Source organism: Cryptomeria japonica, chromosome 3 (genome assembly GCF_030272615.1).
Source record: "Cryptomeria japonica chromosome 3, Sugi_1.0, whole genome shotgun sequence".
Taxonomy (NCBI): Eukaryota; Viridiplantae; Streptophyta; class Pinopsida; order Cupressales; family Cupressaceae; genus Cryptomeria; species Cryptomeria japonica.
In genome coordinates this window covers 807,594,132-807,738,310 of record NC_081407.1, presented here as the reverse complement: position 1 = coordinate 807,738,310, position 144,179 = coordinate 807,594,132, and the positions used below count along the sequence as shown (strand labels likewise).

Sequence of the window (144,179 nt, the reverse complement as noted above, 5' to 3'; positions counted from 1 at the left end):
AACAACTTCACCATTATGGGGAAATTTCAAACACTTATGAATAGGAGAAGCAATAGCTTTCATGGAAGATAGCCAAGGATAGCCAAGCTTCACACGAAATTGTTCGGATGAAGGAATAATAGCAAAGTTCACATCAAGGGATTTGTTATGGACCTCAATAGGCAATGTAATAGAACCAATTGTAGGAGAAGAAAATGCATCAAATAGTTTCACAATCACATCTATTTTGTCATAAATCACTTGATTCAATTGCAAAGTAAAAAGAAATTCTTCAGTAATAACATTAACCATGCACGAAGGATCAATAAGCACTCCACGGCAAGGTGTATTCTTGACTTTTGCAACTATGTATAAAGGACCATCAGGTGCCCTAATGGTTTCACTGGAATCAAATGTGATGGAAGGTTCTTTAGGGTTTTCTCGCTGCTCTACAAAGTTAATCACATTCGGAGTCATAGACACAAGACCATCAGATGAGAGAGAGGAATCATTAGCCTCAATTGCATTAGAGGTATGAGAAGGTAATGGATCAGTGAAAATCTGAAGATTTTGATTAGGAGGAGCTACAGATGTATTGCCTTTATCATTCACTCCAGAAATAGAAATAGTATTATTATCAATCAAATCTTGAATTTTACCCTTTAAAGAAAAACATTTTTCAGTATCATGCCCAGGCTGACGATGAAATTGACAAAAGGCTTTGTTATCAAAATAAGGTGAAGTAATCTTTGTAGGATCAATTTGTCTTATAGGAGGAAGAGTAAGCACATTTTGTTCCAATAACTTATTCATAATACTATGCAATGATTCATTCAAAGGAGTATACTTTCTTTCTCTCTTGAAAAATTTAGAAATAGGAGGCACACCTGATGCTGCATTCACATTGTTGTTGATGATGTTTTCATTGAATTTGATGGAATCTCTATTCGGTTTAAACTTCCCAAATGGTTGTTGACTGCTATCACCCTTAGCACTCGGAGCAATAGGATGTGATTGTTCCATTTGACTCACAGTCAGTTGATAATTGTGAAGAGTTGCACACAACTGTTGGAAATAAGTAAACTCAGAAAACAGAAGTTTGTCTCGAATATCTTTTTGTAAATTAGAAATAAAGATTCTTTGAATATCATTGTCAGGCACTGGAAAAGAAATTTGAGCATACAAATGCTTATATCTACCAATGAAATCAGTCACTTTTTCTTTAACACCTTGTTTACAATGCATTAAATCAATCAAAGTAACTTTAGGACTTATATTGTTTTGAAATTGTTGAATGAAAGCATTTGCAAGTTGTTCGAAAGAAGTAATAGAATAAGAAGGCAACGAGCAATACCATTGTAGGGCTTTGTCTCTTAATGTTCTAGAGAACAGTTTTGCAAGCAACCTTTGGTCATAAGCAAAATCAGTACATATTGTTTGAAAAGTCTTAACATGTGTTAGAGGATCACCTTTACCATTATAAAGCTCCAAATGCGGGATTTCAACATGTTTAGGAGGGATAGCTCGAACAATGTCAAGAGAAAGTGGGCTCGCAACATCAAATGTGGGCACACTAAACTTAGATTGATTCATAGAGGCAATTTGTTGCTGTAAAGAAGAGACAGTTTGTGCAAGATTGTTAATGGTCGCTTCAGTCGAAGAATTCATATTAGATGTGTTAGATTGAGATGGAGGTGTTATGTTATTGAAAGAAGGTAAAGAGTAAGGTGGTGGGACTCTATGATAATTAGTCATAGGAGATGATTGGACAGGAGGAACACTACAAGGAGGATTGGAATGGTTAAATGAATTGCCCCCTTGCGTCATGTTCATTTGTGGAGATATAATAGGGACACTCATTGAAGGAGTGAATGAAGAAGTCGGATTAAATGAAGGAAGAGGGTTAATTGAAGAAGAAGGGTTGCCCCCATGACTGGTGATCATAGGAGGAATGTCTTGTGTAGAAGTAGCCATTATGTTTGATGTAAAGGTAGGTACGCTAGCAATAGAAGTCATCAAAGGAATAGAATGATTGACTTGAGTAGGAGGTTGTGTATAACCCAAATTTTCAGCACAACTCTTCATAGGCATCACATTCGAATCCACAATGTGTGCAATACCATGCAAAATATCAATTCCATTCTTATCACTTTGAAGCATACGTTTTAGACCCTCAATTAAAGGAAGAGCTTGACTATCAGGGTATTCTTGAGACATCCATTGTCGAAAATCATCAAATTGGTTATCCAATTTCGAAAGTTGTTCTTCAGAAACCTCATGGAGAGCTTCTTCATCATTAGGAGGATTAGAGGAATTACCCATGTCCTCGTTAAAAAGGCTATTCAAATTAGGTTCCATCTCCTCAGTAGTTAAACCTCGGAAAGACTTAATTCTACGGCTTCGTCTAACGGGAATAGTGTAAGTAGGGCTTATTGTTGTAAAACTCATGCACTAGAGAGAGAGAGAAAGTTTTTGAATTTAGAGGTAGCAATTTTCAGTAAAATCAGCCAATCTTCTGGATTTAAGCTGTTAAATATAATCAGGACAATCTCCCGAAATTTCAGAAAAAATGTCAGGGACCGTGGCGCTTCGGAGTGCACACAGTCCCAGCAACTTTTTTCGAAATTTGCAGGGATGAAAGTTATGATGGTTTTAGAGCTAATCTGAAAAAATTGAGTGATTTTACGATCTGTAGATAGGCCAAATTAAATTTGTGATCTCGAAATTGAACCCTACCAAGATTGTCGAAAAATGCAAAATTTGAATTTTGAAAAAGAGAGGGAAACTGAAATTTTGAATTTTATGATTTTAGAGGGAATACCAAAAGCAATGCAAGTTTTGAAATTTAAAAATTGACTCAATTTCACGCAAAATTCAATTTTGAAAGCGGAAATTAAAGTTGTTGTAATTGAGCACTTAATTTCAAAAGTCACAAATTGTAAGAATTTGAATAAAGCACTGAAATTTCGAATGAATGAAAACACACTTTTCAGATTTAGGACAGTAAGAACACAATTTTGACACAAAATTTCAATTTCGATGATTTTTGAATGTTTAGAAGCCTTAATCCAAGCAATCACAAGACCAACTTTGACTGTAATTTTGAAAGTGTTAGATTTGATAAAATCAGCCAAAATTCTGGATTTTAGCAGGAAAATACAGTAAGATCTCGCTCCCGAAATTTCGGAAAAAAGGTCGGGGACGATGGCGCTCGGAGTGCACACGGTCCTCGCAACTTTTTTCCAAATTTTCAGGGATGAAAGATATTGTGATTTTATTGCGGAATCCAAAGTTACAGCTGATTTGGAGATGTTTTGATCAGTGAAATTGTCGGACAAAGGTTGAATCAAGAGGGTTTCAAAAATTAGGGTTTTGACACTTAACCACTTAATTTTCAGAATTAAAGCACAAATATGAATTGATAATTTGTAATAGAAGGGCAAATCTGAAACAAGCATCAACATTTAGACATTTCACAAGCTTAATTACTAAAAAGAAAATTTAGGGTTTTTATGCAATTAACCTCTAAAATTTTGCAAAAGATCAAACATGGAAATGTAATCAAGAAATCCAATTTTCAGATCTAACTATGAATAATCAGAAAGGATGTTCACGTCGGGTTCACCAAAATGTAAAGCGGAAAATCGATCGAACCCTAGTTGCTCTCCCCTCTTCCAACTCCAAGGAGAGAGAAGGGAGGTTGCTAGGGTTGATGGTTTTCACTTGGGAGACTTTACATTCAAAAGAGGGGTTGAAACCCACAAGATCCAATCCCACACAATGCAAGATTGGATGCTAAATGCGTTTCAAGGGTTAAGACAGCAAGGCTACCCTCTTTTGTAAAGAATGTGCATAGAAGAATTAAGCTAGGAATGCATAGAAAGTGAGAAAGATTCGCTTATAAACTAAGATAGGGATATAGGATGAAGCTGCGGACCTGGAATTAACAGTAAAATGTCGATACGGCACTGTCCTGCAAATTTGAGCGAAAGTTGACAGGACGATGGCGCCCGGCGTGCACACGGTCCTCCGAAAAATCCGTGAAACGAAGGGGGATCTGTTCGTCTCTGCACAAGGATTCCAGATCTTCAATTTCAGCCGCGTACCTGCAACCTTGTTGTAAGGATGTTTGTATCCTTATGTGCAAAGGTATAGATGTTGTATGTTGTATGTTGTAGTAGTATGTAGTAAGTGATCTCCTCTTCAATGGTTGAATCCTTGTCTTGAATGCAACACTTAGCCTTGAATGGAGACTTGAAATGATCAATTGCTTGAAGGAATGCTTGAATGCTTGAATACTTGAGTATAATTTCCACGCTTTTTCCCATCATGTCAAATGAAAGAGGAAAATGTAGTTTATATACTTGTCATTTAGGGCTGATAGACTGATTTTCCTGACCTTAGGCTGACCAGGAAAGACAATTTTCCAATTTGCAAACATAAAGACCCGAAGTCCAAAAGAGACCGGGCCCAAAATAGGACCCAGGGACCAGGGCGCTGGGCGCCATGGTCCTAGGGGACCAGGGCGCTGGGCGCTCTGGTCCCACCTCCTGGGACAGCAGGGTGCAAAGGAGGTTCAGGCCAGGGTGCAAGAAAATGCAGTTTTCAGTGTCATAATCAGGTTTCGGGGTCTCCATTCAGGTTGCGTGTTGTGTCGCCATCGTGAAGACTGAAATACAGTCGAAATTTCAAGTGTCGTAATTTTAGGACACTGCAAAAACAAGGAGCCATGATAGTTTATTGTGACAGTCAGAGTGCGATCTTCCTAGCTAAGTGTGTGTGTGTGTGTGTGTGTGCGTGTGTGAAAAGTGGACCTGTATCTATATCTGGAATACACAACACTTCAATTAAGTCATTAGGTGCATGGTTAGTAAATCAATCAATAATGAACAATAAACCATCACAAAGTGACCTATTGCCTTCTAGTAGATACGAGTTTAGTCTTGCTCTCAAATTTCCATATGCAATACCAGTGACTAGATGACACCTAAATGAAGGATTTAATCTATATGTATTAAACTGAGCTAAATGAGTGCAATATTTAAGCTAGATATGCAAGATTAATCTAACATGATTTAAGCAATATTAAGCTAGATGATTTAATAAGTATGCAATAACTAATATGTAATATCTCAATGCACAAATCTCAATGAACCTAGAGCAAAAACAACATGATAACAATATATTCTCTAGGATCCTTGAAAGAGAGATGAGAGCCTGAATTTATAGAAAATTCAGAGAGAAACCAATGGCTGAGATCAAATGATGATGAGCGGTCAAGATTTTCCAAGAAGAAGCACAATCCAGGTGAATTGATGTGATCGACCGCTTTTCTCAGTTTTAAAGGAAATTGAACTAAAATTAGGATAAAATAAAAAAAACTGATTTATTCTCCATTTCGTTCAATTTTGAGATTTAATTGTTTTAATTGCTTTCTTTGATATTTTTCAATTTTTAATTCTTTTTTTCCAATTAATTCCTTTTTTGATGATTTAAAGGCAAATTGATTTATTTAATTAAATATACTAGGATATTTAATAAAATAAATAAGATAATTGTTTAAAAATGATTTACTTGAAATGATCAATTAATTAAATAAATATTTAATTAATTCAGAGTGATTAATTTGCCATGTGACATTTGATGATTTAAGAAATTAATTGTGTGCTCGAGATTAATTTAAATTGCCTTTGGTTAGGACCTTGGTGATGAAATCGAGACTAGGGGCCCATGGTTTAGATGACCATTTTTAGGGTATTACATTTGCCCCTCTTTGAATTAATGTGAAAGCAACGTGTTGATTCAAAGAACAATTGATGTCTAGGAGATACTAGTTTTGAAATCAAGATTGATCACGAACTAGATGAAGAGCGAGGTATTCAGTTTGTTTTGAAGCGATGAAACTGGATAGACTGATTGAAAGCGATACCGATCCCAAACTTGATTGAACTAGGACCAATGAAGAGAAAAGATATAGAACTTGAACTTGATGGATCAAGAAGTAGATCTTACTGATCTAGAACTTAATTGAACTAGACACAGTGAGCGAAGAAAAAACTGATCTTGAACTTGATGGATCAAGACACTATGAGTGAAGATAAACTATCCAACTTGATTTAATGCGATGAAACTAAACACCTTCTTAGATTGAGCGTGTGGTAAAAGATAGTATTTAAACCCTTGATTGAGTTTAAATGAACAATTAGCTTGAAAAGCGATGAAATTGATTAATGTTAAGAGACTGTTTCAGATGAAGACAACATCAACTTGATTTGATGCGACAAAACTGATATGCCCCTAGAGATTGATTTGATTTAGATGATTGAGAAATTTTGACTTGATATGAAGCGTTGAAGCTGAGATGCCCCTAGTGATAGGGTCTTATTTGATGTTTGGTAAAGATTAGTTGCTCGACTTGTAATGAAGATTTTGAAAGAAATTCTCGACTTTGAGGATGTGATCACTGATAATGATGTCATGAGTATGCCCCCTCGGGAGCGAAATCAAAAGATTGACAAGTTGCGCAGTGATTTTAAGCAATTTAATAAAAAGATGAAGCGATTAATGATTTGAGTGCAAAGAATGATTGAGAGGGCCATTTGAAGATGTAGCATTGATTGATGAGAAATTGAGCACAAATTGAAGAAAAGAATGGGCAATTGATGAAAGCGCTAAGTGGTCACAGTTGTGAAATTGACTAGGAAGATGATATCGGATTTCAATTTCAATCCCGAAAATGGAATCAGGATGGGCAAATTAGTTTAGGGTACAATTTTCATGTCCATTGGAGAAAGTTAGAAAATTAGGGTTTAAGCTATATAAGGGGTTCATGTGTCATTTTCAATTCATTTTAACCTCCCAAAGTTTGAAATTTGAAAAGCCCCCTGTGAAGAAAAATGGCCATTCCAATCTAGGATCATCAATTCAAGTGCCAGAGATGATATAATCGACTGCGGAACTACGACCTAGTGGTAAGTGATCCATCTTAGGCCTAAGCATTACTTGAATTTTAAATTTTTGGTGAATTTTTTGCATTTTATTTTCGTTCAAAGTTGGTTTGCCTTGTTTTGTCGTGCGGTGAGACACAGTTTATCGTACGACAAACTGTCCCTTTAGTGTTTTATCGTATGGTCATATAGGGTTTGTCGTTTGATCTCGTCGCATGTCTCGTATGAGATTGTTCTCGAGTGCCCATTATATCGTGGGATATTTTATGTTTTATCATATGGGGATAATTTATCGTGCGGACTATAATCCTTACTCATACAAGTTTCTGCTTGTCTGGTGAAAACTCGTATGAAAAACAACAAGCATTATTCAAGGTCAAAACATGAATTTTTGATTTGGCATTTTTTGCATATTTGGATTTGCGAGCATTTTTAACACATTTTGAGCGCAATTTGGATTACGTGTTGACAATTTGTATGTTTTATTTTGCAAATTTGGTTGCCAGATATCTTGTTTCGGTGTGTATATCTACCAACGATGAGGCTAGTCTATGGTTTATCAGATGCAGATAGAGCACACATTGATTTATGCAGTTTTGGGTACCTTTTACAGATGCCAGATATCCGTGTGAATAATGGGATGTTGACTATGTTAGTAGAGCGGTTTCATTTTGAGCATAACACCTTCCATCTACCAGTTGGAGAGATGACGATTACACCAGAGGATGTGTATAGGATTATGAGGATTTCATTTGCTGGAGACAAGGTTGACTATGATTCTACTTAGGGACCAGGTGTCTTAGCATTAAGACAGATATTTCATGATGAGACCATTCTGGAGTGTGCCATCACTTGGGATGATATGATGAGTAGATATGGTGATCAATATCCTCTGGCATGTGTTCTAGCGGGTATTATTGGATGTTTTGTTATGCTTGATAGAGGACAACAGGGTTTTATTTGTGGTTGGGCTAGGATGCTTGAGAGACTATTGGCTCAGCTTGAGAGATTAGGGTGGGGATCGTGTTTGCTTGCCCATATGTATCACAAGATGCACGATATTGTGTATCGGGAGGGTAAGAGAATGGTAGCAGGTGTTCTAGTTTTACAGATATGGGAATGGGAGCATATCCCAGTATGTAGGCCTATAGTAGATGATTTGAGAGAGGCACACCAGCTGATTGTGCATTGTTATTCAAGTTATGTTACTCAGCCCCATCTGGGCAAGACAAATTATTGGAGGAGGCAGCTGGATGATTTGATCATCATAGTATGGAGACCGTATAGGGGTCTGGAGCTATGGGATGATTGGAGAGCGCAGAAGAAGGACATGTTCATGACTTGACCTCTCATTAGCCGATCAATGTCTATCATTGAGCGATTTGTAGTATCTGGATGATGAGGCAGTATGGGAGACCACATGGTATATCCCAGGAGTTCGCAGCCTATGCCTGATATGGAGAGGAGGAGAGATGAGGATGGGCCTCGAGACTATCATATGCGCTAAGCATGCAGGAGTTATTCAGTTCATAGTGACAGAGGTGGGATTACCTAGAGGATGTAGAAGACATGGGTGTATTTCCCTAATACAGAGATTGGTTTTAGAGACATCCTTTTCCTTAATTTATGGATCCCGAAGAGTATGCACCTCTTATAGAGGAGGCTGAGGATGAGGCACCAACACAGGCATAGGTACTAGGCCAAGTACAGGGATAGGGATGAGGGTAGGCACATGGACATAGAGCAGAGGTGCGTAGGCGAGTAGGAGGTGATCTCGGGACTAGTAGCAACAGAGTACCAACTAGAGTGAGACAACGATAGAGAGGGGAGGGTGGATCCTTGGGAGTTGTTGGTGTTGAGGTTGGCGGTGTCAGGGAAGCAGAGGGTGGAGGTGAGGAGGAGAGAGCAGCTCCTAGGCAGGTGAGGCAACAGAGGAATGAGCAGGGAGGCGAAGAGGGAGGTGGAGAGGGGGGTAGAGGTGCTGGGAGAGAGCAGGGAGCACCAGATGCAATACGATCTCTGAGGACTATATTGGCAAGTTTGCAGTTATAGTTGACAGTGACACAAACCCAGCTGGCAGAGCGAGACTGATAACTTGTAGAGGTCAGAGCAGAGTGGGATGCACTTCAGCAAGAGGTGTTACATCAGACGAGTCAGGCAGCATATTATGTTGTTGTGTATAGTGTAGCGGTCCCAGTAGCGCAGTAGGTTGTCTTGTATTCATAGTATATGACTCAATCTGAGGGATCTAGGGCACCCAGATAGGATGTCGGTCAGTAGGCACCACCTCCTCCACCTGGTGATGAGGGAGAGGTAGAGAGATAGATTTTATATCTCTTAGATTTTTGTTATGTACCCCATTTTTTTGTAGCATATACGATTCTTGCTCCGATGAGACATTGTATTTGTTAATGGATATCATTTGTACTCTGAGATTATGGTGATATATATGAGATCTTGATTTGATTTCATCATACTTGTGTTGATTGATTATGAGATGTCTTTCTATATGCTTTATTCTATATGTATGCATATATTTTCAATTTGGATGTAGGCAATGGAGATGTGTATGGATGTTGTTGATTTTTTATTTATTTTCATATGCAAATGGATGATGAAAATGAGTAACTAGTAATGAAAATGTTTATTTTTTTTTGCAATAATATGAAGGCAAATGAGTAATAATGAAATGTATGGATATATATAAGATTCTTATGTATGCAACTAACATCTCAATACACAAGTACTCGATCAGAGAAATGATGATGAAAAAGAAACCACTTAGCTGAGAAATGATGATGCTTCAAACTCTCATTCAAAAGATTAACAGATCATTGTTATCATACCGAAATCACTAAAAAATGCATAAAATTTAGAATGAATGCAACCTAAACCTAGTCACTGGATTTGGTATGCTTAATTTTCATCACTGAGAATTTTACAAATAGAATAGGCAACATAGAGTTCCTTCCTTTTCATATGCAATATTAATTATCTTGTCCACAATGATCCTTTTTTCGTTCATATCCTTGGACAGATTACGCATGCTTCTGGATTGTATATTAAAGAAATTTCCTCAAACAAACAAATAAATGACTCCAACCTCCTTGTAGCATACAAATAAGTGGAGTCGAGGTATGTGTGGCGATTTCACCTTGATGTGAAGGCACTTATCACAAACACCCAGTTGATTAGATGTTTCCAGATCATCAGATTCATTCCTACAAGAAGAAGAAAAAAAGTATTATGCCCCCAATCCTTGCTCCTCTTAGTCAAGATAGAATTCCTTGAGTTACTCATAGAGAATTATAATCGAAAGCCAATGTAAAAGAAAACACATAGAAAATTTCATGCATATCTCAAATAGTTTAGTGATTGTTTTCAGTAGTCTTGTTTTGCTTGTTTACTCAGTGATAGGACTCTTTAGTAGTTAGGAGACAGGTGACTGACTCAGAGTGGATGACCAGATACCACTGGCAGAAAGATGACGTGATTGATACTACTTAGGACATGTAAATTTCTCAGTCGACTACCCTAAGACTAGGGCATTGACCAGTTTCAAGTCATGAGGGTTCCAATAGAACCAAGGATGTCACAAAAGCAACTAAAAGTTATGTACAAGAGAAAGAAAAAATGCATCACTTTAGTATAGGAGATAAGATGAATCTAGACAAAATCCGGCAGCCATACTGATCTATGATATTGTTTTGATTTGTATGATCATTGATAGGAATGTTTGGTTTCAAAGAGTAAGTACCCCGTATAAGACCTATATGTATGGTTTCGAGTGTACCCTTCCTTATATGACATGTTGATGTTTGATAGAGTTTGATAGATTGATTAACAAAACATGCAATAAGTCTGATTGCAGACCTTGATATTTTGTCTATTATTGATTTGGTTTGATGGATGGTCTATGCTTTCTTGCTTTGATTTTTCAGTTTTTTTTTTGTGTGTTTTTTTATTTTTTAGGATTTTGTTCAAGACATTTTATGATTTTTATGATTTTTTCAACTATGCCCCTAGTATACATTCCTATATGACATGATGATCTATAGAATGCATGTGGAGACAATGAATTTTTGATATGATATATGTTAATGCAATATGCATGATGAAGATGCATTTCCTATTCAAACAAGGATGAATGTGTTTGTTCGGCATTTTGTAATACACCAATTGACTTGGAGGTACAAAACATTTCATAGATAAGCGGTCAATCGATCTGTAAGGTCCCTTGGAACATCCAAATTAACACACTTAGTGACTAGGATTTACAAATGGAGATGCAGAAAACTTCCCCATAGATTCTTGAAACTTTGATCTTCTTTTTCCGAGAGCAAATGAGTTAACTCCTACTCTTGTGTTCACAAAATATCCTTAGCATCCTATATGACTAGCTACGTGGATTATTCTAACTTTAAAAACATTCTGAATAGAGTCTCGCTGTTAGAAAGCTTTTAGAGCTCCGACGAGGTTATAGACTATAATTTCTTGAATATTGCTCCATTTCTAGTAGGCGTCCATAGCTCTGATGGAGTTAATCGCATGTTCCCATAGTCAAGCCTTTTGTCACACTTGTATGCCTGATATTTCAATTATATATCATTGCTCTTTTGCCTTGAGATGAATATTTGGCATAGCACTTTTTCTCTATTTTTTTTCTTGCCTTGACTTGTAAGTAATGAAACCTACTTGGGTGTGACAATTACAGTGGCGCTGAAGTAGAATTTTAGATTTTTCACTAGTCATATGATCAACTAGGTGTCTAGAATGAATGAGATTTTACTAATATGTTTGAGATATAGCAATTGATAGATTTTGGGCTAACAAGTCTCAAATAGTGAAATCAATACCCAACCATAAGTAAAGCATCGTCATAGGGTAATGTTGAAAATGAATGACCTTATGACCTCAAGGACTTCATGTCTGAATATCTAAGAAAGGAGACGACCCTTGTTTATCCTGAATGCAAACAAATGATAAATGTGGACAGTTGCCTTGTTTTATTGATGAGTTGCTATATGCTAATGCAAAAATTTTGTGAATGCGATGCAGTGCTTTGAATAAAATTATATGCAATCCAAAAAGCAAAACTTGAACTAACCCAACCCTTAGATATAATATTGTTTAAGGTGTATGTTGTTCATAGGTTTAGGGAGTTTTGCGTAGGTAGTTCATTGTTCCAGCATAAAGATGTATTTCCAAGAAGGACTCAGTTAAGTGTACATGTCCAATGTGAGGCCCTACCCCGACTCTGCTTGACATTTTCTATTATTTACATATTGAGACTATTATGGATGCTTTATTTTATGCTTTGTGGATTTAGAACCTATATGATTCCATGATTTGGATCACATTGATGTATATTGATGCTTTATTTTATGCATTATGATTAAGAAACTTTATATGTTACTAGAATAGAATTACTTTGAAATGGTGAATGTCATTATAGGAATTGCAGGACTTCATTTTGATGATAAAAAAGGATGCTTATTTTATGAATGGTTCATGTAGTCACACAAATATGTCCAGCTTAACTAAATAAATATTCGCTATTTATTTGATTAAAAATCCACTAGCCATCAGTTAATTAAATTAATATTTAATTAATTCATCTCCAAAACATTCTTCTATTAATTAAATAAATTATTCAATTTATCTTAATTAATTCATTAAATCAAATTCAAATCAATTAAATAAATAAAATCTATTTATTTAATTAAATTCCCCTTTTCCTCTTTTAAATAAATTAAATAAAACATTTATTTAAATCATTATCCCCACCCCACTTGCATTTTCCTACAAATGCAACTTGCACACATTTATTGAAATAAATGAATTTTTATTTTAATAAAATCTTATTTTCCCTCACCCACCAAATCCACTTGCAAAATCTAATCCCCTTCTAGATTCTTCTAACCCCTTCCTAATTAGCCTAATCCATCCCCTAATTATTGTCACATTCCTAAGCAAAATGGAGTCACTTCTCAAAGACTCCAAAGTCTTTGAAAAGCATTTAATGCTTTGTGTGTTCAACAAATTAACCCCCAAAGTCTTCAAAAACCACTAATGGCTCTTACATGACCATTTATGGCTCTTACATAACCATTTATGGTTATTTCAAAACTTGTCCCCCCAAACATTTATTGTTTTGACCATATTCATCCATTTCACATTTGCACAAGAGTTTATCCATTGGATAAAAGCTTTTATTCTTTGAATAAAGAGTTTATTCATTCAACCAACCTTGACTCTAAATCTCAAAGTCATATCAGGCATTTAATGCTTATTCCCTCCCCTCTCAACCTATCTCATATTGACACTTGTCATCCTGGGATTGGGTTGAAAGCCCTCACATGGATTGGAAATCATTTAATCCTGACCCTTGTTGAGATTGCTCAATCTCAACCATCCATTGCTCTATTTTCCCTATAAATAGAGCCCATTTCTTCATAATCCAGATCCTGAAAACTTGCATGCATTTAAGCTATAGGCATTTTTAGAGAGCATTTTAGCATAATCAACTAATATCTTGTCATTTTAGATAAAATAAATCATTTTAGCATCAATAGCATAGTATTAGCTTTTCATTTCACATTTAGAGCTATACTACAATCTCAATCCTCAATAAGCATCCATAGTGCAAAAAGCTGCTGAGAGCTACACTATTTTGGAACTTGGAGAGGAGAGGAACAAGGGAGAAAGAAACTAAGAGCATGTTAGGAGGTATTTGGAGATGCCTCATCATGTTTGCTTTGATAGTTAAATATGCTTGCATATTTTTAGTATCTCTCTTGGTATGCCTTTTTAGATTAGTTTTTGATTGACTAACACTAACGGTTTCATGTCTTTTGTGTTATTTGTCATTTGCTAACCTTGTGCCATTTAGGAGGGCATCAGTTCAATTTTGAGAATTATGATAATTGCTTATGTGGAATTGAATTTGAATGAATGGGATATTGAATTATTATTGTCAAATGTATGAGTGTTTGATGTGCAATGAAATCTATGTATTTAATTATGTATAATTGTGATTATTTGGAATTACTAATGTTTTAATTGAGATGCGCAGGAAAATTATCCATGTGACCATGGAATAAATATGGAGAACCAAACCTAGACCAATGTACATTTGTTAAGCTAGGGGTTGTCTATTTGGAGAGACAACACCCCGTTTGTAATGTATTTTATTTGTGAAAGCAAATGATGCATGTGTGTTAATTTGATTTTATTTAATTGTGTAAACCTACAAGAGACAAATTCCATGTGTGATTTTTATATTGTATTTTATTGTGTCACTTGACACATGTGCTGATTAGTGTCATTGATTTTGACTTGTCTCTTGGAGGGAGTTTTGTTTCTACCAAAGCCATTCAAACACAAGAGTGTGGTCCCAAATTTGCCTTGGGTAGGGAGTCTTGGGAGTGGTCAACTCAGGTTTGACCCGTAGGTTAACTTCAGTTGGGTTTCTAAGGGGTCAAATGGACTCCTAGGGTCAGTTTTAGGGCTTTTCCAAAGGTTCAAAGGGTATACCTATGGGTTAGGGGTATTTTGAAACATGTGACTACTCCCATGTGACTGTTTAGTCACCTCAAAAAGTGGTTTTCCCTAGGTGAGCGAAAATTCAACTTAGAAGGTTCCTCCTAGGATAGACAACCTTCCCTTTTGATGTCAAACTCTCTTCCCCATCCTCTCTCACCTTTTCCCTTTCTAGTTTTAGTAATATGTAAGAGGTTGGGAAGAGAAACCAATGGGAACTCTCACCTTACCCAAGGGGTTGGGAAGTGTGTGAGAGGCCTTCTTAGGAAAGGATTAGGGACTTAGTGAGTAATCACCCACTCTCCATTGTTGGAGATTATGCATTTTTTTGAAAATTAGTTGTAGGATAGAATTTTGGTGAAGTGTTGGAGGAAAGTTTGTGTGGATTTGGGCAGCTCATCCCCAACTAAGTCTAACATACCTTTTGGTAGATTAAGGTTGGTTTTACTTCCTTTTGTTTATGTTGTTTATGTTGTTTTTGAAAGAAAGAAATGCTTGTATGAAGAGATGTGTATATGTAATTTGTTTTTGTAGGAGAAAAATGTAAATTTTCATTTCCATGTTCTTTGTTTATGTGTTCTTGTTTTGGGAGTGTCCAAGGCCTCCTACTCTTGGGAGAGTAGGATGGTCTTGGGGTGGAAGAAGTATGACAACCTTGGGTGAGAGGCTCTCCTTATGGAGAGTGATCTCAAGGGTGTCCTTTGTGACCCTTGCTGCATAGCCTTGTGTATGCATTTGGGGGTCATAAGGGGAGAAAATATGGCTTTTATGTCTTTGGGGGGGGCATAAGGGGTGGAGATGAAATTTGTTGTATTTTGTTTTGCCATGAGGTGGCTTGAGTTGTATTATGCTTGTAATCTCCCCAATGGTACTTGGTCCACTTCCACCCGTGGAAAGTTCATCACAAGTTGTGGTGAGAGTGTAGCTTGGGATGGGAAAATGCATGTTGGAGTGTTTGCCTTTGTTGTTGTGTTGTTTGTTTGTTTGTTTGTGACCTGTCTAGTGCTTGGTTCTCCAAGCTTGGGGGTGGCTTCTAGTAAGCCTAGGCTGGGAGGTGAGCTCTCCATGGTCAAGTTGTATTTTTATTGTAGGTTGCTTGGGATGGAAAATAAAGGATAAAGGGATTAGTTGATGTTCTAAGTTGCAGAAATAGTTCAAAGAAAAAGAATGTATTTAATTTGTAGCAAAAAAAAAAAAAGAGCTATTGTTATTTTTAATTTCCAAAAGAAAAGAAGTGTATTTATTTTATTCATGCTCCTATGGAAGGGAAATATTAGTTGGGTTTTCAAACCCATTTGTATTATTATTTACTTTGTATTTAAATTTGCTAAAGAAATATATTTCTCCTACTTTGGTTAGTTTTGCAAAAAGGAAGATGGAATATATGAACTTGTATCTAAATCTTCATTTAAAAAAAAGAAAGAAATGAAGTTGTTGCATTTTTGTGTATTCTGCAAATAAATTTATTCTTATTACTACATGTTTATTATGTTATTTATGCTGCTGCAAATAAAATAAATCAGCCATTTATTCTTTCATTTAATGCAGAAATTAATTCCTATAGTAGTAGCTTATGTTTAAAAAAAAAAAAGATTAGCATTCAGTTTTAGTTTTATTTTGTTTACCAAAAAGGATTATATTTTAAGCTTGTTGTTAGAATGCATTGTAGATATTAGTTACAGAATGCTTTAAGCAAAGAAACAATATAGTTATCTTCTTTCCACTAAACTAGGTCTAATATGCTAAGGAAATAATTAGTTTGAGTTTTGTATATAAAAAGGATAAGGGCAAAAATTTAAAGCCTAATTATTGACAAACTAGAAAATGTATATTATATCTATTTTATGCTGCAAATCATTTATTAGTTTTCTGCATATATATATATATATATATATATATATATATATATATATATATATATATATATATATATATATATATATATATATATATATATATATATATATATATATATATATATATATATTTACACATTAAAATATAGTAATCTGGAAACTTATATCTCTTAAACAAAAAAAAAAACTATATATATATATATATATATATAAATGTTAGCGCATAAAATAAAAATAAAAATAAAAAAATATATCACCATGTTCGGTGAAGGCTGAACCCCTGTGAACACAGGGGACGGCGCGACCGTGCCTTCATTGTGGGCAACCACAGTGGACGGCACCGTGTCCCCCACTGTGGGCAACCACAGTGGTGGTGGCTCCTGGCTACCACTGTGTTTACCCATAGTGGACGGGGTTGGGCCACATTGTGGATAAACACAGTGACGCCCGGGGAAAACCTCCGCCACTACCGTTCACCATTCTGCCGTCGTCTCTCTTGGTTGCCGCCCTTCGGGGATTCCATGGCCGCTGCTTCATTTCCTGCACACACACACACATAAAGCCCTAACCCAATTTTCGGGTCAGGGCAAAACTCATAACAAAGTTTTAAAATAAGGAGGTGTGTGGGGGTAGGTTTAAATTAAAAAAAAAGAAAAAAAATAGGGAAAACAGAATGGGGAAAAAAGGGGGTGGGAAAACCCTATTTGAATTTTAAATAGGGTATTCCCATAAGGCCTTGTAAATAAAGTGACATAATAATTTTAACTATATATTATATGTAGTTATATATATATATATATATATATATATATATACCCATACCCATTTATGGTTTAGTGGCTACATATATATATATTAGTTTTTTTTAAGATTGGGGATTTTTATTGAATTAAGCTTCCAATAGTGAAAATTTATTGTTCTAAGTAGAGTTTTTTTTTAAAGGTTTTATTTAAGAGCTAGATTTAGATTCATTTTTTAGTCGAGACTAGGGAGAAATATTAATAATTACCCTTGCACTAGGAAGCTTTAGAAGTTAAATTATTTTGGCCTTCATTAAAATAATTTTATAGCACAAATGCTATTATGGGTTTAATTTGACCCTCTAGTCAAGTGTTAGACAAATTATTCTTATTGTTAAAATAAGCTAAGGATTAATTAGTTAGTCCCTAGGTAATTAAAAGACTAGTTGAGATTTGGAATTATCCCTTGCAGTTTAATTTAGAGATTTTTGGGTTTAAACGAATTTATTAATTTTATAATGCGATAATAGAAAAACTTTGGAGGATTATTACCCCGCTTATAACTTAGATAATTTATCGCCAAATTAATTTAGTTGTGTTGATTCACTCAAAACATAGTTAAGACTAAACTAGTCTTGCAATATTTTAATTAAGTTAGTTGTACTAGGTTAAGTATTTAAAAAAAAAATTATTCCGTTTGTGCCCAAAAGTTTGGGCATGACATCCAACATCTCCAATGTTGATTTCCTTAGTTTTTTGATTTTGTGATGAAACTAGGAAAAGCCTTATGCAAAGGATTGGATAAGGGGTATGGAAGGATGAAAAAGAGGTGTTGGATAATGGATCAGATATTGAAAGTTTGGTGCATGAGCGAATGGAGACGTTTGTGGGATCACCATTGGCACACATCTTTAGGGATGGTGGATTGATGGAGGAAAAGTGGATCTCATATTTTGAGATTTGGATGGAGGAACAATCAAGGATTTTGGGACATAAGGATCCAAAATGAATAAAGGAGGTGATGGAGAAATAGATTTGGATGGTTTGGATGGAGGAACAACAATCTTGGTTGTTGATTTGGATTTTTCTTTAGACTGTTGTGCTTCAAGGAGATGCTTAGGGATCCACGGGTTTTTGATTTTTCATGCTTTTGCAGTTTCTTAGAACACATTTCTTCTACAAGTTCCTTAGGAACCCATATAGCTTTTGATTTTGCTTTATTTTTCTCAGTGAGCCTTTGTGCTCTTCTAGATGGATGGAAGGTATGCGAAGATGTACGCCTTTGTTGATGTTGCACAAGGGATGGAGGAATATAGGGTCCTAAAATGGATGGAAGAGATGAAGGGGAAGGTGTGTACTTGGATTTTGGTTTAGTAAGGGTACCAAAATTTTGAGGAATTTCACTGAGACCATGACTCCCAATAATTTCTTTAACATGGAGGGATTCTTGCTTGTGAAGGTATACCCCTTTGCGTTTATAAATATTTTGACTTGTAGGATCATGAGAGGGCTTTGTAGGCATGACAGATCCTTTAGGTGAACATGGAGGATTATGACAAGGAGATGAAGGTATACTTTGATCCTGACATCCAAGAGGACCACTGGATAGAGTAGGAATGGTGTTTGACTCTGCATTTTGAATAGGATTGCTTGAAAAGGTGGAAGAGGCATCATGATCTTGTTTAGGAAGGATTCTTTTCTCTTGAGATGGAAGGGGATAATCTTGGAAGAAATGGAAAGGTATAAGGGGATCATGATGGGATTCCAGTGATACAGGATCTTTTTCAACCATTGGATAGGACGGCCCTTGAGATAGCCCTTGAGGATCAACATGAAAAGTTTCATCATTAGGTTTATTATTTGAGGGATATGATATGGATTGTTGTTGAGAAGCCTTAGGAGATGGAGGCATCATGGAAGAGATGGAGGCTACATGTGGGCCATTGCTAGACACAGGTTCATAATTTTGATCATGCTTGGAAATGACATCTGGTTTCTCTTTAGGTAAATTTTTAGGATCTTCGATTTCAATAACACCATCATCAAGGAGGTCTTGATCTTTATGTTTTAATTCCACACACATTTAAGTCATGTTTGTTATGTCTATGGTATGCATAGTAATTACTCAAAATTTCACATCCCCATGTGGTCTTTTTAGGCAATATGATAAGATTATGCTCAAGAAGCTCTTCCAAAGCTGACTCGATAGATTGCCCCAAAGGTGTAAACTGTCTATCTAGGGGATAGATGTTCTTTTGTCTTGGTGAAGATGTCTTGTGATCTTGTATAAGATTTGGCTTTTGATTTTCAATTACTTTATGTTCCACCTTATGTAATTTTTTTAGCATTTCTTGAAGCCTGGTGGTCTTAATATCATGAAATTTTATCTCAAGAGGTGTCATGGAATCTTTTTGTTGGGCTTGAATGTCATATATTTCTTTTTTGAGATCTTGAATTTGTTGAGAGAAGGTAGCCATGGGCTTCTTACTTTTTTAGAATTTTTAGAAGAGCTTCTGGTTTGAACTGGCCTTTACAACCGACGGGACCAAGAGCTAGACGTGATGCAGAAGTCAAGATCAAATTGAAGCTAGTTGTTCATTTAACGTAGTGATTGAGAGAAGTAACTAAGATTTAGTCTGGTTTCAGGAAATATCTACCCTATATAATATGTGATCTAGGTAGCTTAGTTTGATTTGAGAGAAGTGACTATGACTCAGTCTGGTTTCAGGAATGATCTATCCTGTATAAGATGTGGTCTAAGTGACTTAAGTTTGACAAGTAGTTGATTGAACTAGCTGAGAGATGATCGACAAAATCATGCAACACAATGATAGGGGTACGCTATCAAGATTGTTTATGCTTAGGATTATGATGACTAGTTTTATGCTCGTTGTAGACTGATTTAGGAAAGTTTGACTGTTCTTGGACTGACAAAATCAGGAATTTGTATGACAGAGTTTTCAGACCCAAACGACAATTTAGCAGCTACCGAACGATAAAGACAGGTCCTTGTACGAGTTGTTGCCTAAACTTATATGATAGTTTAGTGGCCTCTAGACGATAATATATCGAGTATAAGTTGTATTCGTACGATAGTATTTCAAGGGCCAGACGATAATATTTTAGACGTCGTACAACAATTTATAAAGAGCCAGACGACAAACTGATAGGATCAGTGAAGTCTCGTACGATAATTCAGCATACTCTTTCGACAGGGTACTAGACAGAGACAAGATTCTGACAGATAAAGTTTCAACGACTGACAAAGACCAGTTTTTGATGACCGACAAAGACCAGTTTTGGACACAGACAGAGTTTTGATCACTGATTTTTTGATGTTTTTGATTTGTTTTCTCTAGTTTCAGTATTTCAATTTCAGTTTCAGGGATGAAAACATAGTAAACACACAAGATTTATAATGACTTCAATCACAACATGCTAACCCTACAGAAGTTGTCTTAGAGAAGAAAATCTTTGCTTGCTAACTTAGGTACACACCCAATAGCTAATCAGAATACGACTGTTGAGTCTCATGCAATGGATTCTCAACGTCATATTAGCCGACTCCAAACACTAATGGGGGCACGATATGGCAAGTGTCTTGGGAGAGTTACTATCTCTCTTGCAAAAAGATTATCCCCCTTTCGAAGGTGAATCGGGTAGCCTCTATCTTATAGTTCTTAGTTAGGAATTCCATTCAAAATTACCCCTTGAAGTCACACAGCATGATTGAGGCCTATAGCCCAACAAGGTACCGAAACAAGTTGTAGTCATGTAAACGTGATTGAGACCGCAAGGCCCTACAAAATGCTCAATATGAGAGATCTTAAAGAGAAAAATCAAATAATCCCATCCTTTGAGACTTTAATCACCAGAGGTCTATTTATTATTGTGAGTTGGAATGCTCAGATCCAGCTGTACTAACTTGGATCGTTCTCATAGGGTGATTACTTTTTCCCACTGTGATAGGCCCACTAAAGGTACACAAATCTCAAAACTTAGAAAAAGTATTGAGGGTCTAGATTTCCGATTGTCTGTAAAAGACAAGAGCATACTCTCCTACCTCTCAGATTTTTTTCAAGCACAAAAGACATATTTGTTCATTAAATAGATAGAAATTTAAGTGCCTAAAAAAATTAAACTTTAAAAAATACACGATGTTTGGTCGATTCTTTTTAGGCAACCTACAAGAACAACGCATTAGTGTCATTTTGCTTTTGATTCTTTGACAGGTGTATGTTTGATTGATAGATTTTTTGACAAGATTTCTGCAGAAAATTAGCTAGGCTGTAAAAATTTCAGGTAGACAAAAGACAGACCAGGGTTAGCATCAGTGTTAGTAAAATCCAAATTTAATTCACGAAAAACCCTAGAAAGTATATTGTTTTTGAAATGATAAAACAAAAATTCGTACGACAATGTATACCTTCCCGTATGAGTATTCTCACAGGCCCAAATGACAAAACACATAACCAAATAGTCAGAGTAGAAACTCATACGAGTATTCTCTTTGAAGTGCACGATAAAAGACAATTTTTGATAGAATGTCGTATGATGAAGGATATATACTCGTACAATATTTTGTAGAGGCTGTACGGACGAGATCTGAAAGATAAAGAAGTGATTTTGAGGCCAAATGATTGAATTTCAAGCCCCATGGTGGGCACCAAAAATGTTTGTGTGAAAAGTGGACCTATATCTGGAATACACAACACTTCAATTAAGTCATTAGATGCATGGTTAGTAAATCAATCAATAATGAATAATAAACCATCACAAAGCGACCTATTGCCATATAGTAGATGTGAGTTTAGTCTTGCTCTCAGATTTCAATATGCAAGATTTAAGCTAGATATGCAAGATTAATCTAACATGATTTAAGAAATATTAAGCTAGATGATTTAATAAGTATGCAATAATTAATATGTAATATCTCAATGCACAAATCTCAATGAACCTAGAGCAAAAACAACATGATAACAATATATTCTCCAGGATCCTTGAATGAGAGATGAGAGCCTAAATTTTTAGAAAATTCAGAGAGAAACCAATGGCTGAGATCAAATGATGATGAGCGGTCAAGATTTTCCAAGAAGAAGCACAATCCAGGTGAATTGATGTGATTGGTTGCTTTTCTCAATTTTAAAGGAAATTGAACTAAAATTAAGATAAAATTAAAAAAAACTGATTTATTCTATATTTCATTCAATTTTGAGATTTAATTGCTTTAATTGCTTTCTTTGATATTTTTCAAATTTTAATTCTTTTTTTCCAATTTATTCCTTTTTGATGATTTAATGGCAAATTAAAATTAAATATACTAGGATATTTAATAAAATAAATAAGATAATTGTTTAAAAAAAATTTACTTGAAATGATAAATTAATTAAATAAATATGTAATTAATTCAGAGTGATTAATTTGCCATGTGACATTTCATGATTTAAGAAATTAATTGTGTGCTCAAGATTAATTTTAATTGCCTTTGGTTAGGACCTTGGTGATGAAATCGAGACTAGGGGCCCATGGTCTAGATGACCATATTCAGGGTATTACACTAAGAACCCGACATTTCATGCTCGAACCAAGCACATTGATGTTCAGTATCATTTTGTTAGAGATATGGTCGAAGATGGTAGGTTGAAGTTGGTTAAGGTAGAAACTTTGATGAATTTTGCAGATTCCTTAACTAAGGTTATGAGCCCAGAGAAGTTCAGATGGTGAAATGACCACCCCTATTTTCATTTTGAAAGAGACTTGCAAACTACTATGTGATATCGATTAAATTGCTTAATAATCAACATGGCATTTTATCAAACACTTGACAAACATACAACAATATATGCAAAACCCGAAACTTCTTATTTGTTGTTAAATACTGATTTGCAATATAAATGTGCACATTCAACTGCCTTATGGGCTGCGACAATTATTCAGGTTTGTATTCAACAATTACAATGCTTAGTTATGAAAATATGATAGAAAAAACCTAGAATTGAATGTTGTAGTGGTCTGCAGATGTAATGGTAGCCTTCCAAACTTCTAATCAGTAGGAAAAACAAGTAAACTTCATACCAACATTGTTCATGCACTATAGCAGCACTATTCGTGGCACTGTAGCATTTTTACTATTCACGTGGTACTGTAGCAAAAACACTATTCACGCGGCACTGTAGCAAAACACTATTCATGCGGTACTATAGCAAAAACACTATTCACGCAGTACTGTAGCAAAATCACTATCTTCAAATCTACACTTTCAAACCCCTGTAAAAACTTCATGCGAGAGCACCAGATGAAGCCCAATGTGTTTCCTGAATGAAAACACCATTAATCCTCCTGACTGTGTCTTTCAACAACAAAGAGAATGCTAGCAAAGAGGGAGTCCGTCCTCCAAGCCCAATAATCAGATCTCTACGAAATCCAACAGCATAACATTAATCTCATCCAAGCATACCCCAAAAGAGAGCTCTCAACCTCAATTTATATCTTCTTCCTGGATGCAAACACTTCATTTCCTAAATGTGGGATAATACATTTTAGAATAAAATATTATTTCCCACAATGTACACATTAAAGGGAACTTTTAATATTTTAAACATTACTTTATATTCCCAACCTTATAATATAACGATAAAGTTAAATATTTAATTTAACTTTACACTTTATCATTAAATATTAAAACATTGTTGATAATCCCTTTAAATCATTGTCGCCTTCAAATATTTTTTACTGATAATTATGCCAACCAGGGAAACACTAAAAATTTCAAGTCACTGCTTGGAGACTAACTTACTATAAATAGTAAGTGTCTAGAAACCCTATCAGAGCAGCACCAATTGGCCTGAAACTGAAAAAACCTAGGCCAAAACACCTCAAGATCCCACCAATGTCCTTGTTAGCCTTCGAGACCGTGTCAGAATAGGCTAACGACACCCCATATCATGTTGCGCTAAAAAGGGGACATTACAATCTGCCCCCCTTGAAATTGCTTGTCCTCAAGCAAATTTGGTCCTGAATGTTGCAATACCTGCTCATTCTCCCATGTAGCATCCTCATCTGGCAGGTCTCTCCATTTCACCAAGTATTCCTTAACGATTATGTTCCTGAGTGTCCTTTCCCTGACATCCAGAATAGCTTTGAGTACTAACACAAGCTTCCCCTCCTCATCCAAAGGGGGTAAATCTACAGAAGGCACTACACTCTGACCAATGGCTTTCTTAAGCGTAGACACATGAAACACATTGTGCACCCGACTGCCCTCTGGAAGCTCAAGCTCATAGGCGACTTCGCCCACTCTGCGAATCACCCTATAGGGACCATAAAATCTAGGCTTCAACTTTTTAGCTCCGCTCTTCTTGAGTGATGACTGTCTATATGGTTGTAGCCTCAAGTAAACCATATCCCCTACCTCGAAACTGTGCTCTATTCGGTGCTAGTCAGCGTACAATTTCTGTTGATTTTGGGCCTGCTGTATATTCTCCTTGAGCACTTTCAGGATGTCCTGACTATCCTACAATAAGTTTTTGGCTTTGGGCACTCTGTTGTCCCCCAAAACTAAATCCATGAAGCTAGGTGCGTCATAACCATAGAATGCCATGAAAGGAGTCATCCTGATGGACATATAATAAGTGGTGTTATAACAATACTCTCCCATATGCAACCATCTGACCCAAGCCTTTTGTTGTGCAGTTACATAGTTCCTCAAATATCCCTCCACCCATTTATTCATAATCTCTGTTTGCCCATCTGTCTGCGGATGATAACTAGTGCTAGGTGTAAGATCTGTACCACATAACCTAAACAACTCCTGCCAAAAAACACTCATAAACTTACTATCCCGATCACTGACAATGAATCTGGGCAACCCATGTAACCTGAATATCTCTCTAAAGAAAAGATCTGCCACCTGTGCTGCTGTGTAAATGGACGGAATAGCAAATAAGTGAGCGAACTTTGTCAAGCGGTCCACCACCACATAGATGCAATCCCTTCCTTGCACTCATGGTAAACCAGTGATGAAGTCCATCTAAATACTTTCCCATTTCCTATCAAGAATGGGCAAGGGCTATAATAAACCTGTAGGAAATGTGTGCTCTCCCTTATTCTATTGACAAACCGCACACTCCCTGACATACCTCTGAACATCATCCTTGAGCCCTCTCCATGAGAACCGCTCTTGGATCTGCCTGTAGGTCTTGAAGATCCCCGGATGCCCAGCTGTGGGTGCATCATGAAATGCCTTCAGTATCACCTCTCTCAAATGTGATGACGTAATCAAATAAACCCTGTCCTGAACTCTGATCAATCCATCTATCACCTCATAGCGATCATCCTGTATAGTACCTGAAATCAATCTAGAAGCCCAAGCATCTTCGACATACTCTTCTATAATCCAATCTCTCCAATCTCTTGAAATCTCTGCCAGAGCACATAAGTGAGGTCTCCGAGATAAGGCATCAGCCACCACGTTTTTCTTACCTTTGACAAACTCTATGTCAAAGTCATAAGCCTGCAATTTAGTAACCCATTTCTGTTGCCGCTCATTAAGATCACATTGGTTCATGAAGTATTTAATACTGTTGTGATCAGTTTTGATCACAAAACGCCCACCTACCAAATATGATCAGAATTTGGCCAATGCATGCATTATGGCCAACATCTCCTGGTCATAGATAGAATTACTCCTCTCAACTCCCCGGAGCTTCCTACTCTCGAATGTAATGGGATGCTTCTCCTGCATCAATACTGCTCCAATCCCATCACCCAATGCATCACAATGAAGCTCAAAAGGCTTCGTGAAATCTGGCAGAGCTAGAATTGGACATGAAGACATTACCTGCTTGAAATGCTCAAAACACCTCTATGCTGCCCCTGTCCACACGAAAGCCCCCTTCTTGGTGAGATCTGTCAAAGGTGCTGCCGTCTGTGAAAAACCCTTAACAAACCTTCTGTAGAATCCGCAAAGACCAAAGAATCCCTTAAGCTATGTGAGGTTCGTAGGAGTAGGCCAATCAACTATAGCTCTAATCTTTTCAGGGTCTACTCGAACTCCATCTGCACTAATAATATGCCCAAGGTATAGTAATTTTGTCATACCAAACTCACACTTAGACTCCTTGGCATACAAAGACTCTCTCTCTAGGATAGATAATACCTCGTCCAAATGTTGTGAATGTTCCTCCCAGGTCTTACTGAAGACCAAGATGTCATCAAAGAAGATCAAGACAAATCTCCTCAACTGCTCCCTGAATACCTGGTTCATACAACTTTGAAATTTAGCGGGTGCATTGGTTAGTCCAAATGGCATAACCATAAACTCAAAGTGGCCATAGTGACATCAGAAGGCAGTTTTCTCAATGTCCTCTACCCTCATCCTGACCTGATGGTATCTAGACCGTAAGTCTATTTTGGTGAAAAAGCATGCTCCATGCAATTCATCAATCAACTCATCAATCCGAGGAATGGGATATCTATTTTTTATTGTTTTCTTATTCAATGCCCTATAATCGATGCACGTGCGCATTGTCCCATCCTTCTTCTTTACCAGAACTACAGCGGAAGCAAAGGGGCTTTTGCTAGGCCTGATGTGCCCCATTTCCAACAACTCCTTAATTGCCTTCTCTATCTCATCTTTATGTTTCTTAGGATGACGATAGGGAGTGATCATCACTGGTTTGGCTCCCTCCTCGAGCTCAATAACATGCTCTACACCCCTGTCAAGAGGAACCTCGTGAGGAATATCATTGAATACCTTGGCATGTCTGTCAAGAATCTCCTGTATATCTGGTGGATGACTCTTCACCCGAGGCTCCAGTGAAGATGGCATAACTAAGAACTCTGTTGCCCACTCTATGTCATTATGCCGAAAAAGTCTCTCCATTCTCCTCAAAGAGACTACCCTGCAACTCCCATCTGAAAGTCCCCTGAGAACAACAGTCCTACCCTCATGCTGAAACCTCATTTCCAACTTCGATAGGTTGAAAGTGAACTCAACCAGTGATGCCATCCATGTCATACCGAGGATGACGTCGTAATCTCCCATGTCCACAACATAGAAATCATTCTCCAACTCATAGCCATCTCCAAATCTAATGTGAAGATTTGAAACCTTCTGAGTACTTAATAGCTTTTGGCCGTTAGCCACCATGACTCTAAAACCATCATGCTCCTCTGTCTGTAAGCCTCTCCTGGTTACCAACTGTGTATCTATAAAGTTATGTGTAGCCCTAGTGTCAATGAGAGATATCACTTTCTGCCCCTGGATAGTACCCCTGACCTTAAATGTGATTGCCTTTTGGGCCCCTATCAAGCGTGCCAACGATCTATCATCCTTAGGAATGCTGCTCTCCTCTATCGTGTTACCCTCATCTGAATCGAAGTGCTGATCCTCCCCCTCTGACTTTGACTCCTCTACTGAAAAATACTCCATTTGATTTGCCTTAGCCTTGAGAGGGCATTTATGAGATAAGTCCCAAGGCTCTCTACACTGGAAGCACAGTTTCTTCTTTCAAAGTTCATTCAAGGTTTCACTGTCTAGTCCTTTTGATCCTTCTTTGGGTTTGTTATACTCTTTCTGAAATGGTTTTTTGTCTTTGTCCTTGCGGTAGGAAGAATCTGTTGAATGGTATTTTCCTTTGTATACCAAAGGGGCTAAATCTCGTGCCTTTTTAGTTGCTTCTGCTAAGGTGAGTGGATCATGTCCCTTCACCCAACCATGTAATGGATCAGCAAGCCCATCACAAAATAACACCACCAATCTCCTAGGAGAGATATCAGTAACAAGTATAGACAAACGCTGAAACTCGGCGACGTAAGCATCCACAGAACCTGACTGTTTTAACTATGCTAGCTCCTTGAAATGTAACTCGGGATCCCTAGTGTCAAATCTCTCAATTAATCTTTCTGTGAATTCCTCATAAGATGTAATCTGATTATGCCCCAGAGTCACCATGCCATGATGCCACCATTCATGCGCAACACCTTCCAAATGCATAGCCGCATACTTGATAGCCTCCTCCTCAGGCATAGGATTTAGCTGCAAGTATGTATCTACCTTCTGCACCCAAGCTCGTGCGGTCATCTTCCCTAAAGCATCATAATAAGGCAAGGAAATTTTTCCAATTTTCTTTCTCAGCTCAAAATTCTGATTCCTCCCTCCTGCTCTAGGCATATGTCTCATCCTCAGGTCCATATAATCTCTAAGGGAAATATTTGCCTGAAACTTGGGTCCACTGGCCTCCCAGTCCCTCCTGAACTGAACCTGTAACTCAATAATCTGCGGTTCGTTCACTGGTTGAATCGGATCCCTAGGTGGGAAGGTGGGTAGAAGAGGTCTCGAGCTCACTGTTCGAGCTAGGCATACAACGTGTCTAAAGTTATCTGCCTCATTCCCATTGTTGCCATGTCCATTATTACCATTAATGTTATTCTCAGGGCCATTGTTGTTGCCTCGATCTCCATTATTATCATTGCCCCTATTGTTATCGTTTCCCCCATTGTTATTGTTTCCATTGTTGGAATCACCTGGATTAATATTGACGCCCATCTATCTAGCCATAAGCTGCAACATCATGTCCATTCGCCTATTCTACTCCTGCTGCATACGCTGTCCTTGCTCTAACGTACCCAGTAACTGTCTGAACATTACCTCCCCCTGATCTGGACCGATATTCCTATCATCTCGGTCACCCATACTATTGTCCTGATCAAAGAATATCTCCTCTATGTCTGTATGACTTGATTCTATGTCCACCTGCACGGATGAACTAGACTTCTCACTCTGTGAGTTCAAATTTATGTTTTGTCTTGCTTTGGTATGGCAGAAGTTATAAGGCCCCTGTTGCATGCTTAAACATACACGCTTAGCATGTTTTTTAATTCATTAATTTCTGATTTTAGTGTTTTGATATTTTGTCAAACACTTTTCCCTCTATCCAGCTATTCCAAAGTCTTTGTAAGACCTCCACAGGATGGTAGGACTTATAGCTCTGATACCACTGAAATGACCACCCCTATTTTCATTTTGAAAGAGACTTGCAAACTACTATGTGATATCGATTAAATTGCTTAATAATCAACATGGCATTTTATCAAACACTTGACAAACATACAACAATATATGCAAAACCCAAAACTTCTTATTTGTTGTTAAATACTGATTTGCAATATAAATGTGCACATTCAACTGCCTTATGGGTTGCGACAATTATTCAGGTTTGTATTCAACAATTACAATGCTTATTTATGAAAATATGATAGAAAAAACTTGGAGTTGAATGTTGTAGTGGTCTGCAAATGTAATGGTAGCCTTCCAAACTTCTAATCAGCAGGAAAAACAAGTAAACTTCATACCAACATTGTTCATGCACTATAGCAGCACTATTCATGGCACTGTAGCAAAAACACTATTCACACGGCACTGTAGCAAAACACTATTCACGTGGTACTGTAGTAAAAACACTATTCAGGCGGTACTGTAGCAAAATCACTATCTTCAAATCTGCACTTTCAAACCCCTGTAAAAACTTCATGCGAGAGCAACAGATGAAGCCCAATGTGTTTCCTGAATGAAAACACCATTAATCCTCCTAACTGTGTCTTTCAATAGCGAAGAGAATGCTAGCAAAGAGGGATTCCGTCCTCCAAGCCCAATAATCAGATCTCTACGAAATCCAATAGCATAACATTAATCTCATCCAAGCATACCCCAAAAGAGAGCTCTCAACCTCAATTTATATCTTCTTCCTAGATGCAAACACTTCATTTCCTAAATGTGGGATAATACATTTTAGAATAAAATATTATTTCCCACAATGTACACATTAAAGGGAACTTTTAATATTTTAAACATTACTTTATATTCCCAACCTTATAATATAATGATAAAGTTAAATATTTAATTTAACTTTACACTTTATCGTTAAATATTAAAACATTGTTGATAATCCCTTTAAATCATTGTCGCCTTCAAATATTTTTTACTGATAATTATGCCAACCAGGGAAACACTAAAAATTTCAAGTCACTGCTTGGAGACTAACTTACTATAAATAGTAAGTGTCTAGAAACCCTGTCAGAACAACACCGATTGGCCTGAAACTGAAAACACCTAGGCCAAAACACCTCAGGATCCCACCAATGTCCTTGTTAGCCTTCAGGACCATGTCATAATAGGCTAATGACACCCCATATCATGTTGTGCTAAAAAGGGGACATTACAGATGGTGCTCAGAGTCTATGGGCCTCATGGCCCCTAGCAATTGATTTAGTGTGTTGATACTCCCTTTGCTCTTGGAAGGTGTTCGACAAGTGGGATATTTGTTGGGAAAATGGTGTCTCAACCTTGCATTTACATAAGGTTACTATTTATAGTAAGTTTTTATTTGAGCACCTAATGGTGCAATTTTTTTCCCGAAGCTTCTAGTTGGCTAGATAAGCATTCCTGTAAAGTTACGTCCCAAGATCACGACTAGTTTTGAAGATATTAAATTTTCCATTTTGGAGGGGTCCAATGAAAGGTTTAAATTTGATTTTGAGGACTTTGGAGGTCCCGAAGCACCCTAAAAAATGGGTGTAAATGACATAGTGGTTTACGAGGCAATAGAGAACTTCGCGAGTTTTTTGACACTTCAACCGGTTCGTCAATAAGACACAGTTCTCAATTTATGGCCTCCTGAAGTCTGTACTCCTGAAATAAGAAATATAAAATACATCGGACACATAAATGAGCTATAAAAAGGGAGGGACACATCATAGGGCATCTAAAAGGGAGATAAGGTTGGCTACACCTTATTGGGTAGTTTAAACCATAGTTTTGTAATACCATTTGACGGTTTTTTGTACTGTATCTCCTATATATGAGGTGCGTGAGATAGAGGTTGTGTGTAAGAGTCTTATAACTATTGAGTTGCCTCTGAATCTCTGGTTAGTGGTACTCTTGCGAAGAGCTTTCTTTGCAAGTATATTGTAATATGTTTTTTATTGTAAAATAATATATTGGGCGGCTTTTGGAGTGTGGGGGTTTTCTCCCAAAAGGATTTTCCACACGTAAATTGTTGTGTTATGGTTTGAATGTTGTTATATCTATTTTTTTCTGTAACTGTTGTGAGGATCTGTAAATTTTTTTGCATTACTCTCCTCTCAAGGTTAGTGTAGGAAGTTGTTCTGCTACTTAACTTCCTTACACTTACAACACTTACAGTTGTAAGAGAATCTGTCATAAATGACTAATATTAGCTTATTCTCTTACAACTCATCAGAACACAACTTGGGAACCCACCTTCTTCATGCAAAAGTTATCTCCTACCACTTGTCCAATATATCATAGAATTTTTCATAGGCTTACACTTGTCAAGATCCTCAAAGTGGGAAACCTACCTCCACATGTGCAACATATGTGTCATACAGTCATCGCCAAGTAGGATGCCACCAAGCATGTGGCTCCCACTAGATGATTAGACATTTGTAGTCAAATAATAAATAACTAAATGCAAAATTAATGTTAGGATTTGCAAAGGTTGAGACACCTTAATCCCCACACTTTGTTCATTTTTTAAGTCTCATTTTTGTACATTTTTTAGAATTCATACAAAAAGTTTACATTGTTTAGTTAATAATTTAATTATAAAATATTTATTCAAAAATTTAAAATCTCACAATAACAATACATGAAGGCCTCTTTCCTTAAAAATTTACATTATGTTCTCATCAATTTCAACTAGTGATTTGTGGATTCTAGGATGTTTTATAATTTCATCAAGTTCATTCAAAGATGATAGATGTGGGATTTTAATTTCTTTCTAATGAAGTTCCTCCCTACATAAATAATTTAGAAATGAATTCATTTTAACCATATAATTTCCTTGGTGCTATTAAAAATTTGGAATAAAGAGTGCATTTTCAATCTCATTTAATTTATATTTGCCTTCTTCAAAAAATTGGCAAACATTTATCTTTTTCATCTATGATACAACTCTTGTTATTCAATATTTCATGACAAGTTTCAATATTTTCATATTCATGTTCATTTTGATTTTAATTTTCATATATTTGTGCATATTCATAGTCATATCCATTATTCTTAATGAAAAATCTTCATTCTTGTAAGTAACCATCAAGCCTTCTTTTGTCAACCTGGTATTGATTTGAAACTTTAAATATGTTTATCATTAATTAGAAATACTCCGGGAAGCTAAATATCCATAAATATGAAGCCTGACCCATGGTATCAAAACCAACAAAACTTAATGGTTGAAACCTTGAAATCTCAGTAGGCAGAGATTGCTTTTCGTCATCATATTTGAAAGCTGATATTATCACACTGTCCATTTTCCAACAACAATAGTTGATCTCACAGTGTACTCTGAAACAAGTTTGGCAAATGAAGAAGATTTGTTCTCTAGTAGTTTGCTTGGGGAGTCATAATCAACAATATTTCCTTATTAAAAACAAGTATTCAGCTCATAGACTAAGCAAAAGAAGAGGATTTACAATCTCAAACATAGGAAAATAGAAGGGTTAAGATTTCATCCTTATAGTTTGTTGAATAATCCCATCTGTGGAAGTGTCCACTAAAGCAGTTGCTTCATCCAGTACCAATATGTGACTTTGCTTTAGTAGCACCCTTCCCAAGCACACAAGTTGTCTTTGCCCCACACTCTAGTTCTCTCCATTCACAGTTACTGCAAATCATATCAGTGCAGTATGTTTAACATATTTACCCTAAGTGGGAATATAAGTAGCAAAATAAGATGTTAAAAGAATTTTGTGTTTCCCATTTCAAAAATATTTGATAGGATATATATAAACCAAGAGAATCAAGATTTTCCTCTTTAGACCAGACGATTTCCCCTAGCTGGCATTTTTCCAAAGCCTAGAGCATAGGAACAAGCAATGTAAATATTTACTAACAAAAAGCCCCACCTTCATATGTCTGAGCACTTATATTTCAATTATCCAAGAATAAGATAAAATTAAAAATCAAACATATATAGCCCACCTTCCAACTCTGGTCATCTAAATAGTCTCCCAATGGATCTAGATTATTCCTTATATTGCCTTCAAACATTCTTGGGTCTTGTGGAATGATGCTTAGTCTGGATCTTAGATCATGCAGGCCTATTGTTAAGATATTAATTCCATCAATAACTATTCTACCTCCTACTAGATCTACAATTTGAAAGAGTGATTGAATCAGAGTAGATTTACCACAACCTATCCGCCCTACGATCCCAACCTTCTTCCCTCCATGAAAAGTGCATGAAATTCCTTTTAACACAAGTGGGAGATGTGGCCCATAACACACCTGATTTTGTGCATCAAGTTTAAAAGTTGAATATTAACTAAGAATGCAATAACTAGTTGAAATTAGTGAAAACTTAAAGATTGTTACTAGTAGGTATAGCCTGAAGGTCATTGATATCAATTTTTCCTCTTGATGGATAGTAGGAATTTGGTCTACAATTATGATCAATGGAGGTTCACTAGGTATGTGTGAATATTGCACTATTCTTTCTACAGAGATCATATTGTTTTCCACATCACAAAGGTACCATATTAGCAAGGCTTGTGTACTTGTTCATAGTGAGACCATATGTTATTGCCAAGCTTGCAATGGTTGTTATAGTTGCATATAGTCGTTCAACTTTCATGAATTGTGGTATCTATCTAGCTTGTTTAATTTAGCCTTATCAAGAATAATTACTTCCCAAATCAATGTCTTTGTACTTGGATTAATTACACTTTCTGGCAAGAAAATCAGGAGCACCATAGTGAACACGAATATAAGATTTGATAAAAGGTCAAGCCGAAAGTAAAGCCACTGCATGACTCCACTCCTATGGAATCTGGGTCTAGAAGATCCATCAATCAAATGTAGATTTGTATTCATGAATGCAGACTCCTAGTCAAAACTCCTGATTGTGGCTGCTCCAGAGATTGATTCTACAAAATGTTGTATAATAGGAGATTTACAAACTCCAATTAACCTAGAAAGTTCTCTGGATGTCACTATGTCATATTGATGCATGCAATGAAAGGAAACATGTTTAGAAAAATTTCTTTCTAGAACCAACTTTCAGATAAACTTAAATATCGACTACTCCCTCTCTGTTTCTAACCAAAAGGATATGCTGCATGATGGTGAAAATCTATTAGAGATAAGAGCATACCTAATACCATATACAAATGGAAAGCATAGGTATGGACATAATAAATACCTGCCAAGCAACCTGAGACATGACTGCAATAATTCCCAAAAGCTCTATAAATGTAAAAGCGAGAGATCCTAATCCAAAAGAAATGACTTGGTCCACTTGACTCTGATCATTTGATGGTTGCCAACAAACAACATTTTCTTCAAATGGTTCTCTCTAATTTTCTATTAGAATAGGATACAATTGTAAAATCTACTAACCCGATTCAATATACGACCACTTGGAGTTGCATCGAAGAAGGACATCGGTGCCCGAAATATGTAGCTGTCCATTTTGCTGAAAATTTGTTTAGCACTTTTAAATCCAGTTAGACAAAGCATGATAGTCCTCACAAGAATACATAATGAGCTGCATGATGCCAAAATTATATAAACCAGAATGAGGAAGGACTTGGTAACAAGGGGCCTTTGATCTTCAGTCCAAGGAGTTTCTAATGCCATCTAGTAATTGCTACCTATTTGGAGAAGCTGAAATAATGTGTGCACTAATAAAATGATAGGAATCAAAAATTCTTTGTATGCAGCAATAATGTAAGACCAATACACCCACATACTCACCCTGCCTTTTTCCCTTTCTTCTTCTTGCACAAGCTGTGAACTTCTATCTTCTTTATCATTTTCATTCTCTCTCTGATTTTTTGATTCAATCTCTTCAAGTGCATCTTCTTCTTCTTGGAGCTATTCATGGTTAACATCTTCCACACTAGTCTCGTTATCAATGGATGATCCTTCAATGGGTACTTGTGATGAGAGGATCTCAGAGTTCTCCATGTCATCAATAGATTTCAATGCTTTCTTATGTGCAGTCACCAATTCCTCAAAATGTGTATTTGATTGTAATATATCTTCATAGTTTCCAGCTTGGGTATTCTCACCATCTCGCATTACCTATAATAAAGTTTAATAAATATCAATTGCGCAATGTGAACATAGATTAAATCCCTTTAGTTATTCTCTTTGAATATGAAATCTGATAATCTATAAAATTGGACTAAATTTCAAACTCACCATAATGTGGTCAACTGCAAATAAAAACTCGACTTGGTGAGTGACATAGACTACAATTTTTGAACCCAGAAAACCAAGTAGACATTCCTGTAACAGAAGAAAATAATTTCAAGATATTTTGGAATTATAAACATGAAACGGAAAACCATACGTTAATTATATTAATTCATATGGAACAATGTATCTTCTTATTTTTTTCTTCTGTGAAATGTTGGTTTTCTGCTATTAAATTTGATAATTAAACTGGTTTTCTGCTCTTTAATTTGATAATTAAATTATCAAATTCAAAGAATTTATCTCTTGTAAAGACTAAGATAAGAATACCTAAAATATATATCTTGACATATGCAAACCCTTCTATTTTACGTTGTGAAGTGTTGGTTATCTTCTATTCAATTTGATAATTAAACTAACAAATTCAAGAACATCATACATGGAAAATGTGTGTCCTTGTATGTGCGTCAACAACACTGAAAGGATCATCGAAAATATAAATATATGCATTTTGATATAAAGAACATGCAATCTATATCGTTTTCTTTTTCCCCCAACTTAGATTTATTCCTCTTTCTCCAATTTTTGTTCAGTCACCGTAAGGGAACAATTCAAGATCTTTTTTAAATGTGCAAGCCTGTAGAACACTCTCATACCTAGTTTTTTTCCATTCCTTCCCAAGAGAATATTCTCTAATTTTTCTGCTTGGTATCCATGGAGTCTGACTAACATATGATTTGGTGCCACTTATCTTGACAACACCTGATATTTTGGTTATTTCCCCTAGTATGCAGGATAGGAAGCTTGATTTCCCTAAACCAACAGATCCACACACTGCAACCCTCATGCCTCTCTTTATATGGACATCTAATCCTCTTAGAGTTCGAGTAGGTGTTGCAGGATCCCAAGAGAATACCCCTTGTTCATGTTGGCAATATGGGTAAATTGATTATGTGTTGCATTGATGTTTTGTCATTGATGTCAACACTATCTATTTTGGTTGGTTACTGGTAGAAGATCTTGTGTTACCAGTAAGGGTTTAAAGCTTAACCGACAAAGCTTTCACTGAGAAACCTTGACAAAATGCTAAGTGGTGTTGGTGCGGCTTCTAGATGGAATTCAGGATGCAGAAGGTGATCTTTGATCATGCCTCAATTGATTGGAGACATCACTTTGGTGTGGTGGACCCATATTAGATCTAGTACCTATCTAGGTTGTGGACCGGTATCATAATAACGTGTTCTTTACATGTTACTGGGATGTTTTATGGATTAGCCGACATGACATATCATTGTAATATGAATGTATGTATCGATCTTATTGTAATATCTTTTAGGTGGCCGACCTAATTAGTTTAGGCCTTAGGATTTGTATAAAGTGATGTAAGATCTCATTGTAGATCATGGAATGGGAATGAAAAGTATGTTCATGGTCGTGGAATGATATATCATATGTGAAGGAGATCTGGTTGATCATAGGTGATCGAATTGGGTTTAAGTAAGAGGTCAAAGGCCTTCTGTATTGAGCTTAACTAGGACTGTAATCAAGCATGGTGGATGCTATCTTTGGCAGTTCATTATTCTGGGTTGTTGGCCAATTATCTTGAGGTGGTTATAACCTCTCTATAGTCAGTAAGACTCTTTTGTAATGAGCAGTATGCTCTAGGCAGTGTGCCTTCCTGCATGTGCAGGCCCCTCATTGTATCACATACTTTCTATAGAAGTATCATCTGATTGTGGGTAGGCTTCCCACCGTGGTTTTTCCCTTTACTGGGTTTTCCACGTACAAATCATGGTGTTATGTGGTATGGTTGCATTGTGTTAATTCTCTATTTCATTCTTAATTTATATTGCTTACCGGTATCTGTTTCTTCTATTTCGATATTCAATTTTTATGTGCTCTAGTTAAAGGTTTTAAAGTGGTTTGATTGATATAATCTGTTGACAACTAATTCACCCCCCCCCCCCCCCCCCCGTCTCAGTTGTCCATCGGTTATCCTAACAATTGGTATCAGAGCTTTTGTCCTCTTTTGCAGATGCTTAACCACTTGAGGTAGATCCTATGGCAGCTAATACATCAAATCCATCGACAACTATTTTCAAAAGAGAAATCCCTAAGCTTGATGGAACAAATTATGGGATATAGAAAATCCAAATGGAGACTCATCTTAGATGTCTTGGCAAGGATATTTAGGAGATCAATGAGAAAGGATATACACCTTATAATCTGACATCTGGAAATCCTTCTCCTGCAGACCTGGACAAGAATATTAAAAATGATTGCAGAGCTAGAGAAGCCCTCTTGTGTGCACTTACTGATCAGACAATCATGGGATTGACTGATAAACCATTGGCAAAGGTTATGTGGGATAAATTGAAAACTTTGAATGAAGGTGATCCTACTGTCAAAATTGCTAAAATTGATGGTTACCGGGTAAGATATGAGAATTTGAAGATGGAAGATAATGAAAGAATTGCTACATTTATGGAAAGAGTAAATGAGATTGTCATGGGAATTCAATGTTGTGGAGGATCTCTGAGTGAAGATGAAATAGTTTCCAAAGTCTTGAGAGCCCTTCCACCGGCTTACAAGATGAAGGAAACTGCAATTAATGAACTAAGAACAATGGCAAACACTTCAATTAATAAAGACATTCTATTTGGGAAATTATTTGCTTTTGAGCTTGAAGAATTTGGACCTTCTGGAGCTACAAAATTTGAACCTGCTTTTCATGCATCATCATCTACTAGTAAAAGTGATTGGAAAGCCTTATATGCAAAAGAATTGGAAGATATGAGGAAAGAGGATGAATAATTTGAGCAACTTGAAGCCTTATTTGCTAGAAGAGTACCTAAAGGACCGACATGAAGTAAGTATGAAGGAAAAGCACCTTTTAAATGTTTTGCATGTAATAAGATTGGTCATTTTAAATCTAGATGTCCTGAAAGGAATGCAAGATTTGAAGAAAGAGTTAAGAAATCATTTAAGCCTAATCAGAACAGATATAGATTCAATAAAAGTAAACAATGCTACATAGTGGATGAGGAAGGAGTAAGTGATGACTCTGAGGATGAACCGACAACAGACTTTGCTAGTGGATCCGACAATGGAAAGAAATGGGTGTTCTATGCTTTAAAGGAAGATGAACTGAAACCGGCTATCATGAATGAAGAAAAGGCCCTGGCAAGAAAAGTTGAAGACAAGGATGAATGGGTAATTGATAGTGGACGCTCACATCATATGACTGGAGATAAAAGAAATATTTTATCCCTGGAAGAATACAATGGTGGTCAAGTCAGATTTGGAGATGACAAAGTATGTATGATCAAAGGTAGAGGTATTATTTCTCTGGATGGAAAGCATAATCTTTTAAGTGTTGGTCAATTGGTGGACAAGGGTTTGTAACTTCAGTTTAAAGATAGAAAATGCAAAATCATTAACAAAATTGGTTTGGAGATTGCAACCGATACTCAGACTGGAGGTAATATCTTTCTTTTGAACACTGGTAATAAGACATGTTTGATTTCTCATATTGATGAGAGTTGGTTATGGCATAAGAGGTTGTGTCATGTTAATTTTGATTGTATTGTTAAGATCAGTTCAACAAAGGTAGTTAGAGATATACCTAAGATTATAAAGCCGCATAATCTGGTATGTAAGGAATGTCAATTGGGAAAGCAAGTTAGAACCTATATTAAGAGGATACATGATAAATCTAATGATGTGCTTGATTTGATTCACACTGACTTATGTGGTCCAACAAGGACTAGAAGCTTTCAAGGTGATAGGTATTTCATGTTGATAATTGATGACTATTCTAGAATGATATGGGTGACTTTTCTTAGGGAGAAGTCTGAAGCCTTTGAGAAATTCAAGATCTTTAAAGAAAAGGTGGAAACAGAAACTGGATTAAAAATCGAATGTCTAAGATCAGATCAAGGCAGTGAGTTCACTTCTCATGAATTTAATAGTTATTGTTAGACAAATGGAATTAGAAGACAGTTATTTGCACCTCAGACTCCTCAACAAAATATCGTGGAAAGGAAGAATAGAACCATTTTGGATGCAGCAAGACCTATGATGATGGAAGCCAAATTTCCTCACATCTACTGGAGAGAAGCAATGATAACAATAGTCTATACATTCAATAGAGTTCACATCAAAGGTGAAACCGGTAAGACCCCTTATGAATTATGGTTTGGACATACACCTACTGTTAAATATTTCAGAATTTTTGGAAGTAAATTTTATATCAAAAGAGATGATTCAATTGGGAAGTTTGATCCTAGATGTGATGAAGGGATATTTATTGGATATTCAATTCAAAGAAAATCATATAGATGTTATAACAAAAGATTGCAGAAAATTGTGGAGAGTGCTAATGTGAAAGTGGATGAACAATACAAAAATCAATCTATATCATATGATAGGGAACCAATAGTAGAAATGATCATAACTGAACCAACAATACCTCAACCGGTACAAGACACTGACATAGTTACACCGACACAATAAGAAAATTCAACTATGACTAATGATCAGAATAGTGAACCTAAAGTTCAGAAGACACCAAGGTATGTAAGGTTAAATCATTCTAAAGATCAAATCATTAGAAATAAGAACAAGGGAGTTATGACAAGAAGAAGATTGGAAAATGAAGAGGTATGTCTTATTTCTCAAATTGAACCGGCATCTGTTATTGAAGCTTATAAAGATAAACAATGGTTAAAGGCTATGGAAGATGAATTAGATCAGATAGAGAAGAATGAGACTTGGAGTTTAGTTCCCTAACCTAAAAATAAGAATGTTATTGGAACTAAATGGGTTTTTAGGAATAAACTGAATGAGGATGGTCAAGTTGTAACAAACAAGGCTAAATTGGTTTGTAAAGAATATTCTCAAATGGAAGGAATTGATTATGGTGAGACATTTGCACTTGTAGCTAGAATTGAAGATGTTAGACTATTTCTTGCCTATGCAACTTATAAGAACTATAAGGTCTATCAAATGGATGTTAAATGTGAATTTTTGAATGGTGAATTTGAGGAAGAGGTATACATTGAGAAAACTGATGTATTTTCATTGATAGATGATAAAGATATGGTTTGTAGATTGAGGAAAGCTTTATATGGATTGAAACAAGCTCCTAGAGATTGGTATGCAAGGTTGGATAAATATCTTTTGAAGCTTGGTTTTACTAAAGGCAGTGCTGATAGTAATTTATATTATAACATTACTGATGATGATATTCTGATTATTGAAGTATTTGTTGATGATATCATTTTTGGAGGTGAAGATAAATTGTGTATGGAATTCTCTAATAATATGAAGAATGAATTTGAAATGTTCATGATTGGTGAAATGAGATTTTTCTTAGGTTTGGAGATTACTCAAACTGACAAAGGCATTTTTATCTATCAAACTAAGTATCTGAGGGAATTGTTGAAAAAGTTTGGTATGGATAATTCCAAACTGGTAAGTACTCCTATGGTGACAAGTGATAAATTATATATCAAGGATACATCTACACCAGTAAATCCGATAAGGTATAAGTCTAAGATTAGTGGCTTGTTATATCTAACTCAGACTAGACCAGATATTACGAGTGCAGTGGGTATTATTTCAAGATATCAAATTAATCCTAAATAAAATCATGAATGTGCAGTAAAGAGGATATTCTGGTATTTGGAAGGAACAACAAAATATGGGTTGTGGTATTCTAGAGATGATAACTTCACTTTATGTGCATATACAGATTCAGATTGGGCAGGAGATACTGATGACAGGAAGAGCACTTCTGGTGGAGCTTTCTTTCTTAGAAAGAAATTGGTTTCATGGATCAACAAAAAATAGTTATGTATTTCTTTATCTACTGCGGAAGTTGAGTATGTTGCAGCAACAACTAATTGCACTCAAGTCTTGTGGATGAAGCAAATGTTGAAGGATATCAAGGTAAATTGTAGTGAATCGATAGTTATCTACTGTGATAACTCTGCAGCTATTCACATGTCTAAGAATCCGATATTTCACTCTAAGACTAAACACATATCAATAAAATACAAGGACAAGGTGGAAGAAAGGGAAGTCAAATTGGTTTATGTGAACACTAAAGAGCAGATTGCAGATATATTCACTAAACCGTTGTTTAAGGAATCATTTGAGTGTTTAAGAGACAAGTTAGGGGTATCTACCCCTCCAACAAAAACTTAATTGATGAAGTAGACCATCAGTCTGGTATGCATCATTAGCTTTATCCTTTGCTCTGAATTGATGTAGTGGTGCTACTTCTCAGGGGGAGTAGTCAACTTTGAGATTCAGAGGCTTATATTCTTGCTTTGATATTATTGTCAGATTTTGGGCATTGTTGTCAAAGGGAGAGAGATAGTGATGTGAAAAATAAATTCAGAACTTCACAGAGATATTATTCACAGGGGGAGAGTTCTTGATATTAAGGAGATTGTTGGTTGTCTTCCATAGGGGGAGACTTGTTTGGCATTTCTTGGTACTTAGATGTTTTTTACATCTAGTGTTTCCATCAATGCCAAAGGGGGAGATTGTTGGCAATATGGATGAATTGATTATGTGTTGTATTGATGTTTTATCATTGATGTCAACACTATCTATTTTGGTTGGTTACCGGCAGACAGGTTTTGGTTACCGGTAGAAGATCTTGTGTTGCCTTTAAGGGTTTAAGGTTTAACCAACAACACTTTCACTGAGAAACCTTGACAGAATGCTAAGTGGTGTTGGTGCGGCTTCTAGATGGAATTCAGGATGTAGAAGGTGATCTTTGATCATGCCTCAATTGATTGGAGACATCACTTTGGCATGGTGGACCCAGATTAGGTCCGGTACCTATCTAGGTTATGGACCGGTATCATGGTAACGTGTTATCTACACATTATCGGGATGTTTTATGGATTGGTTATTGTTGTTTTGGTCTAAAGCTGACATGACATTTCATTGTAATATGAATGTATGTATTGATCTTATTGTAATATCTTTTAGGGGGTTGACCTAATTGGTTTAGGACTTAGGATTTGTATAAAGTTATGTAAGATCTCATTGTAGATCATGGAATGGGAATGCAAAGTATGTTTGTGGTCGTGGAATGATAATATCATATGTGAAGGAGATCCGATCGATCATAGGTGATCAAATTAGGTTTAAGTAAGAGGTCAAAGGCCTCCAGTATTGAGCTTAACCAGGACTGTAATCAGGCATGGTAGATGCTATCTCTGGCAGTTCATTATTCTGGATTGTTGTCCAATTATCTTGAGGTGGTTATAACCTCTTTGTAGTTAGTGAGACTCTTTTTTAATGAGCAGTACGCTCTAGGCAATGTGCCTTCCTGCATATGTAGGCCCCTCATTATATCACATACTTTCTGCAGAAGTATCATCTGACTGTGGGTAGGATTCCCACCGTGGTTTTTCCCTTTACCAGGTTTTCCACATACAAATCATGGTGTTATGTGGTATGGTTGCATTGTGTTAATTCTCTGTTTCATTCTTAAGTTTTATTGCTTACCAGTATCTATTTTTGCTATTCTGGTATTCAATGTTTATGTGCTTTGGTTAAAGGTTTTAAAGTGGTTTTATTGATATAATTTGTTGAAAACTGATTCACCCCCCTCTTAGTTGTCCATCGATTATCCTAACAGTTGGATCTTAATTGCGAAGTCAGTTGAATCTTTGAAGACTTTTTCTACTGCATCTTGTTGCAGCTCTTCCCGCTTCAAAAAATTAGCTACATGATCTAAGGACACTTTAGTTTGAGCAATCACAGTTATTAAGTCAAGAAGGCTGTTTATGGGTTCCTGGAGTATCTTGAAGGTTGCAAGTGTAGAGAGAATTTTTCCTATTGTTAAAGGCAGACCTATTATTATGCATTTACCAAAAGTGACAACAAACACAAATCTAGGTGCTACCCAAAAAATAAATGTTGTCCCAGAAAGTGCATAAAAATACTTTTTCAGCCAACTACATTCTTTCCCCCTCAATGTTTTGAGTTTTAGGAGAAATGTGGACTCCCAAGCTTTCAATTTTAAGATTCTCATATTTATGAGTGTCTCTGATGTAGCTTTCATCCTTTTGTCTTTTTCTTTCATGATCTTTCCATTATACTTTTCTTTCATTTTTACTAAAGGAGTATTTGCCATCATGACTAGCACTGTGGCTGCCACTCTTGCAAGAGAGGCCAATCCCAAGTTCTGGTATAGAATAACCATCCCCATAAGAATTTTCAAAGGTACAACATACCCACTAAACTCTTCAATACACTGAGAATCAACACTCATGCAATTTATTATCTCACCACTCGTATGATTTTGTCTTGACTAACTGGAAAGCGTCAAGCCTTTCTTGTATAAAGCAGGTTTGAGTGTTGCATTAATACATATGCATATTTGAATTGTTTTGAAGGTAAAATGACGTTGTGACAAAGATCCCACAAGCTTTGTAAGAAGAAATACACAAGCTAGAATAATGCCTTCACTAGCTAATTGTTCCTTTTTAGCAAGGCACTAAACAAAGTTATTTGTAAAGTAAGGACCTATGAATGATGAACAAGAAATATAAACATCAGCAATCTTGTAAAGAGTAGATCCTTCATAACAATGTGAAATAGCACTTTTTCTATTGATGAGCCACTGTCTTTGGCATCTAATTGATTTCTAGATTTAGGGTAAACATGGTCAACCTTGAGAACATCTACAAGTTGGGGTACATCATCTATGTCCAAAGGCTTCGTATGGACAACATCAAGCAGAGGCTTCATCCAGGCAAATGACATTCAGCTGAGGAAGCTTGTTGTTGCATAAGGAGTAACTTTTGGCTTAAGGTTTTCAAAATTTTCTGGAAAGTCATTCAAGAGAGGTTCTTCAATGTTTTGAGTTAAGGAGCTCTCACCAATTCTACTACAAAAACCAGCATAGCTCAAAAAGGCTAAAAGCAAACGAGCAAGAATTTCAATTGCAATACTGAGGGTGATGTGATTTTGTTCCCTCATCTCATGAATATTAAGGAACAAGAAGAATACATATATAATCAACAACAAAATCCACCACATTCAAAGTAAAAGTGGGAGCTTCTCTTTACTTTCTTTCATAAGAGAATTGTTGGAATGTGAAGTCCAAATTGGACTCTTAGCTAGCATGGTTATGTCATCATGGATTGTCCACTAGTGTGCCGTTAGGTGCTTGCTATTAGGCAACACACCGAAGGCACAATTTTTTTTGAGACTTACTATAAATAGAAAGTTTTGTTAATAAACTTTTTATAAATAGTAATTTCAACATGTGTTTTACATGTAGTTGTGCGAGTCATACTATATTTAGTAAGTTGAATTTAAGTAGGACTCTACAACTCAGTTGTTTTAGGCTGCTCAGAGTCATGTTTTGATGGATAGGTTTTGAGATTGTTGTAACTCTGTAATTCTTGAGAATCGATACGAAAGACACAATTTGTGTGTGGTTTATGCATAAGCTGAGATGATAGCCCAAGCCATGGCCTGAAAAACATACTCTCTTTTGGCTCCAAAATCTTTAGGCCTTGCCCTAGCTACCAATATAAAGGGCTCCATATTCCAAGTATGCAATACAACACTGATAGAGATATACAACTAAGTAAAACCATTCTATGTGTAATCCCATATTGCAATTTCTTGGAATAAGTGGGTTTCAAAACAGAGGATTTTGGCCTATGTGTGCAAAATCTGGATCTTTTGCAGAAAAAAGGTAAGGATAAGACTAACAACAAAGACCGGGTGAAGCACAATTGCAAGTGCATTTCGCATGTAAACTCCAAAGATAGCATCTGTAAGTTCTCCCTGCTGCTTATCTTTGCCTAGCCCCAAGAATTGCTTTGCCAAAATGGATTCCATCACTGCAAGGAATGTATTAACTTTCTCACAGAATTGTTCATGTATACACCTAAAAATGGTCTGAAGATAATTAATTGAATAAGCAATTATTTAATTAATCCTCCTTCCCAATTTAATTGAATTCATTAAACAATTTGATTAAATTCTCCCACTCATCCGCTTATTAAAAAATCTAAGGATTTATTTAATAGGTTCATTTCAATAGTCCCCTTTGATTAATTAATTCAAATTAATTAATTCCTCCCCATCAAATCTATTTCTTCTAATCTCCTAATTAATTAAAACAAATCAATTAATGATTTGTTGAAATTAATTAGCCTTTTCTTATTATTTGAATTTTTAAATTCAAATTCCCCACATGACTCCTAACTTCTAACCACCTAACCTAACCATTCCTAAACCTAATCACTCTTAAACCTAACCCATTCCATCTAACTACATGTCCCCTTTTCTTAGACACTTACCCTCTCATGAGCAAATATTCTTGACACTTGTCACCATAGAGATGGTAGATGTTCCCTTTCCACCAACCTCTTCACCAACCACCTCCAATTTAACCATTGATATCTTCAGACTTAATCTTGACTGTTGATTCCTGCCATAGCATACCCCAAAAAACCTCAAAATCATATCATAAGAGGGAGCTATACCTCTAAAATTCAAAGGAAAATTGTAGGAACATCTGCAACTTATCCAATTGTTGAATGATAATTCAATATCTTTTTTGGGCATAGAGTCATATTATTATATTTTTAAAGGGAAAAAACTCTAACAACCAACAATAACTACATTCAAATATATTTCAAATTGCTTATTAGTCTAAGGGTAGTGTTCACCATGATAATGACTAGACTTATAGTCAGTCTGGTCAATTACCCTCTGATAGTAGCGATTTTAGGGCTTGGTGTAGACACCTAAAAATGTCTCATTGATCATACATTAATTATTCGTCTATATAATTAAGTAATTCTTTAATTATTTGATTAAACTAACTATTCTTCTAATCAACACATTCAACATTTCTAATTATCGAATTTATATTCTTTAATTAATCAATTAACCCTTTCTCAAATATTAATTAAATATTAATTATTTAATTAAATACAATTAATTTCTTTAATTAAATAATCTTTATTATTTAATTAATTATATTTATAACATTTAAATAATTTCATTTAAATTATTTAAATTAATTAACTTATTCCTCCAATTCCTCGAATCTGAATTTCAAATAATTCCATTTAATTTCATTTCTCTCAAATTCACAATTCCCCAAATGTGAATTTCAATTAATTTCATCTAATTTCAAATCATCAAATTCACATTTCCCCAAATTTGAATTTTAAATGATTCCATTTAATTTCATTTCTCTCAAATTTATAATTCCCTAAATGTGAATTTCAATTAATTTTATCTAATTCTAAATCATCAAATTAACATTTCACCAAATCTGAATTTTGGCTAATTTCATGTGCATTTCAGCATTCGAAAGTCCAAATTCAAATCCAAATTGAAAATGAAAATCAAATTCAACTTCAAAATCCTACAACACATGTTGAAATCATAACTGATTGATCAAATCACTTTACTAATTAGTTAACTTGGTTAACTCGCCAATCGCCCCTTTTCACTCCAAATCACCTTTCCTGGCTGATCAATCAATCCACTTCTCTGTAAGCAATTCAGTATTCTATTCAACCAAATCAGTCAACTGACTAATAAATTGAGTCATCTAGCCAATCAATCTAGTTGACTACTCAATCAAATGAGTTTATTGGCTTGATGATGATTGTAATGAATTCATCATATATTGTCATTGATGAAACACATACACACACATATGTTCATATTGTCTACCGGTGTGACTTCAAGTTGTTTATACTACAAATAGTATACTAGAGGTTTATTTCTAACCAATACTTGGTGACAACCAATATATTCATGAAGATAACCACTTGGTTATACATGTCTCAGCATCAACATGAGGATCTAGTGGAGACTATCTCAGAAGCATCAAGGTCAAGCGGTTTAACTCAAACCAGTATTAGTGTTCCAACCGGTATTCATTTTTTATATGATGAGTTACCCTTACCGACATGTTTTGGTGGTATTTTTGTGATGAGTTATGATTACTTGACTAGATACACTGCACCTAGGAAATTGTGTTATGATTTCTTGTGGCCAACATGAAATCTAAATATCTATATATTGTCAACACAATGAATTATTATGTATGATGATGATGAGAAGTGAAGGCAAAAGTATTAAGTTGCAGAGTATATTGGAAAAGCAGTATTGAGTGTGCTTAAGAGGATCTGATCAAGCAAGTGTTGTGGTATTCAGACAAATCAAGCAAATCCCATTGTCTTCTAATAATTACAGTAAAATTAAAATCTCCTAACTAGGTAAGCTCTAACAAGATTCACTGTTCAAATCCTCTAACAAGGTGATCCATTAGTTTGGATTTAGAAATCATCTACCGAGGTTACTCCTAATAGGGTACTACCTTTTATAGTGTATAGCTTTTAAATCAAGCTTTGGGATCTTTAACAAGATTCACTCCTACTAGAGCACTTTGTAGACCTTAACAAGTCAGTTATCTATTTTTGCAGATAGTTAACTTATGAGTTCCATCTCACCGTGGTTTTTACCTATTTGGGTTTTCCACGTACAAACACTTGTGTTATGGTGGATTTTTTACCTATTGTGAATGTTGTTATATCATTTTGGATTGCATGCATTGTGTTTAAAAGTTTTGTTAAGTTCATCTATCGATCAGTGTTTGAAGTAGTTTTACTTTTGGTGTCACTGATTCACTCCCCCCCTCCTCTCAGTTCTTTTCAAGTCCATCAATTGGTATCAAAGCCTAACTTCTTTAAAACCTAATCACTTAGAAGGAAGCCTTGAAACCACCATAGGGGACATAAGCTACTTTGAGATGGCTAGAGAGCTTGAAGCCAGTAGAAATGAGCTTGAAACCCTAAGGGTCAAATTGAAAGCTTCATAAGTCAAAAGGAGAGAGCTAACTGAACAACTGTTGGAAATATTTGATAACAATTCTTCAGATGAGGCCAATATTGATGCTTTAGCCGAGGAAGTTGAAAAGCTAAATAGTGAGAAGCTAAATCTAAGGAGAGAGTTAGAAAGTTTAACTATTCACATAAGTCAGGAACTGGAAACCAGAAGGACAACTGAAGATCTTATCAAGGAAAGAGATCAAGAGATTTCCAAGATCAAGAGGGAAAATGTCACTATGAATGAGCATTTAGATGCAAAAAGAGAAGAAAAAGGGAACTTACAGTTTTTTCTTGAACTAGCATCATCTCTGAGGGAGAGCCTGTCAAAACATAATGAAGATCTCACCAGGCAGCTCACCGAAGCTAATGAGAAACTGGAAAAGTTCAACAAGATTTCTACCTTGCTAGATGAACAAATCCAATGACAAAGGATGAAAGGTGATACCTCTGGACTTTGTTTTAATACATCTGAGAAAGGAGAATCCTCTGGTACAAAGAGCAACATTCATAAGGCCAAAAATCCCAGTGGTAAAAAGGTTTTCAAACCTGTTTTCTTTGTTTGTCTTAAACCTGGTCATACTACAAATGTTTGTAGGAACAAACCCAATGGAAATGCAAGCTACAATTCTAATGCCAGGTATGTGTCTAAGAAATTTGAAGGTCATTGTTTTACATGCAAAATGCATGGACATAGATTAGTTGAATGTAGATATGGGGTAAATAATCTTGTGCCTCACATGCATCCAAGACCAAATGGCAACTGGATGAGAAATTATGATAACCAGGGAAACAAGAACTAGCAAAGACCCTTCAACAACTGGTTTAGTCCATTTGAGATGGAAAAGGTAACAAATGTCATATGCACCATCTGTAACAACTTTGGTCATGTGGCTATGAATTGTAGAAGAAGAACTGGGAGAGGTAATGTGAGACCTTGGAGATCAACTGGTATGGCTTGCTATCATTGTCATAAACCAGGACATATGGCAAAATTCTGTAGATTCAGGAAGAGAAAACCGGTCAACCCTTCTAAAGATCAGAAAGGCAAGCATAAGGTCAATATTGAAGAAACAAGAGAGGAAATGAATCAAACTTGGAAAAAGAAGAGTGATGATTCACCTGGAGAACAAACTATTCTTTCATCCAACGTGGTGAATCCTACACTGGTGAATTAAGCCTTTTTCATATGGCTAAGGGGAGCATAATGGTAAATCCACCTTCAGACCCCTTGAAGTGAATATGTGGTAAGAGAATTTGAAAGAATGAAATTTTGATAACTTTCTATCATTTAGTTATCAACCGGTTTTTCCTTTATCGGTGTAATTATGGTTTGTAACCCTAACGAGTGAGCATTTGTTGCAGTTGGTAAAAAGAATAAGAGTGGGTTTTCACTTTATTATTTTTACCCTAACGCTTTCGAGAAAGAATTATTTAGCACTTGTAGAGCTAAGTCAAGATTGTTAGTTGATTTCAGTCGAAGTTGCATTGAGATTTGAGTAATCAAGCTGATTTGAAGGTTGGAGAACTGGTGTGCACTTGGGCATTCAACCGGTCAATGAGGCAGCGTATGAAATAAGGTATTTCTTGATAATCTTGCTTTGAAATCTAGTTTATTTGGAATGGCATCATCTTCTAAGTCAGTAGAGAAATTGATGATCACGTCAGAACCTATGGAAATTGTAAAAGCAGAAAAGATTGTGTCTTATAATGCTTTGTCACAAGTTCCTAGTGGTGTCATAGTGAAAGTAGATTTGTCCAGCTACATTAACTAAAAAATTAAGGATTTAGGATCATTGTCAATATATTCTTAGTTGAAATCCCTTTGTGATGAAAATGGGAAAATTCGAACAAAATATATTAGGGTTTACGAGAAAGGTTTTCATAACGCAACTTACTTTCTTGAATATTTTGAAGAAGAGCATATTCGAATTATCCTGAGTCAAGTTCATGGGGATCATGGGGAGAACATGTATTTAGAACGAACTCATACTATAACCAAGGAAGCCATTCAGGCTATAACTAGTTTTTACTCAACCAGTGAAGTACCTCAACTGAGACGTATTTTAAAAGAGACAGTAAATACTCTAACCGGTTCAACCTCTGATGGTTGTACCTTTTTTGTCAACAATATCAGAGACCCAACGATAAAATTGGCAGCTATGGTGATAGGCTATCGGGTATTTTATTCTAGCAGATTAAAAGTGCATACTACTTGCAAGATGATAGCTGAAAATGCAAATTATGACCTATGTGAGGCCATAAGGAGCCAATTATTGTTAAATCTACAATCTATCAAGAAGGATAGCAGTCTAAAGTTTAAATTTGGGCAGTTATTGATCGGTCTATTCTTTTATTTTCAGAATTTCCTACCTAGAATCAGTGATCTTGAATAGTTTAAGGATCTACCGATATCTTCTCAAATCAAGAACAGTATCAAGATTGTGAGGAATACTTTTTCCGCCACAATGAACAAATACTTCAATGAATTTCAGAAGAAGATGAGTATGAGAGTAATATTTCTTGAGGATGTGGTAAAACATTTTGCTAAAGACATTGTTTTTATAGTTACCACTTATTTTTGTTTAATGGAGGCAATTGAGGCTAGAGAGGAAGAAATGGAGGATATGAGTTATGAGGTTAACTATGACTTACTGATTGGTTATGCCAATAATCTGTTGTCATCTCCTGTAGATAAAAAGGGCAAAATTTAGTTCAATTAAAGATCAAAATGCACAAACTGAAACCAGTAGTGCCTTTGGCATAAGTGGTAAAGGTAAGAAAAAGAAGGTTGAGGAAAGCACCTCCGGTGATGAAAACTACTAGAATGACACGAAGTGTCCAAAACAAAAAGGAACTGGAACCTAAGGTGTATATGAAAAAGGAGACAAAGAAGAGAGGTTGGAAGTTAATTCTTCAAGAATAATTTGAAGGAACTGACACTGAGGAAGAACCTAAGAAGATGAAAGCAGCTGGTAGAATATTGAAGTCGGTCAAAAATGTGCTAAAGGCAACTGTGTCTATTGATATTTCAACTTACAAGCCTGAGACTACATTTGAGAGGACAATGAAGGCATTAAGAAGAAACAGATTTGAAAATACCAAAGAACATTTTGATTCTTTCAGTGAAGTTGAAAAGGAACAAATCATTCAATGGGTAATCAATTATTTGTGCCATTATAATAGATTACCACATGATCTTCAGAAAGATATCTCTAATTCCTTGTATACTATTCTTTTGAATAAATGGGAGGAAGCAATTAAGAAAGAAAAAGGAATCATAAATAATGTATTTGTGCAATATTTTCCTAATTTGTCAAAGGATGAGGTGAATGAATTGGTCGATAAGTACAAAGCCCATTTGCTTACAAATCAAGAAGATTGAAGCGGATCAATGGAAAAGTACAACCTATTGAGACTGAGACTCATCATATTGATCGTAATATCAAACACGTGGAAGATCTTATACATTCTCCTAAGGATGAGCAAGATACTGTGGATCGACCTGAAATGGATGACGAAGAAATTGTGCAAGCTGATGTTGTTTATCCTGTCAAGAAGAAGGATGATACTATTATCCAATTTATTGATGATATTTAGGATTCAATTGATCTATCTGGAGACATCATTACACCAGATATGCAGCCACCTGCAATCACTAATTTGCAGATTACTTCTGTTAAGAAACCGACCACTCAACGTAAGAAACCCCAATCTCCATCGGTTTCACAGAATATTTTGTTACACAGACTTCTGAGCAGGAAACAGAGAAAGGGCAAGAAAAAGAAATTGTTAAGGTAACATCTTTTGAACTGGTAAAAGTAGTAGTCATACAATAGACTGATGAAGATGATGATGACTCATTAGGCATCTCAGGGCCTATAAATGTTGATAATATGAGTGTATTTGAAATGATGAAGATTGCAATTGTCATGCAATCTAGGGCACACAAAAAGAGACTTAAAGAACAAAAGATGGAAGTAGAAACCATTTAGAAAGCAATAGATATTCTGACAAGTCTGCTACCAAAAACTGCTACAGGGCACCTATCAATACCCATTAGTAAACTTGGTCAATTAGTTGTTGATGCATCTGACCAAATGTTGTCACTTGAAGAAGCAGCATAGACATATGCTGAGAAGAATTATAGGAAGAAGCATGGAGAGCATCTTATGAAGGAAATTGATAAAGGGAAACTAGCTCTATCACTTAATAAAGATTTACTAAGGCAAGCTATTGAAACAAGAGGGAAATATCTTGCATCTACTTCTAATGTTTCATTCTCTTTTGTTGATATCAATAGCAGACGAACTGAAACTGAGTAGGAGCTAGAGAAGATATGCAATGCATACGTACCACTTCAAGACTTTGTTTTTGCTTTTAGCAAATCTGTGGATGATTTGCACAACATGTTATACACCTATGATATTGAGAAAGAAAAAATACTTTGGTCACTAAACAAATTGAAGAGTCAACTCACATCCCAAGTGGACATACTATAGAGAGCCTACCCGAATGCAAAAGCTATTTTAGCTACTCCAGAAATTTGTTCACTTGATTCCATGGAAGAATTTCATACTCAGATTATGTCTACACTTGAGTTCACTGAGAATTTTCTAGAAACATGGGAACATGCTTTATCGTAGTTGAAGAGGAATTTTAGTGCAATTTTTCTAAGGATTGCTAATATCTGAATCTTGATTCACTTTTTAAAGTTATTGTATATGAAAAACACTTTGATACAAATTATATATATATATATATATATATATATATATATATATATATATATATATATATATATATATATATATATATATATATATATATATATATATATATATATTACTTTTTCAATTGGCATTGTTGTCAAATGGGGAGTAGAAATATGTATGTGTGTTTTGAAAATTTTGTATGATGTATGTAGTAAGGGGGAGTATGTGTATATGTGTATAAATTTTTGTTGTAAGCACACTTAGCGATATTTTTGTAAAATTTTCTAAGTGTTTCCATCAATGCCAAAGGGGGAGATTGTTGGCATGATGATGGTTGTAATGAATTCATCATATATTGTCATTGATGAAACACATACACACACATATGTTCATATTGTCTACCGGTGTGACTTCAAGTTGTTTATATTATAGCCAGTATACTAGAGGTTTATTTATAATCGGTACTTGGTGACAACCGGTATATGAATGAAGATAACCACTTGGTTATACATGTCTCAACATCAACATGAGGATCCAGTGGAGACAATCTCAAAAGCATCAAGGTCAAGCGGTTTAACTCAAACCAGTATTAGTGTTCCAACCGGTATTCATTGTTTATGTGATGAGTTATCACAAGTTGTGATGAGTTACCCTTACCGACACGTTTTGGCGATATTTTTGTGATGAGTTATGATTACTTGACAAGATACACTACACCTAGGAAATTGTGTATTGATTACTTGTGGCTAACATGAAATCTAAATATCTATATATTGTCAACACAATGAATTATTATGTATGATGATGATGAGAAGCGAAGGTAAAAGTGTAAAGTTGTAGAGTATGTTGGAAAAGTAGTGTTGAGTGAACTCAAAAGGATCTGATCAAGCAAGTGTTGTGCTATTCAGACAGATCAAGCAAATCATGTTGTCTTCTAACAATTACAGTAGAATTAAAATCCCCTAACCTGGTAAACTCTAACAAGCTTCACTGTTCAAATCCTCTAACAAGGTGATCCATTAGTTTGGATTTAGAAATCCTCTACTGAGGTTACTCCTAAGAGGGTACTACATTTTATAGGGTATAGCTTTTAAATCAAACTTTGGGATCTTTAACAAGATTCACTCCTAGCATAGCACTTTGTAGACCTTAACCGGTTAGTTGTTTATTTCTGCATATAGTTAATTTGTGAGTTCCATCTCACCATGGTTTTTACCTATTTGGGTTGTCCACATACAAACACTTGTGTTATGGTGGATGTTTTACTTATTGTGGATGTTGTTATATCATTTTGGATTGTAGGCATTGTGTTTATAAGTTTTGTTAAGTTCATCTACCGGTCAGTGTTTGAAGTAGTTTTACTTTTGGTGTGACTGATTCACCCCCCCCCCCCCCCCTCTCAGTGCTTTTCAAGTCCATCAGAGTTAACAAATAAATAAACTCTTTTAACTGATCAATCTAAATTAGTTCACTCCCAATTAGGACTTGAGTTCAAAATCCCTCCCCATCTCTCACGAAAATCTATATAAACAACATCAATTTCTCAAATCAATCTAGAATCTAGAATCCAGAATCATAGATCACACTCTTCAAAGCAATTGCTAATATATGTAGGAATTTTAGTGCAATACCCAAGAGTCACCTACACCAGAAATTTGGAGAAGAACAATGGAAGCTACAATGCGATTGAGAGGGTTTTTCAATTATTTAATTTTTTAGTGCTTTGATATTTACATTTATTCTATTGGTTTATGTTTGATTTTGTTTAATTAGTTAAGGATATGTGATTGTCCTTATTCTCTGATTAAGCATATTAGATTAATTATTTCAAGCATGAAACACTTTGCTTTATGCCAAAATCATTGAGACATTACAATGTGCATTAAATCAACTTGAGCAGACATTACAAAACACCCCTGTCCTACCAAATAGGGATAGGGAACTTAGCAGTAGGGATGAGCTATTAAATATAATTGACATTGTTTGTTCATGTAATCCCTATGATGATATTAGTATTTATTCTTTTTATAGTTGTCTTTCACATAGTGTTGTTGGTAGGGAGAGATGAAAAACCATCTCAAAGGATGTTTCTACTACACATGTTCATACCATTTTCCCTATTATGTGGAGAAAGATAGAGTCAGGAGTTATCTCATCACTAGGTGCATTGATCCACTTGTGGCCCCATTCATATATCCTAGATGGTTGTCAGCTCACCATATATGGCCACAAAAGGACATGAGTTACCACTTTATTTTTGCAAACAATAGTTTGTAGAGTTTCATTTACACTATGATGTAGATTATACAAATTTTACATCACATACTGGGTAGGGGAGAGGTGGGCTTTGTGACAAGTTTAAACCAAATGATTCACTGATACCCATTAACAATCGGGCATTAGTTGGTATAAGCCTTTTGGTTTTTCCAAAATGTTTATAACTACTAAAGGCAATAGATGCAACAATTGATAATTCTAGGCGAGACATATTTTCTAGCATTGTGACTATTGCCACTCAAGTTGATTAGATGTCATCTGATTGTTTTAGGAGATACTTTTTATTCTCACATGCTACCATTCCTCCTATAGATAGTACATCTACTAGTTATGATCCTTATATTTGTGCCAACATACCATTTTTTATTGATGTTGCACAATTGTCTGAGTGATGCAGAGCCAAGCAACAAACTAGGTGATACCCTTCTCTCACCCACAACTACTATGTCCAAATCAAGTTGTTTTGTTTTCTCAAGGTGTAAAACAACAAACCTACCAAGTTATAAACTCACACAACAATTTGTGTGATCGGATCCATAAAGGATTAGTATCTTCTGGTACCAGTGGGATGGAAACACTCAACCCTTGTGTGAATGGTAGACAATCATGCGGTATGGGTGAGAAGGAAACCTGTTGGATTTTGTCTATTGGTGGTCCAACCAACACAAAACATCCATAAGATCTGACTATCAAATGTGTTATGGGGTACTTGTCTCACAACTGTCCTATTTGTCTAGTATCCCTACCAGCTGAGTTCTCCACACACAACTTAATAAAATTTCAAAGGAAAAGACAAAATAAGGGAAGATTTAGATACCCTTTATCAAGTTACACAATTCCCCAAAGTGTTAGACTCTAACCCCAGTTTTGAGGGTATGTACCCTTACTATCCTTATAGACCTAATTAAGCCAATTAGGCCTAATTTACAAAGCAAGTGCCCCTTGTATTAGTCCCCTGACTAAAAAAACACTATTTCAAGGTGGGGTAAGGTGTCAAACCACCAAACCCAAGGTTTCAAGACTTGATCCGATCTCCTTTTCCTACTGCAAGTGATTTTCACTTCTACAGTTCAGGTGGTCACATAGAGATGCCCACCTAGGGTCAATTAAATCTCTTTAGGATTGGAGCCTCCCTGTAAACCAAAACCAAAATATTATGGTACAATTCCCCCCCTAACATTTTCCCACTTGTTGTTTGGTCCTTTGGTGAAAATGTCAGATTAAGGGCATCTTTTCGGTGAAAGCCTAACTATTGGTAGGGTTTGTGACGAGTCCGGATAGGTTTTGATGGATCTCTACAACCCAATTATTTTAAGACCTTAAATTGATTCAAATAAAAGGTAACAGACTTCCCTAACTCATCCAATTGGTTTCAGGAATTCAGTAATCTGTACAGGTCATAAATGAACATCAAACATGCAGAATTTCAGGAAACTCCAAGTATATTGTATTGCTCCAAAACTCCAAAACATCACCAATTTCAACAACTTAAACAACAAAAACCCTAGAATCAATCCAAGTGGGCCTAATATAGCCTCCCTAACATTTTCCAATGAATTTTCAAATTTTGGAACCGAGGGAGGATTAGTTACCCCTTTTTACAACATTTTGCAATGACAACAAAAGTTGTCAACTTGCACTTTTCAAATTTGGCAACTCAAAGATGTATTCAGCCTATTCCAAGGATTGGTCTGATGTTTCTAAGACCAATATTTATTTCCTAATTCATGCCTAGACTCCTACTGAACCACATGGTCATTTGTCCATGGTGGCTTGTAAAATGCAACCATGACAATGCCTTACATCAATTGGGTCTTATTGACTCACAAACCTATCAACCTACTACATATGATCATTTCAACCTCATGGGCGATATTAGACTCTTTAGGCTTCATTATTATCTTTGGGTGCTTCTGCATCATACTCCACAAGTGGTTGAATCTCAAGTCCACTTGAGATGATTTTCTGTAATGTAGTCCCATGTTTCTTCATTTTGTCTTCATCCATCCATACTACATCTACCTCAGGGAGTCCTTGCCACTTGACAAGGTATTGTTCGTAGACCTTGTTCCTATTTTTCTTCATGACCTTGGTGTCCAAGATCCTCTCAAGTTTGGGTGGCCCTTGACTTGGAAAGTCTTTGAGGATGACTTCAACATCTTCTACCGAGAATGTACCATCTTTCTGCTTTGTACCTTTGAATGGTGTCAGAGCTGCAACATTAAAGATTGGGGATATTCCTATATCTGAAGGTAATTAGATTTCATATGTATTGTTCCCAAACTTCTGAGTATTTTACAAGGTCCAACCTTCATCATCATGAGCTTTGTTTGTTTCCCTTTTGTTAATCTCTCCTTTTTTCGGATTTTCCCATACCATGTCTCCAACTTGGAACTGCACATCTCTCTTTCTCCTATCAGCTTGCTCCTTGTACTTCTATATACTTTTCTACAATTGCATCCCGACTTGGTCAAGAATCTCCTTTATCCCTTCAATAAATTCTTCTCCACAAGCATTGATATGTTCAGTTGAGGGTAGGTTTCTCAATTCCAGCACACCTCTTGAATTCAACCCATAGACAATTTGGAAAGGCCTTCTTCTTGTACTCCTATTAACGGAGTCATTATAGGAATATTCTACTTGGGAGATGATGGAATCCCACTTTTCACCTTACTGCTTGGTGAGGCACCTTAACAAGTTTCCAAGTGACCTATTGACCGCTTCTATTTGGCCATCCATTTGGGATGATAAGATGAACTTAAAGACAAGTTTGTGCCTAACTTCCTCCATAAAGTCCTCCAAAAATTTCTTACAAATTTCAAATCTTTTTCTAACACAATGTTCAAGGGTAGACCATATATTCTCACAACCTCATTAAAGAAAAGGTTTGCAACATATGTAGCATAACTTGTGCTCTTGCATGGAAATAAATGTGCCATCTTGCTAAACCTGTCAACAACCACAAAAACACTATCAAAACCTTTTTGAGTTCTTGGCAAACCCATCACAAAGTCCATGGTCATAGTTTCCTAAGGTCTTGAAGGAATGGGCAATGGCTGGTATAGTGTTGTGTTTGTTTTTGTCCCCTTGGCCTTTTGACACACCATGCATGAATCCACAAATTTTTTGACATTTGTCTGCAATTTAGTCTAGTAAAAAAAATCTCCTCACCAACTCAAGAGTTTTGTCTAGTCCAAAGTGTCCTCCCATACAACCACTATGATTCTCCTTAATTATGTTATCCCTCATTAAACATTTAGGGATGCATAACTAACATCCTTTTAAAAGAAGGCCATCTTGAATCAAATAATTAGAATACTCTAAATGAGACCTGCTACCAAACTTAGTGCATACCTTGTAGATGTCTTTGAAATATTCATCTACAACATACATACCCTTGAGGGAATCAACTCCCACAATCTCCAACTAGATTTCTGAAACTGTTAGTGTCGTCCTACTAAGATAACCTACAACTTTGTTTAAGACACCTTTCTTGTGTTTGATTGTAAAGGTGTAGGCCTGAATGGACTCAACCCACTTCATATATTTATGGCTCAATTTCTTCTGACTATTTAGGAAGCATAGTGCCTGATTATCTGTATACACAAAAAACTCTTTGGGAAGCAAATAGTGCCTCCACTTTTTTAGTGCTTGAACTAATGCATATATCCCCAAATCATAGGAATAATATTTCTTCTTAGCATCATTCAACTTTTCACTAAAAAATGTAATTGGTCTACCTTCTTGGCTGAGTACTACACCTATTTCTAAATGACTTGCATCACATTCAATCTGAAAGATTTTCTCAAAATCAGGTAATGTAAGAACTAGTTGTTGGGATACCTTTTTCTTCAACATTTCAAATGCTTTATCTGCCTCCTTGGTCCATGAAAATTTGCACTTTTGTCCACCCCTAATGGTCTCTAACATGGGAGCACAAATCTGGCTAAAATTTTGGATAAACTTCGTATAAAGGTAGCAAGCCCGTGAAAAATCCTTAAATCACCAATTGTTCTAGGAGTTGGCCATGTGAGAATGGCATTCACTTTATTAGCATTCATTTTCATATTTTCTCTAGAAATCACAAACCCAAGGTAACTCAGCTCTTCCTGCAAAAACACACACTTTTCCATGTTTATCATTAGTTTCTCTTCATTCAACCTTCTCAAGACCATATTCAAATGTTTTAGGTGTTCCTCCTTTGTCTTGCTAAACACTAGGATGTCGTCTAGATATACTATGACAAACTTACCAATTAACTCCTTCAACACCTCATTCATGAGTCTCATGAAAGTGCTAGGGGCATTTGACAACCCAAATTGTATCACCCTCCATTTATACAATCTTTCATTTGTTTTAAAAGTAGTTTTCGATTCATCACCTACTCTAATCCTCATTTGGTGATAACCACTTTTTAAGTCAATCTTGGAATAATATCTTGCACCTCCTAAATAATCAATCAAATCCTCTATTCTAGGCATAAGGAATCTATACCTAATGGTTATCTTGTTAATGGCATGGGAATTAGTGCATAATCTCCATGTTCCCTCCTTCTTTGGTGCTAAGACAGTCAAGAATGTACAAGGGCTCAAGATGTTCCCTATCAAACCTTTATCAAGTAGCTCTTGGATCCGCAACTTCCTAATTTTGTTGGGGAGTAATTTTGTAGGTTGGCTTGTTTGGTAAGGTGGCACAAGGAATGAAGTCAATGCAATGGCTTATCTCCCTTATTGGTGGTAGGGTCCTTGGCAACTCTTTTGCAACTATGTCCTTGTATTTTCTCAACATTTCCTTCACCTCCTTAGGGACTGTCACCCTTTTATTTTCTACCTTTCCACCTGCAGTGGGCTCTTATTCTTGCCTTGGTACTAGCATCATTTCAAACCAAGGTTCCCCTTCTTCCTTGATTGCCTTGAGGAACTCTTTTCCTTCCATGATCATAATCTTGGCCTCCTGCTCCTTTTGATCCTCATTGTTATCAGGCAAGGGTATCAATTCAATCACCTTTTCATCTTTGGTGATGGAGTAGGTGTTTTTATATCCATCATGATGGGCCTTGAGGTCATATTGCCATGGCCTCCCAAAAATAAGATGACATATATACATCTCAATAATATCAAATAGAATCTTGTCTTTGTATGCTCCTATCTAAAATTCAACCCATGATTTCTCCTCTACCAAGGTTTGTTTTCCTTTAGTAAGACAAGAAACTTTATATGAAAATGGATGAGGAATTCTTCTCAATTTTAATTTCTCTACCATTTCTAAGGATACTAAATTTTCAGTTGGACCTGAATCTATTATAACCTTACATACCTTGCCTCTTGCTTTGCATGTGGTCTACAAGAGTGTCTTCCTTTGTGGAGGTTCAATATGGCTCGGTACTTTCAACAAGGTTCTCCTCATCATCAAGGCTTCTCCTCTCTGTGGAAGTCTATAGGAATCGGGTGAATTGACACTCTGGCAATCAATCTCTTCAACCAAATGTTTTCCCCTTTCTCCTTAGGAACTTGATCCGGTCTTCTCAAGGCACTCGACCGCGGTATGATCTACTTGATTGCAGTTGTAGCATCTAAAAGGATCTGAGCTTCTTCCACCAAATCTACCTCTATGATTGGGTCTTCTTCCTCTGAAACCCCCTCTTGTGTTACCATCTCCATGCTGACTTTCTTGATTAACCTCTCCTTGTGGCCTAGGACTCTGTCCTTTACCATTTGTATGGACTTTGCCTCTGAATTTTTTGCCCCCTCTACCTCTGTTATTTTGATCAATCTTTCTCTTTAATTTATCCTCTACCCTTAGTTCTAGTTGAAAGTACTTGTTTATTATCTTTGGTGCTAGAATGTCTATCTCATCTTGGATACTATATTTCAATCCACTAAGATACCTTGCCACTTTCTCTGGTTCCTCCTCATGGTGTTAGGTCCTTAGACTCAACCTATGGAACTCCTCAATATATGCACTCACATCAAGGTCTTTTTGTCTCAAACCTTGTAACTTCTTGTAGACTTGGACTTCATAGTCTACTGGGATGAATTGCACCTTCACTTTTGATAACATTCTATCCCATGAGGTTATCATACCTCTACCTTCCTTCACCCTCTCACATTGGAGATAATTACACCAAGTGAGTGTTGCTCCTTTCATCTTACACTTAGAAAAGATAACCTTCTTATTCTCAGGGGTCTCCTTGCATTCAAAATGGTTGTTCAATGCCTCAATCCAATCCATCACTTCTTTTGCATTCATTTTCCCACTAAACATAGGGATGTCATCTTTACTTGATGAGGATTCTCTGCCAATGGACTTTAGGACCTCAACAAATTCTCTTTGATCTATAGGCAACTCATGTTCCTTCCTTGGGGTTTCTTCTTCTCCCCCCTATTCTTCTTCGCCATCAGAGTCACATTCACCCTCCTTTCCTTTGCCCTTCGACTTCTCTAACTCCCTCACTCTGTTTTCAAAAATCTCCTCAAACAACTTCTTGATGGAATCTTGAGACATACTCTTAGGAGGCATGTTTTAGCCTCTCCCTCACTTCCTTCTACATATATACACCAAAAATCACTTTCCCCAAGTGATCCAACTTGCTCTGATACCAATATGATGTAGAGCCAGGCAACAAACTAGGTGATACCCTTCTCTCACCCAAAACAACTATGTCTAAATCAAGTTGTTTTGTTTTTTCAAGGTGTCAAATAATACATCTACCAAGTTCTCAACTCACACAACATTTTGTGTGACAGGATCCATAAAGGATTATTATCTTCCGGTACCAGTGGAATGGAAACGCTCAACCCTTGTGTGAATGGTAGACAATCATCTGGTACTGGTGGGATCGAAACATTTTTGGATTTTGTCTATTTGTGTTCCAACCAACACAAAACATACGTAAGATCTAACTATCAAATGTGTTAGGGGTACTTGTCTCACAACTGTCCTATTTGTCTAGTAGCCCTATCAGCTGATTAGTAGCCCTACCAATTGAGTTCTCCACACAAAACTTATTTGAAAAAATAAGGGAAGATTAAGATACCCTTTATAAAGTTACACAAGTCCTCAAAGTCTTAGATGCTAACCCCGGTTTTGAGGGTTTGTATCCTTATTGTCCTTACAGACCTAATTAAGCCAATTAGGCCTAATTTACAAGTGCCCCTTGTATTAGTCCCTCAACTAAACCAACAATTTTTAAATGTGGGATAAGGTGTCAAACCACCAAATCCAAGGTTTCAGGACTTTAACCCATCTCCTTTGCCTACTGCAAGTGATTTTCACTTCTATAGTTCAGTCAGTCACATACAGATGCCCACCTAGGGTCAATTCAATCTCTTTGGGCTTGGAGCCTCCCTAAAAACCAACACAAAAATATTATGGTACAATGGCCCATCCTAAAATTTTCCCACAGGTTGTTTGTTCATCTGATGAAAGTGCCAGATTAAGGGCATCTTTTTAGTGAAACCCTAGGTGTTGGCAGGGTTTGTGACTAGTCCTAATAGGTTTTGATGGATCTCTACAACTTGATTATTTAAAGACCTCAACTTGATTCAAATGAAATTTAAGATACTTCCCTAACTCATCCAATTAGTTTTAGTCATCGACAAATCCATACAGGTCAAAAATAAACATCAAACATGCAGAATTTTAAGAAACTCCAAGTATATTGTAATGCTCCAAAACTCCAAAACATCACCAATTTCAAAAACTTCAACAAAAACAACCCTAAAATTGATCCAAGTAGGCCTAATATAGCCTCCCTAATGGTTTCCAACCATTTTTCAAACTTTAGAACCATTGGAGGATTAGTTACCCCTTTTTACAACATTTTGCAATGACAACAAAAGTTGTCAACTTGCACTTTTCAAATTTGGCGACTCCAAGCTATATTCGGCCTATTCTAAGGATTGGTCTGATGTTTCTAAGACAAATATTTATTTCCTGACTCATGCCTAGAATCCTACTAACCCACATGGTCATTTGTCCATGGTGGCTTATAAAATGCAACCATGACAATGCCTTACATGAATTGGGTCTTATTGACTCACAAACCTATCAACCTACTACATATGATCATTTTTGCCTCATGGGAGATATTAGACTCTTTAGGATTCATTTGTGTCTTTGGGTGCTCTTGCACCATTGAGGTTGATCCTTTGCATCATATGAGTGCATGTCTCTCAAGTGATTTATTAGATGCCTATTAGATTATTGCTTCTGAGTATGGGATCCCTCTCCATGTTGTATCACCACATGTCAAACAATGTCTTGGTAGAACCGCTTCTAGTATCCATTATGGAAAAGCTTCTTAGGGTGACATGATGAGACAAAAGGGTATTTCAGTATATCTTATATCCCCTCCTAATCATACATCAATTAACCTCACACCTCCTCAGCTTATACTAGTTGATCCTACACTTGATCCCCCTCAGCTTACACCACCGCCACATGTTCCTGCAAATCCCCCACATCATATGCAACATGATTCTACACCTCTTGTTTGAGGTTGAGGTCTTTTTACCATTTGGCTTACAAATACAAATGAGGAATGACTAGATATAGATGTTGACCATGTGTCCTTTGATTCTTGTGAGATTAGTAGGATCGGGAGAGCCTTTGAGTCACATCATGAGGTACATAAATTTTTATGATATTTTTAAATTTATTTAAAAGAGGATATTTCAACTTCAAAATTGTTAACATAATTTGAATTTTTGATTATATATAGTTTTGTATTATGTTGGCAACATTGAGAGATTTGCAACTTCCTGATGATCATATTCATCCTCACACTTAAGTATTTTAAGATTTAAATATATGTGTCTAGAGAGCTCATTCCAATGAAGGCATACATGTTAATTTTGTTAAACTCAATTACATGTACAATTTTTTTAACAAAATTTGTGATTTGTGTGTATATGTATATGTATATGTATATGTATATGTATATGTATATGTATATGTATATGTATATGTATATGTATAGGTATATGTATATGTATATGTATATGTATATGTACTGTCATTGCCAGCAGAGAAAGAGTAAACCTCAACACGAGCATTTGAACACCCTGAGAGATGTACAACACCATTAAAAGGAGAAAAAGACTCACATGAAACCCCAGTCAGAACCCTAGAAGACGACAACATCGCAACGACTCATGCTATATGACATCCTTGTATTTAGAACAAGGGTAATGCCTTCCCAGGTTGTTAGGCATATATCTAGTAATGGTATGTGTGTGTGTACATACATATGTATATATGTATATGTTTATATATATGTATATGTGTATATATATGTATATATATGTATATATATATATATATGTATATGTATATATGTGTGTGTGTGTGTATATATATATGTGTGTGTGTGTGTGCATATATATGTATATATATATGTATGTATATATGTACACATATATATATGTACACACACACACACACACACACACATATATATATATATATTTGTGTGTGTGTGTGTACATACATACATATACATATGTGTGTGTGTGTGTGTACATACATACATATACATATATGTGTGTGTGTGTGTGTACATATATATACATATACATATATATATTATACACACACACACACACACACACACACATATATATATATATACATGCATACATACATACATACATTATGTATGTATGTACCTGAAGACGGTAAAAAGAAGCAAGGTGAATTCAAATGGTTAGGATGCAAACAAAACACTAAAACATATTAAAACATGAAACATGAATCAAACCACATGAAAACATGAAGACAATGCTTATACCTTGAAAACCTTTACCTTCTCCCTCGGATGGAGCTTGGATGAAGTCGAAGTGTGCCCAAGTGCCTCCAATGTGATATTGATTTGCTCCTAGATTGCTTGATGTCGTTGGCTCTCCAATATTGTGCACAAATGGATGTGTTGGATTAAAGATTGAAGGATGATATGGCTAAGTATGGATGAGAAGTAGTTTTGGCATGGTAAGGATGCAAGGATGGTTTCCTAGGCACAAACTAGCAGCATGAATTTTCTAAAATTGGAGATGAAATATGAGGGGATGAAGTCCTTAATTTATAGGGAGAGAGGAGGAGAAATAAAGGGCTAGGATTGACCCAAGATGGAGGGTCACGATTCCTTGTGAGCCCACACAAGGCCCAAGAGGAGGTGTGGAGACCAAGAGATATGCCTTAAAGGCATTTCTTGTCTCCAAACTCCTAAAGGTTCATTGGGAAGACTTCCCAATGTGCCTTGAGAAGAGCAAGGGATAGGATATTTCTTGAGGGATGGAAAGGAAGAATTAAAAATTCTTCAAAAGGGATGCTCATGGGGATTGGAGGAATAAGGAGGAATTAAAAATTCCTTGGAAGATGAGATGCCTAGAGGAATGTGAGATTTTGAAAATCTCACATTCACCTAGGAAAAGAGCATTTAAGGAGAGTAGTTAGATGGAAGGGACAAGGAGTTGACTTTGCGGCTAATCATGATGATTAGCCACTAGCAACTCATTAGGAGAGGGATTAGAAGAAAGATTAGGTGGGATAAGGGTAGATGATATTTGTAGAAGATTTGGCTAGGAGAGAGAATGAGTGGAGGGAATTAAAAATTAAAAGAATAATGCTAAGTGAGTTTAGGGAATTTCTAGAAGAATTGATTAGGTTAATGATGGATTAGCAAAAAGGTGATTTGTAGGAATCACCTAGGTTAACTAATTAATTGAAATTAATTAGTTAAGAGGAGGAATTTGAGGAGATTTAATATTGAGGATTTTTCGAAGAATAAAAGGAACAAACTATAGTGACAATATTAATTATAATTAATTAATATTGAGGAGGAATTAAAAATTGGCATAATTAATAAATTAATTATGTCAGGAACTTTAAATAATTAAAATTATAATTATTTTTAAGTGTCTACATTTTGCCCCTCTTTTACACAACGTCAAATTTCATGGTGGGTAAAAGATAGAAAAAGAAGAAATATATGCCCCGACGTAAAGCATGGGAGGTGTATGCCCCCTTGAGAATTTTGTCAAAAGAAAAATTGACGAAAAATTCTCAAAATAAAGAAGAAGAATTTGAGTGGAGGAGATAAGTGAAAGAGAAAGAGGAAGCAGATGTAGAAAAACTAGAAGAGAAAGTAGAAAAAAAGAGACTGCGGAGGGAATGGGCCCTCGAGGGGGCCCATATAAGCCACAAAGGGCCCAATGAGGAGTCATTGTTACACACAAACCTTGGAGCCAATTAGAGTGTAGAAGGAGAGATGGATCCCATTCCGACAAATGATCATCGCATTGAGAGAATCTGACGGTATGACAGACCCACCAGCTATGGACCACTGGTATGTAGGACTATCCCCCCTTTTGATTTTTTAGGGTAGGGGTATAATTAGGGCTTAATATAGGGCATAGAATTGGTGAGGTGCACGCGTTGATTGTCGTTTCAGCGCGCGGGCCAATGGGTTAGTGGGAGTGCTAGTGAACAATGTGGGCACTCGCTAGGAGAAGGTGGTTAGAATAGGTTTTGGGGGGAGGGGAAATGTTTAGCTTGGGTGGTCGTGCATCGACGAGGGCGCTCGTGCTTCCGTGTGGGTGCTCAAGGTCCTATGCGGGTGCTCGCATTGTTGTGTGGGTGCTCATGTTGATGGAGGTTATAAGCAGGGGTGGGTGAGGATTAAGTTTCTCTGTTAGCGCGTGCACCACAATTTTGGCATGAGCATAGGGCAAAACAGTGTGTGCGCTCAAAAGGGAGGGGTTAGAGGTAGGTTTAGATTTTTGGGGGATAGGGTGAGGGTATGGCTGGTCTTGGAGGGTAGAATAGGACTTGAGGATACCGAAATAATAAATTGGTTTGTTGGATGCAGGCTGAGTTGGGGTCGTTGGCTTCGAGGGAGCATTGGCCTGCTACTATGAGTTTATATCGAGAGTTTGGGCGTGATGAGTTGGAGGTGTTAGCTGCTCTAGGGTTGCATTATGTGGGTAGGTGGTCAAGGATACGAGCGCATACTGTGATGATGATGGCATTAGTTGAGAGGTGGGATAGCAGGTATAATACCTTCCGTCTTCCTACTAGCGAGGCAACAATGACCCTTCTGGATGTATGGAGGATCTTGAAGATCTCCGTTCGTGGTGTCATCCCAAACTACCATTTGGATGCAGCAGATTTTTATCTTCGGTAGGTTTGCGAGTATGAGACTTCACCAATGTTGGATAGGAGTAGGATGTACTTGGGTAGGGAGATGGGTATTCAGCGTATTCCTCACGTGGTACTGGTGATTTATGGATTCTTGAGTGGATGGATTATACCTGATCTAGGCGGGCATGGATTTCTTGTTGGATGGAGTAGGTGCCTTTATTTCATGGTTCATGATGGCTTGCAGTATGCATGGGGAGCATTGATGTTAGCTTAGTTATATCATGATATGCATCTGGTGGTGTATAGGGAGTATGCTAGTTTATCCACAGGAGTGACACTTCTCCATATCTGGGCTTGGGAGAACATTGCAGTTACTCGGCCACTAGGTGTATAGGATAGGTGGGCTCATTAGCCATATGTAGATAGGTACAAGGGGTTGTTGCAGTATACTCAGATAGGGTCTGTATGGTTTTGGCACTAGATTCTTGATGAGCTTATGCAATTTACATGGTGCCCATTTTTGGGGTGTGAGAGATGGAGGGGGGATTGATAGCTACACTAGACTGAGGTGGAGATGTGTATATTTGGCATATCAATGTATATTATGGAGTATTATGCACCCTAGAGGGTGGCGAGACAACTTGGATAGGTTCGAGATATAGTGGGGGACATCCTAGTATATCCTCGGATTACATGGGAGGTGAGATTTTGGGGCTCGATAATGAGTCCATTGGAGGGTAGGACTAGTTTTCAGACAGTGTCTCATTCGGTATGGGATGAGTGGATGGGGGCAGGCGAGGATCCAGGGATGACAGGGGGATACAGGAGCTAGTGGGAGGGGTACTTTCAAGTACATCTTACCATTCCTAGGGTTTTGGAGGAGGATGAGTTGCTGCCAGCCATAGATCAGGTGGTCGACAGGGAGGATGATGGTCCAGGTGAGAGAGTTATGATTGGTGCAGGGCATGGTGCTGGCGGACAACAAAGGAGATTTAGGGTGGTATGGAGGAGGGATCCAGAGGAGGGAGAGGGAGAGGGAGTACCAGCAAGAGAGGCCGAAGAAGCAGTTGGTGGCAGGGGAGAGGATGTTGTACTTGGTACAGGTGGAGGGGAGGGTAGGAGTATCACAGGCTGACCTTGAGAGAGTGCAATAGGAGAGAGATGCGACTCGGGAAAGGCTCCATTCTCTTGAGGATGAGATACATATAGAGAGAGCTGGGAGGGAGAGTCTGGAGGCAGAGGTGGACCGGTTGCAGTGGGAGATAGCGGATTTGACGGAGAGCCTCCATACAGTGAGGACAGAGGTGGATGCTCTGAGAGAGGAGAGAGAGGAGGTTGAGCGGATGATGGAGGAGGCATGGATAGGGATAGCTATAGAGGCCCTTTAGTATGTTATTCATGGGCAGGATGATGAGCTAGAGGTGCTATGGGATAGAGTGCAGAGGGCAGAGGCGGATGTGACACGACTGCGGGGGGAGAGGGATGCAGCCCTTCAGATGTTGGTTCCTGTAGGGCTTAGGTAGATGTACTCTGATATGATGCAATAATGAGATAGGGAAGAGAGGGAAATTCAGGAGGTAGGGTATTATAGGGAATTATATCATGGAGTAGTACCTGCGGCACAATGAGCAGCTTCATACATTGAGAGTGTGCGATCTCACAGGACACATAGCCAACAGATAGGTGGATCGATGGGTTTTAGGCCACTGAGAGGAGGGGAAGTAGGAGGATCAAGTGGAGGAGGCACAAAGGAGGGGGGTGGAGAGACAGGAGGGGAGAGTTAGCTCCATTTTGGCTTGTGTATCATATTTTGACCCTTTGGGGTGATCATTGTATTATGACAGACATATTCATCTTTTTGAGCTTATATGTATATATATGATTTGTGGTGATGGATGATGTGTGTACTTTATTATGATGGATTCTCTTTATTTTCTTGTGATGTGATGTATGGATGTAATTATGGATATGTCGTGCTGACCTATTTGTGATGTAGTGTGGATGCTTATATATATATGCCTATGATATGCTGCTGACATGTTTATGGATGCAGGATGAGTGATCATGTTTTTTGATGGGTATATATGCTGCATATGCAAATGTATGATGGATATGTAGATGTAGATGATTTATGATGAATGAATAATTAGCGTAGGTGCAATCTATATGAGGGATGAATGTAATGTCATTTATACAGATATTGCAATATGAGTCGCCAATGATATGTAAATGATGTGATCTAAATGAGTAATGTAATGTAATCTACGTGGATGAATTGATGTCATTTATTATAAATGATGTATGCGATGAAATCTAAGTGCAACCTATGTGGTAAATGTTTGTGCAAAATGACGATCTAAATGAGTAATGTAATGAAATGAATAAGTAATGCAATCTATATGAATAATGCCACCTAGACGGATAAAGTGAATGAAGAATGCAAAGAGGGAATATGTCGATAATAATACAATGATCTTAGATAGAAAATAGAAGAATAAGGAATAGAAGGGGAATGGGGTAAATTGAGGACTCCATTTGATTATTAGATTAGGATTTTATGGAATGATGGTGAAAGTTGTGCACAAAAATGTGGAGAGCCAACCTAGTTTGATATTGCCCTGGGTGACCTGCACCACTGATTATAGGAATCAGGATGCCATGAGAAACCCAAGGTGTGGACTGACTCACAGTCAAATGGGAATTCCTTACACACAGCTATGTAAGTGTTGAGAAACACTAATACAAAGTTGTGGGTATGTGCAAGGAAACCCTCAAACACACCGATACCTCTTGTACATGAGAGGGTAAGTGTTGATAAACACTAGTACCAGGTCATTGTTTTATACAAGAGAGATCCAAAATATGCCATGCTATGAAAATATGCCCCAATATGCACCTATTGTAAACATACCTAGATATGGAAAATCCAGGAAGTCATAGATAGATACAGTCGTAGGGCAAAAAATGCAAGTCTAAAAAGAAAAATCCAAGAAACCAAACAAGTCATTCACTCATGACCAACTGACACCACTTGCCAAGAGTAGGATTAGGGTGGAGGATTAAGTTTCCAGGCAAGGGAAGGATTCATCCCTAGGGAAAAGGACAAAGCAGGTGGACTTTTTGGATTAGGCAACTAATCATATGGCCTTGAAGATTAACTTGTGGATTTAGGACTATTCTGAAGACTTAATGAATCTCACACAGAGGCACACAAGCTCAGTTTGATGGGATATTCCTTATTCATGATTTAGGTGAAGACTCATCATCATACGCATGATTTATTCAGAGGTGGAAGGGAAGGAATGTTGCAATGGATAGATTTGGATAGTGAGGGTGATGGAGCACCGACCTAATAGACAATGGATCCAGTTTATTTACCTTGGCGCCTACACAGAGGTTTTCACCAAGGTACTTGTCCATAGCACCACGAAGTGGTTTTCACTGATGGACGAATTGATTTTTATTTATTTTTGGGTGTCACAGGGTGCCTGTTTGCCAGGTTTTCACCAGAGTGATGTTCTTTTTTTAGGATCTTTTTCTCATTTTTATGTATTTTTCATGATTTTTTTATTTTTTGACAATTTAAGACCTTTTGAGGACTAGGCATAGAATCTTTTGAGGTGCATGATATTCATTGGATCATCCAGAGGATCTCCTTCAAGAGTAGCCAACTGATAGGCCCCTGATCCATATTTTTTTGTGATTACATATGGTCCAAGCCAATTAGGCTCGAACTTGCCTTTCTTTTCTCTTTCTTGAAGGTTTTTTTGGTTCTCCATGAGGACAAGATCACCAATTTGAAGTTCTCAGGTTCTGACTTTCTTGTGGTAACTCATGAGTAGATGGTTCTGATATACCCAGAGATGGTTCAAGGCCTTGAGGCGCCTTTCATCTAATAATTCTAGCTCTTGTAGGCAGGCAATTCTATATTCTTCATCTAGTAGGATATTTTGCAGCGATACCCTTAAAGAGGGGATCTCAATCTCAAGGGGGAGGACAACTTTGGAGCCAAAGATAAGGGGATAGGGGGTGGCACCTATGGGTGTGTAGTAGGCCCACAAAGCAGGATGGAGTTGGAGGTGCCAACCACGACTAGCCTCATTGATTGTCTTTTTGAGGATTTTGATTAGGGTTTTGTTAGAAGCCTTAGCTTGGCCATTACCTTGGGGGTAATATGGGGTGGAGAAGCGATGTTGGATGTCGAATTTCTGGTAGAGTTCATTGACATCCTGGTTTTTAAATTGTCTGCCATTATCTGTAATGATAACTTTTGGAATACCATATCGACAGATCAAGTAGTTCAGGATGAATTTGGATATCTTCTTACTAGTGGTAAAAGTAAGAGTGATAGCTTCTACCCACTTGGTGAAATACTCGGTGGCAGTGATAATGAATTTATGCCTGTTGGAGGATGAAGGGTGGATTTTTCCAATGAGATCGAGCCCCCACAATGAGAAGGGCAAGGGTGTAATGAACGACTACAATTCTTGTGATGGCGCATGAATCTTGGCAAGGGATGCATTTCTTCACATAGTTATATGCATCTACTTCCATTTTAGGCCAATAATATCCTATTCTCAAAATATTTTTAGCCAAGGTGAGCCCACTTGTGTGTGCCCCATAGATTCCTTTGTGTACTTCATGTAATGCCCATTCCACCTCTTGTTTATCTAAACACCTTAGGAGGGAACCATCAAAATGCCTTCTGAATAGGGTGTCTCCAAGGATGGTGTAACGAGCACATCGACGAATGAAGGTTTGTTGTTGGGTTTTGGTAAGGTGTGGGGGAATGACATTGTCTTTTAGGAAAGCAAAGGTTTCTTGGTACCAGGGGGACTGAGGACAAATGAGTACACACACCATTTCAGACTCCGGTAGATCATATGCTGGTATGAATAGTTTCTTGACCAAGAACTCACACTTCTGACTATGTGCTGGCATCTGAAGGAGGGAGCAAATGGTGGCCATTACATCTACAACCCTATTGTTTGTTCACGGGACTTGATCAAACTTGATCATTATGAAGTGTTGCTTAAGATCTTCAACCATGCTACGATATGGGAGAAGTTTGTCATCTTTTGTTTGGTATTCCGCATTGACTTGTTTTATGACGAGTTGGGAATCACCATAGACTTGTAATTCCCTTATCTTCCACTGGATAGCCAAGCGTAATCCTGTAATGAGTGCCTCATATTCTGTGATGTTGTCGGTCCATGCAAAGCTATCTTGTATGACTTTGGGATATAATCTCCTTGAGGTATGATTAGTAGTAATCCTGCCCCTAATCCATTTTGTATGCAAGGGCCATCAAAGTATAACTGCCATGTGGAGGATGTGGTGACATTCATAATGAATCATCCGGTAGTTCTGTGAGAATAGGATGGTCACCTGAAAGTGGAGCGTTAGCGAGTTGATCTGCGATGACTTGTCCCTTGATTGCTTTTCTATCTACATATTCAATATCAAACTCGCTTAACAACATGACCCATTTAGTGGTTCTGCCAGCGAGGGCAACTTTTGACAAGAGATATTTAAGCGGGTCAATTTTAGCAATCAGTTTTGTTTTGTTGTTTAGCATATAGTGTCAGAGTTTCTATTTACTAAACACCAATGCCAGGCATGCTCTTTCAATTGGGGTATAATTGAGTTCATACCCCACTAGTGTCCGACTGATGTAATATATGGCATGTTCCTTCCCTTGATCATTTGTTTGTGCCAACAATGCCCCCAATACCATTGTGGTAGCACATATGTACAAAATAAGAGGTTTTCTAGGAGTACGAGGCATAAGCATTGGAGGTGACGCCAGATATTCTTTGAGTTTTTCAAAGGCCTTTTGACACAAGCAGTCCCATTTGAATTTTGTGTCTTTGAGAAATAGGTGTGCAAATGGATGGCACTTATCTATCAATTGTAAAATAAAACGTCTAACAGATTGGAGTTTCCCCTAGAGGCTCTGCAACTATCTGAGAGTTTTCGATGGAGGCATTTCCATGATGGCTTTCACCTTTGCAGGATTGACCTTGATGCCTCTGCGAGAAACAATGAAACCTAGTAGTTCTCCTGATGTCACACCAAAAACACACTTCTTAGGATTTAGGCGCAATTTGTATTTTTCCAATCTTTCAAAGATCTGCTTTAAGATAGGGATGTGTTCCTATCTTGTCTTTGATTTGCCTAGCAGATCATCCACATAGTCCTCCATAATTTTATGCAAGAGGTCATGAAAAATTGTTGTCATGGCACGTTGATATGTGGCTCCAGCATTTTTGAGGCTAAAAGGCATAACCTGGTAGCAGAAAGTCCCCCATGGTGTTGTGAATGCAGTTTTATGTTGATCTTCGTCTGCAATCCTAATTTGATTATATCCAAAAAATCCATCCATAAGTGATAGCATCTCATGTCCTGTTGTAAGGTCCATAATCATATCTATGTTGGGGAGAAGGAAATCATCTTTAGGACAAGCCTTGTTTAGATCTCAGAAATCAATGCAGATGCGGATGCCCCCAACAAGTTTGCCGATAGGTACAATGTTGGACACCCATTCAACGTAGTCTATTGGTTTGATGAATTCTACATCCAACATCTTTTGGAGTTCTACCTTGACTAGGAGTGCGATATGTGGATGTATTTTGTGCAACTTCTGTTTTACAGGTTTTGCATCTGGGCGGACAATGAGATTATGAACCACCAAGTCAGGATCTAAACTTGGCATATCAGCACAGGACCATGCAAAATTGATTTTTACCTCTATGAGGAAATTGATGAAGTCTTGTTTCTCTTGTTCTGTGAGGGACTTGGCAATGAGCACATTTTTTGGAATGTCTTTGATGCCCATGTTGATATTTTTTGTTTCTTCTATTAGCAAATTTGACCTATCTTGTGGAAGATAACCAATGGTAGGGAGGTCAATTCCCTCATTGTCAAGTGCCTTTTCCAGGTTTTCACTTTCGGATACGCCCTTTGTTTTTTCTTTTTGCTCATCCAAAGGTGCCTCGAAGAGGTTTTCACCTAGGGAATCATTTTTTTTCTTTTTTTTTCTTTTTTGTGGCTAAGGGCATTGACCTGACTACCAAAGTATCCATTTTCATGTAGTTGAATACCATGTACTCTGTTGTAGTCTTCCAAATTTCGTATAGTCAGGAGAGTAATGGGAGCATTATCATCGACTCAAATATCTAAACTGGGTTTGTCTTGTTGGCCCCAGTCTATGAGTTCAAGATGGACAAGATGTAGCTCGTGTGAAATGGGAGGGGTTATGGGGGTGATGGCATTGACACGAGTGTCAAAGAAGATGTCATTTTCGTATTCATAAGGTATTTCATGGAACTCCTCTTCATCAGACCTTTTGATATTTAAAGAAGGACTTGAAGGGGCAGCAACGATAGTAATCTTAGGCACTGGGGTGTACCCCAAGCCTCTGTTGTACTTGTAGGAGATAGGATTTATGGGTGCTTTTCTTCCTTTCTCCTTTGGTCCCAAGCGTGTCCTTTGTAACCCATTTTTCAACTATAGCTAATGCTTTTGGATACATTTTTTAGGTATTTTTGCCAGGTCTTCATCTTATTCTTGGTACAACCATGAAGAGACATTTGTGTCAAAGATTTCCTCATCAAGTGGGCCCCATTGTTGGAAGGTGGTATCTTTGCAATGTATAACCATTTTTTGATATTTTTTGAGTTCTTTTGGTTTGCCAAATGACTTAGGAGATAAGGGGAGGTTGCCTATTAATAGGACAATTTGTATTCTCCATAGCAATTATCTAGGATCTTGATTTGTGTGTCTGCTTGGGATGAGGTGGAGGCAACATTTGATGTGTCAGATGGAGGAGTTGGCGAGGGTCTATTTAGTGGGAAATGATATGGGTGCTTCTTCTCTAAGAGCTTGCAATATTGAAAAGGTTGTGGACCACCTTTGATAGTGATCTCTCTTCCATTGAAGGGGAATTTGATGCATTGGTGATAAGTAGAGGGTACGGCTTGCAAGGAGTGAATCCATGGCCAACCCAGAAGGATGTTGTAGGGGAGATCAAGATCTAGTACTTGGCAAGGGGTTTCAATTGTGATAGGGCCCACTTGAAGAGGTAAGGTGATCATGCCCTTTGAAACTCTTTCTACATCATCATATGCTTTTATTGTGATCCTTCCTGATGTGTCTACCAGGTCCTTAGAAAGTCTCAATTGTTTTATTAACTTGTATGTACAAAAATTGAGTCTGAATCCATTGTCTATCAGGATACGTTTGACCTTGTGCTTTTGGATAAGGGCTTCGATGTGCAAAGGTTTATTATGGTCTTCATCTGCAGGAGCATCATTGGAAGTGAACACAAGGTGTTGCTAAGCAGCAAGGTTTCCAATGAGAGCTTGGAATTGGGTAGCATTGATAAAATTTCTTTATGGATAGGGGAAGTCTTGAGAAGTTATAGAATGGAGATCTGTGCGGGGGTCTTCCCAAGTTGGTCAAGGAGGTCATATCAGCGGGTGGAAAACATGGGGGGAGGGTTTGGTGGGGGAAGAGCTCCTTGCACGGTTACTCTACCTCGACGAGTGGCTACATTGTAGTCATTCTAAGAGTAGGGGGAGGAAGGTTTAGCACCTTGGATGACTATCCTAGTAGGGTTAGGTCTACTTTAGGAAGGGGGGGGGTTAACTCCTTGGATAGTTATGACATTGACATGATTGTCTGCAGGCTCAATGCGACCTACTAAAGAGTCAAATCCGGTTATGTGATTAGTGTAGTCATAGTTCACTGCGTTAGATGATGAGCCTTTTCCTTTATCATGTTTCGGGAAGGGTTCTTGGTATATTTTGAGTTTGTCATTGTTATTACCAGGTTTTGCATTTGCTACTTCAATTTCTCCCCTATCAATGAGATCTTGTATGTAGATTTTAAGCTTCATGCATTTTCGTGTATCTGTCCTTTGATATGATGATACTCACAATATTCATTCTCATTATACCACCTAGGTTTGGGTTGATTGGGATCAAACAGGTGAGTGATCAGGAAAACCACTACGCCTCTTTGAACAAGTTTTTGAAACACCACTTCAATAGGCTCAGCAAGAGGAGTGAAGTCTCTTGGAGTCCTGTTATTGGATCGGGGTGGTCGCCCCTGGATTGAGACATTTTTGTGAGGATTTTGGGATTGATTTTGATTATTTTGATTGTTGAATTGATGATTGGTGGTGGTGGGTCTTGGAGGAGCGGCCACAGTCTGGACCCATTTTGCATTAGTTACATCGTCATTGACTACGTTCTTATTCTTGGACCAGAATTTTGGTTTATCATTATGATAAGAGGAAGAATTTTGACTTGATCTTTGGTAGTATTTCAAGGTTCCTTCCTCTAATAAGACACGTTCAAGGGCTATGCCCTTATCAGTCATTTTTTTCAATTTTTGGAAATATTTAATACATTGAGATGTCAAAGACCTTGATAGTTCAAGCACCAAATTCTTTTGAAATAATTCAATTTGGTGTTGTTCTAGCATGTGCCATTGGAATTTCTTGATGAGGTGTTGCCATATTTGCAAGAAGTTAGCAAAAGTCTCTCCGGACCTTCGCTTTGTGTTACACAGGTCCATTATGGAAACATCATTAGCCATGTTGTAGGCATAGTGAGCCACAAACTTTTCTGCCAAGTCTGGGAAGGAGATAATGGAACCTCGTGGTAAGGATGAGAACCATGCAAGGGAATCTCCCATGAGACTCTTAGGGAAGAGCCTTCAAAGGTATAGATCACTATAGGAGACTTCTTGGCATATGATGTGAAATTCCTGAACATGGTCATGGGGTTCCCCTTTTCCCTCATACTTGGTGAATTTAGGGATCTCAAACCCTGGGGGTAAGGTGCAACTAATATAGATGGGTCATAAGGACAAGGACAAAATTCCTCAAATGAGTAAGGTTTCCTTTTGTTGGTCCCTTCTTTCATGTCCTTGATGATGTTTTTCATGTCATGGATTTTTTTAATGAGGTCTTGTTGTGGATTTTGCAAATGATGGATTGTGTTCGCTCCTAGAATTGGATGATTCATGGAAGGTGCACCATTACTAATGTATAGATATGACGAGGAAGCAGGAATGTGAGATGTGATGACCAACATCACAGGGACCTGAGTGACAGTTGGTTGCGACCCACGAACTGTTGTGACAGGATTAAGTGCGGCTTGAATGAGGTTAGCGACATTATTGACAGGTATGGAGGCTTGTGGAATAGAAATATATGGTTGAGTAGAAGAAGATGGTATAGAGGCATGTTGGAGAATATATGAGATTGGATTTGATAGTGGTATAAATGGTAAGGAGGAAGAAGGTGGGATGGAGACCACGGGGGGAGGTGTCGTGGGTGCTATTGATTGGGGTTGAATGATTGGCGAGGCTGCAATCGATTGAGTTTGAATAATAGGTGCAACATTCTGAGTGGGAGTGAGGTCTCCTTGTGGTTATTGACAAAGGGTGAATTTATCGAAATCGGGTGGGAGTTAAGCTCCATTTTCAAGGAGGGTCTTTAGAAGCGCAGTAGGGTTGTGTTGCATAAATTTCTCCAACATCTCTTGATTATAAGAGTTTGCTAGGAAAGTTTGCACTTCCGGAGAGAGTTCATCTTGGTCAACCATATTAGGATTTTGTGTTTGATTTTGAATGCTAGGTTGCACACCTTGTGTAGGATCTTGTGTAGGATCTTCATATAGGAGACTAATGTCGGATATACCATATTGTTGTTCGGGGATCTTTTTCTTTTGAGATTGAGTTGTGACCATACAAGAATAACCTTAGAAAAGATTGGAGGAGGAAATTTTTTATGATAGGACTTAGTAAGGCTCTTGGATCTTAGGATTTGAATTTGATGAAAAATGGATTTTTGCTGATTGATAGGGTCCTTGGATTAGGACACGGATTTGATTAGGATTTGCACCTTAGTCCTTGAATGAGGATCTTAGGCGGGAGATGAAACCACAAGAGAGGAAATGACCAAGTTGGGTAGAATTTAGACCTTGGAATGATGATTAAAAGACTTTATTCCACTAAGGGTTGACTAATGAACCTAAGCAAAGCAAAGACGTAAGTTAAGAGTCTTGATTGACTCAAAGGATAAGGCAAAGGTACTTGGGGAGGATTCTTCTTCAAGCACAAAAGCCAAGTGATTAAGGATGAGGTCTAAATGAAACTTCACAAGGCATGCAACCTTAACGTGAGTTTAAATTGGATTAAAGGATGATTTGATTTGGATTTTGAGAATTGATTTGATAATTGAAGGTGATTGATTTTGTGATTGATTGATGTGCTAAGTCCTTAGGAAAAGATTGAGGATGATTGATTGAACATGGATGATAGTGATGATTAGAAGAAATTTGGTGACTAGGCTATCCTTGGTATGAACATTACTCAATAGATGATTGGTTCAGATGGCAAGTTGTACGAAGGGACATGACCACCCTAATTTTGACGATAGTTGGTGTTAAAAGACAAACCTGAACCTTGATGGAGGGCACAAACTCTTAATTCATCACTACCATCAAACTCATTGCTATGACCATGGACGTTATCATGGTAATCATGCAAGGATGTCCTATGTTTAAGCAAGAGTTTGCGGTTTGTATACCAAAATTTCTGACGTCTAATGAGTTGTGCTTGTGTGAGCTTCCTCTTCTTGATAGGTCAGTGAATGGACTTCTTAGGATGCTTATACAACTTAGGTTTATGAAATATGAGACAGACGGAGTTTCAACGCAATTAGGACTTTATGTGGATAGTGATTAGGATGTGACTTGGATGATTGTTTGCTTTTAGACAAATGTTTTTGCACAGTGTTTGAGGATAATGATGTGTTTTTAGTCTACTCTTGGCAAGAAAGTATTAAGCAAAGCAAACAGAATTATCAAATGAATTTTATCTCAAAGACACTCATGCTCATGTACAATAATCTTAAGGATGGAAAGGACAATAGTCCTTGGATCCCAATCGGTTTCCTAGCTACGCTTACCCAGAGCAGACACTTAGATGCTTGACCCCACTGGCTCCCCTCCACGACACTCACTTCTCCGGGGCAGCCAAGCATCAATTCCCATGAAAAATCCTCATGGAAAACTTTGTGTCACTACTAAGAGCCGTAAAAATACGGGCGGCTTCGGAGGTCCGACCTCCTACACCAATGATTAGAAGGTTTTTGGCCACTATGCACGAGGTGTTTAGTATTTCTTCCCATTAGGAGCTACCCTTCACAGTTGTGCAAGTGCAATTGAGGCGTATAGCCCAACGAAGCACCAAGAACTTAGTAGTCACGAAAGCGTGATTGAGATCTCTAGGATCCTACTAAGCACCCAATGTGAGAGTGAACTCTCATATAGCCCCAACCATTGACCCTTTCATCATCAATGGCCTATTTATTATAGTGAGTTGGGAACCCCAGGTCCGGGTGTACTCACTTGGGTCGTTCCCCTCTTACCTTCTCAAAGAGCAAGTTAGGAGGGCAGGCCCGCTAAGGGTAAGCATGCAACAAATATGAAAAACTTGAAGGTTCTGGATTTCTGATCATCTAGCTAGATGAGAGCATACTCTCCTACCTTTATGCTTTTCACAAAACACAAAAGACAATGGTTCATTTATCCTCTAATTAGATCTAGGTGCCTAGTTAAGAAAAAGACAATATTTGGTTTGAACTCCTAGGCAACCTGCAAAACAATTTGGATTAATAGTTTTTTGTGTTTCTTAGGTCTTGGACAATCGAAGAAGCTGCAACACTCAAAAAAAAAGAAAAATCAATAGTTACTGGCCTGCAGAAACAGTGCACGCGTTGAAATGCAGTCAGTCACGCTAAAGCACCCACGTAGGCACCAAAACACCTGCGTATGCGCTGCAACTAGCAGAAACCTAAACAAATAAAAAGCAATTAATCACAAAAAGAAATCATGATTTTATACTTGTCAGTCATGTTGTTCTGGATCGGTCGCACTGAAGTGCATGCACACGCATTCGCTCACGTTGAAACGCCCACGCTCGCGCTAAAACATTGAAACTTGGAATAAAAGTTAGTGGTTAGATTTCAAAATTCAAATTTAAATTTTTTTTGGCAGAGGGCGAGATTTTTGAAAATAGCAGCGCTGATGTAGTTACTCCCGCGTTGAAATGCTTCTTCTCATGCTGAAATGCATGCGCCTATGCTAGAAAGACAAAAGAGTTCGTAAATTTCAAAAATGACAGCGGGATTTTTTTTTTTTGAATTTTAAGTTTGCTTGCGCTAGTGTACTTGCGCTCACGCTGAAGAGGTCTATCTGTCATGCTGAACCCGAATCACTTGCATTGATTTGCAGGTGCTCGTGTTGTTCCGATACCTGCGACTTGCAAACTCAAAAAAAAATGTTAGATTTAGGGACGTGGGTTCCACCAAGCGTGCCAGAATGAAGATGGTAAAAAGCAGCAAGGTGAATTCAGATGGTTAGGATGCAAACAAAACACTAAAACATATTAAAACATGAAACATGAATCAAACCACATGAAAACATGAAGACAATGCTTATACCTTGAAAACCTTTACCTTCTCCCACGGATGGAGCTTGGATGAAGTCGAAGTGCACCCAAGTTCCTCCAATGTGATGTTGATTTGCTCCTAGATTTCTTGATGCGGTTGGCTCTCCAATATTGTGCACAAATGGATGTGATGGATTAAGGATTGAAGGATGATATGGCTAAGTATGGATGAGAAGTAGTTTTGGCATGGTAAGGATGGTTTCCTAGACACAAACTAGCAACATGAATTTGCTAAAATTGGAGATGAAATATGAGGGGATGGAGTCCTCAATTTATAGGGAGAGAGGAGGAGAAATGAAGGGCTAGGATTGATCCAAGATGGAGGGTGAGGATTCCTTGTGAACCCACACAAGGCCTAAGAGGAGGTGTGGAGACCAAGAGATATGCCTTACAAGCATTTCTTGTCTCCATAGTCCTCAAGGTTCATTGGGAAGACTTCCCAATGTGCCTTGAGCAAAGGATAAGATGTTTATTGAGGGATGGAAAGGAAGAATTAAAAATTCTTCAAATGCTCATGGGGATTGGAGGAATAAGGATGAATTAAAAATTCCTTAGAAGATGAGATGCCTAGAGGAATGTGACATTCACCTAGGAAAAGAGCATTTAAGGAGAGTGGTTGGATGGAAGGGACATGGAGTTGACTTTGTGGCTAATCATGATGATTAGCCACTAGCAACTCGTTAGGAGAGGGATTAGAAGAATGATTAGGGTAGATGAGATTTGTAGGAGGATTTGACTAGGAGAGAGAATGAGTGGAGGGAATTAAAAATTATAAGAATAATGCTAAGTGAGTTCAGGGATTTTCTAGAAGAATTGATTAGGCTAATGATGGATTAGCAAAAAGGTGATTTGTAGGAATCACCTAGGTTAACTAATTACTTGAAATTAATTAGTTAAGAGGAGGAATTTGAGGAGATTTAATATTAAGAATTTTTAGAAGAATAAAAGGGGATTGATTTATTAAATCAATCAATCAACAGACTATAGTGACAATATTAATTATAATTAATTAATATTGACGAGGAATTAAAAATTGGCATAATTAATAAATTAATTATTTCAGGAACTTAAAATAATTAAAATAATAATAATTTTTAAGTGTCCATAGTGCCACTACTAGTTATACAACCAACAACTTGGGAAGGCATTACTCTTGTTCTAAATACAAGGATATCATATAGCGTGAGCCATTGCAATGCTACCGTATTCTATGGTTCTGACTAGGATTTCTAGTGAGTCTTCTGCTCCTTTTAATTGTGTTGCCCATCTCTTCGAGTGTTCAAATGCTTTTGTTGGGGTTTACTCTTTCTTTACAAGCAATGACAGTGGGTTCAGTGATGTTGCAGGTTTTGCTGCTCTTTGTAAGGAGCGTAATGAGTGTGGGTTTTCACCATCTTGAAGGGGAAATCATTTGAAACAAGTGAATGGAATGAACAAGGTGTTTTCCTTCCTAGGTGGTCATGATAGAAGGGATTTCAAAGAAACTTTGTTGCCCTTTGATCGACAGGTTTTAACATCTAACAGGAAGATGGTAAGATTTGATGTTGAAATCTCTGATGAAGTGAAGGAGAAGTAACTCTACTTTGCTGAGATGGGGCTGATTGGGCAGTTCTAGAGTCTTTGGCCAATCTTAGCAAATTTACACAAATGGATCACAAAATGTTGGAAGCCCATACTGAAAGGAGATGTGCATATTTACCCTAGCGCCCGAGGGTTTTTCGTGGTGGTTTTTGATAACGAGTAGGAATGAAAGAGAATCCTTTATGAGTAGTTGTGGTGCTGGGAGGAGAAGCATATTTTGCTTCTAAAACCTTGGTATCCTGCTTTTAATCCTACTACAAAACCATTTGATAAAATCCCAATATGGGTAAGGCTACCCAATTTGCCTTTACGATTCTTGTTTGAAGCTTGTTTTAAAGTTATAGGTAATACTGTAGGGAAATTTTTGGGTGTGGATGGGGTTCTTTAGATTATTTATACATACAAATTATGCACGCATTTTAGTTGAGATGGATTATTTTGTTGCTCCTCCTATTGAGATGTATTTGAAGCTAGCAAATGGGAACTGGGTTCAATCAGTAGATTAAAAAAACATCTCATTAAGATGTAAAAGGTGTTATCAAACTGGTCATATGGTAGCTAATTGTGCCTGTATGCGGGAAAAGCGGGTCGATAGAACTCAATATGTGAAAAATGTTCTATACTACCTGTCCACACACACATACAGGACTTCTTGGTGCAAGCTATGGAGTAATAACGTGTTACTCAGCTTCCCAAGGTGGGTCCCATGGTTCTCTATTTCACAATGTCCCTCAAATCAATGTTTTTGCCCTCGGATCACTGAGCAAAATGGTTTAGGGATGGCAAATGCAAGAACGAGGGATGCTTTGATAGTTTTTAGAATGAAATGCATCCTAAGCTATGCATGATCTTAAAATGCAATAAACTAAATGATAAGATGACAAGATTAGTATAAATACTATCCTAACATGATATCTATTAGTCTATGATTGAGCTAAATGATAAAGAAAGTGTTCTAAACATGCATATTTAGACTAATTCCCGTTCTAAAGAGAGGCTGAAATGAGGAGCATAAAATGATATGGAAGCTTGAATGTATTTGAGCATAAGTATGATACTACAAATTTGAAGGATGATTAAAATGGAGGAATGAGAGCTCTATTTATAGCAAAAATAGGGCAATGGATGGCCAGGATTGAAAGATTCAATCAAGGGTTGAGTTTGAAAGTTGGGGATCCATGTTTGCAATTTGCACCAATGAAATGGTGACAAGTGTCAACATAGGGTTGGGTTGAGAGAAGGGGTTGGAGGCATTAAATGCCCGAGGAGACCTCATGGTTATCTAGAGGGTAAGGGTCAAGCTTAAGTTAGGTTTACCCAATGGATTAAGATTTAATCCAAGGATAAACCTTTGTGCAAATGATTAAGAGATAATCATGGTCAAAGCATTAAAGGTCTGATGAGACCCTTGGGTTGGATAAAGGTTGAGTTAAAACAAATGATTTAACCATGTAAGAGGGTTTGAGTTAACCATTAATGGTTATTGGAGACTTCGGGGAATTTAGTGGTTGAAGGTTGGAAGCCTTTAATTGCTATCAAAGACTTTGAGGAATTAAGTGGTTGAAGGTTGGAAGCCTTTAATGGTTATCAAAGACTTTGAGGTTTGAGAAGTGACTTCCCTTTGCTTAGGGATTTGACAAAGTTTAGAATAATGGGTTAGGCTAATTAGAAGCGATTAGAAGATTCTAGAAGGGATTAGAAAGGGGTTTAGGATTTTGCAAGTGGATGGAGGGATAATAGGATTTAATTGAAATAAAGTAATTTAATTCAATTTGGTTGCAATTTGGGGAAATTAAATATATTAGATTTATTCAATTTTAGGATAACTATTTAATTAAATTTGAATTTAATTAAAAGTGGATAGGGGGGATTTTTAATTGAATAAAATGATTTATTCATTAAATGGGTATAGTGAATTTTATTTAAATAAATTGAATAATTTACTTAATAAAATAGAAGAATGTGGATAATTTAATTAAATTGGATTTGATCAAATAGAGAAATGAACATAAAATATTCATTTAGGAATATGGTCATTTTTATATGTCTACATTTTGCCCCTCTTTGAAGTGACGTGTGTGCACATGTTATTTCAAAGAAAATGATGTTTTATCATGATTTATGATCAAATGCAATTTTTGTGTCACTCTTTTAATTTGCAAGTCGTGCCCAGGATTTGATTTGATGTGTGATGCCCCAGATTCGATATTTGATGGTGATGCCCCCTCGGGAGATGAATCAATATTTTGAAATTTTTTGATTTAATTTGATGAGTTGCGTATGATGTGTATGATTTCATGCATGTGAAATGTGGGGAAATTGATTCATCTCTCGATAAGTTACAAATGTTATGGTATAGGGGAGACCGTGACCATATTACAGGTCCATTCGGCTAACCCTAATTTCATTTTCCTCCTATAAAAGGGGAAAAGGGCTTGAATTAGATTCATTTGTGCTTTGTTGACTTTGGAGAAAGAGAATTTGGTCTGCAGAGAAAATGTCGTTTCCTTATCATAGACACCGTTTCGAGCACGTTCGGAGGTACCGGAGACCTGCAGCGTATGGACCACCAGTAAGTCAACATTTTTTACCCTTTTTTGACTTTTCATTTGGTCGTTTTTAGTCATTTTTTGATTTTCAAAGGTCGGGTTTAACGGTTTAGCGCGTCTAGGGTATATATTAGCGCATACAAAGTTTTAAGTAGTGCATCAAGTCGAATATTAGGGGTCACGTCCGAAATAGATAGGATAGCGCATAAAAAAAATAAGTTAGCGCATATATGTAGAATAGCGCATGGCAACAGTTGGGTAGCATGTAGGGTCAGCAGGGTAGCACATAGGGTAGACCTAGCTCATTGGGGTCACAGGGGTTCGCATTGGTAAGGGGGTTTAGTGCTTAGGGCTAACCTAGCGCATAGGGTGAAACAAGTAGCGCCTGGGAGGGATAGATTAGCGCGTAGAGTCAGTCTAGCGCATAGGGTGGGTTAGGTGACGCATGGGGGGAAAGAGTTAGCGCGTAGAGCCAGTCTAGTGCATAGGGTAGATAGATTAGCACGTAGGAAAAACAGCCTAGCGCGTAGGGGAGTTTTAGCATAGCGGGAGTCTGTTTTAGCGCATCTAGAAAAATTTTGGGAGATGAGCCGAAATGTAAATTTGTTTGCTTTGTCTGTCATGATTTTATGGATTTTTCCAATATGAGTGCCGATATAACTTGTTTTTGATTTGCGATTTTTCAAGTTATGTATAGATATCAATGTGGTGTTTTGTTCAAAATATGATTTGTTTGCGTACCGTGTTTCAAATTCAATGTGTGAAGCCTGATTTGTGTTACAAGCTGATATGGGTTGGAAACTTGAGTTGTGTTACAAGCTGATATGGGTGGGAAACTTGAGTTGTTTTACAAGTTTATGTGATTGTGGAGACTTGAGTTGTATTACAAGTTTTGATATGGTTTTTGATAACTTGAGTTGTGTTACAAGTTGATATGAAATGATAGGATTTTGAACTTGATATAGATGAGCAAATTATTTCATGTTGTTGATGTGAGTTTGATTTTGATATCTTTGTTTGATGTGGAAACTGATATTGGATTTGTTTTGCTTGTTGACAAGAGTGATTGGGTGTGGTCCAGTCATGGGAGAGATTTCCGAGGCCATGGACATTGATACCGCGGTTGTCGCAGGCTGATCTGGACATCATCGAGAGATGTGGGCTGACTTCGCTCTTAGATATGCCTCGGTTCACGATGAACTGGGGGCTATTGACAGCACTTGCGGAGAGGTGGCACAGTGATACAAACACCTTCCATTTTGCCACTGGAGAGATGACAGTCACACCAGAGGACTGTTACAGGATCCTGCGCATCCCTGTAGTAGGGGCACTACTACCATATGAGCAGTCGGAGGAGGGTGGGATAGAGGCACTGGGCCGCATTTTTTAGGATGATACAGTCTGTGGCTATGAGATCCCATGGCAGGAGTTTCTAGACCTGGATTACGCACCACTACCATCCGTACTAGCAGGGTTCATTGGTGGATTCCTTTGTCCTAATCGCAGGTCAAAGGGATTTTCGGTGGGATGGGGGCTGGTTTTGGAGGAGATGGTCACACAGGGTCGGAGGTTTTCATGGGGGTCAGCTATGTTGGCCCATCTATACAGGGGTTTGCATGAGGTGGTATACCTCGGTTACGACAGTTTGTCAGCTGGCGTGACATTATTACAGGTATGGTGCTGGGAGCACATTCCAGCGGCGAGGCCACTAGTAGACAGGGACAGGCCTGTGGGTTGCACATATGCGTATGGATATAGGGGTCTAGTTGTCCAGCGTAAGCTGGGCAAACTAGAGCACTAGAGGAGAGTGCTTGATGATATTGATATGGTTACATGGCGACTGTATACAGGATGTGAGGTGTGGACTGAGGATGGGCTGGAGATGCCCTTTGTATTCATGACCAGATACCTGATCGGGAGGACCCCATTCGTGATTGAGAGGTTTGTGGTGACCCGAGTTTTGAGGTAGTTTGGGCGCCAGCAGGGTATTCCACAGGGAGCATGCTTATATGCACGGTGGCGGCAGGATGTAGCAGATTGGGGGCCGACCATTGATAGTGCAGTGGCGGTGGAGGAGTTTGTGGGGTTGGCCAGGCAGATATGGGATTATGCCCCTGAGATTCAGGATGCGGGCATGACGGATGAGTTTGCCCGATTGTTTGTTGCGTGGGCAGTGGCCAGGATATCTGATCCTGATGAGATGAGGCCATCTTTTGATTCGGATGAGGAGGAGGGAGACGGGGGAGACAATGGAGATGATGGGGATGATAGAGGAGGAGGACAAGGGAGAGGAGCCAGAGGGAGGCGAGGAGATAGAGGGAGGAGAGGGGATAGAGGTGTGGATAGAGTGGTGAGACAGACGGTGATAGACAGGGGGAGAGGTGGATTGGCTATTGGAGCCGGTGGAGAGGGGAGAGTGGGGGAGGTGTTAGCTGCAGTGGGTGGTACGGAGGAGGCTAGGCGACCAGCGCAGAGGAGGAGGACGGATGTACTCCCACCTCCAGCACCGAGGACAGGCCGAGTGGGAGGGGTTCCTCCAGCACAGGTACCGCTACGGGTTTGGGTCCCAGGTCATATGGAGGATGCTTAGATGCGGACCCTACAGATTACTGTACAGCAGCTGTAGGCACAGATTTTGACTTATCAGCGACAGATTTCTCAGTTGACCACTGAGCGGGACACTAAGATAGAGCAGAGGGGATGAGCGGAGGAGGTGGTGTTGAGTATGTAGAGAGCAGTGGCGGGTGGTCCTATGAGAGACACCCTGAGAGAGCTAGCGTTGAGAGCTCAGGAGGCAGAGTATTATAGGCGGCACTATGAGGCTGCAGTACCCAGGGATCGCCGAGTACAGAGTTTTGCACAGTCGAGATCTAGTCAATCTCGAGATACTGGGTCGCGATCTGAGAGCCGAGGTGTTACGGGGCCACTGAGATAGGACCCTCCTGGAGATCCAGGAGCAGGGACATCTGGAGCGAGACCATCTCCGTTAGGGGATAGTCATACTTGAGAGACATGGTCTCCGTTGCATTTTTGAGCATTGTATTCTTTGTACTGGACATAGTGTTTTGACACATTTTGTACATTTTGATCATTTTTGAGATATATATATATATATATATATACGGCCCCATTTTCCTTGATCATGTGGTGTGTTTATATGGATGCATGTTATGTGGGTTATTTTGTTTATGTGATGATGCAATGCTTAAATATATGATATAATGTATGATGCAGGATGTATGCTTTTATGTGCTATGAGATATATCTTGAAAATGAGATGTGTGATTTGATATGATGCTAAATGTAAAATGATATGCAACTAATTGTAAAATGATATGCAACTAATGTTTTTGGTAGCATCCTCATTCTGCATTTGCCATCCGATATAGCCATTTGTTTTCCTTCTTTGTAGATATCATCATTGAGCATTGATTTTTTTAGGATATGTTGAAAATTTATACAAGCATAATGGTATAAATGAACCATAATGACCTGAGAAAAATTTACATGATATTTGATTTTGCAAGATAGCACAAGCGTCAAGGTATAATTGAACCAGGACGACCTAAGTGCGTATTGCGTAAACAGACAAGATTGAATCATTTGTATGCGTGAAGTGGAATCAGGCCTTTAACGATATTCGATGTATCACGTCTCGAGGCCAATATTCACATAGTACAAGTGATCGCCTCACAGACAGAAGACTAAGAAAATATTGGAAGTTCCTCATGATCTCTAGCTGTGAAGCATTTAGTGAGACAAGGAAGAGAATCCAATAATTCATAAAGTTCAAAATGCAAAACTAGTTAAGATTTTATGCTAGAGTGCAACATTTAATACTTCAGAAAATCATCCATCCTTGGTAGTTTTGTGAATTGTTTTGTTTGGTTTTGCGATGAAGCACAGTTTTTGTTGTTGGATGTCAAGCTATTGAGTTTTGCAAATAGCCTTAATGTCTTGAGTGTTTACCATGTTTAGATGATTGGAATGCCCCTAGCTGAGTGTGCCTCTTGATGTGAATATGTACAGTGATTTCCAAGCCATGGTGGATTTGTGGTAAGAGGATATATATAGACAAACCAGGATAGTGACTACGCTAAGTATGTCCTGAATGGATATGTGCTAAGTGTCGGGTGATGGTTGATAGTATTTTGACGGATAAAATGGTATAGAGATAGATAGAGGAGCCATTCTTTCACAAGAGCGCCTGTTTAACAGGTTTTCACCCTTTGTTTGTACTTTTTGTTTTTGCATTTTCTGGATTTTTTTTTTTTTTGTTGCTTTTTTTGGCTTTTTCCGTGCACTAGGTTACTTAAGTGTAGTACCTTTTTAGATGGATGTTGTTAGTTGGTTCGTCGAGCACATCTCCTTCTGAATTTGTGAGCTGATAGGCACCTGATCCATAGACTGATATGATAACATAGGGACCCAACCAATTAGGTTCAAATTTCCCTTTCTTTTCTCGATCTTGCTGATTTCTTGGATTTTCTTTGAGGACTAGGTCACCAACTTTGAAATTACGAGGGATCACTTTGTGATTGTAGCTCCTGTACATGCATTGTTGATATGCTTTGAGATGAGTATAAGCATGCTGACGTCTTTCATCTAATAGTTCAAGCTCTTGTAGTCGGTTAACTCGATACTCTTCATCTGGGATTAAGCCTTTCAAAGAGACTCTGGGAGATGGGATTTCTACTTCTAGGGGTAAAATGGCCTCTAATCCATATACTAATGAGTATGGTGTTGCTCCTGTAGGTGTGTGGATGTTGGTTCTGTATGCCCAAAGTGTTGGATTGAGTTGTGAGTGCCAATCTTTGCCTACATCATTTACTGTTTTCTTTAGGATTTTCAAGATTGTCTTGTTAGATGTTTCTGCTTGACCATTTCCCTGTGGGTAGTATGGTATAGAGAACCTATGTTGGATTTTGAATTTTTCACATAGTTCGTGGACATCTTGATTTTTGAAAGGCCGTCCATTATCTATGATGATTAAACTTGGAATACCATATCTGCAGATCAGATAATTGAAGATAAAAGAGGCAATTTGTTTCCCTGTTACTGTGGTCATGGGAACTGCTTCTATCCATTTGGTAAAGTACTTTGTTGCAGTTATAATGAACTTGTGTCCATTTGAAGATGAAGGATGAATTTTTCCAACTAAGTCCAGTCCCCACTGACAAAAGGGCCAAGATGTTGTAAATGGCTGCAGTTCCTGTGCTGGTGCATGTATCAGATTACCATGGATCTGGCATTTAGGACATTTCTTGGCGAAGTGGTATGAGTCTTTCTCCATTGTAGGCCAGTAGTATCCCATCCGTGGAAGCTTTTTAGCAAGAGTAGTGCCACTTGAATGTGTGCCACAAATACCTTCGTGAAGCTCGTGTAAAGCAGAATCAGAATCATTACGATCAAGGCAATGAAGAAGAGTACCATCTAGACCTCGACGATATAAAGTATCAGCGGTAAGGGTGTAACGGGCAGCTTGTCGGATAAAGTTACATTTTTGGTTACGGGTTTGGTCAATGGGTAAGATATTGTGCTTGAGGTAGTCGTATATTGGTCCATATAACGGAGAATCTGAACCAGTCAAGGCATAGATAACCTGGGATTCAGAGTGGTCATAGGCGGGGGAGAACAGTTGCTCTACCAAGAACTCGTAATGACTCTATTGCTTTGGAATTTGTAGTAATGAAGCGATAGTAGCCATTGCATTGGCTGCTTTGTTGTTTAACCTTGGTATTTGCTCGAAGGTGATGTGCACAAAATACTGTTTGAAGTCATCCACCATTTGCTTGTAGGGTAGTAGCTTGTCATCCTTTGTCTGATAGTTGTTGTTAATTTGATGGACGACCAATTGCGAGTCTCCATAGACCTTTAACTCTGTGATTTTCCATTCTACGGCCATTTTGATGCCTATAACCAATGCCTCATATTCAGCCACATTATTTGTGCATGGAAACATAAGCCTATATGATCTTGGTATAGTGTGTCCTCCAGGAGTGATGAACAAAATGCCAACACCGAAACCATGTTGTGTATAGGATCCATCAAAGTATAGGGTCCATTGTTTAGTAGAAAGAGCAAGCATGTCCCTGTCCGGAAATTCAATCTCCATGGTGTGTTTTCCTGGTAGCGGTGCTTCAGCCAGCTAATCTGCAATTGCTTGTCCTTTGATTGCTCATCTTTCTGTGTACTAAATGTCAAATTCACTGAGAATCATGACCCATTTAGCCAATCGGCCTGTAAGAGCTGCCTTGCTGAGTAGATATTTGAGAGGATCAATTTTTGCGACTAGCTTGATGGTGTGTGCTAGCATATAATGTCGGAACTTCTGAGATGCGAAGACCACTGTTAGGCATGCTTTTTCAATGAATGTATAGTTGAGTTCATAGCCATTCAATGTCCTACTGATGTAATATATGGCGCATTCCTTCCCTTGTTGATCTTCTTGTGCCAATAGTGCCCCCAGCGATATATCTGTTGTTGAGATATATAAGATAAGAGGCTTTCCTACGACTGGTGGTACCAGAACTGGTGGATTCATCAGGTATTGTTTGATTTGGTAAAAAGATTCTGCACACTTGGCCTCTCATTTGAAGGGTACATTTTTTTGTAGTAAATGGTTAAATGGTAGACTTTTATCTGCTAGCTGAGCGATGAATCGCCTGATTGATTGAAGTCGTCCTTGTAGAGATCTGAGTTGGCTGATATTCTTCGGTGGTGGCATGTCCATAATGGCTTGTACCTTTGCTGGATCTACTTCAATACCTTTAGCTGAGACAATGTAGCCTAGTAACTTGCCTGTTGTAACCCCGAAGACACACTTCTTAGGGTTGAGCCTGACTTGGAATTTTTCCAATCAATCAAAGATCTTTGTTAGGATGCCAAAATGTTCTGCTCTGGTGAAGGATTTAGCTAGTAAATCATCCACATAGTCTTCCATAAATGTATGCATCATGTCATGAAATATTGTGGTCATTGCTCTTTGATAAGTGGCCCTTGCATTCTTCAAGCCAAAAGGCATAACATTCCAACAATACGTTCCCCAAGGACAGGTGAACGCGGTTTTATCTTGATCTTCAGGAGCTATTTTGATTTGATTATAGCCTGAGAAACCATCCATTAGTGAGAGCATTGCGTAGCCTACTGTGAGATCTACAATGATGTCGATACTGGGCAGAGGAAAGTCATCTTTTGGACAAGCTTTGTTGACGTCCCTGAAGTCAGTGCATATTCTGATATTACCATATGGTTTTGATACTGGAACGATGTTGGAAATCCATTATGCATAGTCAATGGGTCAGATGAATCCGACGTCTAATAATTTCTTTAGTTCAGTTTTGACCATGAGTGCCACTTGTGGATTCATTTTTCGTAGCTTTTGCTTGACTGGTTTAACTCCTGAAGAGATGGACAAGTGATGCATGATTAAGTGTGGATCTACTCCAGGCATATCAGCATATGACCAAGCAAAATTAATTTGCTTTTCTTTAAAGAAAATGATGAATGTTGATCTTTCTTCCTCTGTTAGAGATTCTGCAAGATGTAGGTTTCTGATTGCTTCCACGGTACCAATGTTGATTGATTGAGTGGGCCCAATCAATATGGGTGATCGCTCATGAAAGTGCTCAGGAAGAGTGTCAAGTCTCCCATCGTTAGGTGCCTTAAAAAGGTTTTCACCCTCAGATGCGTCCTTTATTTTTACTTTTTTGTGATCTAGAGCTTCCATTGACTGGTTTTCAGCATTAGATCCTTTATTTGGTTCATTTTTGCGACTGAGAGACTTGGCACTCCCTGGTTTGTAGACATCGTTATTTTGTTCACTGGTAGAGCCTATTTCCGGATTTACGGTACATAGGTAATGGATAATAGATTCATCATTTGGGAAAATTGGTATATCATGGATTTCAGGTTCATCCCAGTCGATGAGGTCAGGAAAGACAAGTGGTAAGGAATCATTAGGTGGATCAAGTTCGGCTACTGTGAGTGTTAGGACAGAGTTTTCATCGTGATTGTTCTTGGTTTTAAAGAAGTTCAGGATTTCGTCGAGGTCTTCGATGGTATTATCCTCTACATAGACTTGTTCATAATGTTCCTATTCGCTTTCCATGGCGTCATAGATATTTTGCGGTCCAAATTCAAGAGGTCTATCTTCTGCGTTATGTTCTTCTTGGGAAAGAGATATAGAATCAGTATCATTAGGGATATCTGTAGTAACATTAGAGCAGGTACCCCATTCATATTCATTGGAATCAGTCTCCGAGGCATCATCCCAGATTCTATCAGTACTATAAACTGGTATGTTGTATGGTGAAAACAAATCTTTGACGATAGATACCATTTTGATAGTTTTTGTTGATTCTGTGTCAGATCCGTCTTCTATTTTCTGTATTTGTTCATAGACTGTGCTTCCTTGGGGAGGAATAATGGTATCCGGAGATGATTTCATTGTTTCTTGAGATATTGGTGTCTGAATATGAGCTACTGCTGCAGATATGGCCTTTTTGTGTTTTAGAAGCTTTTCCTGATGTAACTTCTGATCCTGACGTTCCCGTGCCTTGCGGATTGTTTTTGCTGATTCAAAGAGTGCTTCCTGCCAGGATTCTTCTTTGTACTTTGTCTTTACTTTCCATTGAAGTTTGGTAGTTAGGTGGGGTGGCTTTTTTAATAGAAAGGTGAGCTCACAACCCAATCCTATTTTGTTTCTATTGGGTTGGGAAGGAAGATTTATAGGTTCAGTGACTCCTTCCTGGCGTTTCCCAATAGGTCCTTTACCGTCATATCCCATTTGCTGCATGATTAAGTATCCTTTTCCATATAGGTGTGTAAGTAGAACAATGTCCAGAGCGGCTGCTCTATTATCTTCTTTCTCATCTTTGTATAACCAGCTAAGAATATCCTTATCTTCTTATTCATGTTCCAGAGTGCCCAATTGGATGAAGGTACCACAAATTTGGTGATGGGCTGAGTGACCAGATGTGTTGATGTAGTAGGCAATCCATGAGATCTAGGTGATATTGGAAATTTGGCCAAACATAAAGGCTCCAAAGAGTATTCTCCGATACCTTGGTCTTTGATTTGCATTTTCTATTTGAAGTCTCCCCATAAGGAGTTAGATTTTGCTGTTTGTTGATCTGATGTTGAAGATCACTGCTTTTCTCTATTATGAGGAACCAAACTGTCTTGGGCTGCCCCCATTGTGTTGCAATGTTGAAATGGATTGTGATCAGCAGATATGGAGACTTCTTGTCCATCATAAGGAAATTTAACACACTGGTGGTATGTAGAAGGTACTGCTTGCATTTCATGTATCCAGGGTCGCCCTAATAAAATATTGTAGGTAAGGTCTATGTCCAAGACCTGACATATAGTATCTTTTTGTATTGGTCCCACTTGAATAGGTAATATCACGGTTCCTTTAGAGGACCTTTCCTCATCATCATATGCCTTTATGGTAATCTTCTTGTAGGGATCAATAGATTCTTCTGAGAAGCCTAATGCACAAATAAGCTTTAAAGTATATATATTAAGGCAGGCTCCTCCATCTATTAGGACTCTTTTTACTCGGTGTTTGCAAACAATGACTTCGATATGGAGAGGAGTATTATGCGGATGGATTAAGGAAGCATCGTCATGTTCTGAAAAGGTGAGGTTATGCGGTCCAGTCATATGGGCGACCATGGCTTGAAATCTGTCCATATCCAAATTTTGAGGTACATTGGTTTCCAATAGCGCTTGTTCTAATATGTCCTTGTGCTTTGATGATAGTTTCAACAATTCTAGTATAGATATCTGTGTCGGAGTTTTACGTAGTTGGCTGACCAAGTCATATTGGATTTTTGGTGTGGTAGTTGTAGGTGCAGTATGTCCTTTCAAGACATATTTCTGAATTCGGGTTGTTACATTGACAGATTCATGATCACGCTGATCTCGGATGGTGACGACATTTACTTGATGATCTTCAGCTGATATGTGATTGATGGTGTTGTTGTAAATATGGTTGATACGAGCTCCGCATGTATCATTCGAGGTTGAAGCTCCATCTTTGTTGTAATTTGGAAGAGGATTTTTAAAGGCTCCATGATCACCATTTGTTTTGAGACCATCTATTGTTAAGTCACCTTGATCAATCATATCTTGCACCAGGTGTTTCAATCTCATGCACTCGTTTGTCCTATGACCCTTGTTACGATGATAATCACAATAGTGTGAATCATTCCACCAAGGTGGTTTGATTTGAGGTTCATAGTTGCTGATTGGAGGCAAGAAAAGAATCTTGTGTGCCAAAAGTTCTCTGAAGGCTGATTCTAGTGATTGCCCCAGTGGTGTGAAGATACGCTTTTGGAAATTGTTTGTGTTGTTGCATGAAATGTTGTTAGGTCCTGGATTCATGTTTTTGTTTTGAGTATCATTGGTGTTGTTTGTGTTGAGTTGTCCTTGATCGGTGTTTTGTGCATATTTGTTAGCATTTGGATTAGAATTTTTAGGATTTTTCGTGCTTTGAGGATTTCCAGATAATGCAAGCACTGGTTGTTTAGATTTAGGATCATGTGTTTCATTAGTGCCTTCGTTTTTGTTTCGAGTCCAAAATCTAGATTTGTCAAGGTTGGTGTTGTTCTGGTTATTGTAGTTTGATGAATTGGTTCCTTCCTTGTAGAATTTGAGTGTTCCCTTTTTGACACAGGCTTCTTCTACTTGAATGCCATTTTCAATCAATTTAGCGAAAGATGGTATGCACTGAAGTTTTAGTCTGTAACTCATTTCACTATTCAAGTTATCGATGAAGATTTCCATTTTCTCCTTTTCGGGAATATCTCGAGGATATCTAGAGACCATACGTCGCCAGCGTTGAAGGAATACCATGAATGTTTCGTTGTTCTTTTGTTTGGTGTTGCAAACATCTAGCATGGTTATGGCATGTTGGATGTTATAGGAATATTGGGTTATGAATTTGTTAACCAATTCATCAAATGAGCTAACAGGCGACGTAATTTTGGATAACCATTCCATGGTTTTCCCTCCCAAGCTTCTGGGGAATAAACTCATCAAATAGGTGTCATTATGAGCAAATTCAAGGCTCAATGTGCAAAATTCTCGAACATGGTCTCGGGGATCACTTTTCCCATCATATTTATCAAATTTGGGAACATCTGAGTTTGGAGGAAAAGGCACCATGTTCAATCTTCTATCAAATGGATAAGGACAGATTTTGTTCAAAGAGTACTGCACTGTTGTCCCTTGTTGCATATCTTGTATTTGCCTTTGCAACATTTGCATTTGTTGAGTAAGGGCAGCTAAAGGTATACTTTCTTGTCCAGGGAAAAGTTCTTCCCTTGTAGTTGTTCTCAGCTGAAAAGGTGTGGTAAATGGTATATGTTGCTCTGGTGTTTCTAGTTCGGGTATACGTATTTCTAGTATGCCTTGTTTTGGAATGCGTTGCTCAGGTATGTGTTGTTCAAAGTTACGAGTTTCTTCTTCTCTTTGTTGTTCTTGGTATGCATATTGTTGAGATCCAGTTTTAAAGATGTTTGAGTCGAAATCTTTGGGAAGTTTAACGCCTTTACTTGTAAGCATGAGTAGATATTTTTTTTTGTCATTTTCCATGAGTCTTTCTACAAGTTTTTGGAATGAAAGATTTTCTTGACATTCTTGAAGAAGTGCTTCAGTAATTTCAGGCTCTTCTGAGTGTGGAACTTCAAAAGGATTTGACAGTCTGCGATTCATACTTGATTCTTCGTGTGTCTCGCTTTGTTGGTTCTTTTAAGAGCGAGTAACAGGCATTTTAGTAGAAACTTTCGGTGACGAAGGGGACAAAATCCTCTTCGATGTGTTGCTTGGGGGTGGGTGGTTCTAGTCGAGATGTGTTATACGTGATGCACTCGTTGGGCAAGAATGTTGGATTGATCTTTCCTCCGCGGTTTATGATTTGATTAAAAGCAGATTTTTGACAGTAGGCTCTTGTCTTCAAGGGTTCTTTGTCAAATTCGTTGGATTTGTTTTGGATATACCATTTGACGTGATGAAGGAATACCCGATGAGATTTGAAGAGTTGACGATTGATGTATAAAAACTTATTTCTCTTGATGAATTTGGAAAAACTAGGTTGTTGTTTCTTCAACGTGATGTTACGATAAAGGTTCCTTCTTCTCAGAATAAGGGGATTAGTCATGCATGAGTGATCAATGGTTTCCTTTGATTGGTTTGGATTCAGTTGATTCTTGTTTTTGAAAATTTCAAATCTTACTCTATCAAAGTGAAGGTTTAGATGCCCCTTCATAACAAAGTGTGTCAAATGATATGGATAAAAGTCTCCCGATCTGGAAATTTGATTTGACAATTTGAAAGTTTTAAACAAGTGTTTTGAAGTAAAAATCCGTAAGATGGTAAAAGATTCTATTGATACTGATGATGAAATTTTTGGATTATGATAGGAGAGACATCCTTTATGGCTCGATTCATTTCGGATTCTGACAACGTTTGTTTTGACACAAATTTAACGCAAGAAATAGTTTTAATGGTTTGTTTGTCACTCTGTTTTGATGAAAGATGATGTTGATGGAAAAAGGGCTTTAAAAAATGTTTTTGAAAATTTCAAAAATTTTCTCGGTTTTGCTCTCTGTTTTTCTATTTTGGATCACGCGCTAGAACAGAGACTACATGCGCTATTGAAATTCCTCTATGCGCTAAAATAATAACCACACGCGCTAGGCTGCCCCCAGACACGCGCTAAAGTTTTGACTGTTTGAAATTATTTTCTGGTTGTTTGAAAAAGATATGTGCTATTCTAGGCCTGTCACGTGCTAACTATTGAACTTTATGTGCTAATGTTTGGATTCCATGCGCTAAGCTATTGTTTCCACGCGCTATACTGTTTCTTTGATGCGCTAAAGGATTTTACACTGTTTTGACCTGAGATAAAACGCTGTTGTTTGGAACCGACGCGCTAACTAGATGTTTGGATGCGCTAATATAAATACCTTAAGCGCTAAGAAGTTGCTCTTATGCGCTAATCTGCCCTGATTTTTTTCTTTGGTTTGGTTTTTGTGAATTTTGAATTTTTGTTGTGAATTTTTCAAGTTTGATGGATGATTTTTTGAAGTAATAAATGCAAACACAGCACAAAAAGTATAACCATTTTGCCTAATCTAACAAAGAGTGTATGTTCTCTGAGGATGTGTTCAAATCCTCAATGTTTTAACAGGTTTTGATATAAATAAATACATGTCAGAAAGACTCTTTAGTCAAGGGTCATAAATAACATCATAGCCCACTAGTCTCGATACTCCGTCAACTCAAACAGCCATGTCACCCCCTAGAGGGCGCCCGTTTTTTTGCCTTTTGCCAGAAAGTAACCCAAAGTGAATCGCTTCATAGTTGAGTAGTTATCTTGGGAGATATATGGTGAGTAATCTTGGGGGCGGATTCTTCCCCACCCTTGCACTATGATGTTATAAATGTCTGGTTACTGACTCGGTTCAAAGCTTCTATTTCTATGGTTCGTAATCAGGCTTCCCGTTCGGCCGTCAGTGATAAACTCCCTCAGGAGGCTTCCCAACCTTTAGAATAAAGGCTTTACGTATCTCAAGGATACTGGGGGAAGGCTAATCGCTGCGCTCAACCGTTGAAAAGGACTTTCGTCACTTTCCACGTTTGATTATAGTGGGTTGGAATTCTTGACGTCAAAGTCATTCCCCACTTAGGTCCTTCCCTTCACACCGGCCATAAACGGCTTTAAGAGTTGATTGCAACTCCTCAGGAAGGCAGGCCTGCTAAAGGATGTAAATGCTTGAAGTACAGAAAGCTTAAGAGTGGTCTGGATTTTTGATCACCCAGTTAAGGGGAGAGCATATTCCTTCCACTTTCGAGACAAAGCAATCAAGTTGGTTCTTTTTAGCCTTTCAATTCAGTGATTTGCTAAAATCTATATGGAAATGTTGCTCCACGAAAACATGGTGTTTATTTTATCCTTTCAAGGCAATGATTTTCTGATCTATGAAAATGAATTTGGTCAACAAAGTAAATTCGATGTTTTTTCAACAAAAGAAATCGATCAAAAGGGGAAGATCTTCCCTCTTTAGTTGCAAATGACTCTGGACATATGTGATTCTTTTACTTTGCAAAAATTTGAAGTAAATCCTTTTATGCACCAAAGGATGGTGAAGTTCGTTTTAAATCCCTTTGTTTGGAAAACTGAAAATTCTACTTGTTCCTTTTAAAGCCCAAAATGAAAATTTTGCCCTCCTAAGAAAAGCATGAAAAGATTGTTTTTGTGGTTCGTTTTATAGCCCAAATAAGGTGAGTTCAATTTTATTTAACTAGAATTAAAAAGACTTTAAATTTTAACTAACTTGAACAAGCTAGTAAAATTTAAACAATTTATAGTTCTAAAAAAAAAAAAAGAACACTAAGCTCCTCCCTGCAATAAAATGTCAGAAATCCTGCAAAATACCACCACAGTAGTTAGAAAAACAGAGGATTTTGTGGACTTCAACAAGTCTAAAATTTAATTTTCGGTTACAATTTTTGTTTCTGTCTTCGATGCGCTACATAACAGACTTTATGTGCTACAATATACCCTTGATGCGCTAAAATTAAATATCAACGCGCTACAATGTTTGCTGAACGTGCTACTATGTACGCCGAAAGCGCTGCTCTAGTTTTCTTTTGCATTGAGACCTGCAGGAAAAGTGTTGATTTGATGCGCTAAAAGATGGTTTGTAAGCGCTGGATGATGGACTTAAAGTGCTAGATGGTAAACTGGATGCGTTATCTGACAGATCCAAAGCGCCAATCTATTTTTCAGATGCGCTACTCTTTTTTTCTTCCGCGCTGAGACCTACAGGAAAAATTAGTCGAGGCTATGCGCTAAAGAATGGACTTTACGCACTATAGTAGAGACTCCACGCGCTGATTCCTATTTCCCGCGGACCTGCAAAAGTGGTTAATTTTAAAAACCGATTTGATATATGGGGTAGGGCCTCACGGTGGGCGCCAGAAATGTATGCGGGAAAAGCGGGTCGATAGAACTCAATATGTGAAAAATGTTCTATACTACTTGTCCACACACACACAGAGGACTTCTTGGTGCAAGCTATGGAGTAATAATGTGTTACTCAGCTTCCCAAGGTGGGTCCCATAGTTCTCTATCTCACAATGTCCCTCAAACCAATGTTTTTGCCCTCAAATCATTGAGCAAAATGGTTTAGGGATGGCAAATGCAAGAACGAGGGATGCTTTGATAGTTTTTAGAATGAAATGCATCCTAAGCTATGCATGATCTTAAAATGCAATAAACTAAATGATAAGATGACAAGATTAGTATAAATACTATCCTAACATGATATATATTAGTCTTTGATTGAGCTAAATGATAAAGAAAGTGTTCTAAACTTGCATATTTAGACTAATTCATGTTCTAAAGAGAGGCTGAAATGAGGAGCATAAAATGATATGGAAGCTTGAATATATTTGAGCATAAATATGATACTACAAATTTGAAGGATGATTAAAATGGAGGAATGAGAGCTCTATTTATAGCAAAAACAGGGCAATGGATGGCCAGGATTGAAAGATTCAATCAAGGGTTGAGTTTGAAAGTTGGGGATCCATGTTTGCAATTTGCACCAATGAAATGGTGACAAGTGTCAACATAGGGTTGGGTTGAGGGAAGGGGTTGGAGGCATTAAATGCCTGAGGAGACCTCATGGTTATCTAGAGGGTAAGGGTCAAGCTTAAGTTAAGTTTACCCAATGGATTAAGATTTAATCCAAGGATAAACCTTTGTGCAAATGATTAAGAGATAATCATGGTCAAAGCATTAAAGGTCTGATGAGACCCTTGGGTTGGATAAAGGTTGAGTTAAAACAAATGATTTAACCATGTAAGAGGGTTTGAGTTAACCATTAATGGTTATTGGAGACTTTGGGGAATTTAGTGGTTGAGGGTTGGAAGCTTTTAATGGCTATCAAAGACTTTGAGGAATTAAGTGGTTGAAGGTTGGAAGCCTTTAATGGTTATCAAAGACTTTGAGGTTTGAGAAGTGACTTCCCTTTGCTTAAGGATGTGAAAAAGTTTAGAATGATGGGTTAGGCTAATTAGAAGCGATTAGAAGATTCTAGAAGGGATTAGAAAGGGGTTTAGGATTTTGCAAGTGGATGGAGGGATAATAGGATTTAATTGAAATAAAGTAATTTAATTCAATTTGGTTGCAATTTGGGGAAATTAAATAAATTAGATTTATTCAATTTTAGGATAACTATTTAATTAAATTTGAATTTAATTAAAAGTGGATAGGGGGGATTTTTAATTGAATAAAATGATTTATTCATTAAATGGGTATAGTGAATTTTATTTAAATAAATTGAGTAATTTACTTAATAAAATAGAAGAATGTGGATAGTTTAATTAAATTGGATTTAATCAAATAGAGAAATGAACATAAAATATTCATTTAGGAATATGGTCATTTTTATACGTCTATAGTGCCAAACAAAAATCGAAGGATGTGGTTACCTAGTGGAAGGAGGTCTCCCCCCATCAATATTCTATGGAGAAGGAGGATGCTTCCATTCGGAATGGGGGAACCGATAAGAAATTTGGAAATTATATTAAGGATAAAATGAGCTAGGCTATGGAGAGGTTTGTTGCTAATGAAATTAAGAAGCTGAAGTCAATCAGGTGTTTAAGGAGGCCTCAGGGGATTTGAAGTCATTATTAGGAAATAATAACCGTGTTGGTTATGATTTTTTCATGAGTGGTAATCATGTTGGTTCACTTAGTATGAAGAAGGGAAATGTGGCTCCTTCTTGTGACTCTATCAGGATTTAACTAAGAAGGAGGTTGGATAGATAGAGGTGCTGGGGAAGAAGAACATGAAAATGTTGAAAGAGGGTTTGACCTGTCATTCAAATTTTTTGTCTCAAGTGGAGCTTGCATATGATTTGGTGTTTTGACCCATTGATGGGTCTTTGATCTTTGATACGATGTATTTTGGGGAGGTGGCTCCTTGGTTGTAGCCCCACCTAGTTAGGCCAAGATTTGAAACCCAATATTTATAATGATGATATTTATTGATCACACACACACACACACACACACACACACACACACACACACACACACCCAGACACACACACATATCTTTATAATTATGTATGTATGTATGTGTATGTGTATGCGTATGTGTATGCGTATGCGTATGCGTAGGCCTATGCATAGGCGTATGTGTATGTGTATTTGTATGTGTATGTTTATGTGTGTATGTGTATATATATGTATGCATGCATGCATATATATATATATGTATATATGTATATATATACATATATACATACATATATATACATATATACAAACATATATATACATATACATATATATATAAATATATACATATACATACACAAACACACACACACACACACAAACACACACACACACACACACACACACACACACACACACACACACACACACACACACACACACACACACACACACACACATATATATATTGGTTGGTAATAGCAGTTATTTTATTAATAAGTTGGGATTTGAATTGGCTCGGACAAGGTGGGGCTACAATTAGGGAGCCAGCCCCCCAGATACATCTCCGTCTCCCCCTTCAACAATAGGAACATTACAAATACTCCCCCCATCCCCTTTTCCCTTTTTTCCATTTCACCTCTACCCAACCCTCTGCTCAGGCATTCTCCAATAATTTCAAATTTTGAACCCCCACACCATCCAAACCTTGACAAACCCTAGAATGTTGTTTTGACTGAAACCCATCAACCAACCTTGCAACATTACCCCCTATAGAGCCAAAACCACATTCCATCTTCTATGCAACCCCACTAACAACCATAGTGGAGCTGCCATTCGAATGTGAACCACCTTCCACCACACCATTCAAGCAAATCAAACATTGTTCCACATTTGCTAGTTCTAAAACTATTGCAGTGGTTTTTTTGGGTAGATCACCCAGCTCCTAGGGGGAAACTGAATTCTCCTCCACCTTATCCATCATATAGAATTGTGGGTTGACCTCTTTCCACCATGATGCTGGTCTCTTCACCCTACGTTTGGCACATAAATCAATATTATATCCAATATTGAAATGCCACCAACACCTAAAAGTAATCCCTTCATAGTCCACAGCCTAAAGCCAGCAACCTTTTGAAGTCGAAATATAGATCTCTAAAGGGAGATCCCTGGGAACATCCACCTCAACTTGAACACAAGAAAAATTAGTATGCAACAAATTGAGAGAGTTTTCATTAGTCATTTAAAACTTGCCTATGGTGTTCCCAATAGCTTCAAAACATGAATCAAACCAAAACTACATTGGAAGGTTTGGAAGCCTAATCTAGAGAGGGGTGTGATCAAAGGATTTCGTCATACGGTTGAAAGTTGGATGCCAAGGTTTCAACATCAAAGGATGACTATCCTCCCAACACCAATGACCACCCCCAAGGACATTGTTCCTATCCACCTCTTTCTCAAACACCACAATGAAAAATCCATGCGCATGTTGGTTTTTCTGCAGACAACCATCCACAAGGGGTTCCCAATGATCTGATATCCATTTATGGAGGTCACCAAGGCTTAGCCAAAAACCTCTAAAGATCCCAATAAGCCCTAAATCAGCAAAGACCCTCTCATTATGTGAAACCTCCTTCTCCATCTCCTCAATCAAATTGACAACAATGGGCTTGGCCATAGAGACCATAGTCGTAACAGGGGGATCTTGAATATTCATCCCAAAAGACTGCATTTCAATGCATGTCATCAACACCTGATTTTATCATCCAAACCACCCCTATTTCCCCCACCCATGAACCATTCAAACCATGCAAAGGGTCAAGAATGGGAATGAACCCCCATTCACCATTGATCAAACATATTGTCATCATAAAAATCCAGAACCTGTCAGTTTCACCTTCCATAACCGCCATACTTGCCTCAACTCGACACAGACTCCTTCAATAATCTATTTCCTCTGCCCCTTACCACAAAAGCCCAACTTGCAATTCCACAAACTACAGGGTAAATGGAAAGGGAATTCCCTTTCACCAAAACTGTGGCGTGCGGAGACAGCCGAAATGACATTGTAGCACAATGCTTTGTGCTCTACTACTGTTACCTATTTTCCCTACTAGCTCAATCAGGTAGAGATATGATGTTTCATTCATGAGAAAGAATGTGCATTTTTATTCTCCTGAATTGCATTCATAATTATTTGAAAAGAAAGACAAAATATTGCAATATCATGTTTCATTTTTTCAGATTCATATGAAATAGAGAGAACACAATTTTTTGACAAAAGTAATCGTTAATTGATGAATGTACAATATCTCACACAAGCCATGAATTGACTGATATGGTGCAAATAAGGAACACATTATGCATTTGCCTGAATGACGAATAAAGTAAAAGAATAATAAAGAAGGGTGACTCATCATTGCCTAAATGATGAGCCCTCTCTAAGTTGTTTTGTGCATCTATAAGTCTTCTGCCCATCCAACATCTAGTTTGTTGCCTCTTCACTACCCTGAGTACCTGCATTTGAAAATATTGTTAGAGCAATGAGAGATATCATTTGTTATCTACACATGCATCTGAAAACATACAGTCCATCCCTCATGTGAATCACAACAGCTAGTATGCCAAGCAAATCAGTAAATATTAGGTCAAATCATTAGCAAGAAATCACATTATGCATTGTTTTTATCTAGCTTGTTTGTTTCATGTGCAGATACAGGAAAAGTAATGTGGTTGTTTTACATGAGTGGGGAGGAATGTAGCTCGCACGAGGGTTGAGCCCAGCTCATGTAAATATTTCAAAACAACAAGATGATAGAGAATATAGCAAGTTTTGAGCATGTGGATGCAATTTTTTGCAGCCTTACAGTTTTTAAAGACCACTATCAAAGGACAGTCAAAGCCAAAGCTCATCCAAAGAGAAAGAGAGTAGCCTATATAACTATTCATCTCAAGGAGTCATATGTATCATGCTTAGGGGTTTTGATAGTAAAACCTCAACCATGACTGAAATCATAAGGTGTAAATTAGAGATTACAGTGATTAGCTCAGTCCAAGGCTTAAGGGAAAACATTCAATCATACCTTGAAGTTAAATTGATCTTCCTTATGTAGCATCACTCCAAGATAATGGTGACAGAGTTAATTTGTTGTTGAGAGTAATAACAATCATGTTGCAAAAGTCAGTGATAAGAAGCATTGAGTTCTCTAGCCCAATAAATAGGTGATAATGAATAGGGGAGCCTATATTTAGAATGTTGTAGTCATATGAGGAAAGATTATGACAATCCTAGCAGGCCAATTGATCCTCTCAAAACAATCACAACCATGATATTTGAAACTCCTGATCTTGATGGTCCAAAGCAATATAGAACTCAGTGGATTACAATGAAGGTGATAGTCATTTGACTGTCATAAAGTAAGGAAAATCCATAGCCATAGTCAATGCCAGTAGTGAGTAGCTTCAACAAAAGAATATCATTCTCAAGATAGAGAATAAAGGAATAAATATCAAGATTAATACAATCCACAGATACCTTAAGTGAAGATCAAACATAAAACATGTGGGCATTCAAGATAAATACAGTTAGGACAATCATAGGTGTGTAATGCTTTCTCAAAGGTAGTATTAAGCAATGGAGGATGGAGTGGATCAAGCAAAAGATGCAAGTCTAGTTGAAAGTAATGATGGTATGGTTATTTCTCATAAAACACAATCTTCAATAGAAACTTACATATAGTCTATTCTATGTGAGTAACTTTTTATAATTTAGCAGCCCTATAAAAGATGAACAAAGGATCTTTCAATATGGAAGGCACAACAACTATCAAAATTGACAGGGGTATAACACTATCACAATCCAATGTAGGAAAGTAAAATGATCTTTAATAGAAAACCTCTCACATACACCTTTTAGCCTCCAAGAGAAGAGACATACACATCATGATTAATGCTAGAGGTGTCAAGAATAAGGATAAAAGAACAGTCATCAAGGATGAAAGATACAGTGAAAATGAAATCATCCAGGTGCATTCAGTTATTGGTTTAGAATCAGGTAAAATAAAGATAATGGATCTACACAATAACATAAGAGTATGTATCCATTGATCTAAAGATGTGTTTTCATTGTCAAAATGGAGTTCATTGTCACAAACCAGCATAGGGTCACTGAGATGATGAGCATTCATATACACAGTATGCAAAGAACAATCCATGAATCATTGCAGTCATCATTACAATCAGTGCCAGATATATTCAAAGGTATGACGAATTTGCAAGAGATAATAGCCAACATGACATTCTTATGTAAATGAAAAGCATGAATACAAAAATGGATAAATCTAAACACTGTCAGATCTAAAGAGTTTCATAGAGCAGGTCCAAAGCATGGACAGGGAAAGATATTCATAAATAGTATACTTCTTCATTATGACAGTAGGAGTAAGTCACCCACATAACTTCAAGTCAGCCAACTAGCAGGATTCAATGATCATGTTCACTGTCTAGTTGTAGTTATGTCATTAATGTACACTCAATAGGCATTTTTAAATGCAAGAAAAAGACACATCAATATCTCAGCCATCATGCATATAAAGAGGCATAGTGAGTGTAATAGCTTTCATTATATGATGAATGAATTCATTCTCAGTTCTAATGGGCATAAAATGTATACAAGCTAACTCACAATCATACAACCATGAAAGGAGCAAATGTCTTTTAGAAGTATAGAGCAACAAAAGGAATATGGCTTTGTCCTTTGAAGAATAGTCATATAAAAAAGACTATGATAGTGAATCAAACTCAGTCATTTGAAAGGACTAAAACAAAGAAGAAAATATAGATTATTTTCTCAAAAGATTCATTCTCTACTAAACTGGAACAACATTTTAAAAGAGAAAAAAAAGATAGTTCCATGCTCAGAGCAGCCATTCACAGATAATGATCAGACCTCGACAAAAATAGTGAGGAAATGCACTTCAAATCTACCCCATTGCAATCATACCCAGAAAGTGTAATGCCCAAAAGAGATTTAGACCCGCTAAGAGTAGCAAAGAATAAAGTTATGACTGAAAAACAAAAGGGGTTCATAGCCATGACCAGATTCATACAAGACATGATCTTACCTTATATTCCCGTGAGATCTCCAAAATCTTGTGAAAATCTACTAAATCATCACCCTCAGAGTGTAAATGCACATAACAAAGAACAAATCAGAAGTGTGGTGGTCTTGCCACGTATTTCCCTATAGTCGTCCTCCTGGAAATCCTCAAGTAATAGAGACTTTGGCTACAAAGATGCTTCAACTCAAACCCTAGTTCTTCATGGAGGCAGAATTCGAAGGAAAAAAGAAGAATGAAAAAGATGCACAAGTTTTTCATCTTTTGTTTTTGCTTTTGGGTTTCAAAACCCTAAAGAAGGCCCAACAAGGCAAAATCTTTTAGCTTTTGCATTTAAAAATAAAATATTTATTCATCTTTCATGGCATGGCTCTTCTTTTTTGTATTTCTTTAAGTGTTAATAAACACTTATAAATTAAGCCGATAGATCTTAGAACTCTTTCATATATGCACAAAGCTTGTAAGTCTTTTGTTTTAAAGTGATGGTTTTTTATTATGGGAAAAACAGGTTTTGAAGGGATCCTGAAACCCTTTACAAAAGATCCTTAAAAGATAATAGCATTAAGAAACAAGAAAAGACATTCTGTCAAAAAACCAACACAGTTATGCACAAAAATCAGCATAAAAGCCTAACAAACCAACAACATCCAGCCAAAACAGAAAAAAGACAAAAGACAAACTACTTAATGTTTTTAAGGGCATTAGCCAAATTTCCGCTAATCCCTTGCAAATCTTTAATATTATCCCTGAGCATAGGGATATCCTTGGAAGAGGCCAAAGTAGCTTTTTTCATACTCGCCCTAGTTCTTTTTGTCGCACCACCAGGAGCACTTTCCACTGTCCTTGCCTCAATAGCATCCTCATCAATATCTAGGTCCACAATAGGTTTGGAAGTGCTGGAGCCATCAAGGAACTTGCTAATTTCTTCTAAATTCTTGGTCACAGAGGTAAGGATATCCAGAATCATTACCAAAAAGTTTTTCATGGTTGTTTTTCCTTCCTCCAGTTTACTAATCTGAGCTTCCAGCTTCTCCACTTTTTCCTCCATACCCTTTTTCCACTACTCCTAGTTACTTTCAACTTTCTTTCCCTTCTCTTCCTACTGCTTATCAAATTTTTCCAGATTCTTGATTCTTTCATATACCCACCTGTCAAAACCCATTCGAGCCACGAACTAGTTTTTGAGTTTATCCAGAATAATCCCATCTCCAGCTTTATCCTGATCCATGCTTGATTTCTCCTTATCCTTCTCTTGCTCAGTTTCCATTTCCCTTTCCTCCTTATTAATCTAATTGTCCTACTCCTCCATTGGTTGGTTGTTAACATTACCTATACTCACACTATGGGTAGGGCTATTTTGATCAGAAACATCCTCAGCTCCTCTTTCCTCTTCCCCCACTTCCTCTTCTTTCGAGCTCTCCTCTCCGTCAGACTCATCGGTCTCCATTTCGCTTCCATATTTTCCCATGTCCTCAGAATCAACCTCTGTATCCTTTTGTTTACCCATGTCCTCTTGAATTTTCTCCACAATGGCTTTTTCACCCATTTTGCTCTATGTCAACTCATCCTTGCTAGGCCCACCTTCCTCCATCTTCCTCTTTCCTTTCCCCGGTGACACCGACAATCTCTTGTTTACCTGGATAGCCAAAATCTTGCAATGCTCATAAATGAGCAAAATAAGGCCGTAATGAAGAACGGGCGAAGAAGGGTTCTTGCTATGCTTATTCAGAGACCGCGACAGAGACCTAAAGAGGTAATAGGGCAGAGAAATCTTCTTCTCATGTCTAAAATGATTTAAAAGCACAAAATGGTATGTGTGGACCCTATTAAAACAAACCTCCACATTAATATATTCCATAATTGCATTAAGCACGCAGCCCCAGATTTTCTTAATATTAGAAGGATCATAATACCCCCCATGGCTTTTCCTAGTTTCGTTATCTCCTTCTCTTTACGCGGAAAAATCTCAACTGCATTATTAGACACTTTTAGGTCTCTAAAGAAGTTAAGTCCAAAATGGGGCATACCTGTGACCATCGAAACGAGGTCTACATCCAGCTTAAACCTAACACCATGAATTTTGAAGGAGCCATTTATCCAATTTTCAGTAACTTTGGTAACCGCTAGATTAACTCTGCCTTTGTCATAGTCGACCAATTTTTCCATGAAATTCATCATGAATCCTTTCTCCATCTTTGTCCAAACCTTAGGCATCTCCCGCCATCTAGAAATATTATCAGGTTCCTCTCTTGTTAGATCCCCCCCCATTTTAGATTTCGTTTTACAATTTCTCTGCTTCTGCAACTTTAGAGCTTTCTTCCAAATGACACTCAGCTTTTTGAAAATGCATACCCACAAAGAGTGTGGAAAATTAATATTCTTGTTAAGGACTCTACCCTTCTGATGTGTCATCATCACCTTTCTAAAAATTTGAAGATTACTCATCAATACTTTCATGATTAACGTGTGATCCATCTTTCCCCATAAATTTGTCCTTTCTGATGAGTTCTTTAATATTAAAATCAATATTAACTTCCTCATTCCATATACTTTGAGCTTCGGAAATTACGCTTGAAATAATTTCTCTAGCTTTAAAAATTATATTTTTAATAGTCCATGAAGGCTCAATTTCTCCCTTAAGGCATTTAATAATGTTAAGTGAGTCTCCTTCCAACCATAGATTATCATTATTGAGATTTTTTGCTATAATCAAAGTATTCAAAGCCGCCGAGGCTTCAACATAATGACTAGTTTGGTTACCCAAAGGGCCAACAACAACCACAAGGCAACTTCCAGCAAAATTCCTGACAATGCCCCCATAACCAACTTTCCCCGGGTTCCCCTTAGAAGCCCCATCAAAGTTGGCCTTGATCCATCCCTGTGAAGGAAAGCACTAGAAAAGACCATCATTACCCTTATCCTTATTGTTTCTGTTATTGGAGAGGTTCCATCTTTCATTAAAGTCTTCTTTAGCAGCTAAACCATTATCAATTCCATATAAACATTCAAATATCCCTCTATAGATTTTATCCACCACCACTTCAAGGTTCACACTTTTATCCCTAAAAATCTTGTTGTTGCGGTCCTTCCAGATGTTCCATATGACATTAGGGAGAGTTAGTTTCCAAAGCTCAACATTCTTAGAATTGGAACTATGGCAATACCATTTCTACCAAAACTCTTCTAGAGAGTTCGGGAAACCCAACTCAACTTCCACCTACTAAAAATAATATTCCAAATTTCCTGACTGAAAATACACTAGTAGAGGATATGACAAACAGACTCCTCCTCCCTGCAACAAAGAGAACACCTGTTAGGAAAAACAAATCCACGCTTATGGAGATTATCAAGAGTTAGCACCTTATTTTGGATAAAAATCCAAAAGAAGATATTAATTTTGGGCATCAACTTCTTTATCCACACTTTAGCCCACAAAGGGATCTCTTTCGAAACTTTTTTGTGGATGGACACCGCTGAAGACATAGAATATTTCCCATCAGAAGTTTCCCTCCAAATCAAACAATCCTCAGAATTGTCCATAAAAATTTTAGAAGAAAACAAGATCTCTAAAATTTTTAATCCCGGACAAAGCTGGCTGAACTCAATCCACTTCTCATTTCTCCAATAGTCTCTAACAAAGACTCCATACCTTCTTTTGAACCAGTCTTTCCATTCCTTAAGGATGGGGATTTCCTCCAGCAGTTTATCCGTAAGCCATTTGTCCTCCCAGAATCTAATAATTCTCCCATTCCCCATTTTCCACTTTCTTCCAACTGCAGCCCAAGCTTTAGCCATTTGAACTGCATTTAAAATTGCAGAGCCTTCCACAAAAAAAGATTTTTCCATAAATTCTTCCTTAGATGGTTGCACGTAAAGGTATTTCTTTTTCCAAATTAAATTCCATTCCCTTTCCTCCCCTTTCATTCTCCAAATTTGATGTTTTAAAGTGATGGTTATTAATCACTTAAAATAAAAGATATTTTCTTTTTGAATGCATAATAGAGTTTGTGTTGTTTTTGAGTTGTGGCAGTTAGTCAAAGGAGAGAGCCTTGTCATCTTTGAGTTAATGTGTAAGAATGAGGAGTAAAATCAGGAGATTTGTCACCTAATAGGCAGTTTACTGTCAGTTAGAGAGTCCTAATGTATAGAGTATCAGTCAAGAAGTGTTTTGAAATACTCTTCTCTTTGATTCTTCTAGTTCTACCCCTAATTTTTAGGGATTTCCAGTTGTATCCGCCCAAGGACTTTGCATTCATTTTGACTTCTCTTTTTGTAGTTTGAGAGGAGTTCACTTTCAGTTAGGTCCTGATTTTGAGGGGAGGCTTAGAGTTGTGATAGCACATCTTTCTTGGAGCCAAAAATTCAAAATTTGAATTTTGGCAAGCTTTTGTATAAGTGACTGTTTGTCACTCTTCTTTCTCTAGTTATGGAGTTTGGGGATTATGTAGCAATAGATATTCATGCTCATGTAACTCATTTCTTATGATTTTTCAGATTTGTAATACAGATACCTCCTATTGATCAATAAAGAAGTTCATTTCCTTCTCAGATTTGTGTTGTTCAAGCATTGTGTGTGAGTTCTTAGAGTGAATTTTTGTGATTTTTATAGAATCCATTTTTTCATCTTATAGCTTTAGTGTTATGATCATATGCAACATGTTATAGTGCAGGTCAACGAATGTGTTGTTATATTTAATGTTTGAAAATATCAGTGTTTTCCTCCTGCAAGCATATAAAAGTTTAGACCTTTCATATGAATCATTTTTGCAAGCATGCATATTTGAGTTGTGAGAATACAAGGCTTCATTATCTGAGTATTTTGTGAGTTTTATAAGCATTTTCAAGTCAGTTTCAGTCATTGGTGGATCACCTTTTTAAGTAGGATTTTCAGTTTTATGCATATCCTTTTTCCCTTTTCTCAAAAATTCAATTAAGTTTTAGGTGATCAAATAGGAAGCCAACTTATAATCTGGAGGTCTGCCCTCGTAATAGGATACCCATAGCATGAGAGCAGCCCAATGTGTCATGGGATTGTAGTAAATTTAAGCTTGCATCGGGTGAAATCTTCATGACAACAAGTACTATATATATATATATATATATGTATGTATGTATGTATGTATGTATGTATGTATGTATGTATGTATGTATCTGTATATATAGATATACATATATACATATACATATGTAGACGTATAGGCATATATATATATTTATATACATACATACATATATATACATATATACATATACGTATAGGCATATATACACAATACACACACACACACACATATATGTATGTATATGTATGTATATATATACACATATATACATATATATAAATATATACATATACATATACATATACATATACATATACATATACATATACATATATACATACATATATATACATATACATATACATATACATATACATATACATATACATATATATGTATATGTATATGTATATGTATACGTATATAGATATATGTGTGTGTGTGTGTGTGTAGGCTCGTGGATCATGTCTCAGTTCTTCAGCTCATATTCATGTTCATTGTGTATGGTAAGATGATGCAAATGTTGGATGCCGAGTAAAATTTGTAGGTCCAAAATTTTAAATTTTTGTACATACTCATGTTGAAGTAATATTTATTTCTACCATGTGCTTATATGTGTGTGTGTGTGTGTGTGTGTGAAATTTCTTGTGTAGGGACAGTGTTTAGGACATGGATCACTGCAAGGCCCACTGACCTAGTTTTATACATATTTTATGAGCTTGTCCACTACATACATTTATCTTGACATTTTAGTATCTTTGATTAGTTGAGAACTTTACTTTATACATATATGTTGCATGTACATGATGTTTTATTTGATACATTGTATATTGTTTTATACATGTTTTATGAGCTCCTTTAGTGCATACATCTCTAGACATTTTATTAGTATTTTGTTTTATACATGGTTTTTACATTTTTTATGAGATCATGTTAGATTTTTATAATTAGCATTTTGTAGAATAGTTGATCTAAAAAAATAGCAATTATTTTAGATGAGAAATATTTATATTTAATTATATTCTAGAATTTAAGACTAGAATTGAAATACAAAGTTATTAAAGTTCATGTATATTTTACATTAAATTAAAGTATTAATTTAGTGTGTCCATGTGCATATTTTCATTAAATTTTAGTTAGTGTGTTCATGTACATGTTTTCATTTAAATATTAAAGTTAGTGCGCTTAGTTTGTTCATTGGAATTGGAATACATAATTATATTCTAGAATTTTTTATTGGAATTGAATTTAAGTTAGTGTCTTAAAAGACTTAATAAAATTATATAGTAGTAATTAAATTATAAGACATTGATTTAAGTATTAAATTAATTGTCTTGAAAGAAAACATAGAATAATGATCCACATCTAAAAGGATAACTTTAAAAAAAAAAATCAAACAATATGCATAAGTCAAATTTAATAATCCAAACAAACATGTAATATGAAAAAGACCATGAAGTTAAATTGAGTTAACAAGCATGAAGGAAAGGGTTGTTTCAAACTACCATATATTCAAACCATCAATGCAATGTTTCCAATGAGCTAATAAACACCACATTCAACACATGACAAATTATACATCTAATGTCAAATTATGATCTACAACATATAATATGGAAAAGAGCACTCAATTAAATTTAAAAACTTAATCATCCATACAAAATATATATGTGTGTGTGTGTGTATATGACATGGTCCAAAAAAATAACTCATATGTACATGTGTGTACACACACAGAGAGATGTATATATCATGGTCCAAAAAAAATAATGAGTTGACTTACAGTATTAATAACTTAAGTGAACCCATGGTACATATATAATCTGTATCCTCTCTATCTTTTATTATCTCTAAAATCATTTCATGATCTTCAAGAGGCAACTTCCACTTTTGGGGGTCACACCCTTTTTTTTGGTAAAGTCTTGAAATGTAATCTTGTTGCTATAACTAAGTGGTTGTAATGCAAAACTTTTTGGTCTCAATCAGTAAATGTAACACCATTATTATCTATCTTGGTTTATTGATAATAGGTACCTTTAACAACGACTAATCCAGTGGGATATTGTTGGCCATCATCATCTTCCTCTAATATTGACAATTTGCATTTTGGTTTCATGAATCCTAGTAGATAATAGTCAACACCTTCTATATTGTTGGGATCTACAACCACGACAAAAATATCACTCTGTAGACCACAAATTACAAATAATTTTATAAATTTAATGCTACACATAAACAAGTCAAATTTAATTTAATTTTAAATAAACAACATGAAATTAAACAAGAATATTTAAATAAAATGCAAGTGTACCTATAACAACTAAATAAAAAACATGTTCGTAATTAGCTAAATATAGAGGATCACAAATATCTACAACGTCACTATCTTCATAAGGAGGCATTACAACTAATTGTTTCATTTCCCATTGTGAAACATATTCATCTCTAATGTTTTGACATTGTAGAATATGTGTTGTTTTCAATGCAATTAACACAAAAAACATGATTTTTCTCTTACTTGAATAACAAAATGTTTGTTAGCGACATTCAGAAAAGCAACTAAAAAATCTTACGCAAGTAGCCCACTTGGAAGGCTAATATTTTTGAACCCATTGAATGTCATGCAAAGTGCCTCTGAGAAAGTATTGAGCACTTATCAGAGGTGGGATAGGTCATCTTGTAGCCTCCCGTGGCCATATTTAACAATTTTTTGAAGCACTTGATTTGAGGGGTCTATAAAGGGTCACTATGTGCACATTTCCAGAAAAGCCTGAGTAGCTTACTTTGGAGGCTTGCATCTTGCACTCAGTTGATTTTTATGATGAACCGTTTATTCTTTAATATTCCCTAAATTTTTTTCCTTCATGTCCGTTCTCAAATTCCCATGATCTTGTTTGACATATTTTCTAAGGTCAAATCATTTGCAATTTGTCAATGTTTACACTTTGCACAGTGATGTTTTTCAGTAGAGCTCACTTTGAGCACTTATAACTTTCACCCAAATGATTGTTTCATCAAGACAAGTAGTTCTTGTGATTCCTTATAACTAAATGAGAACTAAATGAGATCGACTTCACGATGTTATTTGCTATTTTTTCAAAATAGATTTGAAACGGGATTTGAAGAGGGTTTTGACAGATGACAGTGCAGAAACAATTGAGGAGTGATCTTTGGCGATTCAAATATTGAAACTCAAAAATAATTAAGAGAATCCACTTTGTAGAGTGATACACATTATATGAGACTATATTCTTGTTAGGTGGCATGGTCTCATGAGGCCATTTGACCAGATTTTGAAGGCGGTTTATAGAGGCTCCCAGCTAAATTTGGCATCCTGAAAAAGTTACAAAAATTAAAAAATAGAAAATGTCACGTGTCTTGATATGGTCTCAAAAGTCTCCAGTATCAATCTCACCAAATTCTGAGCCCGTTTCATGTATTATTTTTAAGTTTGCATTTTATTGCTAGCCTCCACAAGTCATTTTACAAAGGAAGTAAATTAAATTTGCCAGCTGTTCAAGATCTGACAAAAACCCATATTTTATTTTAATTATCATAGCCACTTGCAAATTTTTACGGCTCCAGGATGCTCGATTGACCCAGGGTGAAATTCCTTCAAATTGGTCACCAAAAATTTAAAATTTATTAATTTTTTCCATAGTTTTTGTGCAGCGTTTAAGGTTCTCTCTTGGCTATGGTAGATTGGGGGCAAGATTTGTTAGCATCCTCATTGGCTGTGCGTGGGAAGCATATCAAGTATCGACAACCATCAAAGAAAATGGATGGAGGAATTCTATCAAATGTCGTGGGTGTAATGGCATGATCGATATGCAAGGAAAATATGGAAGCATTGAAATTGTTTCAATGGATCAAAGTGGTGTCAAGCTCCATGCTTTTATCAGCATCGCCCTTGTCTGGGCCGATATGGAAGTGCAAGGTTGAAGCATTAAATATAGAGTAACTTTACCAGTGCCATGGTCGCTGCTATAATTGCAAAGTCCTATGCAGATATGTAAGCAAAATATGAAAGCAGAGACAAGGTATGTGAGGTGTTGCAGAAGTACGATCCTTGGGCAACATTGATTGCAAATGCCAATGTGGGAGTTGTTTGGCACCATGCCCACAGGAAGCATGGTCTCAAAGATATCATGGCTGCAAAAATACATATCAGTTAATTTTGTTGAAAGTGCTTTTAGACTCTCTTGCCAATACTATTTGCAGGTTATGCACAAAATAGATTGGTGGGTAAAGCATTAATGGAAACTTTTAGCAAATATTAATTGGCAGGAGTAAAGCCAAATTCCACGCGTATCCCAATTTATTCATTTGTGTATGCTGATTACAGAAAGGAGAAGTGCAGATTAAAGGAGCAGGATATGTTTTCAGTTGTAGATAGAGGAGAGAAAAGAGACAGGTGTCAAGCCCAAATCAGATTTGCGCGAAGACATGTGGCAGCAGTCAGTTAATTCTGGAGTTTCTTCTCTTCCCATTTATTCTTCTTCTCTTCTCATTTTGGGGTTCCAACTTCTAGTTTTCTAAGTAGATGTAATTATTTTGTTAGGTTGGTTTTATCATATTGTAATTAAGTTTGAGATAATGGCAAACAAGTTAGTTTGCAACGATAATGTGAAAACATGTTGTAATGTCTCCTGAGTGTGTTTAGTTTTTCTCTTAAATAAGGATAATCAAGGATTTGAATTATTTATGTTACACATTTGTTGTAATAAATGTTGAATTGAAGGCTCATATTCAAGGAATGTGTTAAATTTGGCTTTCAATTGAATGTTGGAGACTACTCTAATGCATCTTAAGATTAGGAAGACTATTATTAGCATGCCATTAGAGATCTCATCTTTATAATGTATTGATGGTTGGAAACATCACTAGCTTTGTGTTATTGTCATTGTCATGAATGGTTATTTCAAGTTGATGATCAATTGGGTTTTTCTGTGCAAATCCCGAGGGACCAAATCTTACATTTGATTAATCTTTCTTGTAGCCCTATCTTCTCTTATAAGTTATTTCTAATTATTTGCTCTCTCAGATGTGCATAAACGAAATATGACCAAAATAGAGCCAATTCTAGATAGTGTTTTATATGTTCTGGATATTTAAGCTGAGAGCTATCTGCTGTATGCAACATTTGTCTTACATTGTGCTAGATTTTGTAAATGTTGCTAAAGGTCTACCAGCCTAGATTTTGCAGAGTCTGAAGTGTAAAAGGGTTGCTTAGTTCATAAGAAAATCTCGTCAATTGGCCAATGAGCTCAAAAATTTTGTTGAAAGAAGAAGGCTAATTTTGAAGTACTTCTGAGACTTCAGTGGAAAACACCAACAAACTTGATGCAAACTTCTAATACCATTAATTGTTTAACAATTATAAGGATAAGATCGAACAATATCTTTAACTTCTCAAAAAATAACCTTTGTTGTATGTCGTGTCATGTGTTATCCTTGATTTTTCGTACTGTAAAAATCTGAGGGCACCCCACAATTTTTTGCCCATTTGTGGTCTTTATGCTCTATGCATGCTTAACGATACGTTTTGTCATTGTAAGTGTTTTCCCCCTCCTTGTATGTCCTTTTCAGTTAAGTGTGAAATTCAAGTGCAAATTGGGCTTATAAGCCCGATTTACACCAAGTATGCCTTTAGGTGCAAATCAGATTTACACCTCATTTCACTTGTTTTGCCCTTTAGGTGTAAATCAAGATTGTAAACCTAATTTACACCTTACGTGCAACTACAAAATGACACCTAAAGTGTTGATATGCATAATAAAATGCCACTACGAAAAACATGAAAATGACTAAAAGCCAAATTTCACTTCTAGAATTCCTCGAACTTCTGCAAAGAATTCTTTATTTGAACTCCATCGGGTCCTTGAGTATTGTTGGTGATGACCTTGACCTTGGTGATGGAATATTCTAAGTCGGTGCAATACTTGTTATGTTTCTTCAAAAGTGAATCCAAAAAATCCAAGATAAACTGAAGAACAAGTAATTTGTTAATTGAAGACAAAGATAAATCCTCCTTATCAATCTCGACAATTACAAGCAAGCTGAATTCTTTGACGGTTTCATCCACATCAAGCACCTTCCCATTCTCATCGAGGAAAGTACATAGAATTTTAGAGATTTTTGTAACAATCTCTTTCTTCTTATCTGCACATTCTTTTTGAGGCCTCATCATATCCTTGATTAGGTGCTATAGGATATTCATTTGATGCTCCAATACTTCTCGCTGCTCAATGTACATGTATCGTAAAGAGATAACACCATTTTGTATGAGATCATCTGGATCCTAGTCTTCAAATTTCAACCATGCTTCAAAATCCTTTTCTTGTGTTTCAAGTTCCTAGGAGAAGATGTCTATGGTGCTATCTACCTTTGTCCTCACAACATTAAGATTGTTGCCAATGGTGCAGGCTGAAATTATGAGTCACGTGCCTCGGCTCGACATCTAATCCATCCATTCTCCTATAGCTCTTCTTTGTGATGTTGCTTGTTCAACTCTTTTCACAACCAATTCATCCAGAGATGGGGCTACTGGCTCAATAGCTTCTGCGGACTTAGTTACCTTGATAATAATTGAAGTGAGCTATTCAATTCATGCCTTGAGTTGATCCTCTTTAACTTTATCTTCATCATATATGGCAACAAGAGCCTCCAAAGCTGATATGACATCACCTCAAGTCGAATCATGATTTTTCTTTTCTAGTTCAATCCTATGGATCACATAGTCTAACACTTGGATCTTATCAATATCCATGTCTGGAGGAGGCATAGCAACTTTAGCATACTTGTTCCTTTCTTTGTCAACCTTCACCCTTGATAGAGTTTTAGCCTTCTTGGTAGTTTTTGGTTTGATAGGAACAAGTTGACTGAAATCAAAATCCTCGGGAGAAACTGACTGCTTCTTCCTCTTTGATGCATTAGAAGTTAACCATGGTGTCAAAGTTGAATCATCATCCTCACCTACTACCACATATTGAGAGGGATTGATAGAATCCTAAATGATGGTGGTTACAATAGGTGATGTCATTGTGACAACATGGGAAGTATTTTCAAGGGATGATTCATTAGATCTAGGGGCTAAGTCATTCATGAACTTTTCAAAATCATCTAGCATGGTTGCAAATACTTCAAACAATGTGGGAAAAGTAGAGAAAAAATTCTTGATGTTGTCATGAGGAGCATCTAGGGTAGACTCACTTGCACTGGTAGAAGATACATGAATAATGTTGGTGGGGGAAACACAAGTGACTACTAAAGGCTCAAACTCGGAAGTAGAAAAAGGAACATGTAATGTAGATTAGGAAGGACGTACTTGGGGTAAGGAATTATCCTCTTGCAACAATTCTTCTTCATTAAATTCACCTTGTTCCCAGTCACCTTCTTAACCTTCTTCTAGCTAGTCAACATCAATTGGTTCTTCATCAGGATTCTCTCCTTCTAATTGTTCATCTAGTACTCCAGACTCTTGTGTCTCATGAACATTAGAGGTCGATGGCTCTCCTTGGGCTTTCCCTTTCTTAGTTCCAATTGTGAAATTTAGTTTGGGAGCCTTGGTTGGAGTCGTGATATCTTGTTTGTTCTTGGTTCTAAGTTTTGATCTTCTTCCCATTGGGCCAGCAGTGTCATCACGAGAACCAAAAGAGAAGGGTTTCAATGAAATACCTTTTCTTGCAAGCCACACATTTGTATTCATAAGAATACTTTGAAACCGATCTTTGATTGAAGTGCATTCCTTTTGCAACCATTGGATGAGAGGTAAAGGAGTAGAGGAAACTTTGTTGTCAACATAGGCAAGGTCTAAGACATTTGCATCATCCTCCAAATCATCTGGAATATTAGCGAGGTAAAAATCCCTGATCTAATCAACTATTAACTGACAATAGTCAAGTTTTTTAATATCTTACTTAGACCTACAATCAACCCAAACATCTTCAGTTCTATGCATGTGAACATATGCCTTCTTCAACTTATTTCTCATCCCCCTATAGTCAAAGTCCTTCCTAGCCTTGAGGAACCTCATGGTAACTCTTCTCATCTCCTCTTCCATTGCTCTGGCTTTTAAGATAGAGTTGATGGGATATCTACCAATCGTAAGAGAGAATTTCAAACCTGTTTTATGAGAACCAGATTGTGCCTCATGTAATGTATTCATTTGATAAGCTAGCTCCATCAACACAATTTGTCAAATGGATATCTAGGGAGCATGAGAGGATTGCCATTGAAACAACCAACCCTAATATATGTGAAGGTCGGAAATTGTAGAAACATGCATCCATATTGGTTGACTACCTCCCAAGCATGATCAAATACTCTCCTATTATACAAATTCTTATTCAACATAACCATGTAATATCCAAAGAAAGCATCATTCACTCTTCAAAAATGATTATGACTACTATGAAGAACCATCTGGGAATAGTATTTATGTTCCTCAACCTGCTTCCCGTTTCCAGGTGTAGATAGCTTAGGAAAGTTGTAGGGAAAGCAGAGTGCACAAAATGCTTTCCTAATGTTAATTTCTTAGAGGAGAAAAACATATATGTATTCAATTCTAATTACAACAACTTAAGATGCACAATATGAGATAAATAGAGAAACATGAAAAACACAATCACAAAGTAGTACACCGAAATTCACCTAGGAAAACCCTTACAGGTGAAAATATCACACACAAAATAAATCTCTTGTATTACAGTAAAAACTATTTACATACAAGTTATAGATTTTCAAGCTTTGATTTGGTCTCTGTTCAGGCAACAGTATTTGATCAAAAGATTATGTTCACAATTGGGTTTTTAATTCAACGTTCCAAAATTACCAATCATCCAACATGACCAATCAACCTTCTCTTCAACCATTTTTCAGACATTTATATGTCTGTCGAAATAGGATTCAATTCAGTTACCACATCTCCAACTATCGAACTTCCTCAGATTGTCAATAAGATGCCAAGTTATCTCCATCGACTCCTCTAAATCGTTCCATTTTCCACCAATCATCTATACATAGCTTAGCAAGTCGTTGGACATTTGACCATGGTCCCAACCTCTGTCGCTTTCAGCTCAACTTATCATCGAACTCACTTTTGACATCTATGCGAGATGGTGGGAAGAGAATGTCTCATGCTCCCCTACTTAGCTTGCACAACTCCTTGGGAACCCTTATATTACTTGCGGGTTAGCGGGGTAAGTAAATCTCATTGTTTCCATGTTATCCTACAACACCACCTTTTGACCGTTATTCACCACGCGGGGTGGCGGGGAGACCATCCCTTCACCCTTCGTCTTTATCTCGCACTACCATTGTCCTATCTAGACACTCCTCACAGGATGGAGAGGAAGACAAGTCATTCATCTTCCACTATCCTGCATGTCTTTTTATTAGGTCCTTAGTATCAAGCAAGGTAATGGGAGGAAGTGTCCCTTTGCCACCCGTCTTTACCCTGCACTACATCAACAATCACAAGAAAACTCTCACGGGGTGATGGGGAAGACAAAATAAACCATCTTCTGCTATCATGTAAGTCATCTTACTAGACCCTTAGAGTCCCACAGGGTGGTGGGATGAAGACCAAGTCTCCTTCATCCCACTATCCCGCAACCCTATTTGTTGCATCTAAGTCACACTGCGGGGTTACACGAGAAGAACTAAACTTCCTTTCCTGCTACCTCGCAACACTCTGCACACTGCTTCACAGGCTAGTATATAACATGAAGGTTATTCAACTGCTTTGTCAATAACACAAAGGTTATTCAATTCCCTTCAAAGATGATCAATAACATGAAAGTTATCCACACCAAACTGCTCATTTCAGAGACCAAGTATGAAGTCGTGTAGAACTTGAGTGTGGTAGGCACCTTGGTAAGCTTCTCACAAATAACATCACCGATTTGTTTTCCCCAAATATCTTCTCCTTATTTTGTCTAATCACATGAATGTAATGATACACCTATTTGTAGTAGGTGTTGGAGGTGGGAAGACCTTTCACCTTGATCAAAAGAGTTATCGAATCATTGACTTCTTCAATGAATTCACAGCTTGGAAGAGTGTTTTTCCATCTAGCAATGGTAGGCCTTGGAGTCTTTAGCCAGTTATCATTCATATTTCACCTACACTTGTCAGAGTTTCTATCAAAGTATGCTATAACTATTACATTGTAATATCAAAATACTTCTCAATATTGGGAAACTTGAAAATAGTGTCGAAGAATTCCTCATCAATCCTAATCAACTTCTTTCCAATTTCATGTTTTACACTTCTACTGACCGGATCAAAGTGGTTTGCAATCGCCATCATGAAGTTGGGGTCCTGAGAAGACATGGGAAAGTCACCACTAGTGGATACTACTGTTGATGATAGATTCCATATGACGGTAGGAAGATAGCTGCTCAACCCTCTTTAGAAACTTAGATTGGTCAACATGACCTATTTCTATATCTTTTATGTGATCAATATTTGAGGTAACAGAAGAATATGGGAAGACCGGATGTGGGTCTTCCTTCTTGAACTTCATTGCCTTCTTGCGTGGAGAAGTTTCTGTCATTTGTATAAAGGTAACATTAAGAAAAAGGAAATCATCAGTATTACAATGATACAACTGACCAACAATTTTGTTCATCTAAATTGAACAATCTTCAGAAAATGATGTACTTAAAGCCATTAGGGTTTCAAAAACCCTCATAGATAATTTGATATCTCCAAGGTAAATTGGACACAAAATCATAATTTACATGTTTGCAATAAGTGAATTTTTAAGTTTATAAGCTTGAAAAATTCACTTATGAAAGTGTCAATTAGAGGTGTAATTCAGGTTTCTAAACTTGAATTGCACTTGGAAAAACAAACATAGGTGTAAAATAGGTTTAGAAACCCGATTTATCCATAAAAAAGTGCAATTACAAATGAGGTGTAGGGAGGGGTTATAAACCCACCACACACCTTAACAATAATACAAAATGGTATAGGTCAGGTTTACAACCCTACCTTACACCTTAGAGGAAGGCAGTGTTTTGATGGAGAGAGGGTTTAAAACCCCGCCTGACACCAAGAGATAGACATGAAGGGCGTTGGTGTTGTTGGCATATGTACAGAGTATGATGACATGATGATATTGTATGTTGTCATTGATGTCAATATGTTGAAGTATGAACCGGTATATTGAAGTAAGCAAACTGGCAAGAGAACTGGTATATGTGAAAAAGTGAAGCGGTATGTCTGTTCAAAGTGAACTGGTATGTTGGAATGTGAATCGATATATGGAAAGTTTTGAATCGGGGTCTCATTTGGTATGACTATCGGTTCATAGTCTCAGCTTTAGGGTTTTCGGTTGATGCATTTCAAGTCTGTGTGATTCGACAGACGATATTCTATGATGGGTTAACATTGAAATGGAGATCAGATTGTGTTGCCACGTCAGCCTTGTGCGCGTGAAGAATTTCCTTAAGGATCTTGCATGAAGAAGATTGATCCTATCTACCTCAGGAATGTGCGAAGTCTTAGTAAATGATGGAGAATGCGTGATGGGTTATCAGTTTCCAAAAGTGACAAAGAACGAATGATGGAGAACATTTTGAGATTTGTTCAAGACTGTTTTATACAATGCGATGTGATTGTATGGTCAGAATTGGACCAACTATATTGATAACCTAAATGTTTAGGGATTAGGGTTTATGCTACCGACCTATCTGTTTCCTATAAGGTTGATGATGATTTGCATTGTGAAGTTGTTGGCAAATATTATGTGTCTATCCAAGTGAAGAGATAATTGATTCTTGCCAGACCGAAGAAGTGTGTTGATACTTGTAGAGTGTGACTGCAGATGCAAAGGTACTAAAATGGATCTGCATTGGCATTGAGTGTTGTTATCAGATCAGTGTATTACCTGTTGATTTCTAACCATTTCAGCAGTTGGAAAATCCCTTAATCGGGTAGCTTTAATAGGCTTTGTGTAGATCCTTTAACAGGGTGACTCAAATCAATGAGTTCTTCAAATCCTCTTGCGAGGTAACATTTAACAGGGTTCTAACCTTTAACCGGGTATTTAGCCATCCCTTAACTGAGTGATCCCTAGAAGGATTAGTTCTTAGCAGAACCTATTGTAAAGTCCTTAACCGGACTAGGATCCTAACAGAGCGGACTTCAGAAGAGTTCAAAGTACAACTTGTGGGTATTCATCCCCACCGTGGTTTTTCCTAGTTGGGTTTCCATGTGAAAAATCAGTGTGTCATGTGTGATGCCTTTTAATGTGATGATTAGTATTTTTTGTTAAGCGGTAATGCATGTTGATCCAGTGGTCTTTATATTTCTGATGTATTACTTGTTTATGCATATGGGTGAAGTGGAGAAGAGATATTAGGTGTGGTGATGATCTAAGTGTTACCGGTTTATGTCTTTCACAGTCACACTGTTTTTTACCGGTAGCACCATGTTTTAGATCGGTGATATTGTTTACCAGTTAGTTCAGTCTTTGCAGTCAAAGTGGTTTAAGGAAGTTTTTGTCTATACTGATTCACCCCCCCCTCTCAGTATTTGTTGAGTACTTACTATTCATCATTATTCATCAGGTGTTTGGCGAGGTGATAGACCGACCATACACCATGTTTGGTGGATGGCGGGCCTATGACCCCGCCAAACACTATAAACTTGGTTTGTCATAGCGAAAATAAAATAATGAATAATAGTGGTGTAGGTTGGGGTTGCAGAACTGCCACGCACCACAATGTGGTGCGTGGTAGGCATTAGACGGCCCCGCCCAACACCACAATGGTATAACAACACAAGGATAAATAAATATGGTGTGTGATGAGGTCATATACCCACCACACTCCAAAATGTGGTGTGTGGCAGGCCTACGACCTTGCCACACACGACATAAAGGAAGTTCAAAACACACATCAAATGCAAGGTAAAAGTGGGTGTGGGGCAAGGCCACAGATCTACCACGCACCACAATATGGTGTGTGGTGGGGCTATGGCCCCGCCCAACACCATAATGGAAAGAGAAGTAAAAAGAAATGCCGCTCGAGCCCTTCAACCTAGATGAAACCACAATGTGATTTCGTTTGGGCCGAAGATCCCGAGCGACATCACACAAAAAAGATGGAAATACTTAATTCAAATCGAACAGAAAAAACAATATGCATTCGAAAATAAAAAGGGCTTTCAAAACCCTAAATGATTGGAAAATATGAAGACACATTTGGATAAAGAAAGTCGAATAAGTCTTCTTCTCTTAACTTTCAACAAGCTCAACCAAATATAATCATAGTCTAAAATGATTAAAAAGCTTTTGAAATCAAAAGATATAAAATCCTATTCAAATAAAACAAATGGGCATTTAATAATTCAAGTGTAATAAATATGTGCAAATCAGGTTTATAAACTCGATTTGCACCTACAAGGTGTAAATCGGTTTTACAAACCTGATTTGCACCTAAAGGGCAAAACAAGTGAAATGAGGTGTAAATCGGGTTTATAAACCTGATTTGCACCTAAAAGGCATACTTGGTGTAAATCGAGCTTATAAGCCTGATTTGCACCCGAATTTCACACTTAAGTGAAAAAGGACATACAAGGGAGAAAAAACATGCTTACAATGACAAAACATATCGTAAAGCGTTCGTAGAGCATAAAGACCACAAATGGGAAAAAAAATTATGGGTTACGCTAAGATTTTCACAAGGTGAAAATTGAGGATAACATGTCATGAGCACCAAAATGACCTTTCCACTGTTCAACTTTTTCATTTAAATTTTGTATGGTGTTACTTGCAAGAACTCATTTTAGCAATTTAGTGGACCCATAAGATACATACTTGTAAATTCAAGAGATTTCTAGAATGAGGTACACATATATATGTTGAACATGTACCCACAAGTTCATGTTGGTGAAGTGCACACTTCACACATGCTCCTGCTCTATCATGCTCTCCTTTTCCATGTCCACTCTCGAAAAAGTTCCACAAAAACCTTATGTTACGTTTAGCATGTTGTTATGATAACCAATTGAACGTTTTTGCAAACTTGAATTGTCTTGTGAAGTTACAATCAAATCCAAAAAATAATTTAGGTACATATATTAGTTTTAAAAACTTAATTATACTAATTAAAAGATCGTGGAAGCTAAAATCAATTTTCCTACAATGTCATCTCTTGACATATAATACATACTTGTGATTTTATTGATTTAGCTGCTTTTCTACCTACCATGAATTATTTTGCACTAGACATAATCTTATTTTCATTAATTTTATATCATTTATGAAATGTTTCATTGAACACATTTCTTACTTTATCCCTTTATGATGTTACATCACTATAGTTCCATTTGAGGGTTTTATCATCCAAGCTTCAGTAAGTGTTAAAAATTGTATCAAAGTTCGAGCCAAAAAGTAGTTTCTAACAAAATGATTTCATCAATTTTTTATTTTTTTTCTAAAAATGTGAATTGAAACATCATGGAACATATATGGATGGTATATTTTTAGGTAAGAATATTTTTTTTAACTCTTTTTAGACCATAATGTTTTAGACAATATTTTCCAAATAAATAAAAAAGAAGAAAAAATCATAATTTCATTCAAAATGATGTTGGAACATATATGAATGGTATATTTTTAGGTAAGAATATTTTTTTGAACTCTTTTTAGGCCATAATGTTTTAGGCAATATTTGCCAAATAAATAAAAAAGAAGAAAAAAACATAATCTCATTCAAAATGATGTTGAGTGAAGTGGTTTCATTCTCCAACATTTGCTAGCTTCCAATAGTAGCTAGGCATCTATGTAGATTTTTTCTTAGCATAGGTAGCACTTCATGACCTCCTAATTTTGTGTTATATATTTATACTCATATAAAATATTAACCCTTAATATCAAACTAAAATTGAAACCTTAAATATCAAACTAAAAATAAAATACCTAAATTTGCCACTAAAACTAAAATCTTAAATTTGAAACTAAACTTGAAAAAATCCAAATATAAAACTAGAACTCAAAACCTTAATGTGAAATCAAAATGAAAAGTCCAAAATGTAAAATTAAAATTAAAAAATATTAAAGACCAATTAATCTTACATACCACCAAAGTGTTTAGTTCTCTCTTATGTAGGATAAAACAAAAGACCTAGGTACCACTATTTGATGTCTTACCTACAAGGTAGGCATCTCAAAGTTGTCATCCCTAAGCCTTGTCGTCATCATTATGAAATTGTTGTCATCATTGATCTCATTTTACATGAAATAACCCTCTTCTAAAAAAGATAGTGTAACCCATAACACTTGTACAAGATACAAAGATCATGTGGCTCTATAAAATGTTGTGCACATTGTCTAGGTAAACAAGCCATGTTCACAAGATCCATTGTGTCCTCTATCAATGAGAATCTCTTGTTATTATATTGCATGCAAACAGGAGGGTTCTAGGAAAAACTACATACTAACGTGGTGAAGAGCTCACATATTATGAAGTTTTCTTAGTAATAATTATTAAAATTGTCCAGGCCTCTATGAGTGGTTGAGATCAATTCACAATTGAGACCCTTAAAATATAAAATATGTTCAAAGATCTTACATCTTTGAATGCTATTAGAGCTATAATTTTTAAGGCTCATAAAACAACATTTAAAACCTAAATTCTCCTATGCCTTATAGTTTATTAATGATTAGATGAGCTTATCGACATGGATGATCACTTGGACTTATAGAGCCAATTAAAGTGATACCCATGTCCCTGTTGACCACATCAATATAACATACTCACTCCTTCACGTTGCACTAGATCTATTTAGCCCAACATGTAATTTTCAATTTGTAATTGAAATTAGTGATGATTCTCACAAGTAAAAATCTTCCCTACAAGTATTTATGTGCTTGATCTTGTTTGAAATAATGTATGATGCATCAAAATTTTATTAGTTAATTTTATTATAAAAAAAATGAATTAATTTTTTAGTTGTCAAATTAAATTATCTAATGTATTGACATCACATGATAACGTTTTATCCATAGATATAATAATAAAAAGTAAATCTATATGTCATGGATATCAAACATAACAGATATATTATAAAAAAATGATTTAATTTTTGAGTTGTCAAATTAAATTGTCTAATATAATGACATCACACAATAATGTTTTATCCATAGACATAACAATAAAATGCAAATCTACATATCTATCTATGTATTATAAAAAAATAATTTAATTTTTGAATTATCAAATAATATTATCTAGTATTCAGACATCACATAATATTTTATCCATAGATATAACAATAGTAGGTAAAAATCTATATATCAAACATGATAATGTGGCCCCAGGTAGGGCTGCCTGGGTATCCTGTACAACTCGCATCTTTCAATTTTAGGCACAGGCAGAGAGGATGCTGGTAAAGATTGCAGAGTATGACTTTACACTAGCCGATTACATTCGATTGAAAGTTCTAAATCCTTTTCAACAGACTCATTTTGTGCATATCCTGCAACTAGAGCATTCAAAGAGACCGCATTTCTTTGAGATATCCTCTCAAACAGTTCAGGTGCGTTGTCTATGCTTCCATATTTTGGAAGCATGTTTACTAGAGCATTTCCAGCTGTAATTATGGACGTCCATAACCTGTATTAAAGCTCCCATTTTGTCACAAGCCGGGAGCATGCGTGCTGTTAGGGTTGGAAACCTGTTTAATGTATACGGAGATGTTACAGGCGGGAAAATCCGGTTTAAAAAAAATTAAAGCTTGCGTGGGATTGACTGTGACATGAAATGGCGAAGGGGATGAGTTAAGGGGCCCACTTAAGCGGTCAATGCTTAGAGCAAGCCCAACCATCGGAGATTCCCTCTTCTGTTTAGTTGTCTACAACCAGTGTCTCCATAATTATCAGTAAATGTTTGATAATCCCAATCCAACATAGAAGAGCTCAAGTCAAAGAACAGAGAAGCTCATGCTAACAATAACAGCATCAACAGGGGAGCAGCTCATGCTATTTGCCGCCAAAAAAGTAGTTAGTGAACAATTGATTTTATTGTTGAAATAAGTAAGTTTTTGGATTTAACTGTGTGTATTTTGTTTGCATGGATGTTGTGTACTTTCTCCCAACAGTTCTCTCTCATTCTGATGATGGTTCATGAAATTTGATCCGTTGATGCTCAGTTGAATCCGAAAGCTTATCATAATATTTATCATAAACTATGGAAATTTAATATCATTGATAATTCTGTATCTTAGCTGGTATTATTGCATATATTCTTAATTTTTTCTTGGATCAATTAGAAGCTAAACTTAAGATCTCTCATTTATTAATCCAACGCTCTAACACTAAGCTACCAACCTGTTACCAGCCTTCTTGGTGACCAATTAATCTTTGATTTGGATCTAGCTCATTTTCCATCTTCCCCTTGACTCTACTGCAGGCACTTTGGGGATTCAAGCTCCGCTGACTTGAGCCTTTAAGTTTAATAGTTGAATTTAAGACCTCCCATTTTCTGCAGGGCGCTTTACCACTGAATTATTGATCTTCTTACTGATGAGTCCATCTTCAATTCAAGTTTGATACATTTTCCAACTTATAATAAAACTAATTATAGGTGTTTTCTTTGTCCAGAGATGTTTTTCTTCTCAAATTATATATCATAATTTAAGAACTAATACATACACACATACAAATGTATGGTATTTCAATTAAATATATAGATTTTTTTCCCATATATCCACCGTATGAACAATTCTGTGACAAAGTTGCTACATTGCTTGCAGTGATGGAGTCCATTTGGGCAAAGCAATTGTTGGGGCTAGGCGAAGATAAGCAACGGGGAGAACTTGGCGATAGTATCTTTGGAGTTTACATGCGGTTTGCGCTTGCAATTGTTCCTCACCCGGTCTTTGTTGTTAGTCTTATCCTTCCCTTTTTCTGGAAAAGATGTAGAGTTTGCACGCAAGAGCCAAAATCCTCTGTTTTGATAACTACTTATTCCAAGAAGTTGCAATATGTGATTACGTATAAAATGGCTCTACTTACTTGTGTATCTCTGTTAGTGTTGTATTGCATACTTGGAATATGGAGCCCTTTATATTGGTGGCTAAGGGCAAGGCCTAAAGATTTTGGAGCCGAAGGAGAGTATGTTTTTCAGGCCATGGCTTGGGCTATCATCTCAGCCTATGCATATTATTCCCTTCTGAAAGAAAGTAAAGAGAAGTTTCCACTTTTACTTCGGATGTGGTGGATATTGTTGTTGATTCTTTATGCGTTCTTCTTGTTCCTCAATATTCATGAGATGAAGGAACAAAATCACATTACCCTCAGTATTGTGGTTGAAATTCTGGCTCTCTTTCTTTCAGCCTTTTTGGGTTATGCTAGTTTTTGCGGCAGAACTGGTGAGAGCTTTTTAACTCAAAGCATTGAAGAACCTCTCTTGAACGATGTTTCAGAAATTTCTGAAAACCTTAAGCCAAAAGTCACTCCTTATGCAACAGCAAGCTTTCTCAGCCGGATGTCATTTTCTTGGATGAAGCCTTTGCTTGATGTTGGCCATAAGAAGCCTTTGGACATAGATGATGTACCCCAAGTTGTAGATGTTCACAAGGCTGACCATGTTTACCGTAAATTTAGAAATCAATTAGATGCCAAAGGCAGTGGCTCATCAATAGCAAAAATATTGTTTCTCATTGTTCTGAAGGATGTACTCTTTACAGGATTGCTGATTTTAATAAGATCTTGTTCATCGTATATAGGTCCTTACTTCATAGATAACTTTGTTCAGTGTCTTGCTAAAAAGGAACAGTTTGCTAGTGAAGGCATTATTCTAGCTTTTGTATTTCTTCTTGCAAAGCTTGTGGGATCTTTGTCAGAACGCCATTTAACCTTCACAACAGTTCACATATGCATATGTGTTAAGGCAGCACTCACAGCTGCTTTATACAAGAAAGGCTTGATGCTTTCCAATCAGGCAAGACAAAAACATACGAGTGGTGAGATAATCAATTACATGAGTGTTGATGCTCAGCGTATTGAAGAGCTCAGTTGGTATGTTCATGACATTTGGGCTGTACCTCTGCAAATTCTTCTGGCGATGGTTATTCTATATCAGACCTTGGGATTGGCCTCTCTTGCAGGAGTGGCAGCCACAGTGCTAGTCATGATGGCAAATTCTCCATTAGTGAAAATGCAAGAAAAGTATAATGAAAAGATCATGGAAGAAAAAGACAAACGGATGAAGGCTACATCAGAGACACTGAGAAATATGAGAATCTTAAAATTGCAAGCCTGGGAGTCCAGATTTCTGCTGAAACTCGAAACATTGAGGAGGGAAGAATGTGGTTGGCTGAAAAAGTATTTTTATGCACTTTCTGTGACAACATTTATCTTTTGGGGAGCACCCACATTTGTGTCTGTTGTCTCTTTTGGTTCATGCATAATACTAGGTGTGCCTTTAACAACAGGCAGAATTCTCTCTGCACTTGCAACTTTCAAGATACTCCAGGAACCCATAAACAGCCTTCCGGACTTTATATCTGTGATTGCTCAAAGCAAAGTGTCATTAGATCGTATAGCTGACTTTTTGAATCAGGAAGAACTGCAACAAGATGCAGTAGAAAAAGTCTCCAAAGATTCAACTGACTACGCAATTGAGATCCAAGAAGGGGTATTCTCTTGGGATCCTGCAGCACCTACTCCAACTATAAGAGGCTTAGATGTCCATATAAGGAAAGGCATAAGGGTTGCAGTGTGTGGAACTGTTGGTTCAGGAAAATCAAGCTTCCTATCCTGCATGCTAGGGGAAATATCCAAAATGTCAGGTGTTGTCAAGATAAGTGGCACCAAGGCATATGTTAGTCAGTCTCCGTGGATACCAAGCGGGAAAATCAGAGACAATGTTCTCTTTGGGAAGGAATGGGACAAAACCAGGTATGAGAGTGTACTACAGGCTTGTGCATTTAAAAAGGATCTTGAATTGTTTCCTTATGGAGACCAAACAGAAATTGGAGAAAGAGGAATAAATCTGAGTGGAGGGCAAAAGCAAAGGATACAGATTGCGCGTGCTTTATATCAAGATGCCGACATTTATCTTTTCGATGATTCTTTCAGTGCTGTTGACGCACATACCGGGACACACATTTTCCAGGTATAATGCTCTGATAATTGAACCAAAAAAAATCAACACTTCACAAAGTAAAAATAGTAGGGTTTGTATATGTAGAGATATACAATTTTTCAGGTATTTTTATTTAGTCTTTACAAGAGATAATACTCTTGAATTTGTTAGTTTAATTATCAAATTGAATAGAAAAAACCTGCACTTCACAAAGCTAAAAAAATAGCAAGGTGTACTGTCCCATGACTATCTTGAATTTCATAGATGTTAATATTCTATTTTATTAATTCATTTTTTTAGAAATGAAGCAATAGAATTGTGTACTTTAATGTTTTATGTTCATAATTCCAAAATATCTCAAAATCATTTTCTTCTGTTACAGGAATGTCTACTTGGTATTCTGGGCTCAAAAACTGTAGTCTATGTCACACACCAAGTCGAGTTTTTATTTGCAGCTGACCTCATTCTGGTGAGTTTGAACTTTAGTCCAATTTTAAACGTTATCAGATTTCATATTCAAAGAGAATAAAATAAAAGAATTTAAACTATGTTGACAACTGGTACTTATTAAACTTTCTTATAGGTAATGCGGGATGGTGAAATTACGCAGACTGGAAAATATGAAGATATATTACAATCAAACACACATTTTGAGGAATTAGTGGGTGCACATAAGAAGGCATTGAAATCCATCGATGACATGGAGAACTCTGAGATCCTCTCATCACAGGTACTCTTTGAAGGATCATCTACTGATAAAAAGACTAGTGTGAAAGATGTTAATCATGAAAAGCTCCAGAAAGCACAAAAGGTACATGAAGAGATTGAATCGCAAAATCAGAGAGAGAATGAAAAAGATAAAGAAGATAGAAGTTCACAGCTTGTGCAAGAAGAAGAAAGAGAGAAAGGCAGGGTGAGTATGTGGGTGTACTGGTCTTACATTTCTGCTGCATACAAAGGAGCTTTGATTCCTATCATTTTATTGGCGCACACAGTATTTGAGCTGCTCCAAATAGGTAGCAATTACTGGATTGCATGGGCAACTCCTTTGACTGAAGACCAAAGGCCCCCTGTTACCAAGTCCTTCCTCATTCTAGTTTATATAACTTTGGCATTATGCAGCTCATTATGTATTCTTGCGAGGACTATCCTGCTTTGTCTAACTGGGTTTGAAAGTGCCAAACAACTTTTCAGTAAAATGCACAGCTGCATATTTCGGGCACCGACGTCCTTTTTCGATGCAACTCCAACTGGCCGTATACTGAATCGGGTTAGTAGATTCGACTCTTATATCTTATTTTAAAAGCAAAATAGAGAGAACCATTTGAAGATAAAAAGAGAATGCTGTTTGTTGGCAGGCATCAAATGATCAGAGTCAGGTGGACCAAGTCATTCCTTTTCAACTAGGATCTGTAGCTTTTACGTTTATAGAGATTTTGGGAATTATTGCAGTCATGTCTCAGGTTGCTTGGCAGGTCTTTATTATGTTCATACCCGTGCTTGCAATTTGTATATGGTATCAGGTATGGTCTATCTCTCATGGATTTTCACCACCATGCAAAATATCCTTCTGGTAAAAAACAGAGAGGGAGTAGTCAATAGTTAAGTTTATCTGAAAGCTAGGTCTTGAAAGAGATGACAATTTACTGAAAAAAATGCCATAATATCAAGTGTAAGAATTGCATTTCATATTTTTATATGATTTTCTGTTTCATGATTTTGGGTCCTGATCACTAGAGACAAAAGGTTTTTTTTCTAAATATGTTTCCTTTCATTGCATGCAGCAATATTACATAGTGACATCTAGAGAACTTTCTAGGTTAATTGGAGTTTGTAAGGCTCCTATCATACAACATTTTGCAGAATCAATATCCGGAGCAGCTACAATCAGGAGTTTTGACCAGGAGACTCCATTCATGAATAGAAATCTACATTTGATTGATGGATCTTCTAAACCCAGATTCCACAAGAATGGGGCCTTGCAGTGGCTTTGCTTTCGGTTGGATCTTTTATCAAATCTTATAGTTGTGTTCACTATGGTGCTCCTACTTTGCTTGCCAGAAAGTGTAATTAATCCAAGTAAGTAAAAAGTCATTGATTTGGGATGCATTTATTCTTGATCAGACTATTCTGAACGAGCAAGATAGATACCGCGATTCATGAAAGTTGACCGACTATATGGGACCTCAACAGGCATTGCGGGTTTGGCAATAACATATGGTCTCACTTTGAACCTTGCACAAGCCTTGCTGATAAGATACTTATGTAATTTGGAAAACAATATGATCTCTGTAGAGAGAATAGTGCAGTACTTACGCATACCTAGTGAACCTCCATTGATCATAGACAACTGTAGACCAAATTCTTGCTGGCCATCAAGAGGAACAATTGATATCACCAATCTTCAGGTTTTACTTGTAGCAATCTTTGACTTTCACGAATGTAAACTAGTTATTGTATTCTCACTCATTATTCAACTTTTAAACTTGATGCACACAATCAGGTGCGTTATGGGCCACATCTCCCACTTGTATTAAAAGGAATTTCATGCACTTTCCCTGGAGGGAAGAATGTTGGGATCGTAGGGCGGACAGGCTGTGGAAAATCTACTCTGATTAAATCACTCTTTCGAATTGTAGATCCGGTAGGAGGCAGAATAGTTATTGATGGAATTGATATCTTAACAATAGGTCTACATGATCTAAGATCCACACTAAGCATCATTCCGCAAGACCCAACAATGTTTGACGGCACTACAAGGAATAATCTAGATCCATTGGGAGACTATTCAGATGATCAGATTCAGAAGGTGGGCTATGGATGTTTGGATTTTAATTTTCTCTTGTTCTTGGATAAAAGACTATAAGTGCTCAAACGATGAAAGTGGGTTTTTTTGCTACTAAATATTTAAATTGCTTGTGCCCATGCCTCAGGCTTTGGAGAAATGTCAGCTAGGGGAAATCGTCCGGTCGAAAGAGAAGCTCGATTCTCTCGGTTTATATCTATCCTGTCACATATATTTGAAATGGGAAACACAGAATCCTTTTAGCATCTTATTCTACTACTTATATTCCCACTTAGGGTAAGTGTATTAAATGTACTGCACTGATCTGTTCTGCAGTAACTGAGAATGGAGAGAACTGGAGTATGGGACAAAGACAGCTTGTGTGCTTGGGAAGGGTGTTACTAAAGCAAAGCCGCGTATTGGTATTGGATGAAGCAACTGCTTCAGTGGACACTGCAACAGATGGCCTTATTCAACAAACTATACGGAACCAATTTACTGACTGCACAGTAATTACCATAGCACATCGAATTCCATCCGTTTGCAATAGTGACTTGGTCCTAGTATTGAGTGATGGTATGAAATCTTAGCCTTTCTAATTTCGTATGTTTGAGATTGCAAATCCCCTTTTTAAAAAAAAATAAAAATGAAAAAACATTTTCCCTTCATTTAGTTTATGAATTGAATATTTGTTCATAAAATAGTTGTTTTTGGATTTGATTGTCTTTTTTTCATCATAGTTTTGGATCACATTTTGTGATCTATCAACAGAATGTAAGAGAGTGTCAGGAGATGATGGATCATGAAATGTGATCTGAAATATGGATACAATCAAATCTAGAAACAACTATTAGATAAACTAATAGATTATGAAAACATGATGAAATTTATTGAATACTTGTTTTTGATTAGGAAATATTATTGAATATGACTCTCCAACCAAACTACTGGAGAACAAATCTTCTTCATTTGCCAAACTTGTTTCAGAGTACACTGTGAGATCAATTAATGTTGATGGAAAATAGGTGGTATGATAATATCAGCTTTCTAATATGATGATGAAAAGCAATCCCTGCATACTGAGAGTTCACAGTTTCAAACCACGAAGCTTTGCTGGTTTTGATTTGATACCATGGGTCAGGCTTCACATTTTTGGACACTTGGCTTCCTGGAGTGTTTCTAATTATGATGAACATATTTAAAGTTTCAAATCAATACCAGTGAAGAAATAGCGTGTAACTGCATATTTTCGTCCCAAAGTGTGATTTAATATCTTACCATTCGTGGTACTTTAAAAGCCTTCAAATGATTTCATCATTCAATTCAAGGCACCATGGGATAGGAGATAACAAAAGAAAAACAGGACTTTTCTTTATCCTTTATTTTGAAGAAGGGTGTAAATTGCTATGTGATTGTTGAATTATTGAAACAAATGATGTTTGAGTGTTCATTTGAATGTCTTAATTTATCTTGAATCATATATATAGAGACAAAAGATAAGTTTTATCTATATCTATATCTATATATATAATAGATACATAAGAATGAATTTAAAAAATTTAAAGGCAAGCGCAATGGTATGGTAGGTCAAACAATGGCAAAAGCAATAAAAAAAGATTTAAATAATTTTATGAGATAATTTGAATGAGTTATCTAATAATATAAATGATCAGAAATTGAATTTAATTTAAAGATTTTTTTAATATTTTAAATTAATTTGTTGAAACATTACTAAATATTGTGAAAAACAATACAAATAGGTGTTATTTTGTTCAATCTAATAATGACATAAATTGTCCTTCATCACATTTTGTATATAAATTAATGGCACAAGTGGGTTTGACACATTTTTTAAATAAAAAAATATTTATAATTTTTCTACATGACATTAAAAGTAAAAAATATATAGCCAATTAAACCTAGATGCAATGCATTCATCACATTTAGAAAAAAACATACACAATTTGAAAGCTATGAATTTATTCAACATCTATTTTCATCAAGAATTTAAAGATAGGGTATGTAGAAAATAAATAATATTTAAGTTTTAAACTTGTAATGAGGAGTATAATATATTTTAAGAATCGTAGTGGTTTTTTATATAAACTCTTTTTGTTTTATTGAATTTAATTAAAAAAATTTTATCATCATTGAGGGTGAATTTTGACCCTTGGTCACTACAATTGTTTACACAATGATTACCAACAATTACTAACTTAATCAAACAAGCATCTTCATTCTAGATTAGAAGTGTTCAATTCATAATTTCTCTAATAACCCTAGTGGCAACAATTCTACACTACTTATGCTTACACTTGAAGGTGGTAAGCTCCCAAATGTTAGGGTCAGGATCATCCTTAGACCCAAACCTAAACCTTGAGGGTTCGTCCATGACGACCTTGCCTGTGTATTTCTTTGGGAAATCACAGGCCTTATAGTTTGCATGTCAATGCTAGAGAGAGTTCATTTTCTTCTCTTGTATGATATCTTTGATTTCACCTTTAAACCATAACCATTCATTAAGGATAACCTATCAACTTAGTCCAATTATAGTAGAATAATTACTATTTTTCATCAATTGTTGGTTCTCTACCAAACATCATGAGTCACTAGTGTACACAAGTACACAAATACATAGGACTCATATTATCCATAATCCTTCAAACCCATACTGATTGAATTAAGTGTATGTACATCACACATACACATAACATATATACAAGATACTAGATCTAGAATACACCACATATACATAGTGAATAGCTCAAACATATAGTTGTATCACAATACATAGTGACTAGCTCCAACATACATCACAAGTATAAAATGACTAGTTGCAACCTACATCAAATATACATGTGATTAACTCCAGCATACATCACATATACATAGTGGTGATCATATACATAGTGAGAGACTATCGAATCCACAATGGCTAACTACCACTTGCCCATAGTGCATGCCAAATAGAAAAGGAATGTTAGTGCATTGTGCACTACTTCGTGGATCACATTATTTTCTCTACTCTTCTAATAAATAGGCAATTGGAAAGTGGATTTGATTTATCCCATACTACATCAAGGGTCCATAGCCTAACAATGTCAAGCACACCATTTCTCCCACCCACCCTCCTTCCCTCTCCACTTCTCTCTATCTCACCTCTTTCTATATCTCTCTCTCCCAATCCCTCTCTACTTATCTCTATCTTCTCTCCTCCTCTATCTTCACATACCTCTCCCTCCCCCTCCCTCTCTCTCCCTTCTCTTGTTGCTTATCTCTATCTCACCTCTCTCTACCCTCTCTCCTCCTTGCCTCTCTTTGCATTCCTCTCCCTCCCTCCTCTCCCTCTTTCTCTCCCTCTCTCTACTTACTCCCCCCACTCTCTCTCCTTCCCTCGCCACTTTTCTCTATCTCTCTCTACCTACCTACCTCTCTCTCACTCCCTCCCTACTCTAGTTCTCTATACCCCCCCCTCTCTTTCTCTACACACCTCTCCTTGCCTCCATACCTCCCTCTTCTCCACTTCTCTCTATCTCACCTCTCTCTATCTCTCTCCTTCCCTTTGTACTTATCTATATCTCCAATATGCTTCTCTCTACATGTGTCTCTCCTTGCAAGGTGTCTATACAACTAGATGTGTGTTAAATAAGGTCAAATTGGTAATACAAGGTTTCTATACAACTAAATGTGCGTTATAAGGTCAAATTGATAATACAACTACATGTGCATTATAAAGTCAAATTGATAATTATTTATATGATCATCAAGTCAAAGTTCCATGAGATAACTCAAAATAGAATCCATAATGTCATGGAGGAATAAGTAAATTCAATACAAATATTAGAAGAATGGGACCTGTGTTTGGGCCCTTGGGGAGATAACATAGTTATCGTGAAGCACTGCACCCGCTTGAAGTAGCTCCCCCAATTTTTCGTTGTCCATAGTTTAGAGGATACAAATCGTGCATTGCATTAAATCTTCCGCCCTTGTTCTACAATAAGGCAATGAAGTTTGGTGTGAGGGGAAATATAAGTTAGTTATTAGATTTGTACGCAAGAGACGAGTTTAAACCAAAAAATAAAAATTAAAGGAAGAGAATGGACGAGAGGAGATAACACACAAAGAGGAAAGAGATTAGAGACTAGGAAAAAAGGGGCCCTGTAAGGATGCTCCATGTTCGACTTCTTTCAAATTGTAGTGCTCATGGGGAGGGATTTGTGCTAGAGGAACTTTTAATTTGCTGGTAAGTTCAAAGTCTCTACAACCAGACCATTTTGTGCATTTTTTGCAATCACTGCAATACATGAAATCACACTTCTTTGACACTTGTCAATAGTTTGCATGCCTCTCATGTGCTGTCAAGCCTTGTTTTTAAAATTACTAGAGCCAATATAGTGGTGAAAGATCTGAGAAGAAATGTTTTATACAATGTATAAAGTTTATGAAGGAGAATTTGATAAGTTTAACTCGCTACTAGTGTCTGACCTCTGCCGTTCATTATATGTGAAGATGGGTCTCGCAGTAATATTACTGGTACCCATACTAATTAATGAGCCATTATGTGTATCAAATCTTAATAAATATCATAAAGAGTTCAGAGCAAAATGGATTTGCCAAAGAAAAAAAAAATCCAAAAAATCAAAATACCCACATGGCTATGGAGAAGTATGACAACCAAAATAAAATAATACGAACCCATACATAGCAAAGACAACTGATACTGACCGCGTGGAGCAGTCATGTAGTCTAAAGCTGAAATGAAATACTGAGCAGTCTATAGTCTAAGAACACCAAGACAAAGAACTGCCAATACGAAGCAGTCGTATAAACTAAAACTGAAACATGTATCTGCTAAACAGTCCATAAAGGTTTAACTGTACATAGAAAAATAGCCTACAGTTCAAACATGTCCACCATAGGCTTACATAGTATAAACATAATGGTAGTTGATTCTATTGATCTTCCCTTCATTGTCAAGGGTTTGAATGATATCGTTCCGTTTGGTGGCCTATCTAGTAATCTGGTTGATCTTTTTCTTTTCTATATTGTCTTGACAGATTGATATCAAATGGATATGGCTATTGGATGCAATGTAAAGAATTTAAGTAAATTCAACATTCTGATAATGTTCTAAAGTTGAAATTGATCCTCATGTGGGCCTTCTTCACATATCCACATAATGCTATATATCTCTATCCTATATCTCTATCCTTTGCTCTTCCACAATCCTATTCCCCAAGGATAAAGTGTGGAGAGGTTCCAGTTTTTGTTTGATGAAAGGAAAAATTTAAAGCAATAAAATAACAATAGACACGCCACACATATTTGACTAGAATATCACATGAGTATATCTTGCTGACACAGAATCAAAATTGAAAATTTTATTGTATAGAGTAAATGCCTTATCTAGTTGATTTACATGATCTAGTTGGTCTTCTTAATGTAGTGTTGTAAATTGCATTCCTATACAATTTTATCCTTATTTAGGCCTTACTTTAGCGTTTTGGGTTTCCATGCTTTGACCATATTTGATTCTATTCACACTGATTTCAAATCTCAATCGTCACCTAGCATTTGTTCACTGGTCTTTATTTCAGTCCTAATAGGTTGGACGAGGACACCCCATGCACCCTTGTCCTTGGACAATGACACCCTTGATGCCCTTGTCCCACTTAAAGGGGCCCAGTTTGGACCTGACAATGATCATAAAATTTGAGCAGGAATTTCCTTCCTGTGTTGGCTTGTCTCGAAAATTCACACACGTTTGATAAGGAGAGGTATAAAAGCAAGCTTCACCCCCTCATTTGAACATCCATCTTACATTTCACCACTCAATTATTCAAATTCAAATGATCAAGCAATCAAGCATTATCAAGGAAGAGAAGGAAAGGTCAAGTATTCAGATTTTAAGTATTCAAGATGACATCGATGATCAAGACATTATGAAGACATCCTACATTCCTACATGACAACATCAACCTTTGCATGAAGACTTCAAGGAAAGTTCCATGAAGTATCACATACTGAATTTAATGTTCCAATTTAGATCTAGCCTATGCCCTCAAAAAGTATGCTTTACACTTTCATTTTATTTCAATTTCAATCTCAATCAAATCTAGTTTTTACAAGAGTAAAAAGTGAAGGACAAGGTTGCCCCACACACCTATGTTCGACAAATCTTTAGGATATCATTCTAGACTGCATTTTGATCCTGACAATATATTTGTTGTCCACATTTGATATTCTGAGGACAAGGTTGCCTGGAGCATTCTTGTTTCACACTTTCAGGTCCAGATTCTAGACATAGGTTCTCCTTAACTTCTTTATCCAGATCCATGTTTATGGTTGCATATCAAATCTAAAACTACTTGTTCATGTTAATTTATGTCAATTTCACACTTTTAGCCCTAGATCTTGCATTTAATTTACAACTTTCCATAGTTCATTTTCAACTCAAACAAAGTAGAGCTTAATCCCTCTTGTTCTCAATCCTTTTCAATCAGGTTTGTGATTGAGCCAAGTAGATTCACCCTCACCTTTATGTAAATGGTGGATATAGGTCTAGTTCCTAGTTTGCATGCCTAAACTTGTGAACCCTATTTTCCCACCATTACACTTAATAAAAAGACCAAATTTGTGGCATTGGTTACTATAGTGTCATAAATTGTATACATTAACACTAGGTTTGGACCCACTTTGTTGGATGTGTTTAATTTATGTCTAATTTTGCTAGGTTTCTAGAGAGGGTGTAGGTTTGCAACCTCCTCCTTTGTTGACATCGTCTCCTCCATTGTCTAAAACATCTATATCTTCCTCTCCTAACTTTTCATCACAACAAGAGAGTAGTTTGTTTGACCTTCAAGCCAAATCGATTACTCCCTTTGAAAAATATAAGAAAATATCATAAACAAAATCAAGAAATTCTTTCTCTTTGTAAGTATTATCTTATTCATTGTCATTCCACTAGTGAATACCATGATTTGGGGTGTAAATTTAATAATTTATTGTAATAGGTATCATTCAAATAACAAGTGACAATGAGTTGCACCCTCATCTTTGCTGAATACACCACAAGACTAAGAGGGGCGTGAATTAGCCTAGACCTCAAAAGTACTTAATTTATGATCTTTAAACTTTAAACCAAAACTTGATAATCACTGTATACACCTAAAAATGGTCTGAAGATAATTAATTAAATAAGCAATTATTTAATTAATCCCTCCTCCCCAATTTAATTGAATTCACTAAGCAATTTGATTAAATCTCTCATTCATCTACTTATTAATAAATCTAAGGATTTATTAAATAGGTTCATTTCATTTCACCCCTTTAATTAATTAATTCAAATTAATTAATTCCCTCCACCAAAATCATTTCTTCCAACTCCTAATTAATTAAAACAAATCATTCATGAATTGTTGAGATTAATTATCCTTTTCGTATTATTTGAATTTCTAAATTCAAATTCTCCTAACTTCTACCACTCCTAAACCTAACCATTCCTAAACCTAACCCATTCTACCTACCACCATGTCCCCTTTCATCCAACATCTTCTAGAACCTTTGTGACACTTGTCACTAAGTGTTCCCTTTAATCCAACCCCCTTTGCCAACCTCCTCCAATTTAACCATTGATATCTTCAGATCAATCTCAACCGTTGATTCATGCCAACTCACCCCTAGCCTTGGAAAATCCTATAAATAGACCCTATTTTGGAGAACAAATGACCAATCCACGAATTCAGCCACTTTACTAATTCATGCTCAATTTTAGCTCATTTGCATTATTACTATAGGCATCTAGCTTATAGTTTATCAGTTTTAGCATGTTATCATGCTCATTTCAGCTTAACTCTTAGCTTAATCATGCTAGGATAATCATGAATTCATATAGCTTAATCATGATATCATGCTAGATCATGCATCTTAATCATTCAAATCCTCCATCTAAGTGTAGTCAAGTCACTAGAATTTGCATACTAAGATCTAAGAGCAAAATCCACACTCGCATTTACTAGGAGGCAATAAGTCAATTAGCTATGGTTTTACGTTTCATTGATTTAATCTACTAACCATGCTTGCAATGATTTATTGAGTGTTTTGTGCTGCAGGAACAGGTATAATAGGTACACCACACAAATACATGACAATCACAATAGAGATAAATCATGAAAGCATATGGCACCCTGTGCTTGCTTCCAGGGGTGTTTCTGACCCAAGTCCCGCTATGCCTGCTGGAGCTTCGTTGCTTGCTGGCTATCCCTTAGCTGCTGATTTTATTACATTAAATTCGTTGGAGTGGCAAGATGAGGCTGCTAAAGTTGAAGATGGTTGGATAACGGTAAAAGGTAAATGGTCTAAGAGGTCCTCGCCTTCTTTTGACATGACCCTTCAATCCCACATGAAGGGTCCCAAAGGGAAACCCTAAGTGAGGGGGTTGTCTTAACCCTTGTGGGCAGTTGTGCTCTGTTTGTTTTGGGGTGCATGTAGTTCCCCAGACAGCTTGTCTCTTTAGGGTTTCTACCATTTCTTTATCTTGTAGGCCTGATGGTTTTCTATGTCTATTCTTTTTCACAACTTCGTTGCTTTTGTTGGAAGCTGTTGGGTTAATTGTGCTGGTTTTTGGCCATGGTTTTCATTGTTAATATCTTTGCACAACCTGCTTTGTTGGGTTCTAGATCCTAGTAAAATGTTTTGGGTTTCGGGTTCCTTCAAAATCTGTTGTATGGGGTTTCTAGTCCCCTTAAAACCTGTTTTCCCTTATTCAAAAACAAACACATGAACACTAGATTTACATGGAAAACTCAAGTAGGGAAAAACCATGATGAAAATGAGACTCACAATATAAATATAATTAGTTACAATGTTGCTTCCAGAATCCTTTTCTCTTGAGAGGACTTGTAGAACTAAGATGAACAAACTTAGGAAACGATACAAAAGACTTGCAAAGCTGGAACACATTGTTTTAGAGCAAGATACATAAAGATGCCAATAGACTCATTGTCTTCCGATGGAGAGAGGAATAGCTAAATTGAGTTGAACAAGATCTCTTGATCATGAAATCATCCTTGAACCAATGTGTCAAGTGATCAATATCATGGTATA

At 36.9% G+C, this 144,179-nt stretch overlaps 1 protein-coding gene and 1 pseudogene across 4 annotated transcripts; one reads left to right on the top strand and one right to left on the bottom strand.

The window, feature by feature from the left end:
- Nucleotides 1–32,381: 32,381 nt before the first annotated feature.
- LOC131054380 (ABC transporter C family member 3-like) lies at nucleotides 32,382–108,631 on the bottom strand (annotated as a pseudogene).
- Nucleotides 108,632–128,515: 19,884 nt separating this feature from the next.
- Nucleotides 128,516–136,449, top strand: LOC131054364 (putative ABC transporter C family member 15). Of its 4 annotated transcripts, none has more exons than XM_057988866.2 (11): nucleotides 128,516–128,738; nucleotides 129,954–132,319; nucleotides 132,672–132,758; nucleotides 132,873–133,559; nucleotides 133,648–133,812; nucleotides 134,074–134,368; nucleotides 134,483–134,697; nucleotides 134,793–135,098; nucleotides 135,223–135,283; nucleotides 135,411–135,650; nucleotides 135,987–136,449. In XM_057988866.2, exons 2-11 carry the CDS (start codon nucleotides 129,956–129,958, stop codon nucleotides 136,097–136,099), a joined length of 4,533 nt encoding a protein of 1,510 aa, XP_057844849.2. In that variant the 5' UTR covers nucleotides 128,516–128,738; nucleotides 129,954–129,955; the 3' UTR covers nucleotides 136,100–136,449. The 4 variants fall into 4 exon arrangements, with proteins under 4 accessions (XP_057844849.2, XP_057844850.2, XP_057844848.2 ...); XM_057988867.2 differs by having other exon boundaries at nucleotides 128,516–129,234; nucleotides 133,765–133,812; XM_057988865.2 differs by having other exon boundaries at nucleotides 128,516–129,234.
- The last annotated feature ends 7,730 nt before the right edge of the window (nucleotides 136,450–144,179 follow it).

Bases quoted from the DNA above. Each gene is read 5' to 3' on its own strand.
- LOC131054364 (XM_057988865.2), top strand. The intron at 133,813-134,073 runs GTATGGTCTATC...CATTGCATGCAG, and splicing joins CAATTTGTATATGGTATCAG to CAATATTACATAGTGACATC. The intron at 135,651-135,986 runs GTATGAAATCTT...GTTTTTGATTAG, and splicing joins GGTCCTAGTATTGAGTGATG to GAAATATTATTGAATATGAC.